Genomic DNA, 144179 nt, shown 5'->3' on the forward strand with positions numbered 1-144179 from the left:
CTCTTTCCTTGAGATTTGTAAAGTAACCATTTGTCACTAGTAAGAACAGTAATGTTTATGGAGATCCTACTATGTGTCAAACACTGTTCTATGTACATTTCACACATTTCAAGTTAATTTTCACTACAACCTTATGAGGTAAATGGTTATATATTAGAAAATGGAATCTCAGAAAGTTTCCTAACTAGCAAATGACAGAGCTGAGATTCAAACCTGTTACAGGTTTATTATAAGGAGCATAGGACTGTTGCAAAGATTAAAGTGATTTAATGCATTAATGTGCTTAGAACATTAAAAGTGCTTAGAACAGTATTGCTTTCAGTAACTCTCTAGAATCTGGAGTTCAGGGAGGAATTTTGTAAGTTAGAGATATGATTGAGTCTGCAAAAGTACATGAAGTTATTTTGATGAACTGAAATGTAAGTTTGAAGTCCCATATATTCAGTGACTACGAGCTCTACATTTTTCAAGATAGTTTTTCCCTTGTTTTTATTTCCTCTGAGTGCCATTTCTCAGAAGACCTCCTGCAACCAATTCCAAGTCATTTGTTCCACCTCCCTCACCACCATTTTAATGCTTTTTCACCATAGAGATTTTTAACATAAAATCAGAGGAAAATAATGCTTTTTTTTTTTTAAGATTTTATTTAGTTATTTGAGAGAGAGAATAAGAGAGAGCATGAGCTGGGATGGGGCAGAGGGAAAAGCAGACTTCCCACTGAGCAGGGAGCCTGCCGAGGGACTCCATCCCAGGACCCTAGGATCAGGACCTGAGCCGGAGGCAGATGCTTAACGACTGAGCCACCCAGGTGCCCTGGAAGATAACATTTTCAAGTGCAGCATCAGGATGACAATCCACACAAGCAGAAATTTTGCTCTTGGATCTTTCCTTCATGGTTGTTTTTTGTTTTTGTTTTTGTTTTTGTTTTTGTTTTTAATTTTGATTCTAACTGTGAGAGATAAGAACAGGTGAAACAGGAGACCTGCAGGGCAATTTTCCATTTCTAGTGGTTAGTGCATAAAGACAGTCTGAGATCCTCTGTTTCCAATGTGTATAAAAATCGTGACCACATAGCTGCTTACTATTTAAAACAAAGGAACAAGTAATATCTGAGTCTGACTGACTGAAAATATACCAGATTTCCAGAGTTGAATGTCAGGCTCAAAATATATAAAGCAAGGAAAAAAAAAAAAAAAAAAACCTGACTATTGCCATCAGAAACATGCTCTCCAGTGTGATAGTCCCTAGCCATGTGTGGCTATTAAGTTCTTGAAATGTGGCTAGTTTTAATTGAGATGTTCTGTAGGTATAAAATACACACTGGATTTCAAAGAATTAGTTAAAAACAGAATAACATATATCGATATTTTTATATGGATTATATGTTGAACGGATAATACTTCAGGTTTAATAATATCAAAAATCAATTTTATTACTTGTTGTTTTAAATGTGTATACTAGAAATCATAAAATTATCTATGTAGTTTGCAATATTTCTCTGTGGTAGCACTGCTCTAAAATGGGAGTCTCAACTTTGCCTCTACCTGATCCTTAAGTCTCTAGGACCTTAGAAACATTTATATATATACACACACACACACACACACATACATACATATATATATATAAAACTAATATATATATACTAACATATATTAGTATATATAATTAATAACTAATATCTATTAGTATCTAATATAAAATTAGTATACAATATAAAAATATAAATGTATTAATATATAAATTGACTACATTCATATCTGGAAATAAGTACATTTGTTATGTACCTACTAAGAGTACAAAGACTAATAACACAGAGTTCTTGTCCTTAAGAAGAAGTAAACTAAGATTCATTGAGTCCTGCTATGACCCAGGCCCTGGGCAACCTTGCAAACAAGATATTATAATTGTGATTTTCACTATGCAGCTTAACTCCAGTTTCCCAGTCCTCTTTATCTGGGGGCCAGAAAGTTTGTTCAGAGATGAGCATAGGTACCGTGGTCTTCTCTACATCCTTAGTCATAAATACCCTCCTTCCAACTCCAACTCTGGCCTATATGTCTTAGTCATTTGGGATACTATAACAAAATCCCACAACCTGTGTAGCTTCTACACAACATTTATTTTTCATAGTTCTGGAGGCTGGGAAACTTAACATCTGGTGCCGCATGGTTGGGTTCAAGTGAGGGTTCCCTCCTAGAATGTAGACTGCCGACTTCTTGCTGTGTCCTCACATGGTGGAAGGTGCAGGAAGCTCTGTGGGAGCTCTTTAAAAAAAAAAAAAAAAAATATATATATATATATATGCACACATACATATATATATTTATTTATTTAAATATATATTTTTTATTAACACATATTATTTGTTTCAGGGGTACAGGTCTGTGACTCATCAGTCTTGCACAATTCGCAGCACTCATCATAGCACATACCCTCCCCAATATCCATCACTCAGCTTCCCCATCCCTCCCAACCCTCTCCCCTCCAGCAACCCTCCATTTGTTTCCTGAGATTAAAAGTCCCTTATGGTTTTTCTCCCTCTCTGGTTTCATCTTATTTCATTTTTCCCTCCCTTTCCCTATGATCCTCTGTCTTGTTTCTCAAATTCCTCTTAGCAGTGAAATCATATGATAATTATCTTTCTCTGATTGACTTATTTCACTTAGCATAATACCCTCTAGTTCTATCCATGTCGCTGTGAATGGCAAGATTTTATTTTTAGATTTTTTTTTGATGGTTACATAATATTCCATTGTACATATATGCCACATATTCTTTATATATTCATCTGTAGATGGACATCTAGGTTCTTTCCATAGTTCAACCATTGTGGACATTGCTGCTATAAACATTGGGGTACATAGACCCCTTTGGATCACTACATTTGTATCTTTAGGGTAAACACCCAGTAGTGCAATTGCTGGGTTATAGGGTAGCTCTATTTTTAACTTTCTGAGGAACCTTCATACTATTTTCCAGAGTGGCTGCACCAGCTTGCATTCCTACCAACAGTGTAGGAGGGTTCCCCCTTCTCCACATCCTAGCCAGCATCTGTCATCTCCTGACTTGTTAATTTTAGCCATTCTGACTGGTGTGAGGTGGTATCTTATTATGGATTTGATTTGTATTTCCCTGATGCTGAGTGACGTGGAGCCCTTTTTCATGTGTCTGTTGGCCATCTGGATGTCTTCTTTGCAGAAATGTCTGTTTGTGTCCTCTGCCCATTTCTTGACTGGATTATTTGTTCTTTAGGTGTTGAGTTTGGTAAGTCTTTTTGTGGGAGCTCTTTTATAAGGGCACTAATCCCATGTATGAGGGCTCCCCCCTTATGACTTAACTAACTTCCAAAGGCTCCACCTCCTAATACCATCACATTGGGAGTTAGGATTTCAACATATCCGTTTGGCCAGGGTGTGTGTGGAGGGAGGGGGAGTGAGGATACAAACATTCATACTATATAGCACCATGTAACTTTCATAAAGAAACCAAATGAATGGGTGGGTGGATGGGTGCTTTCTCTCTCTCTCTTTCTTTTTTTATTAGAGAGAGAGGGAAGAACAGAGGACATGAGAGAGAGACAGTCTCAAGCAGGCTCCATGCCCAGCATAGAGCCTGATGTGGGGCTTGATCTCACGACCCTGAGATTATGACCTGAGCTAAAATCATGAGTCAGATGTTTAACCCATTGAGCCACACAGGCACCCTGGATGTGTGCTTTTTTTATTGTATGTTTCCATGACAAAAGCTTCCTTTACCTCTAAATTTGTGAACCTTTGGAATCCCTTTAGATAATTAACTACAAGGAGATAATGATAATAGTGACCATGCTAGGAAAGCACAGAAGCTTCATTTCTCAAAATGACTTACTTCTCAGGCATCTGGGCTTCTCACTACACAGTGGGAAGAGGTTGCTCTTTTTTTTTTTCCTTGAAGACAAAAGCAGTCATTCTTTCAGATCTAATTCATTTGATTAAGTTTTACTGTTTGTTGAGCAACATGTTTTCATTGTATCCATTTGGATTACCAATTGGCCGTTCACACTTCCCATGCCCCCAGCTGAATTCCAGATGTGCCATGCCTCCCCGCCTGTCCCCCTAAACTACTGTCAGTCACAGAAAATGAACACTCCAGTCTTCCTGGTAACCAGGTGAAAAACCATGGAGTTGGCCTTCCTTCCCTTATTTCTTTCCCACCCATCTCTCCTCTGGCAGCCCCAGCAGCTCTGCCTTCGAACTAACCTATAGGCTACAGTTCAAGTGCTTCTCACCACCAGATGCCAAGTCCCCAGGTCCCGCCCATCACGGGGCCTCCCTTCAGTTGTGGCAATGGCAGCTTGATTCCATCACTGAAGAGGGACAGCCACAGTTACCTTGACACAACTTAGAGCATAGCTTCCCTGCTCAGAACCCTCAGAGAGCAACCACAGGCAAACCCTCGTCGGTGGCCTCTGAAGCCCCACACTCACAGATTCTAGCCATTTTGGACTTCTTGCCATTTCTCAAAAACAGAGGTAGTCCCTGACTTGAGGGCCTTCCCTGCAAAATGCTTTTCCTCTGCCATCTATCCAGTGTACCTCATACCGGCTTCCGGCCTCTCATCAGCGGCCTCCTCTCTCAGGGGGCTTTCCTACCCCAGTGTATTTCTCATTTGCAATCACCCTGCACAAACACTCCCTTGCCCTGTTCTGTTACTCCATGACCCCTGTTGCCAGCTAATGTATTATGCCTTTTACTCATTTGCGTCTCTCCCCCACAAGGAATTTAAACTGCACAAAGGTGGGGATGCTATTTTATTCATTGTTTCCTTCCCAGTGCTTAGAACAGTGCCTGCCATGAAATAGATGTTCAGTAAATATTTGGTAGGTGACTGAATGACATTTTCACGATGAGGACAATGAGGCCCATGAGCTCTGTTTTAACCCAAGGTCACAGGACTCGTGAGTGCAAGGGTCACATCGGGGACTCGGCTGGGTCACCTTCTACTCTCTCCATCTGGGTCAGGAGGTAAAGGGGGAGAGGCACACACCAAGGTTCAAATGTGTATCTTGATGGAAGCACGGAGCTGCAATAGAAACAATGATTCTGGAAGCATTTTGGACAATCTCTGAGATTTGAGAAAGTCATTTGAAGGCATATGCCGAAGCTTTCCAGTTTTAAGACTGGTTTTATTTATTTTTTTTTTTTTTAAAGATTTTATTTATTTATTTGACAGACAGAGATCACAAGTAGGCGGAGAGGCAGGCAGAGAGAGAGGAGGAAGCAGGCTCCCTGCTGAGCAGAGAGCCCGATGCGGGGCTCGATCCCAGGACACCGAGATCATGACCTGAGCCGAAGGCAGCGGCTTAACCACTGAGCCACCCAGGCGCCCCTTAAGACTGGTTTTAACTATTTTTCTTTCAACTGTAGCTTTCTGGGGTAATGAATGTACCATATGTCGATATCTCCAGGTTCTCATACAAATTAGGGAACTAAAAAAATGCCAGATGACTAAAACAGATTTCTGCTTGTTTCCATGGGAAATCAACTGCTGGGGAACCTTAAGAAATGGGAGGGAGAATTTGTTCAGTTCAAGGTGTTCGTTCTCTGGTGAGTGGTGACCCTCTGCCTGCAGCCCAGGCTCCAGCCCCCAGGTCTTTTCAAAATTTTGGACAGCCAAGACACTGTCCTAGGCTACTGCTGTGTTGGTGGCCAACTAACACTGAGAAGGTCAGCATGTCTTTTATGTCTCAAAGTGTCCTTTGAGCATCCACTACCAGTGTCTGGCACTACACTCCAGGCCCCCAAGTGTCAGGGCCTGGCCAACCACGCTACAAAGGCACCTGCTAATGACTCATAGACTCTTGATAATGTAGGTCCTCTAGCCTCAACCTCCCAGGGTGGTTTCAGCATGTTTTGAGCCTTCTAGAGAATCTTCTGCCAGTCAGAGGGATGCATCATCAAGGACTCTTGCTGGAAGAGTCACTGTTTGCTACTTGCAAGTAGATGGAGCTAATTCAGGGGAATGGGGGGAGCACTCTGGAAACATGGCCAAGTATGCCCTGGGAGGCTGTGCCAGCAATGTCTCCAGGAGGCTGTGAGGAGGACTCATTCCCATCTGCCCAGAATTAGCACCAATTTACCTCAGTGAGAGAATGCTGAGAGAAAAGACTGCAAAAGATTTCAGTAATGGGGCGCCTGTGTGGCTCAGTGGGTTAATGCCTCTGCCTTCGGCTCGGGTCATGATCCCAGGGTCCTGGGATCAAGCCCCACGTCAGGCTCTCTGCTCAGTGGGGAGCCTGCTTCCCTTCCTCTCTCTCTGTCTGCCTCTCTGCCTACTTGTGATCTCTGTCTGTCAAATAAATAAATAAAACCTTAAAAAAAATGTTTAAAAAAAAAAGATTTCAGTATTGTTTTGCTAGTCGGTGGCGATCTCTGGCTTGTCTGGGGGAAATTGGTTCAGGAGCATACTCTAGACTAAGCTGAAAGGGAAAAGGTAACATTTCTCTGCTTTCTTCACCCAGAGTGTAAGTCAAGCCTGCCAGGGTGCGGCCCAAAGCTGATCCATCATCTGTAACAGAGAATGGGGGTTTAGATTTGGATTCAGACAGTGTTGAATTCTCCTGCTTGTTCTCTAACTTACGAGCTGGGAGACCTCCAGAAACTCACAGACACAGTTTGGGTCTCTGTGAGGTGGGATGGTCAAGCCTCCTCCTCCTCCGCAGGGAGGTTATGAGGATAAAATCAGCTAATTCAAGTCAAAGCACTCATATGGAATCTGGTAGACAAGAGAGGTGCAGTGCATTGGACCTTCTCTTTTCTTTCCCTCTGCCGCCATGTTTTACTGCCAAAATTGGAAACAGATACCTTGGCGAGCAACAAATAGACAGTGGCCTCTCTCTTGCCATAACCACTCTCACCAGCACCAGCAGCTCGATTCTTCTCAGAAGTGCCTCTAGGATGTAGACAGCCCAGAAGACTCCAGATTTTCACACAGAATTAACCATTGACTTATAACTTGTCAGCCAGGCTCAGTTGTCTTGCCAAAGTGGAATGTTCCTCAGAGAAACTAAGTGGAAAAGGACACTTATGTTGTCTTTGTCAAAATAAGCCATTGATAGGACCCATCCCATGGAATCAAGAGCATAGATCGTAATGCATTTCAAATGCCTTCCCCTAGGCTAGTCAAAATATTTTGATTCTTCTTTCTTCAAATGACTCAGAGGCATGGTTCCTTAGCATGAGCCCAACCTAACTTCTGGATTCTGTTTAACCCAGAACACAGGGAGTGGTATTATCATTTTATGGTCCCAGGAGTCTTTTAGTAAATCAATCTTTCCACGACAGCTGTGATATCCAAAGTCATGCTCTGGTGCCATGGTCTATTTCTGTAGATTCCAGTAATAGCTACTTAATACTGGATTTTGGTTCTACCCAACCCAGTTCTGACACTGACTATCTGGAGTTGGTGCAGGCTCCACAAGTTCAGGGCAGAGCCCTCCACAGGACTGCCCTCCCATTAGATGATAGTCACAGGGGAGTCCCCGGGCCACCAAAACTTCTGCCCAACTGCCCAATGTGAGGGTTCCATGACTCCTTCAGGTTTGATAATTCACCAGAATGACTCATAGAACTCATGAAAATGCTATACTTATTACAGTTGTATTTGAAAGGTTACAACTCAAGAAGAGCCAAATGAGGAGAGCCTAGGACAGAACTCAGCTTATGTGCCTTCTCCCCAAGGACTGAGAGAGAATGTGTCACCCTCCAGGCACTTCTGTGAGTTAACCAACGGGGAAGCTCCAATGAGCCTTGATGTCAGAGTTTTTATTGGGGTTTCATTATGAAGACATGACTGATCTCAAACTCACCCCTCTCCAACTCCCCGTCCCTACAACTTTCCCTCACCCCATGTGAGGCTGGGCCAAAACTGCAACACTCTAATCACATGGCTGGCCTTTCTGATTCCAACCCCCATCCTGAAGCTATCTGAAGGCCCAGGCTAATGAGTCATCTCATTAGCTTAACAAAGACACTTCTATCATTCGGGAAATTCCCAGAGTTTTAGGAGCTCTTTTACCAGGAACCGGGGACAAAGGTCAAATATATTCTTTATTATATCATAGTCTCTTATTATTATTTACAAAACATCAGGGCTTTGAGTTTAAGCTTTTTCCTTTGGGCAATGTGGAATCGCTTAAAGCAAGTGATTTACTGAGCAGCTACTATGGGCTGGTCATAATATACATGCTGAGAGCTATACTTTTGGAAGATAGATGATTGCATGGAGGGTGGTCTATATGAAGTAAAGACAAGAGACTAGGAAGGAGCCAGTAGCCCCCATGTACCCATAAAGCGATGAGAACTAACCTAGGGGGTACAAGTGCAAACAGAAAATTTTGGAGGCATTTGAGAGAGGTTTTGAAGGAAGATTTCAACTCGCAATCTTTTTTTGTTTTTGTTTCTATAGAACATCCATCAATCTTTGTTAGATTGGATAAAAATCTGCATTATTAAAAGACAGGTAATAAAATTTAAGCTTGTGTTGAACCTAACATACTAAGTTCTGTAGTATTTAGAATAATACATAAGAAATGTCAGCTGGGGAAACGGGTAAAAGCATCACTATATCTGCAGGTGTTGTCCATAGTGTGCAACCACGTAAAAATAATCCCAGGGACAACGCAACAACTTATATTTTGTAACGTGTTTTTCCTTTTGGGGTAAAGAAGGGTGGCAAAGAGGAGCAGGAAATCAAAGGCATAAGCAGAATGGCTTCTCCCATTTCAAAATGGTAATAAAAATATTTAGATCATGGCACTAGGGCACCTTTGAGGAAAAAAAAAAAAACACACCTTGACCAGAGTAGGTTCATTGCATAATTCTTTAGTAACATCTATAATTTTTGTGTAATGGAGAGGGCTTAAAGAACAATTTTACTTTAACTGTGTGTTATCTACTTTTCTTCTCACTCTCTGGGGCTTGATCTATTTCAGCATCACACAGCTACTTCTCCACACACTTTCTAGAAAAGCAAACTCTTATTTTTGAAACACCTTCTATCAAATGAATCATCAAGAATTTTACCTCTAAGCAATCAGTATCATAACCATCTCATGGCTGAAAAGAACTCCCTTTTCCATATCTTTACTTGAAGCTCTTCAGTAAAGGGGCTTGTGAAGAAGGTTTTCATTCCTTTTGATTCCTTTAGTCAAAGGATAGCAAGTACCATTTGAATCTTCTATTGCTTTATACTGAATGCTTCTTCTTCCTCCCCCCCCCCCACCAGAGTCCATGGTGGGGAGCGGGGAAGGAAAAGGAATCAATCAGGCTCCACACCCTATGCGGAATCCAACTTGGTGCTCAATCTCACGACCCTGAGATCATGACCTGAGTGGAAATCACAGGTCTGATGCTTAAGTGGCTGAGCCACACAGGCTCCCCCAATTCTGACTCTTTTATCTGTTTTTTGTCTCAGTTGTTCGACTGTTAAGTTCTATTGGTGACAGCCTTCTGTAATTGGCCACTCTAGCCCATCTCCTTCAGGGACCCTGACCATGTAAATACCCATTTAAAGTTCTTCCATCTACTTCCATATCGTAAGGTAAAACCTCATCTAGTTGGTAATATTGAAATTGATCTTTAGCTTTTTTTTCAACCTAGGATTCAACAGAAGTTTCATTTGTGAAAATTGTTTTCATCTGGTTACAAAATAACATCCCAACAGCAATGGTTGTTCCTAAAGTTAATCTCTAGGCAAACAAGGTGACCGCCAATGCTGCTCACTTGAAGGGAATAATTGGAGAGGATCCTTGGAGAGGATCTCTCCAAGCTGCATTCATATCAATCTTCAGCATATTTCTCCCAAAGGAGAGCCAACTATAAAGCTGTGTAAACATAGTCATAACAAAGATGAAGGCAGCATGAATACAACCCAGGGGTTCTCAAGGAGAAACAGTGTGGAGGAAGCATGATTTTGGGAACCATAGCAGTTGTTCATCCAAGGAGACCAATGGTACATCTTTATCACACACCTGTTAGATCTTCTGCAGTGACGCAATCATAGTGCCTTATATGCTTGGCGGGCTTTGCTATCCTGAGAATTTTCTGGTTTCCACCCCAAAGGGACAAACCCAGGACCCATAAACATAGCACTGGAGTAATTAAAAAGAATTTTATAATTTATAACTCATCAACTTCCTCCAGTGATATGCAAAGGCCAGGACCACAATGCAGGGTCAATCATGGCCATGGCAAAATGTGTTGCAAATGTGGTGGCAAAGAATGAATGTCGTCCTAAGTTTAGAAAATCATAGGTCTCCTTTTCCTGTGCACACATTTTCCATGTGCCACAAATCCATGTGTGTTCCTTCATCATCATGCCTCCAAACTATGGGATGTTAACACAGATTATGCCATTTTCACTTTTAACATGCACAGAGCTCTCTATCTTGACCAGAGGAGTCCAGGATCTTGACTTAATACCCAATCTCTGGTCCCTGGTGCCTGTCCCTCAGCCATTGCATTTCCTGTTCCACCAGGAACAAGTTTTCCCCTTCTCAGATAATTCCATCTGGGTACCTCAGACCAGTGCAAGCCAAAAGCAAATCCTTGTTGCAAGAGGGCAGAAAGTGGAAACTGCCTCAGCCAATCTCATCTTCCTGCCAGTGCGCTCCTCAATTCAAAGTTTTGTCTCCATTACAAACTACTTTGTGAAGACTAGAGAAGACTAGTTGAAGGGTTAAACTACTTTCTAAAGAAATCCAAGTAATACTGATAAACTAGCTCCTTTGTGATTCACAGAGCTTTGTGTTCTAAACCTTGAAAATTCAACTAGCAGAAAAGATCTTAGTATTTTAGCTCCTGAGCAACCTTCAGCACCTCTGCCCTGGTTTTTAAGGCCGTATTTCCATTATTCTTCTGAACAAAAATGTTGACTTCTCTTGTCTTCAAATGGCTGAACTATTTCTGTTTTAAAATTAACACGGTCAATTTTTACCCTTCAAACGCACTTTTGAAATGTGTTCTCTTTGGAGCTCAAGGCCCTCCCTCCCCCTGCAGATCACAAATTCCTGAAGTGGCTGGGGGACTGATGGAATGCACCCCTGTGGAAATCAGGTACAACAAGAACTTGCAACATTGATATGTTAAAACTGGCTATTTCTTCCTACAGGCAGATTTCGGTAAACAATAAAAGCAGTATTTCAAAATGTTCAGTGAATACTCTTTTCCCATAACATTAACAAAAGACACTGAATCACTTATATTCACAGAAGTTCTGCAACATGATATTTTACACAAGAATTTCTCAAAAAAATAATTTCATGGGTTTCGATTGGGGGAAGAGAACTAATGATTATTTTATATATCATGGGTGATATGTTGAAATAGAAACAAAAGTATAAAAAATATTTTATTATGTTTACTTCTTTAAAAAATTTATATATCAAGCATCAAGATTTTGGCTTTTAAGAAAACTGGCAAGTGGCAGTTCTTCATGTTTATCAGTTCATATTTTTTTTTTTAAGAAGACTCCACACCCAACATAAAGCCCAACATGGGGCTTGAACTCACGACCCTCAGACAGAGAACTGAGCTAAGATCAAGAGTCAGACACTGCTCAACAGAGCAATTTATTTATTTTTTATTTTATTTATTTTTATTTTTAAGATTTTATTTATTTGACAGAGAGAGATCACAAGTAGGCAGAGAGGCAGGCAGAGAGAGAGGAAGGGAAGCAGGCTCCCTGCTGAGCAGAGAGCCCGATGCGATGCGAAACTGGATCCCAGGACCCTGAGATCATGACCTGAGCCGAAGGCAGTGGCTTAACCCACTGAGCCATCCAGGTGCCCCTATTTTTTATTTTCTTTTTAAATTTTTTAAAATATGTGATTTATTGTTTTAAATATTTTTTTTATTTTTAAAATTTATTTTTAAGTTTAATTTATTTTTTTAATTTATTTTTTAATGTGAATTTATTTTTTTAAAAATGTGAAGGAAATACTCCCCCTTTGACTCAATGTTAAAATAATTAAGTCAACAAATAAGTTTTGAACCTCAACTATGTGGGAAACGAAAAAAATATAAAGTGTCAAAAAAGAGAATATATAATTAACTGTTGAATATTAATAAAAATTGACACATTGCATATTTAGGATCAGGCGCACATATTAAATCACCTCAACCTCTCAACACACTATAAACTACTGTAATTATCCCCATTTACCTATGGAGACACTGAGGCTCAGAGAAGCTAAGCAACTTATCTAAGTTTTCACAGCTGTGGAAGCTAAAAAATGATTAATTACTGTAAGAGTTTTCAGAAAATAAAGTGTTAGAAACACTTCACGGAGCAAGGATTTGGATAGAGCATTTAAAGACCAATACAGGGGCGCCTGGGTGGCTCAGTGGGTTAAGCCGCTGCCTTCGGCTCACATGATCTCAGGGTCCTGGGATCGAGTCCCGCATCGGGCTCTCTGCTCGGCAGGGAGCCTGCTTCCTCCTCTCTCTCTCTCTGCCTGCGTCTCTGCCTACTTGTGATCTCTCTCTGTCAAATAAATAAATAAAATCTTTAAAAAAAAAAAAAAAAAAAAAAAAAGACCAATACAGTTGGGAGGGGAAGAGAAAGAGGAGAGAAGAAAAGTGAGAGAAATTAGAAGGGGGATGAAGATACTTACAAAATCAAGGAGGTGGTGAAGAGCTGTGAAGCCACTGAAGGCACATGCAAATTTGATGGCGGGGTTCCCTCAGAGTAACCCAACTGTAACATTTGGGAATTTTTTTGCCAAAAAAAAATTGGGTTTGTAAGAATTCAGTTCTATGGTATTTTTGTTTGTTTGTTTGTTTGTTGTTGTTGTTGTTTTTAATTTAAGCAGTGCTAGTTAAAATCAAGATAAATCCAAATCCTTTTAGTTAAGGAATTACAATACTTCTGTGCAGCTGCTTGAGGTCCCAGAAAGATTGGAAGATGGACTCATCTGTGCTTCTCTTGAACCTCTAGCTTCACTCTATTTATCAGAAGCAGACAGGCAGGAATCTCCACTCAACTCTTGGCTTTTCAAAACCTTGACAGGAAGAGGGAAAAATCTCCACAAAAGTTGTTTTGCGAAGACCATGCTGACTCCCTCATTTTCCTCTGAAAATGTTGGCAGGGTGCACAGAAGTGCATCTCCCTCTCACATTTGAAATTTGTACCATGCCATTTGTCTTCAGAATGCTGAACAGATCTAATCATGCAGAAAGTTCTGCCTAACTTTGCTATCTCTAGTTTTCAGAAATATTTTGGAATTTCAGAGACTGGGCAGCAATCTATAAAGGCTGTCCTCACCATTCTAAGAAGCGGTCCTCCAAGATTTTGAAAATTCTGTTCCCCTTCAAGCATGCCAAAGTCCCCTAGTCTTCCCACCTCCATGCTCCTTGGGAGATTGGAGGGGATAAGGGACCAGTCTGATTTGAGGAAAAGCAAGCATTGTGATGCTATTGCTGGTCTAGACAGAGTCACAATGTGTCCATCTGGGGACTGTGGCAGTTGTGGTTGATCTGGTATTACTTACTACTCCTGATCATGAAAGATTAAAGCTTGCCCAAATAAAGAACTAATAACTTTTAATATATTGTTGTGTTTTTTTTTTCTCTCAATACAGACTTAAAGAGAAAACTCTCTTTTAGATTATTAAATTTATAGTCTTTCAGATTGTTAAAAGATTTCATGTTAGGAATTAAAGATAAATCAAAATCTTACACGGAAGATTTCAAGGTGGCTTAACTGGAGTGTCTCCCCACTCAAGTGGGCTACATAGTATCTCCTTTCTCTGTCCACATGGGCTGATGACAGACATAATTCACCCTTAGTGGTCCTGAGGTGTATTCCTCATAGAAAAATGAAACATTATATCTGAGAAGATAATAATCTAGAGATAAAAATCAGAAAAAGTAAAAATCGATGTCGATTTCTTTTAAGCATTCTAAGGGGGAAAAATCACTTTTCCAGCAGTTTAAAATATTGTGATGTTATAAAGTAAAAAGGGAGTCATAAGAGTATAGGCTTTGGAGTCAGGTTGCCTGGATTCTGTTTTTGGCTCTGCCACTTACTAGCCGCTTGACCTTAGGCAAATGACATTACCCATCAGTGCCCCATCCTTTCCATCTGTGAAATGGGGACAGTGACAGTACCTATTTTATGGTATTGTTACATGGGTTGAGTGAAATAATACATGTGAAATGCTTAAATGGTGCCTGGCACTATAGAGTATTAAACAAAGCTTACTTTACACCCTATCTGTGGCATTCAGATCACTGCAGCACGTTATCAGACTACCACTTATGATTTCCAGACTGGGTTTCCAAACCAATTTCTAAAGTCCCTGCAAACATATTCTGATTGTTTCAAAGCAGCTGATCGGAAGCGTTGTTATAGAAAGCACAATTTTGACTTCTGGTTTAGCCAATGAACTCAACAGCTAATGTGAAATGACATCAGATCAGACTGTTCAAGAAAATCTGGACGTTTTCAGTCTCCTAAATAAGGCTATGGTTGTTTTTATGTTGTGGTAAAATGATCCTTCCTTTGGTAACGTGAAGCAATTTATCTTATCTGAACTCAAGTCTTTTTCTACATTGTTTTTGGAAGCAATCAGTGCAATTAACTTGGACGTTTCCCTGGCACCCCCTACCCCCACCCCGCCCTGTGCCCGCGCGCGCACACACGTCCATTCTTTACTATAAGATGGTACTTCCTTTTCATTGAGGATTAATTTTTCAATTTCTTTTGAAAAACGAGATCACATTTAAATAATTTCTAATCATTTTAATGAAATGTTATCATGCTGAGCAGAATTCCTGTGTCTTTCTTTGAAATTCCATGATCAGAGCACATCACTTCTAATAGCCCTCTACTGAAAGAACCTCAGAAACAAGGAGAGACAACCATAAATGCTACAACAGGCCTAGAGAGGCAGTCAGAGAAGAGAATAGTCACAAGACTGGGGATGATTTGGGGAGGGAGAACACCTGAGGATATAAACTTATTTTACCAATGTCCAATTCATAGGGGGAGGGAAAAGCCAGTTATTGTCAGAACTGTGGAGAATCTGAGACTTTATCCCTTGCAAGCTAAAAAAAAAGGCGGGGGGGGGGCACCACAGTTTCTTGGATGGTGATAGAAGACAGGAAACTCCTGGATCAGATGAAAGTTCATTACTCAGCAAAAGCAGAAGCCAGAGTATTAGCATTTTTGTGTCGGTTACTGGAGTCCCAATACAGTAATAGGTTGTGCTATAGGAGTATTAGTATTTTTGTGTTGGTTACTTGGGCCCCAACACAGTAATAGTTTGTGCTCTAGGAAAGGAACTATAAGCTTAGGGAATGTGAATGTTTTATAACAAGTGTGAGTATGCTTGCCTCTTCCTCTGAAGAGAAACATTATTATACTGGACAGTAGGTTTGATTGCCTTTTGTTCCAGAGGGAGACATTTTCTTTATCTTCTAAGACTATTCACTCTGTAAGTATCCCTGAATTTTACAGTCTGGAAGAAAGGGCCTTGCTTACAAGACGGGCAGTGCCTTTTTAATAAGATGTGTGAAAATACTAGAAACCAATGGAGAACTGTCTTCCAAGACATTAATAGATAAACTATTCCACGCCATGTTATTTGTTATGCTCCACAAATAAGCGAAACCATATGATAATTGACTCTCTCTGCTTGACTTATTTCACTCAGCATAATCTCTTCCAGTCCTGTCCATGTTGCTACAAAAGTTGGGTATTCATCCTTTCTGATGGAGGCATAACACTCCATAGTGTATGGAGGACATGGGGAGATGGAGAGAACGGAGTTGAGGGAAATTGGAAGGGGAGGTGAACCATGAGAGACTATGGACTCTGAAAAACAATCTGAGGGCTTTGAAGGGGGTGAGGGGGTGGGGGGGTGGGAGGTTGGTGGAGCCAGGTGGTGGGTATTAAGGGGGGCATGTATTGCATGGAGCACTGGTTGTGGTGCAAAAACAATGAATACTGTTACGCTGAAAAGAAATTTAAAAAAAAAAAAAACTAGGTAAAACTAAAAAAAAAACAACTATTCCAAGCCAGCCCTTTAAGTACTAAGAATGTTTGTGTTTGTCTTATACCAGTTTCAGGTTTCTAAAAGGTGTCAAAGAACCCAGGGACTAATAAGAATATCTAAAGGCAAGGAAATATTCCTCAATGTAAAGGAGGAAGGCCACACTTACTGGTGAGAATGGGTGCTCTTTGTCCTATTAGAGATGAAAGGCACTCTATTTAGGGCTATTCGGAAGGAAAGTAGCTATGGAAAACATCTACCAGAGGGTAAGCATTCATTAAATGAATTAATATTGGTAAGCATTCATTAAATGAATTAATAGGGCTGATAATTTCCTGTGCTTTCCAAAGAAAAAAGGTCACACAAAGGTTCTGCAATCTTCAACTCTGGAATAACAGTTCAAATGTCCTATTCTGAGAGATTTTGTTCTTCCTGGAATGTTGGTAGTTGTGACAAAGGAAACAGCTCCATTACCAAATAAAGCTAGAGAAATGCTAGGGTCAGCAAAATTAAACTAGTATTTTTAATTCAGGACTACTCAAGAGTGCTAAGTGTGTTAACACACATTGTGAATCTCCAAAAGGGAGATAGTGTCTTCCAAGGGAATTTGACCATGGACTCCCTATTTCTCCAGAAGCTCAAAGGAGAGAGTTCTAAGGAGAACCGCTTGGAAATGCCTCAGCAGAGGAATGGCCCTAGCTCACTGGCCATGGATGGTGAGTGACAACAGTGCTTTGGGAAGATGTTGCCTGATGGCTCTGCCATGCTCCAGGCAGATTTCCTATGGATTAGAACAATGGGGGGCCTTCCCCTTTCCTTGATCAAATGTTGGTGATTATATCCATTACTGACCGAAATCTAGGGAGGATAAATATGTATCATTTTAAGATAGATCTGAAAAGTTTTGGCACTGAATAAGCCCTAAGAAATTACCTATTCCAACCTCTTCAGTGCAAATAAAAACACCAAGGATGCAAAGACATTAAGAGACCTGTCCCAAGTCCCAGAGTTAGTTAATGGCAGAACCATAGCTGGAATCTAGGTCTCATTAATCCCGATTTACGTTCTCTTCACTAATAGTGATAAAAATGACCATTAATGACCACTACCATTGACACTGAGAAGGAAAACCAGGCTTACTTAGTTTCTTTGTTTTGATTTTGTTTTCTTTTTTTCCCAGAGAGGTAAACAACATGGGTAAATTCAGGAAATTATTAAACAAACTCGGGAAAATGCATCATATATCAGTATGGGTGATGGCTTTAAAAAGAGATCATCTGGGTGTGGTTTTTAAGATTTTCTAAATATACAAAGCACCTTTCATATCGTTGTCCTTTTTTTTTTTTAAGATTTTATTTATTTATTTATTTATTTATTTTAGAGAGCGAAAGGGAGGGAGAGCCCATAAGTGCGGGGAGGAGCAAAGGGAGAGGGAGGGAGAGAATTTCAAGCAGACTCCAAAGTCAGCACGGAGCCCGACACAGCTTGATCTCACAACCCTGAGATCATGACCTGAGCCAAAATCAAGAGTGGAGTGATTAACTGAGTCACCCTGGGTGTCCCATGATAATTTTCCAAAGAGAGTCATGTTTATGTGAGTAACAAGAGCATCTTTAATTTCACTACCCTGGTAAGGTTTCTTGAGCCATCGATAGCCATGCCTCAGAGAGCAAGCAGCTTCTTAGTGAAAGGGAAGAAGCAATTCCTTAGGCTTGAAATTTGGTGCTTTGTCAGGGCTGATGTCACTGAAATTTGAAGCAAGTCAGTGTTAAACTGTGATCTGAGATGTTCTGTGGTACATTCTATATGCATAATAAGATATGGAGTTAAAAGACTAGAAATGTGGAGTTCTGGGAAAATTGAGTTACCTCCCTTAGGAGGTACAGCTTAGTGTTTTGTTCGGTTTTAATAAATAAGGATGTTCCAAACCCCTTAAGGATGTTTCATTACCTTCAGAATAATTCACTGCATGGCTACAGATAGTCATTTCAGATTTAATTAATGAGTTCAGACATGTAAAGTTCTTTGAGCAGTGGCTGCACATGCTTCATAAATAGTAGCAGGAAGGTATTATTTAATATTAGAATTATAACAGTGAGATTCAGGTGTAAAAAATAAAAGCCACCATTGAGAATGTCAAACTCATTTTTTACTGTAAGCTTTTATCATATATGTATTACATGAAAGTTACTTACTTATCACTGGCCCATATTGATGAGGGAGCAGGAGGCTGACTGAGGACAGATCCTTCTCTCTCTCAGTGATTGGTTAAGTTCCTGGTTTGGAGGAGGGCTACGGCCAAATCTCCTTTTCGGGCTTCTCATTCTTATTGCCTTGTTAACTTTAATATGTTGCTTTGTTCCATGTTTCTCTACTTGGTGCCAAGACTCCATCGCTGCAATGACTTCACCACGACAGACGATCCTTATCACGCACGAGGATGCCTCTTCACTGTCAGCGCTGGATTCAGCTGTCTCCACCTTTCGTAACTCCCTTATACGTTCCTACACAGATCATTATTGACCCAAGCAGGTAGGGACAGCTCTACACCCCTATTCAGCAGGAAGAAGTTACAGAAGATGAGACCTTCCACCTTCAACCACCTTAAAGATTTAAGGGTCAAAATTGTTCAGGGGGTAATGATGATGGAGCAGGAGGCTGACTGAGGACAGAGCAAAAGCTGGCGCCTTGCACTCCCTCTCCACCTGCTCCCCTCCGTAATATGTGTAGCATTCCTCAGGCACCCCTGACTGCCATAAAATGATAAATAGTTAACTTGCAGAGATCACAATCCTGCAGAACAGGAATCTCCCTTGCTCTACAGATGTTCTAGAGATCTACAAACAGGGAGGTTACTTTATCAATAGCACAAATTTCCAGAGGCAAATAACTCTCAGTTCCTGAAGCCCTAATGTCTCCCTCCCACCATAAACTGGAGGAGGCTGAGGTAGAAGGGAATGTAAATGATAGCAGGATCATAACACCCCACCAAGAATCTCCCTTCCCTTTACACCCCCCCAACGGCAAGGTATATAACCTGCCATCCCTCAAAACCCAGGGCAGCTGCATCTCCGCCTGCCCACGGCTTCTGTCTCCATGCTCTAATAAACCACCTTTTTGCACCAGAGACGTCTTAAGAATTCTTTCTTTAGCCGTGGGCTCCGAACTTCACCCCACCAAACCTGACCTAGGTTCTGGGACTTCATCAATATGAATAATAATTGTAAGAATGAGTTTCTCTACCTGGTATATTTCATATTGCCTAAACTCAAAGTCATAGACGCTTTATGATCTTTCATTAAGAAGTTTATTTTCAGTCATGAAATGCTTTTCAGTTAGAGTAAGCTGAAAAAATCTCAAGAAGATACATTTGGGATGTGAGTAGGCTATTGGGAAAAGCACAAACTAATGCCGTTTCAAAAACTCCTTGAAAAGTACCTTATCAAATATACTTGATGTACTCAATTTTAAAATACTCATTTTCCATCTGATTGAGCAGTGGTTAAGCAGAACTCTGAAATTAGACTTGCCTGGGCCCAAATCCCAATTCTTCTACTCAGTGGCCATCTGACCTCTGATTAGTGACTTGCTTATAATGTGCCTCAGTTTCCCTCTCTGTCAGTAGGAGGAAATAACACTGCTTGGATAGCAAGGGTAAATAAATCAGAAAATACATATAAAGATAGTACCTAGCACACAGCATGTACCTATCAAGTGTTTATTATTATTATTTCCAAACTATATCACAGATTAGTGGGACTGACCTCTTCAATCTTCTGTGTCTGCGTGTGTTGGCCATGGGTAGGGGTTGGGGGAGTGATGGTAAATAAACAAGACTGATTTTAGAAGAATTTGGCCCATAATTTTGTAGTATTTTATTTTTAAATCCTCAGCACCAACAGCCTCTCCTCTGGCACACATTCAACTGCCATTTTAGGGTCAAGACCACATTTGACCACATTACCTCTTGGGCAACTTCCTGCTCACACGACATTTTCTAGGGGATGTTTTATTCTCCTGGTCTTCGCATTTTTAATGGCACATAGTCAAGGATTTCAAAATTGTTGCTAAAGGTGGATTTTAACTGGCAACCATTAATTCAGAAACTGCTAATTGTTGCAACAGTGCTACAAGAGCTGAAACTTAAAACAATGATGCTTTCTGTTAGCTCAGGACTTCTCCACAAAAGCTCAGAACTGCTGGGAACAGATGTGCATAGAGTGGGTAGAGAATGCTGGGTTAAACCCTGCTGGTTTTGGTTTAGAATTTAGATTTTACTTTCATTATTACTAGGCAGGATCAACTGACATAAAATATAAAACAAAACAAGCATAGCAGGTTGGTCTTCAAGAACAGGCCCAGCACTGAAAAAGCAAGGTTTAAGCACATGCATATACATAATACGTAATGTTAGTATAAATTCTATGAGCTAGAGGATTTCGCATTCTAGATCCTGATGTTTAATACAAATTACTATATACTAAAAGTCAGAACCAGTAAAAAATTTCTGAAAATTTAAAAAATGCATTCTTTCAACATTTAATTCCAAGCTCTGTGCTAGGTGTTGACATAGAGATTGGGGGGGAAAAAAGTACAGTAGTGAAACAAAAATGCAAAGAGATAAATAGTACCACATCATGGTAAGTGCTAGGGGAACACAAAGAACGGAGAATTACACTCGCCTGGAGCCTATAGAAGCTTCACAGACAAAGCAACTTTTGAAATATGCCTTCATGGAATGCTATAACCCAGCCTGCATTTTACTGTAGCTAAAAGCAAAACAATATAATTACCACTTCCGTACTCTTTCTAAGTCTCACCAGAACCTTAAAAAAAAAAGTAGGTACTGATATTCGAATAGACAGATGGAGAAACTGGGGTTCAAAGATTAAGAAGGTTAGGGCCACATAGTAAGAGTGGACTGAGGACTTGAGCCCAGATCCATATTACCCCAAATCTGTTATCACTCCCCCACACTGCCCAGAAAGATCCACCTCAGCTCCCTACTGCCAACCAGTGCACGGTGAACTTGTAGCTGTGTGGAGTTTTGGTGTGGGAACTCACTTTTTTTTTTTTTTTAAATTTCTTTTCAGCGTAACAGAATTTATTGTTTTTGCACCACACCCAGTGCTCCATGCAATGCCTACCCTTCATAATACCCACCACCTGGCTCCCCCAACCTTCCACCCCCCACCCCTTCAAAACCCTCAGGTTGTTTTTCAGAGTCCATAGTCTCTCATGGTTCATCTCCCCCTCCAATTTCCCTCAACTCCCTTCTCCTCTCCATCTCCCCATGTCCTCCGTGTTATCTGTTATACTCTGCAAATAAGTGAAAGCATATGGTAATTGATTCTCTCTGCTTGACTTATTTCACTCAACATAATCTCTTCCAGTCCCGTCCATGTTGCTACAAAAGTTGGGTATTCATCCTTTCTGATGGAGGCATAATACTCCATAGTGTATATGGACCACATCTTCCTTTTTCTTTCTTTTTTTTTTTTAAGATTTTATTTATTTAATTGACAGAGATCACAAGTAGGCAGAGAGGCAGTCAGAGAGAGAGAAGGGGAAGCAGGCTCCCTGCTGAGCAGAGAGCCCGATGTGGGGCTTGACCCCAGGATACTGGGATCATGACCTGAGCTGAAGGCAGAGGCTTTAACCCACTGAGCCACCCAGGCGCCCCTGGACCACATCTTTCTTATCCATTTGTCCGTTGAAGGACATCTTGGTTCTTTTCACAGTTTGGCGACCATGACCACTGCTGCTATAAACATTGGGGTACAGATGGCCCTCTTTTCACTACATCTGTATCTTTGGGGTAAATACCCAGTAGTGCAATGGCAGGGTCATAGGGAAGCTCTATTTTTGATTTCTTAAGGAATCTCCACACTGTTCTCCAAAATGGCTGCACCAACTTGCATTCCCACCAACAGTGTAAGAGGGTTCCCCTTTCTCCACATCCTCTCCAACACTCGTTGTTTCCTGTCTTGCTAATTTTGGCCATTCTAACTGGTGTAAGGTGGTATCTCAATGTGGGAACTCACTCTTGAAAGCCCATTGAGAATGTCAAATTTTGATCTAAAAAATTGGGTGAGTGAAAGGGAAAGGTGGTGGGTCTATATACATAGTTCACCAAGGTATAGTGCCCTCTCCTTACTCTGAAAAGCAATCACATTTAGTTCGAAACTGTTTACTCTGACTCATGGGCTGCCAGATTCTGTCTCTCAAGCTCTGTGAATACCCTGAAGTCAGGGAATAAGCCTCATGCAGCAGTCCCCCCTTATCTGAAGTTTTTTCCCATGGTTTCAGATGCCCAGTCAACTGTGGTCCAGAAGGAGATGATCATTCCTCTGACAAAGTGTCAGAAGGCTAACATTACATCATAACGCTTATGTCACTCACATCATTTTATCTCATCACACAGGTATTTTATCGCCTCACATCATCACAAGAGGAAGAAGGGGGAGTACAATACAATATATTTTGAGAGAAAGGCCATATTTACAGAACTTTATTAAAGTATATTGTTATAATTGTTTTTATTTTATTACTGTTGACTTCTTACTATGTCTAATTAATAAATAAAACTTTATTATAGGTAGGTATGTACAGGCAAAAAAACAGCATCTATAAGGTTTGGTACTATCTGCAGATTCAGCCATCCACTGGTGTACTGGGTGCTTTTTTCCCACAGATCAGGGCCTCTGTGGTGCTTCTTTGAGACCCTCAGAGGTCAGCACTCACAGGAGTCAGCTGTGGATTCACCTGATGGTTTTCCAAGGGCTTGATATTGATTTAAGTTAGATTGACATGGGTGTACATGCTCTAAAATAAGAAGACATGATCTAAGCAGTATAACTGGTTTTCAGACTAATGCCTCTCAGACTTCAGAGTGCATGTGAATCTCATGATTACATGTAGCCCTACCCAATACACCCTATTTAAAAAGAAAGGAAGGAAGGAACGAAGGAAGGAAGAAAGGTCATGCCCAGACAAAAGTATTGCAATTAAACACGAGACGGAGGCAGGAGACTCAATTTTCAGGGTTCATATCCCATTTCCAAACCTTGTTGCCATTCCTCGTCCTTTTGCTTTCAGGTCTATGAAGAGTAGATTACGTCCATAACAGCTACCATTTATTGTTTACTTACAAAGCGCTTGGCATTGTCCTTGCTGCTTTAAGCATGTTATCTAATTCACATAGCATCCTAGAGTACTATCTTTATATTGCTGATGATGGGGGGAAAATAAAATTAGCAGTAACTCCCTTACAATTTACACAGGAAGAGTAAGGATTTATTCCTGATTCACCTGAGTCCAAAGTCTAGTCTAATAGTTGCTTGCCACTGGGTAATGAGGAAGCATTTCAGGGATGTGTAAACTTGAAGTCAGGATGGGATGGTACAGAAGGATGGAGATGCTCGGAAAGCGCTTGCAGAACAAAGCCCCTGACAGGAGGTTTGTGCCCTTAGTATTTGCCTCATTAGAGCGTTTAAATCCATGGGGGATGCGGTGGGGAGGGGGGCTACTTAAGAGCGGGAGCTACCTCAGATAGTATCTGGTAGCTTGCAAGGTGCTTGCAATTTTAGCACATTGCTGAAGCCAACCTCTCCCTTTCCCCAGGAACTCTCCAGGAATTTTTCCTCCTGCTATCTAGGAGGAAAGCTCCACCCTAGATTTTCGGGAGGATCTACGGAAATTAGGGCTGGTGGTGTTAGAGTCGGAGGATTTAAGGTTGACTTCCACAACATACTGGATTGGAAAAAAGTGTGGTAGTTTGCCCAGCGAGCAGGGGGAGAAAAAAATCCAACAAAATAGAAAAACAGTTGAAAGCTTAAGAGAACAATGTCTAGACAAATTGTTTTTTTCATTTTGACTTGGAACTAGAACTGGGGTTAAAGGAGGTGCCTGCTTTGTTAAGGCTTGCTTGTAAGCACCAGTCAACTAGTGAAAGACGATTAGGAATATCAGCCTTTTCCTGACTGCCAGGACAGAGCAGTAGGTTCATTTTCAGTACTCTTCGAATAACTAACATTGAGAAGCATCCCAGGAGACTTTATATAACCTAGTAATGTTGTCTGCACATTTTTCACTGGGAAGATTTTCCATAGGAATAGCTGTCAGCTTTCAGGAATATAGCTTGCTTTTTCATCCTGAAATTGGGTAGGAGACTGTGGAGAAGAAAATCATGCTTCAGTTCAATCAATAGGGAGAACCCCTCCCCCATACTCTTAATAACAGGTGGTTTTGATGAGGACGGTCAGCTCCTTTATGCACAGTTCACAATTGTAGGCGGAGCGTTCAATTTCAGCGCCTCTGAACCTGTTGCTGAGAGACGAGGGAGCCCGGCTCTTAGTGTCCGGGAACATGAGGTTTCCTGCTGGAGAGGAGATGGAGTGTCCGGAGAGATTGGTTTTAACCCTTCTCCTCCGTCTCCCTCAATGCCTTACCACCCCACCCCCGCCCCGCCTCATTTTTGGGTTCTTCTGGGGTCCTTCTGGGGTCCTTCTGTTCTCCTGAGGAGCGGGAGATGAGGAGGAGGGATGATCTCCATCCTGACCCCAGTCCTGCAGGGGAGTTGCCAGAAGGGCTATTTTTAGTGGTAGCTGCTCCCCTCTAACACCCAGGGGAGGAGCTGCGGCAGTGGAGCGGCCGCAGAGCGCAGAGAAGGCTCGGTTTTCCGTGTCCTGTTAGGGATGGGGGAAGTATTAGGCGCAGCCGGTTCCCCAGGCAGAGGCAGCCAAGTGGCCGCCTCAGAGGCCCGGGCGGCCCCGCCGGGAAGCGCGGGAGGGTTCGTTTTCCACATCCAGGGGAAAGCGTCCGGCGGCCAGCGGCAGCCTCGCCGGCCAGTCCGGGCGCGGGGTGGTCTCCGCAGAGGAGGAAGTTCCCGGGCACGGCGGCCTGCGTCACAGCGGGGCTGGGACCGCGGGGGGGGCGGGCGGCGGCGGCGGCGGCGGCGACCCCGGGGCCGGGCGCTGGGCGGCGCTGGCTGCCGCTGGCCCGGCTGCACGCGGGGCGGCGCTGGAGGCGGCTCCGTCCGCGGCCGGGGAGGCGGAGGGGAGGAGGGCTGCGGGGCTGGGGCGGTAGCTGCGTCCCGGCTCGGAGCCCGCGAAGAGGACGAGGAGGAAGGCGCCGCCGTGGCCGCGGCCGCAGTGCTCCGGGAGCCACACGCCATGAGCAGCGGCCCCGCCGACGACCCCGCTGTCGCTGGCCGCCGCTGAGCCGGACCGGGAGACAGCTCGCCGCTCCCCAGCACCCTCCCCGTAGGCACCCTCGCGCCCAGAGGTAAGGGCGGGGACGGCCGAGGGATGGAGAGGGGTGGCCCGCCGAGGACCGCTGGGCTGGGTCCGCTAGGTGCGCGGGAGCCACTGCTCTCCCTGCCTCGCTCGCGCCCTGCCTGCTCCCGCTCTCGGGCGGGCGGAAGGTGGTCGCCTGCCGGGTGTTTGGTCCTGGCAGCCACCCGCTATTGGGGCTTTGGGACCCGCCAGCCCCTACCCCACCCATCCCAAGCCAGCCCCAGCGTCGGGGCCGGGGACCCCAGCCTGGGGCGGAGCACGGCGCGGCAGCCGCAGGTTCTGCGGACTTGGTGGGGGTTGGGGGGGAAACTGGGGGGTGGAGGACGAGGAGAAAAGGCGGCCACCGCCGGGGCGCTGGTCCTTCTTCCCTACCTGATAACCCGGTGAGACCCCACGGCCTCTCCCTCCTGGTCTGCTCTCCCTTTGTACCCCCGAACCCCTGAAGTTAGCACTTTCGGGGGGAGAGGAATTTGATGGTCTCCGACGGGAACCAGTGCGCCGTGCCTGCCCCTTTGCAGGACCGGAGGGGAGAGAGGGTTTAGCCGGGTCGGGATGGGCCCCAGAAGCCAGGTGTCTAGGCCGGCGGTTGAGACCAGGACTGCCGCCTTCAACCCAAACCCAGGGTCGCTGGTCTTTCCCTTTCCAGCTGGTTCCAAGCAGCGAGGTGGCTGGGGATGGAGTTAGCAACTCCGGAACCTTGGGATGTGCTCCTGTAGACGCTAATTCCATTCTTTTCTCCCCAGCCAGTTCTTCCCTCCCCCACCCCACGCCTGCCGGTGTACATCAGATTACAGTTCCTTCAAAAGCTCGCACGGTACCTAGCTCTGAAAAACCACAGACACTTAGCCCACATCCCAGGACGGGTATTTCAGAGTGTGAAGATCAAACTTCACTTGGTTTCAAATTCTTTTTAAACATTTGAAACTCAGCAAACCCGTTAGGTAAACACTTGCAAGTCCCCATCCTCCTTAAAGTAAAAAATAAGAACCAGTCATATTTGTGGGAGTGCTGGCGTTGGGCAAAGGGAGGGTTGAGTGGTCCTATTTATTGTAGCTTTATGGGGGAGGAATAGATAAAAGAAATGGCAGTCTTATTTTATTCACATACTTCTTATAATGTAAGAAACGGAGGTTCGACCCATGGGCACATTTACAGAGAGGTATGGAGTGCTTACCTGAGGCATCTGTGAGGCTTCTTCATGGACAAGTCAATAAGATGCCATCCAGATGGGAAAGGAGGCAAAGTGATGGTAACCCCCTTGCTTGGGCCAACACTGCAAAATCGCTAGAACCAAGGAACTTTATATGTGTGTACGTTTTTAAATTTTTTAACGATTTGTGTAAACCCAAAATGTAGATTTAACTTCCCCAAATTTGCTCAGATTCATAAACCGTGTGTTGGGCGTGTGGATATAGATAACCCATTAGGTGTATACAGCTCTAATCTATGATATTTGCATTTCTTCTGAATTGCTTAATTAGGAAAGACCAGGGGTGTAATCCTGACTTACTTTACTTTGGAGTGAGATCAGTTTGTTTGTTTGCTTTTGAGGGGCAGTTGGGGACCAGCTTTGCAAGGATGGCTCCTTTTCATGGTTCACATAATGGATTGACCACAGATGGTTCCTACCACTTCAACAGTGCTATCAGAGACAGCAAGCATGTTTAACAATTTTCTTAGTAATAAAATTATCAAAGTCTTTGTTAATGGTACTAATCTTTTATTTCTCAGATTGGCTAAGCACTTTGTTTAATGGAATGCTTTTAGAAGAAAATGCTTTTAGTGAAAAAAAATATGAGGGAGTATAAAAGAATGAATAATTTTCCATTTATGTAAATTTTAACTTTTAAAAACAATACAAGGTTAGCAATTTTTAAAATGCCTGAGGTGTCTAATTATTACCAAATTGCTGTTACGATTTTCCAATAGTCTGTAGTATTTTTAAGTTATAGTCACCAGGAACATTATAATAGAGCCCAAGTGTAAAACAAATGGGGTGGAAAGTTATACAAATTTTGCCAAGCATTGTGTTAATGATTTAATATGGTGGGTACATTGTTATTATATAGTCGAGCACTGTAGGTACCTAACATACATTACACTTAGATTCATAAAACAAATTCTTTTTTTTTTTTAAGATTTTATTTATTTATTTGACAGAGAGATCACAACTAGGCAGAGAGTGAGAGGGAAACAGGCTCCCTGCTGAGCAGAATGCCGATTCGAGGCTCCCATCCCAGGACCCTGGGATCATGACCTGAGCTGAAGGCAGAGGCTTTAACCCACTGAGCCACCCAGGTGCCCCCATAAAAAAAATCCTTAAAGTAGATGGTGCCATCAACTTTTTACAGAAGAAAGAGGGTCAAAGTTTGTGACTTACTCAAGACAAGATAGCTAGCTTAATGCCTGAATGAAGCCAAGCCTCTTTAGCCTTATTGATGTATTTTTTGTTTTCCAAAGCTGCCTATCTTTTTTTCTACAAAAATATATTGTTAGCTTGCTGTAATGACTCTGTGAAGAAGCCGAGATTGAAGAAGTAGAATCACCTGTCCAGAGTTTTCCATGGAACTAGTATATAGCAGAATTCACATCTGGAATCAGGACCATCTATTTCCTAAACCCCTGTTATTGCCACTGATCTCCGTTAAATGACAGATTAAGAACTTAACCTAATGGACATTTCACTTTTTTTCATCAGCTGTTCTCAATCTACATGATAGCGACGGTCCATAGGCTCCAATACACTCACAAGGTTTTATACTCATTCCCTGGAGTGCTGGCTGTATCTCCAGCCCGAGATCACTGATGAAAGCATATTTGCAACCAATGAGGGTGACATGACTATAAAGGTATCTTTGAATGGACTTCATTTCTCTTAAAATATAAATCAGGCTGTGTTGGCATGGGGGAAAGAGCATGGTCTCAAGATGGGAAAAGCTGGTATCAGATTTTGGCTTTACTGTCCAGTAGGAGTGTAAACTAATTTCTGCCATGGAATTTTCCTGAGCCCATTTCCTGACATATAATGGAGTTAATAACACCTACTTAGTTGGAGTATTATCCGGACTAAATGTAACAATCCATATAAAGGACAGCTCCTGTCACCTACTAGGTGTTCTGTAAATGGTAGGGATTAGCACCCCTGTATCCCAGTACTGAAGGAAATTGCTGCTGGATTTTGCTCCATCTATATTTTACTTGCATATAGTGATTAGTCATTGTTATCAGTGATTCATTCTTCATATGGCTAGACAAAGGTCTAATCTGGTCTCTAGCATCTTTAACTTTTGAATCACATCCTTTTTTTGTAGTCCTGACTTACAAACATTTACTCACCTTACATAGTTTTTCATTTGCTCCACTCTACATTTTTTTTTTAGAACTTTACTAGCCATACTTCAGTGAGTTGGAATTTGTAATTTTTGGCAAACACACTTTCCTGTTTTCTGTGTCTTCTGATTTCACAGCCTTGCTTATCACCAAAGGCACCATGACAATCCCACTGTCTTCCCACCACATACCTCACCCCTGACCAGATCACTGCTAGCTAAAACTCTGCATGTCCTTCAAGGACCAGCCTAAATGCTACCTCCTTCCTGAGTGCACATACCTTCTATTTTAAATCCTTTCTCAGTTCACTTATAATTCAGATATCATATACTCCTAATAATTAAAAAAAATATATATGTATATATTTTACTTTTTTAGTTATTTGACTGGATAATATTCTATGAAAGTCTGTACACTCTTTGAGGGCAAGGGCATTTTTCTGTTTCTTTATATTTCTTGCGTAGTATAAAATACAAATAGTTTCTAATTTCTGAATGAAAGATGAGTCAGATATACTGAGGGAGAGCCTTATAGTAATTAGGAAAGGGGCCTAAATTATTTGTTGCTGTCACAAGATTATTAGTGACACCTTCCCCTTTGAGACTTGTTTGTTCCACCCTTTTCCTCCAGTTTAATTGGTATTACGTTTACTGAAAGGCCCTTTTTTCTTTTTCTTTTTCTTTAGTTCTTTCATTTTTTGTAAAGAGAAGGTGGATGGGGCACAGAGAGAGAGGGAAGAGAGAATCCCAAGCAGGCTGTATGCCCAGTGCAGAGCCTGACCTCGGACTCAGTCTCACAACCCTGAGATCATGACCTGAGCTGAAATCAAGAGTCTGTGCTTAACTGACTGAGCAACTCAGACATCCCTGGAAGGCCATACTTCTTAAAGCCTTGGCCATTTGGGACCAGATAAGAGAGCTATGTTTCATTAATAAATGGCTCCTGTGGTAGTGTAGAAAACTCATTAACTTTGCAAGTACTAAGCCCATCAATAGTATTTGAGTAGTTTGGTATTTCCAGTGGTCCAGATGGATTTCTTTAATTTGGAATAGGATTTACCTGAGGGAAAGGAATACCTACCTTGAGAGAAGGTTGAGGTAATGAGCAAGGAGGATTTCAAACCCTTTTGGTTGGTAATAGGACTAACCATGGCACAGTGCAAAGACTGCAACCAGAAGTTACCTTCATGAGAGAATCAGCACAGGGAGAAGACGCAGACCATTTCCCACAAATATGAGAGGTGGGAAAAATGGAAGTGGTAACAGAAATGAAGCTTAACTACAACAGTAGATGACTGAGGCCTGCTAGATAAATGGTATTCCTGGAGTGTAGAAATAGGAAAGACACTGTGAGGCAAGATAGGCAGGAGAGGAGAGGAACTAGGGTGGCCTCAAACGCCCAGTACCTTAATATATTCTCATTTGCTGCCTGGGCTGGCCCAGAAAGACAAAAGGATAATCTCAGAGGTTTGCTTACAGTAGATAGTTTGGCAGAAACTTCTTGAAAGTTTCCTAATTATAAGGAATAGAGAATGACTGAACTCTTCAATAGAGAATCTGGGCTATCTGCTTAGAAGTGTAACACACTCACAAATTCTAGGAGTGAATTTAGGATGACTATGGTATTGGATGGGTATTCCTCTAAAATATGGTTCTACAGGGGCTCCTGGGTGGCTCAGTTGATTAGGCATCTGCCTTTGGCTCAGGTCATGATCCCAGGGTCCTGCATCAGGCTCTCTGCTCAGTGGGGAGTCTGCTTCTCCCTCTTCCTCTGCTCTCGTGCTCCTACTCATGCGCTTTTTCTCTCTCTCTCAAATGAATAAAAATTTAAAAATCTTTTAAAAAAATCAAATAAATAGAATAAAATAAAATATGGTTCTATAGTCTGTGATATATCAAATTGTGAATGGCAGCTGGTAGAAAAATGGTAATGTGGATTCAGAAAACGAATAGGATTTAGAAAAGGGGCAAGTGGCAAAATTCAGAAATCATTTTTAAGAAAGATGTCTCAAAGCTTAGGAAAGTAACTGAAGATGTTTCAGATGACAGAAGTATTTTGAGTCAAAGGAATCCAGAAATATATGTGGTTTGAAGAACTCTTCTAAGAACTGGGAAGAACCAGAGCTATTCTGTTGGAGAAGGGCCGGAAGGTAGAGCAAAGAGGAGCTATTTTGGCTAAGCCATAAAACTGCCTGAATGCTTGAAACACTAGGGAAAACATAATGGAGCTTGTAGAAAAGTGTTTCCAACTTTTTTTTTTTTTTTTCATTATTATTCTCCCTCCACGAGTTTTTTTTTTTTTTTAGATAAATTGTTCTATTGCAGATACGCTGTATATCTGTTCACAAACTGTGACCTTTTGGCAGGCTACAAACAATTATTTAAGATTTCTTTTTTTTAACCCCGCCTTTCAAAACTGATTTTTGACAGCAACTAGATTGCCCCCCAGTTGAGAACACATGGAGTGGCATGGTTCTATATTATGCCCGAAAATCATAAAAGGGCCAGAACTAAAGACATAAAGAAAAGTCAATATATGTATTTGTATGAATGTGTATGGTACCTTAATTCACAAATTCTGTGTATTAGATTGTTCTTTTCTTTTTTTGCCTTTATAAAGAGAAGCATACTCTATCAGCTCTTAAGCTGAAATATACTTGTAAAAAAATATAAGACTTCTAGTTGTCCCAGTTCTCCCTTGGCAAAATTATTAAATTTATAAAGTTATCTTCCAAAACCCCCTCTACCTGCACTCTTTTCTTTCCTGGATAGGAAGCCCTTCCCAGACTTTAAATGCTCAATACCCTTTATTTACTTATGTTATGCTGGGAAGGCTCTGCTATTAACTATTCATTCTCGTAACTGGTCAATTATACATGAGCATAAATTAGTTTGTCTCTAATAGAGCATTTGTATTTTAAGTCATTTATTTATACTTACGAAATACTGCGTTCCCTCCCAAAGAGATTTCAGTTCGTATCAAGTAGATATTTGCAGGGGAGTGGGGCTGTGATGTCATTCTTTGCTTTTTCATGTTCTGTTCCTTACTCCAGTTCCCTAGGGCACATAAGGCTGCGCTTCTGGTGTCCGGTCTCAGAAACTGCAAGCCTTAGAAGAGCTTGGTTTTTTTGTATATTGACTTCTTTCAGCATTTGGAGCCCATCAGCCCTGGCACAGTCCCTTTCCTGCAAATAGCTCATCCTCGTCTCCTCCAGCTTTTGTTTTTACTGTATTGCTCTTTTTCCTTTCCTTCACTGTCAAATCTCCAGTAATTGTTTTTCAACATCTTTTCTTTATCACCTTTGGAGCTGCACTGAAACCTCCCTGAGGGCAGAGACTGGATCTGTCTTGTTCACTTCTGTTCCCACAGCACCACCACGAGTCTGGACATAGCTGCTCAAGACAGTTGTGGGATAAATATTTACTGGTAGATGTTACAGTAACATTTCTAAGCTACCAGTTCGGAGTGTATCCTTCTCCCTTTCTGTTATTTTAAATTCTGATTAGGAAATTTGATAGTGTAACTAGAAGTTATCCTTCTTAATACGGTCATGAAATATGTACAGGGAAATATTTCTATATGTGATTGGAAATTAGAGGCTAGCATTACATAAAATATATCTGAGACAAAAGTCACTAAATAAGCTAAATGACTAAAAACTCAGGAGTCCTGTGATTTCATTCTGTGTATTTGAAGAACTTATCAAACCAACAAAAATTATTAAATACTCTTTCTCAAATATTGTTGAGGTTTATGAAAATTAGGAAAAGGTTCAGGGGGTGCTCTCAGGGTCCTGGGATTGAGCACCGCATCAGGCTCCCTGCTTGGTAAGGAAACTGCTTCTCCTTCTCCCTCTGCTTTATTCCCTACTCATGCTCTCTCTCTCTCTCTCAATCTCTCTCTGAAATAAATAAATAGTTGTGTTTTTTTTTAAAGGTTTCAACTGCCTTTTTTTTTTTTTAATGGGAAATATAACCAATAAATCCAACTTCCAGAAAAGTATTATAGAAGATTCTTAAGCTAATAACACCTTGATTTTTCTAAATAACTATGAAAATAGCTTCATTAGAAAAACACTCCCAGGCTAATTTGTATTATCTCCCTTGACATTAGCTCTAGGATAATGTTCTTATCAGCAAAGTTGGGAAATACTGTCCAGCACACACAACTTTCTAGTTTGTTTGAATATGTTCATTTCTGTATCACTAGTATTTAGAATAGTGCCTCACATGTAGCAAAGGATCAATAAATATTTGTTGAATGAGTAAATAATGAAATCCAAGATGGAGAAAGACTAACCATATGCCATGAGGGCAAAAGCAAATTTATTCCTAAGGAAATGGTACTGGATGACTAGTAGACTAAATAGACTGTTAGAAAAACTTTCTAGACAAATCATTTATTTATGAGCATACGTTAAAGTTCTATTCCAGTCTGACATATAAGAGAAAAGTTTTCTGGTAAGACAGTTTGGAAAATTCATTCTTACTAGGGACATCTTATAAAAGTAATGGATGGTTAGACATCCTTATGAGACTAGATAAAGAATGTGGGTTGAAGGTTATTAGACTATGGAGTAACAGTTGGCAGTTAACTGGGTGGCTTGGTAGCTGGTTTCCAAGGACAAGCCTAGTCCCCATTTCACATTGTACAGAAGGCTAGCCTGTGCAGTAAGGATGAAAAAATTAAGACCTAAAGATGAGAAAGGGTAAAGTAAAAGTGTCTCTCCTTATAAACTTTGTGATTAGAAATTAGGATTTCAGGGGCACCTGGGTGGCTCAGTGGGTTAAAGCCTCTGCCTTCGGCTCAGGTCATGATCCCAGGGTCCTGGGATCAAGCCCCACATCAGGCTCTCCACTCCTTGGGGAGCCTGCTTTTTCCTCTCTCTGCCTGCCTCTCTGCCTACTTGTGGTCTCTGTCTGTCAAATAAATAAATAAAATCTTAAAAAAAAAAAAAAGAAATTAGGATTTCATATACTAAGAAATCTACAAAGCAGCAGTTAATAATAATTGCCTCACTAATCTCTAACTGACCTGCAAGTATTTAAAATTTACCCCAAAATTTTAGAAGTAAATATGTTGACAGTCATTATTTCAGTCAATCCCTGTACATAAACATGCAGAAGATTTTACTTGTCCCAAGAGTGTATCCTAAAAATGTAATCACATTAATAACATTTTGTCTATTAGCTTTTTCCCCCCACATGAAAGCTTTCCCCATAATGTGATTACAATAAACAGAGCAGCCTACTATTGACCTAATTAAGGAATTAAGGAGCAAATCAATTAAAACTAATGATCTCCAGCATCTCTTTTACTTATGCATGCCATGTTCTGGATTGTAGGAGAGGGAGGAAACCTTTGATGCTACCTAGAGACTGTCTAGTGTATATCAGATATATTCTGAGTATAAAAAAATCTCCTGTCTTTATTGCTCCAAATTTGGAACATAATCTTAAGACAACATTGTAAAATGTTGTCAGAGGAAAATATAGATGTCCAATGATGAGATAAGGCCATTTTGTTGGTTGTTGCATTAACTACTAACCACTTAAATTACTAACCACTTAAATAAACCACTTAAACTACTAACCAATTAAATAAGTCTATTTTAAAAAGTCAGAATTCTAATTTCTCTAGAGGTCAGTAATCTCTAATTATTCTACTTGTTGACTTTCATATATTTACAATTTCAATTCCAAAAAACAGTATAAAAGCAAAAAAGCTGGGGCATCTGGGTGGCTCAGTCGGTTACACATCTGCCTTTGGCTCAGGTCATCCTGGGATGGAGCCCCACATGAGGCTCCCTGCTCAGCGGGGAGCCTGCTCCTCCCTGCCTTCTGTTGTTCCCCCTGCTTGTGCTCTCTTGCTTTCTCTCTCTCTCAAATAAATAAAATTTATTCTAAAAAGCATGAAACCCAATTGCCTCTTTTGAAAGAACACATTGGGTTGGGTAAAGACAAAAATAACTTTTGCTACCTGGGTAGGATATGTAAGTAAATAATTTACAGCCTCATATTGATAAAAGTCCATCTCAGAAGTTATTTTGAGTTATTTATTCTATTAAGTTATTTATTTTATTAAGATACTTTAAAAAGTAATTTTGTCTCAGTATGTGTTATTTTTTGGATAAATCACATAAGCTAAGCTAAGCCATGGTGGATGACAGTATTTAAAATGTTAGACTTTACTTTTTAAGATAAAATTAATTTTATAGAGCATGTTATAAAATGATTATGACCTTCTTTGAGTGTTATAAAGAACAAATAATGTTCGTATTTATGATATGTAAATTTAAACTATCCCTTGATAGTATTTTGTCAAAGATTATTCATTCATTATCTAATTTTAATGTTAGTCCCAAGCTTTAAAATTAATTATCCTGAATTACAATTTACACTGCCATTTAAAAATAGTATAAGGGTATCTGGGTGGCTCAGTCAGTTAAGCATCCAATTCTTGATTTCAGCTCAGGTCATGATCTTGGGGTTGTGAGATCAAGCCCTAAGTGGGGCTCCATTCTCTGCCCAGAGTCTACTTGAGATTCTCTCTCTCTCTCCCTTTGCCCATCCCCCCATGTGTGTATAGGCTCTCTCTCTTTAAATAAAGAGATAGGGGTGCCTGGGTGGTGCCTGGGTGGCTCGGTGGGTTAAAGCCTCTGCCCTCAGCTCAGGTCATAATCTCAGGGTCCTGGGATCAAGCCCCACATCGGGCTCTCTGCTTAGCAGGAAGCCTGCTTCCCTTCCTCTCTCTCTCTGCCTCTCTGCCTACTTGTGATCTCTGTCTGTCAAATAAATAGATAAAATCTTTAAAAATAAATAAATAAATGATAGAGAAAATCTTTAAGAATAGTATGATTCCTATTCAGATTAAAAATCTATCAAATAACTATGACATTCCACAGTTTCACTTTACTGCAGCATTGCCTAAAATTTATAACCACCATTAAAAAAACATACTAGCTGTAATTCAATTTTGTTGAACATATCTACAAACACTTAAATTTTTAGTGTAAATAATGATCTGACCTATGATATAAATACAAGAAATTTAGTAACTTCCAATTAAATATGCATCTTATCAGAGAACAGATTAGTCATGCATAAGCTAAAATACATTTTAACCGCTTTACTGAGATATAATTTCCATACTATAACACTTAGTTTAAAGGATACAATTCATTGTCTGTTAGTATAATTATAGAATTCCTCACTATAATCTAATTTTACATTTTTGTCACCCCAAAAAGAAACCTGTACCCATTAGTTCTCTCTTCCCACCATGCCCCCCCCCACTCTCCCTCCTCCCAAGCTCTAGGCAGCCACCAGTCTGTTTTCTGTATCTATAGATTTGCCTATTCCAGACATTTCATGTGAATGGTATCCTACAGTACATGGCCTTTTGTGACTGACTTCTTTCACTTGGCATACATTTGAGGTTTATCCATGTTGTGGTATGTATCAGTACTCCATGACTTTTTTTGCCAAATAATATTTTATTGTATGGATATACCATATTTTCTTTATCCATTTATCAATTGATGATGTTTAGGTTGTTATAAGGAATAATGGTCTCATGAATGTTTGAATACAAGTTTTTGGGTGGACATATGTTTTCATTTCTCTGTTGGATAGAGTTACATAGAAATGGAATTGCTGGGTCAGGTATAACTTTGTGTTTCAAATTTTGAGGTGAGTTTGATGAAATGAGGTATAATTTTTGCATCATGTCCCAAACTAGAATAAAATCAGGGCTGAGATATTAAACTCATTAATTTTCATTAAAAAATAGTTTAACTTGTCCAAGTATTCATCTTTAGGAATATCCATTGAACTTTGAATTTTAGTATACTTCAACCACAGTTTGCAAAGTACTATTAAAGCACCGCTAAATCTCTTTAAATTTTGGATTAAAAATTCTGGTTAAGAACTATAGAAAAGGAGGCACCTATGTGGCTCAGCTGGTTGAGCATCCAGCTCTTGATTCCGGCTCAGATCACAGTCTCGTGGTCCTGGGATCAAGCCCCACATTGGGCTCGGTGCTCAGAAGAGAGTCTGCTTGGGATTCTCTCTCCCCTTCCCCCTGCTCATGTTCTCCATCTTTCTCTAAAATAAATAAAATCTTAGGAAAGAAAAAAGAAATATAGAAAGCACTACTGAGGGCTAACTCTATAGCTATTTTTAGATTTTTGGATCCCTGATCCTTAGGAACTGAACACCTCCGGTTAATGCCAAACTTCTGTGCATTTTCCCCCTTTTTGTTGTACAGTGGAGGAGGGATATTTTTCATACCCCTTACTCTAGAAATAAGTGTTTATTAGCTTCTGCCTAGAAAATGTGAACCCCATTCATTTGAAAGTCTACTGTCTTGTTAGTTTCCCTCTGGAAAGGGGTAAAGTCACCTATAAAATTAAAATATCTCTTATTGGTTAACATTTTTTTCAGGTACTGCTCTTTTGCCTGGGATGGTGATAGAGGCTGTCTTGATAAGTTGGATCTGTTTCAGTCTATTTCACACTATTCTTTGAATTCACTGTCAGACCAAGACCTGGCAGAAATTTCCCTCAACCCTTTCTCCCCACACGCTTGTAAAATCACCTAGACAGATTTCCCTTTTCCCTTCTTTTCAAAGTGAATCTGTTTGTTTAAGGAAGTATTCTCCTAACACACAAGAGACAAACTCCTGCAACCACTTAACCTTCATTCTTAGAGGTGTCCTAAGCAAGTGGGAAGCTAAAGGTCTAGTAGGGGCCCAAGGGACTCACTCACCATAAAAACAGAAGACTATAAATAACCGCTTCCAAACACAGGCGAATGAACAGAAAACCTCTGAAAAAAATTCCTATGTACAATTTTCACTGTTAGACAGTTGCAAATATATACACATTCCGACTGCAAGCAAAACACAGAAAACTTAAGACTTCTATGAATGTTGTCAAAGGATAATTTTCAAAAAGTTGAATGTGACTCTTAATGTAGAATGAACATGATAAGGATTTATTCAAGCTCTTAATAAAGAATCCAGCTGGTTCAAAGAGCATTCAAGGAACTATCTGAAAAAAGAATGTTAGAATAACATTGCTAGGTGAGATAGAAGAACTAGGTAATGTCCTTCAGGGCCATGAAAAATAAACAATATTTGGGATTTTCTTTTATACTGGAAAAAAAAATCTACAAGTCTGGAATTTAGTCAGCAATATTTAGCAAGTCCAAGAAAGTTATATTTCTCTAAATCTTTGGGTGAGGCTGTCAAACAGATCTTTAGTGTTACATCAAAATGGTGTACTGCCTTCCCTTTGCCTCATTTCCAAGTTTTGGATACTTTTTTCTTAATACTGCATACTTTTGCTCACCCTAAATTTTCTTTTTAAGGGCTTTGACTGTTTCTTAGTAAAGTAACAGACATTTAGCCATGGAATGTGTCAAATACAAACACTGGCCATGGAAATCCTTAAAACATGGGACAGAAACTTTGGGTTCTACACTTGACTCCTTGGAAGTCCTTTATGTCTCTCAGATGTCAGTGTGCCTCTTTAACCTCGTTCTGGGAAGGAGTTCTATTTGAACTTCAACCCCATGTTCAACCACTTCGTAGGGCCTAGACTGCTCTCCAAGCTCTCAACTTGGATGGCAAGTCATCTAAGCCCAGTAGAATGAAAATCCATTCAGACGGCCAGTAGACTTGGGCATTTAAGTGCTCAAATTGCCATAAACCAGCAAAAACTCCAAGGCCCAGGAAGAGCCTTGACACAAAGCATGTCAATAGCATGCATGTCATGAAGTCTCTTAATCCAGAGGCTACTCGCAGCTCTGCCTCTTCTGAGCTGAGTGAGTCTCCATTGAACCTTCAAGAACCATTACACTAGGCACTGGCAAACTGAGACCCATGTAGTTTGGGTCTGCAACCTGTTTTTTATCTGGCCCACTTGCTGAAATTGGTTTTTACATTTGTGAAGGGTTGTTTAAAAAAAATTTTTTTAAAGAATATGCAACATAGACTGTATGTGACCTGTAAATCCTAAATATTTACTATCTCTCCCTTTTTAGAACAAGATACTTACCCCTGCACTTTAAAAAAAAAAAAAAATGACAACTTTGTTGTTAGTATGTATCAAAGTTCTATAACCAACTTCCTGTAAAAGAAAAGCTTTCTCATTGGCTAATTTAAAGACTTGCTCTTGATAGGGACATTTTGTGGGAAAACAGAATGGTTAGAAAAGCATTAGATTTGACATCAAAAGAAAATAATATTTGTTAAAGGGCACTAAACTTGGTTGACAGTTGGTCAACTGTGTGGGTGGTAACTAACTTCCCAGAACAAGTCTTAATGTCATTAAAGTTCATGAGAATCAGTTACTTGAGGTTGTATTGAGAGCACATTTCTTTCTGGGAAGAGGGTGCAACTTATATCATAGAAACAGATTACAAACAGTTTTTCTTTTACAAGGCAATGTATTGTGTATTTTAAAAGCATACACTGGGATGCAGTAAAAGAAAAGTAGACTCTAGGAACCTTTGACACCACACTAACTCTCACAGTTTATTTTAGGACTACACAAATAAATAGGAAGATGAAAAATTTGGGAGTCAGAAGACCATCACAAAGAGGATTAAAGCATTGAAAAACTGAATCTATGTGGAAAAAATGAAAGGAATTGGATGTTCCAGCTAAGATGAGGATGACAAGGAGAAATCTTACAATTACTTCCATGGGTATAAAGGGGACTCCAACTGAATATGAAGAGCAATTATACATCTCTTCCCAAAGGGGTTAAAAATTTAGGGCACTTGGGTGGCACAGTCAGTTAAGCATCTGTCTCTTGGTTTCAGCTTGAGTTATGATATCAGGTTGTGAGATTGAGCCCTACATTGAGCTCCGAGCTGAGCATGGAGTCTACTGGAGATTCTCTCTCCCATTCCTTCTGCATGTCTCACTCATGCTCTCTCTTTCTAAAACAAATAAATCTTAAAATAAAAAAAGAAAAGAGGTAAAAAAAAATTAACTTGCAGCATGAAGATGACATCAAGACATCATCCTTTACACAAATTTTCATAGAGCCTGGGTCTTTAAGACACTTTAAAATAGAGTAGAAGGGGCGCCTGGGTGGCTCAATGGGTTAAAGCCTCTGCCTTCCGCTCAGGTCATGGTCCCAGGGTCCTGGAATCGAGCCCCGCATGGGGCTCTCTGCTTGGCAGGGAGCCTGCTTCCCTTCCTCTCTCTCTCTCTCTCTGCCTGCCTCTCTGCCTACTTGTGATGTCTGTCTGTCAAGTGAATAAATAATAAAAAATCTTAAAAAAAAAATAGAGTAGAGTTGGGGCTCTCTGCCATGGGTCGAATATGGTCTTGCCTGAAGGCTTAGTCAGATAACCCCTTGAATTCATGTATTTTTCATTTAAGACCATACTGGATACAAGTCAAGTCTGCTATCCTTTGAGGAGATTAAAACCAGCATTGTTCCTGAGAACTTAACTCTGTGCTGGAGAGGGTAAGGTAAACAAATATATGAGTGGCAAAGGTAAGGGGTAGCACTACCACAGGGGACAAGGAAATATTTGCAAGTATTTTAAATATCTGGAAAGGGAACTAATGAAAAATATGGCTTAGAAGGCAAAGACCTGAATTCAGGGAGAGAGCCATCCCTGTCAGAAGAAAGAGCAATCCAGGCAGAGGGAATAGTGAATCTAAAGGTGTATCCTTGGCATGATGAGGAATAGTAAGAGGGTCAGGGTGAGGGAAGGGCAATGAGGGGGAGAATAGCTGTAATTGAGAGAGGATATTGTAAAAAGAAAAAAGAGAGAGAGAGAGAGAGGATATTGTAGGCTCATGGAGTGTCTTGCCCACTTTTTTTTTTTTTTAAGAGTTTATTTTTAGGTAATCTCAACACTCATTGTGAGCCTCAAATTCACAACCCAGAGATCAAAAGTCAAATGCTCTACTGATTGAGGCAGCCAGGTACCCCCCCTACCTTTTTTTTTTTTTTTTTTAAGATTTTATGTATTTATTTGACACAGAGAGAGAGAGATCACAAGTAGGCAGAGAGAGAGGAAGGGAAGCAGGCTCCCCGCCTAGCAGAGAGCCCAATGTGGGGCTCGATCCCAGGACCCCAGGATCATGACCCGAGCCGAAGGCAGAGGCCTTAACCCACTGAGCCACCCAGGTGCCCCACCCCCTACCCTTTTTAAAAAATTTTATTTTTGTCCACTTCCAGTCTGAGTGAACTGAGTAGCTGTTAGAGGATTGCGAACAAATGAGGGGGAAAATCGAACTTAACTTTTCAAAAGATCATTCTGGCTGCAGTGTAGAGAAGCCCTTAGCCAATTTATTTTGGTCTTGGGGCCCTTCACTCTTACAAAATTATTGAAGACCCCAAAAGAGCTTTGTGTGTCTTATATCTGTAGATATTTTACCATATTAGGAATTTAAAACTAAGTATTTATTTTAAAATGACAATAATGAAGCCACCACAAGTTAACACAGATAATGTATTTTAATGAAAATAACTGTATCTTCTTCCAAAAAAGAGATAACAACATTGTTTACATTTTTATAGTCTCATCAGGGTCTATTCAGCCTGTTCACTGTCAGATGTCATGTAGCTTCTAGAAAACTCCACTGTATACTCAGGAGAAAATGAGAATAAAAAGGCAAATAATGTGTAGTATTCACCTTACTGGTCCCCTGAGAAGGCATCCTTTGAGAAAAAGAGGCAGAGAAGGGACCATACTACAAGAGGCAAGTATGGAAGCGGAGACTAGTTAGAAAGCTGTTGCAATAAACCACGAGAGATCCACTGGTGGCTTGGGTTGTAGCAGTCAATGTGGTGAGAAATAGTCCTGTTCTGGAGATAATGTAAAGGTTGACCCCCGTAGGCTTTGTGGAAAGAATGGACCTGGTTGTGAGAAAATAAAGTCAAAATTCCAGGTTTCAAACCAGAAGAACTGAAATGTGGAAGATTGTGGGAAGAGCAGATTTGGGGGTGAAATGAACTCTGATTTGGACTTAATAATTTTGAAGTACCTGTTAAAATCCAATTATAAATATCAAGTCTGCAGCTGGATATTTAAAGCTGGGATTTAGAAGGATTTTTTAAAATTGCCTTTAGATCCCTCAGTACTTTTTATTTATTTTTATTTATCTATCTATCTATTTATTTATTTATTTTTATTAACATATAATTTATTATTTGCCTCAGGGGTATCATCAGGCTTACACAGCACTCACCATAGCACATACCCTTCACAATGTCTATAACACAACCACCCTCTCCATATCCCCCTCCCACAGCAACCCTCAGTTCGTTTTGTGAGATTAAGAGTCTCTTCTGGTTTCTCTCCCTCCCGATCCCATCTTGTTTCATTTTTTCCTTCCCTACTCCCTAAACTCCCCATGTTGCCTCTCAAATTCCTCATATCAGGGAGATCTTAAGATAATTGTCTTTCTCTGGTTGACTTATTTCGCTCAACATAATACCCTCTAGTTCCATCCACATTGTTGCAAATGGCAAGATGTTCTTTCTTTTGACGGCTACATAGTATTCCATTGTATATATACATCATCTCTTCTTTATCCATTCATCTGTTGATGGACATTTAGGTTCTTCCCATAGTGTGGCTATTGTGGACATTGCTGCTATAACCATTCAGGTGCACATGCCCCTTTGAATCCCTACATTTGTATCTTTAGGGTAAATACCCAGTAGTGCAATAGCTGGGTCATAGGGTAGCTTGCTTTTCAGCTTTTTGAGGAACCTCCATGCTGTTTTCCAGATTGGTTGCACCAACTTGCATTTCCACCAACAGTGGGTTTCCCTTTCTCTGCATCCTCGCCAGCATCTGTCATTTCCTAATTACCATTCTGACTGGCGTGAGGTGGTATCTCATTGTGGTTTTGATTTGTATTTCTTTGTTGCCGAGTGATTTGGAGCACTTTTTCATGTGTCTGTTGGCCATCTGGATGTTATCTTTTGCAGAAATGTCTGTTCATGTCCTCTGCCCATTTCTTGATTGGATTATTTGTTCTTTGGGTGTTGAGTTTGATAAGGTCTTTATAGATTTTTGGATACTAGTGCTTTATCTGATATGTCATTTGCAAATATCTTCTCTCATTCTGTCAGTTGTCTTTTGGTTTTGTTGACTCTTCCCTTTGCTGTGCAAAAGCCTTTGATCTTGATGAAGTCCCAATAGTTCATTTTTGCCCTTGCTTCCCTTGCCTTTGGTGATGTTTCTAGGAAGAAGTTGCTGTGGATGAGGTCAAAGAGGTTGCTGGCTGTGTTCTCCTCAAGGATTATGATGGGTTCCTTTCTCACATTGAGGTCCTTCATCCATTTTGAGTCTATTTTTGTGTGTCGTGTAAGGAAATGGTCCAGTTTCATTTTTCTGCATGTGGCTCTCCGATTTTCCCAACATCATTTTTTGAAGACTGTCTTTTTTCCATTGGACATTCTTTCCTGCATTGTCAAAGATTAGTTGACCGTAGCACTGAGGGTCCATTTCTGGGTTCTCTATTCTATTCCATTGATCTATGTGTATGTTTTTTTTTTTTTTTTTTGAAGATTTATTTATTTATTTGACAGAGAGAGATCACAAGTAGGCAGAGAGGCAGGCAGAGAGAGAGAGAGGAGGAAGCAGGCTCCCTGCTGAGCAGAGAGCCCGACGCGGGACTCGGTCCCAGGACCCTGAGATCATGACCTGAGCCGAAGGCAGCGGCTTAACCCACTGAGCCACCCAGGCACCCTATGTGTATGTTTTTGCCCTCAGTACCTTTTAAAGAAAGAATGCATAAAAGTAAGTTCTGAGCCTTTCAGTGTCGAAAATCTATTATTTATTCTACTCTCAGACTTGAAAGTTAGTTTGGCTGGATATTGAACTCTAAATAAAAATTACTTTCACTAAGAATTCTAAAGGTTTTCTTTTTTACCATTATCTTTTGGTATGTAGTATTGTCATTGAAAAGTCTCATGCTGGTCTGGGTTTTGTTTCTTTGTGTGAATCTTCTAACTTCTCTCCCACAGAGGCTTTTAGGATTCACCTCTTTATCCCTGAGTTCTGAAACCTCATGATGGCACAGGTATTTATATCCATTCATTGTGCTGGACACGTTGGTCAGCCTTTTTTAATTTGAGTCTCATATCCTGCAGTTTGGGAAAATTTTGCAATGTTTCCCTGATAGGTTATGCATTCATTTTCTTTTTACTCTATGAACTTTCTGTCTTTTAGCTGACAGATCTGGAATCTATATATCTATTTGTTCCTCCCCTTTGCCTTTTTATTTGACTTTAAGATAAATTTCCTCAGCATTATAATCTAACCCATATATTGACTTTTTTATTATCTTATTTTTAATTTCCAAGTTTTTTCTGATGTTTGTTTTATGGACACAATATCTTCTGCTAGAACCCTGAGAATATTAGTTATTAATTTAAATAAGGTCTGTTTGTGTGTTTCTCCTGCTTTTAGTTTTTCTGTGTATTCACTCACTCTTGATTATGTGTTTATATCTGAATTTCAGGTTGGAAGCATTCCCCAAATGGCTGGTAATCTATAATAGTGTTTTCACATTTAATAATGAAGTATAGAAAGCTGTTTAGGAGTATTGTGTGAATTGTAGAATTTATCTACTGAAGAGCTTCCCAGCGGTTGCTGAGATGGTAAGCAGCCTTTTGGGGAAGGCTTCCACTTAGACAACATTGTTCCAGGATTACAACCTAGCATCTTATTGCCTTTCAAGGTCATGTCTACATCATCTTTATCCCACACACAACCCAGTAGTGTGTGTGTGTGTGTGTGTGTGTGTGTGTGTGTATTGTGTATTGTCCAGTGTATATTGACTGGACACATAGGGGTGAGACTCTTTTTATTGATGTGAAAATACCAGGCCTGTAGGACTTGTCTAATATAGTGTGGTCAGAGGTGGAGTTTGGTCTCGAAACTTGAACTTCCAGCCTATTGTTCTTTCTACAACTAATACTCTTCACACTTTCCATCAGAGCCTCCCACAGGATAGAAGAGATTTTCAGAAATCAGACTTTCAGAACTTAAGCTTGTTTCAGAAATCTAGAGTAGAGCTAGAAGCATTCTGTTGAAGGACCAATTTTCATTTACTATCTTGTATTTTAATTTTTAAAAGCACATTTAACTACACCCTTCTTGGTTCCAATATAATAATTTCTTTTAATCCAAAATCTTTGAATAATATCAGTGTGCCTATAAAATCTGCCATGTGTATCCTGTCTTCTCATCCTCCCCATCTGGTGTGCATACACCTCCTCCACCGTGAGCACTGGCCAATGTGACTAGAGAGTTAGGATATTATTGCAAATACTCTTATGGTCTCTGCTTTCTCCATCCCTAACAGTAACTGAAATAAGAAAGGACATTCTTTCTTTCTCTCTCACACCAGTGGGAACATAATCCTCTGGATATATGATGTCAAGGTTCAGCCTCCTTGTCTTGACATTCTAGCATTGGTATCATGTATCCCTCACTGGTCTGATTGAAGATGATGAATACTAAGCCTTCATCCCAACTCACAAGTGGGGAGGAAGATACTTTGAGGGTATACTCCTTGCCTTGAAGGGCACAACTCAGAGTTGATTATATTTTTTTCTCTTTCTATTTCACTGGCCAGGACTAAGTCACATGGTCACCCCTGGAGGGCTGGCACATGTACTTACCTATTATCATGTAAAAAGGAGAGACTGGATGTTGGGAGACAATAAGTGATCTTCTCTCCCACCGTGATATGGCTGTCTTATAGCTGAAGGCACAAAAAGCATAGGCGCACACATTGTTGACCATCCCATAGGCCCCAGAAAGACAGCTATGTTGGTAGATGGCAGCAGTCAGAGGAACAGCCTTTCTGAAGTTGTGTGTTCTTCACAGAAGCAGGTCTACCCACCTGATGGTGTGCAGTAGGAAAGGATTTGTCCTTAGATCAACTGCTTGGTTAACCTTACCATCACTTTATCATTATCTTTAAGATTTCCTTCTACTCAAGAGTTTCCTAAAACTCCAGGTCATATTCTAGACATGCTTGGTGCTGAGTGAGTAAGCTCCAGGAGCCAATAAGCTGTGGCGGACCTGGCAGATTTGCACATCTGAGGCCTCTGGGTTTGCAGACACCTGGTTCAAGAATTGAGGCAGGGTGGCGTTTTCATGGGGTTTGTTTCAATATACCCATGCAACAAGGACAGGTAACACTTGGAATTGGGATGGTTGATTGGAGGAAACTGGCCCATCTTGAAAAAAATTCACAAACACTTTAAGAAGGACACCACAATTTTGGGGTACTTTTTGGATCCTCTCCATATGCAGTAAATATAGAGAAACATACAGTAAATAGGATTGTTGAGGACCCAAAATCTTCCCAAGAGAGAAGCCTAGCTCGTATTTTCTTAATTAAATAATGAGGTTGATAATTGTCATATTTACTGCCAGGCACTTTTCAAACTGTGCATAATTTAAAGATGTTGACACAGAGCTAAATTTTAAACCCAGGTCTTCTGGCTGTAAAATTTGCGTTGTAACCACTACATTAGGTTGAACAAAATGGTGAGTGGGGATGACTTTTTATTTTTGTAGATGAATGTGGCTGTTCATGACTAAACTTCGTGTTCTGGGAATGTCGATGTTCAGTGATGTAATATATACATACAAGGTAATAACAGGGGTGTTATTTATTAGTTTTATTGTGGGCATATAGTTGTTTGGGACTAAGGACTTTAGATCACCCTACACATAACAGCTGTAATCACTTCACAGAGAAGGAAATTTGCACAAACTACCTTTACATTTTATATTAAGATGCTCTGAAATTCATGCCAGTGTTCTAAGTAGGAGCACATCCTTTCTTTGTAGGTTCACCTAAGGATGGTCGTGGGCTCAGTAAGCAGTGGCCCCGGGGTTAGAAGAAGGATGCTGAATTTGATGAGAATGTGCCTCTGCAGAAATTTTCAGGGGATTTGTTCTGCCATAGAAGAGAAAAAAAAAATTAGACCCAAACTGGAGCCACACACAAAGGACCGTGTCACGTTAGAATATTTTATATACATACCCAAAAATGGTGTAAGGGAGGCGAGGTGTGTTCTCAGTGTCAAGCAGCAAACATATTTATAGAGAACCTCAGAATGTGAGTGTGTGACCTCTAGCATCTTTACACTGACTGAGCTGTATTGAGATTTTTTTTGTAATCGAAATACACCACTGTGCTTTTCAAAGCCCCCCTGTGCCACATCCAAATACAAGCAGAATAGGTCCCTTATATGAAGAAACCACAAATCTTGAAAACAGTGGTGTTCCTTGATGTGCTTTGGCCACACTACTGTTTGGCTTAACTAACGTTTCTGGTAATGGAATTGCTTAAGTCTCAAAATTAGTTTGCTTAGAATTTTTATGTTTCTGCCAGACCTCTTCCTGTTGATATATACAAACTGAATTAAAATTATTTGCATGACATCATAAGTAGTATAAGTATAGCATCTGAAAACAGCCTAAGGCTTTGATAGATTAATTAATCTATTTGGGTGTGTTTGCTTGGAAACCTGGAGCAAAGCCTGTTGTAAAAATATATTTGTTTTTAGAATATAATCTGAAAAAGAGAAAGTTTGTAACCTCCATAACATTTTAAAATAGTCATTCCTGGGAGCCTGGATAGCTCAGTCAGTTAAGCAGCTGCCGTTGGCTCAGGTCATGATCCCTGGGGTCCTGGGATGGAGCCGCGGCATTGGGTTCCCTGCTCAGTGGGAAGTCTGCTTCTCCCTCTTCCTCTGCCCTGCTGCCTGCTTGTGCTCGCTCTCTCTTTTGCAAATAAATAAATAAAATCTTTTAAAAAATTAAAATAAAATAGTCCTTCCCCATCTCTCAACATCTTGTACTCCAACTAAGACATTTATTTTTGTGAAAGTGGGGAAGGTAGAGAAACACAATATTTTAAAAATAGACCACTATGTCCTCACTTTAAAAAAGATTTTACCTAAGCACCATCACTGTTTTTATATTAGAATCACCTCTGAACAGGATTGAAGAAATCTTCCTTGCCTTTTTTTTAAAGATGTTATTTATTTATTTACTTACTTAGAGAGAACGTGAGTGGGGTGAGGAGCAGGGGCAGAGGCAGAGGAAAGAGAGAATCTCAAGTAGACTCCACACTGAGCATGGATCCTGAGGCAGGGCTCCATCTCAGGACTTTGAGACCATGACCTGAGCTGAAATCAAGAGTCAGATGCTTAACCAACTGAGCCACGCAGGCACCCCTTCATTGTCTTTCTAAAACTAAGCAATTGGTATAAAAACTGAACCTGTATCTTATTCTTCATTATCAAGTGATAAACTATGTTTATTAATAATATGGATGCTCAGTATGCTGAAAATGGACAGTTTTCTCACAGGAAAGTGGACTCTTCATACTCTTACTTAGCTATTGGATGAAGTAGATTCTACCCTTTAAATTCTTTACAGTTATTAAGTGTTTGACCAAGAGACTAAAGAGCTAAGAGATTTAATGCCAGAGCATTAGGAGCCACTGCCAATGGAAAAGCAAACAGAAATTTAAAAGAAAACACACACTAGTGTAATACACACACACAGAGTAGGTATTATTCCGTGAGTATAATACAAATTTAAAAGAAAGCATCTCCAATATGATAATGTAAACTAATAGGAAATTTTAAGTAGCACCACTCCCGTTTTTAAAGAAATTCTGTAGGGAAAACACCCTTTCTTGTTAACTGTTTCCTAAATTAAATCTCAAAGGAATTCAGTCTTCAATTCTATTGTTTCTATTATCTGTGGAATGTTAGGTTTAGTGACTGAGAACAGCTGCTGTAAAAACAGATTCCCTCGCTGTAGTCAGGCTTCTCTGCTTACCATTGTGTACCTCTGGGCAGGACATTTAAACCTTCCACAGACTTGATCTCTTCTGTAAGCATGGGCTCACGGTAACTGGAGCCTGGGGATGTTTGGGGATGAAGTAATATGTTACATGCCAAGGTCCAGACCCTAACCAGGTACATAGCCAACCTTAGTTCACGTTGTGTTGAAAATGTGTTTTCCTTTATACGTGAAGAGATCTTTGCTAGGTAAGCTCAATACTCACTGTCATTCTAAAATAAAATGACTGTAAAATTAAAATGGATTGCAGTTCTAACATTGACAAACATCGTCTGCATTTTGACAGTGTTCTGGAAGGGTAAATCATTGCTACCCGCATGGAGCTTTTTGTCTATGTCCGACCGTTACTGCTCAAACTAGGACAGAGGCTCAGAGTGCCAATGTGAGCAATGCTCTGCCCTTGCAGAGCGTTTGGGGATGAAGTCCTATGTTACATGCCAAGGTCCAGACCCTGACTAGGTACACAGCCAACCACACGGAGTTCCCGTGTGGGAGGAGGGACAATAGATGGTGTGTAAATAACCCAGGGAGGGGAGTGAAGGATGCACTGAGCAGGTAGGGGAAAGTGTTGATCCTGGGCTGCATATGAAAAGACTCAGCCACAGGCTTCCGAAATAGGACTCTGCCCTTATGGTTGAAGACCCTCCCAGACGTCCTCCAGCCGCATGCATTTCACATGGGAAGGGGGCCCGCAGGGAGAGCCTGTCTTGAAGTGCTGTTCTGGGGAAAGAGAGGGTGGGAGGTACACAGGAACTGAAGGCATGATTAACCTATTCCTTATAGCTATAAAATATACATGTATAGAGTGCTGCAGTCCTTCTAAATAAGTGAGTTCTGTTTTGATAGGCCCAGATGAAGCTCTGGTTTTTCCTTCAGATTTCATCTAATGTTTTATCACAGGAAGAGGAATTAAGGTGTTTGTAGGGAAATAGGTCTCAACCTCAGCTGCGTGCTAGAATCACCTGAGAAACCTCCTGCCCAGGGGCCACCCCAGCTCTTCTGACTTACTGGACCCAAGCATCAGTATTTTTAGAGCTTTCTAGCTCATCCCAGTGTGCAGCCAACAGTGAGGGCCACCCTGGGTAGATCTACCGACCCTGGGTTTTGTTTTCCCCAAGATGTTCTAATAAGCTTGAGAAGACTGGCTCAGCCCAGATTCTGTCAACAGGTTTTCCAATTGACAGTTCGTAATTTCCTATCAGGTCACGTGTTTTCCCTTTAGAAACACATGCCACTTTCTGCCATTTCGTAAGTGACGCTGGCTCCCAGGGAAAGATTTATCTTAGGCTCTGAGTGGAGCGGCAGGGGGCTTTTCTCAGCTGGCATTCTGCCTCCAGAGAGAGAGTCTTGCCTATTTTTTTCACATTTCCAAGGCATGACCAACTGACAGGTTTTGTTCTAGAGCCTTCTATTCAGTCATTTAATAACGGGTTCTTCCTGTCTACCTTAAACTTCTTACCTAGTGGTTTGAAGTCTGTTTTTGTACCCAAAGTTGAAGCATTTTGTATCTGGTACCTTAGTCTGTCCATGCACTTGAAGGTTCTTGACTCACCTGCTATATGTCTATATTCCTTTGTTTATCTCAGTGTACGTGACATTCCTGTATGGGTTCTGTTTCTACTGCCTTTTCTTTTAGCAAATATCTATTGAGTGACAAATAGAGCCAGACCCTCTCCTAAATGTTACAGACAAAAGAATGTCCAAAGCAGGCAAAAGTTCCTGCCCTTGTGGGACTTACATTCAAGTGAGAGGGAACAGAAGAGGAATATATAGGTAAAATATGTGGTATGTTCAAGGTGCTAAATACTATAAAGAAAAATAAAGCAGGGCAGGAGGCACAGAGTGCTGGGGCTCGGGGTGGTCTGTGGTATGAAATTGGCTTTGCCATGTTATCCAAGCAAGAGCTGGTGAAGTCTTGGACCAGAGCATTGGTGACAGAGATGGTGAAAACTGGTTCGAATCTGTATATGTTTCAGTGAGGCCTTCAGAAAGCAAGGGATTGCACCAGACAGATATCATGAAAGGGAGAATTCCAGGCAGAAGGTACTGCAAATGTCCTGAGGCAAGAGTGAACCTGGAATGTTTAAGAACCTGCAAGAAGGACCAGTGCCCTGGTACAAAGTGAGAGTGAAGGACAGGGCTAGGATACTGATATTGGAGGGGGGAGTGGTATAGACTGCATGGGGTCCTATAGAATTTTGGGAAAGCTTATGGCTTTTTTTCTCTAAGTGAGATGAGCAGAGAAGATGTCTAGGAGAGTGTCTGGCCCAATATTTTAATACAATCATCTGGCTGCTCTGTTGAGACTTAATCTGCATGGGTCAGTGGTAGAAGCAGGGTGATCTGTTCTAATAGCAATAATCTAGTTGAGTGATAATGATGGCTTGAACCAGCATAACAGCAACAGAGATGAGTCAGAAACAGTTAGATCTGGATAGAATTTGTAGAATTTGTTGCTCTTAAGTAAGTGTCTGATGTTTTTCCACATTTCTCTTAAAAGAGTCTCAAACTCTAGTAACAGACCCAAATCATTGCAGTTATAGGAAAAGATTAACTTTCTGGCTCTTGAATACCCCCAATTCCGTATCCTGTTGTTTTTTTTTTAAAGAGCAGCAGTATTGCTGATTTGTTCTACTTCTGATCCACCTTCACTTCTCAGCTTTTTCTGCTCTCGGGCATTACTGCTCTGTTGCCGGCAGACTATATTGACATAAATAATCAGTGATCACTGTTGCATTGCTGTTGCCTAATAAACACCTGTTCTTCCTTTCTTGTGGCCTTTACCTGATTCCGTGGTAGGACCCTGGAAGGTGGCTTAGGCAGGCCATGGGAATAGAGGAAAGAACATAATCCTACTAATATTTTTATAAAGGAACCTCGGGTTCAGAATAAACCAGGCTGAGAACACCTCTCTTTCCACTCTCATCTTCCTTCTCCCCACTCCTTGAACAAGACCACAAAAAAAAAAAAAAAAAAAAAAAAAAAAGTCTCCTTTTCAGCCTCTTCATAAATCTCTCCGGGGGCTTTGGATGCATTCTTTGCATCCCCTTTGCCTCTATGTGGAGTGCAGTTTGCATGAGAAATGCAGTGTGTTGTAAGCCATCTGGTGGTTCTCCTCCCCAAAACTAAGCGCACTTAATTCTAAATCCTGGTATTCCCAGAAATATATCTGTTACACATTTTTAACCACTGGGAGAATTTCATAATAAGTATATGTTTGTCTTTCATTCCACAACTATTTATTGAGTACTTTCTATGTGCCAGGCACTGTTTTGCACACTGAGCGATAGGAATAAACAAAATAAAGTTCCTGTTTCTTATACAACTGAGCTTATAACTCAGGAGACAGACAACACAAGTAAACAAGGGAGTGCATATGTAGGGCATCTGTCAAAGATAATGCTGTTGAGAAAAGTCACTTAGAATGAAAAAGGGAATGCTGGACTGGTGCGCTCCTAGTCCTAGCAAGTTAGTATTCATATTTTAAATAGGGTGACCAGAGAGGCACCTGGGTGGCTCAGCTGGTTAAGCGCATATCTCTTGATTTCAGCTCAGGTCATGATCTCAGGGTCATGGAATCGAGCCCCACATGCAGCTCTGTGTTCAGCGGGGAGTCTGCTTGAGATTCTCTCTCTGCCCATCCCACTTGCGCTCACTTGTGCTCTCTGTCTCTCTTTCACTCTCTCAAATAAATCTTAAAATAAAATAAAATAGCATGACCAGAGAAGGCATCAGATAATACGACATTTGCACAGAAACCTAAGGAAATGAGAGTGACTCAGTCCCGCATCTGGTGGGAAAATGCTCCTTGCTACAGGAAGTCCTTAGACAGCTTTCCTCTCACTATGCACTTCCTAAGTGACTTCATCCTGCCCCATAGCTTTACCTACTTCCTGTAGGATGATGACTCCCACATTTGTATCTCCTGCCCAGATCTTCCTAGCTCCAGCCTACTGTATCCAGTTGTGAGTGGAGCCCCTGATAGGTGGCTCATACTTAACAGGTCTCTAACCAAGCTTATCACTCCGTCCCCAAACCCACTCTTGCTGAGGCATCCCTCTCCTCTTAGCAGATGGCAATCCTATCCTTTCTCTTTTGCAAGTCAAAAATCTTGGTGTCATCTCCCTCTCTGAAACCCCACATCTCTTACATCAGGTTGATCAGAATTACTTATATTGGGGAAAACTGGAAAAGGTGGAAACTTGGAGAGCTGGGACAAAGCAAGTGAGATAAAGCAGAAAGCTTAGCAGTAATGGAAGGATCTGCAGGGCACTATTTGATGGTGTGAAGAAAACTGAAGCTAAGGGAATGTGCGCCCTGGAACTCAGTTGATGTGAAGCTATGTCATAAGCCAGATGTGTCCCTAAAAGAGCTACAACTTCAGAGTGGTCCACTATATTTGGATATATCTTAACATCAAAAATTAGCTGGCACAACTAAGGCTATAGCCCCAGGGATTGGAAGGAGACTTTAGGTACCCATGAGAGTATTCACATGAAATTCACCTTAAGTATTTTTGTAAAGTTTATTTATTTGAGAGAGAGCCAAGGAGGGGAGATGTGGAAGGGGGGGTGAGAGAGACAGAGTCTTAAGCCAGCTCCACACTGAGTGGGGAACCCTACACTGGGCTCCATCTCATGACCCTGAGATCACGACCCTAAGCCCAAACCAAGAGTTGGACTTTCAACCGACTGCACCACCCAGTCACCCCCAACTGAAATATATTTCTATTCCCTGCCTCTGGAAACTTTGTGGGCCTGTATGGGGAAGCCCAAAATGCAGAGTCATAATTTTAAAAAGACGGTGAACATTAGAACCATTTTGTAGAAAAACCAGTGCCCTTTGTGGGCATATCTGTACTAAAGCAAAACACTTTGCTGGGGCATCAGGGAAGGGAAATTCTGGTAATTTTCTAGGGGCAAGAGATGGTTAATAGTTAAGTGTGTTGGCCAAATTAATTTGAAAAAGAACAATGAAAAGGAAGTAAGTAGTCGCTGTCCTTCTATTTTAATTTGGTATACATTTCCCAGTATTCAAGTTTTCAGTACAGCAGGTTCTTGCTGTTTTGCTACTCTGAGTTCCTGGAAATCACATGGGGAATCCCCCAAAAAGATATTGGAACAGTATAAAATTTGAGCATGGCCTTCTCCAACCAAGGGTTTAGTATCAAATGAAAAATAGGTATAACCAAAAGTATAATATTAAGGACTCTCTGTTCCTCTGGTAAAATTCTGTTTTTCTAGCTATTTATGATAGAATAATAAGTCTCATACCAGTTCCTCCTTTCCAAAGAGAAGCTGAGCCCTTTATAACCTTTAAGAAGATCTTCCCTCAGATTGGGTTTATTTCTCAGTGCCAGAATTTAGACTAGAGTGAGCAAATTGCAAATATGATTGCCCTGAATTCAGTCCTCAGATAGCTAACTCCTCAAATAGGTGTTGTTGCCCATGGATGACAAGGCTGAATTTCCCGTAAAGGAAGTTGTTAGAGACTGAAATAATTTCTCTAATGAACTGCAATGAGCTTGGACATTGGAATTTGACAGACCCAAGTGAGAAGCTTTGCTATGCCATTAGCAGTCTTTGAAACTTTGGAGAAATTATTTAATCTCTCTTTGCACACTTCCTCTTCTGTAGAGCAAAGATAATACTACCTCATGGGTTTAATGTGGAAGCCCCACAGAAAGCGTGCTTAACGCCTGGCAGTTAGGAGACACAATAATATTAAATAGTCATTACTATTATGCTTTTCCTTTTCCATCTAACAACAATGATTCAAAGTTTGTTTCTTCTGTTTTTTAAAGAATTGCTCTGGAGTGTGATACCCCAGGTTAGAACTGAAGGCTCCAAACACCAAGGAGCTCTTATTCTTGCTAGTAAACACCCTATCACACTTACCAAATTTGATTGCCAGCTTTATCGATAGTATTAGTAGCTGTCATATGTTGAGTGCTATAGTATTGCAATTAGTGTTTGCTACAGATCTCCCAGTAGTGAAGAAAGATTCTATCCTTTTCTCCATTTTAAAGAAGAAACAGATTAAGTAAAACCTGCTCATGGTCACCCATCTCACAAGCAGGCAGAACCAAGATTCACACTCAGGTGCTTTGACTTGCGTGCTGTGCCCCCCATCACTGTAATTCTAGAGGGATATGTTAAAACCCTTGTGCTACGTTAATAGTGACTGTCTATTCTTGCCTTCATCACTAGGGACATATCACCTCCCAAAATGCAGAGCTTGGGTTTGGAAAATGTAACCTATTCCTTACGTTTGTTTCTTTCTTTTGTCTTTTCCTAAAGCCAGCACCCTAGAAGGTGTGGAGGTGCCATGCCATTCGGGGAAAAAGGAGTGGGTTGGAAATAATACATAAAGCTGAACTTCTAAAGTCATTTAAGATCACACATTACTGAAGAAAGTCTCATCTGATCCCTGTAGACCCTTTGCCTTCCCCCCGTTTAATTCAGGGAGTTAAAAGAAAGGTACGGAATGTTTATTAGATTAGCTTAGTCCTTATTACTATGGTTCTACTCCCTTGGATATTCTCTTTCTTTAATCTGTTTACATGTTTTTTGCCTGTTGCCATGGTAAAGCTCATTCCATGAGTGAGAAACCTTAGTGCTAAAGAAGGTTTTCTTAATGTTAAATCTTGCATTTTCACTTCCACATTTTATCTTGGTGTTACTAGGGCAACCCAAATAATTTCATTTTCTCTTTGAAGTTGATGCCTTTAAAGCTGTTATACCCTCATGCTGACTCATTCATGTTCTTACTTCTTTTCTAGTTTAATTCCCACTGCTACTTTCTTTACACAGATGTTTTCTGCTTTTCTGTAGCCACAATGGCTGAGGTAGTGTTGGTATAGGAGTTAAGTATATGGGGGAATTACAAATCCTACTGAGGATTTGAAAAGGGCTATGGATCTTCTCAGCAGAGGAAAAAATAAATGCCAGATTAAGAAATAATGGGTGAATAGACAATGGGGAAAAGATAGACTCTTCAATAAATGGTGTTGGGAAAACTGTACAGTTACCTGCAAAAGAATGAAACTGGACCACTACCTTATACCCCACAAAAAAGTAAACTCAAAATGGATTAAAGACTTGAATGTAAGACTAAAGCCATAAAACTCCTAGAAGAAACATAGGGGATATGTTCCTTGACATCAGTCTTGGCAATGATTTTTTTTTTTTTTATTTGACACCAAAAGTAAAAATAAACAAGTGGAGACTACGTCAAACTAAAAAACTTTTATGTTTTAGATGAAATGAAAAGACAACCTAGGGAATAGGAGAAAATACTTGCAAATCATATTTCTGATAAGGGGTTAATATCCAAAATATGTGAAGAACTCATATAATTCAATAGGTGGAAAAAAAGCAGTTCTATTAAAAATGGGCAGAGGATCTGAATAGTTCTTTTTCCAAAGAAAACATCCAAATGGGCAACAAGTATATGAAGAGTGCTCAACATCAGGGAAATGCATCAGGGAAATGCAAACCAAAACCACAATGAGATATCACCTCTTGTTATCTATCAACCACTTACTTGTTAGAATAGTTACTATCAAAACAACAAGAAATAACAAGTGTTGGGAAGATGTAGAGAAAAGGGAACGGTTGTACACTATTGGTAGAAATGTAAATTAGTGTAGACATCAATGAAAACAGTATGAGAAAACAGTACGAGGTTCCAGAAAAAATTAAAATAGAACTACTGTATAATCCAGCAGTTCCACTTCTGGGCATTTATCTGAAAGAAACAAACAAACAAACAAAAACTAACTTGAAGAGATAGCAGTACCCCCCATGTGCATTGCAGCATTGTTTACAAAAGTTAAAACATGGAAAGAACCTAAGCATCTATTGATGGGCCAGTGCATAAAGCAAATGTGGTGTGTGTATTTATGGACAGTAGAATATTATTCAGCCATAAAAAGAAGAAAATTCTGCCATTTATGAACATGCATGGACCTTAAGGGCATAATGTAATGTGAAATTAGGAAGACAGAGAAAGACAAGTACTATGTGATCTCACTTAAATGAGAAATCTTAAAAAATAAAAAACAAAATTTGTAGAGACAGGTGGTTACCAGAGGCAAGGGTAGGCAAAATGGGAGAAGGGGATCAAAAGAAATGAACTTCCAGTTACAAAATAAGTAAGTCTTGAGGATATAATGTACAGCATGGAAACTATAGTTAACAATACTGTATTATATATTTGAAACTTGCTAAAAGAATCCATTTTAAAAGTCCTCATCATAAGAGAAAAGTTTTAACTATAGGTGGCAAGTGTATATTAACTAAACTGACCTGAGTAATCATTTAACAATATATACACATATGTCAAATCTAGTGTATACCTACAGTAATACAGTATTATATGTCAATTATACCTTGATCTAAAAAAGACATGATGAGGTGTCTATGTGGCTGAGTCAGTTGAGTATCTGACTCTTGATTTCACTTGAGGTCATGATCTCGAGGCCCTGGGCTCAAGCCCTGCATCAAGGCTCCCCACTCAGCGGGGAATCTGCTTATCTCCCTCCCCCTCTACCTCTACTTTTATGCACACGTGCACATGCTCTCTCCAAAATAAATAAATCTTTTTAAAAAGACCTAAAAATATGGAACAAATATTATTTTTCATTATCCAAATTTATTTGGGTCTTGGGTTTTGAATAGCAAGTTGCAAGAGTTTATATAGCAAGGGATTCATAAAAAAATCTGTCCCACTCTATTCTAAGTTCAAATTGTGAAACGTTAAGGCCTCTGTTCACTTCTGCTTTCGTTTTTCCTTCATACCAGGGCAATCTTCTGTTTGACTTTATATCTCTGTCCTTCTGTGGTACACTATCCCTGCAGGAGTTAAATGGCTAGCTGGTGTGCATCTTTCCCAGTGCTGGTCTGGCTCATAAACCTTTTGAGTTTGAATTTATGCAAAAAACTGAGGAGCAAAGAGAAAAGTTTAACAGATCTGTGGCCCACTTCTTTGACTATAGCTTCTTATTTATCTTTTATCCCCAGTTCTTGACATACAGTAGTTGGATAACAAATGTTGAAAGAGGGAGAGGAGGAGGAAAGATGGAAGGGAGGGGGGAGAAAGTAAAGGAAGGAAGAGGAATATATTCAAAGGAATTAAGAAAAGGAGAAAATTTTAAAATAATAATAATAAACCACCTGTGTTCAGTCCCAGGAAGTTACTGAACAGCCCCTTCCTGGACGTGACTGATCTGCTGAGATTCCGAACAATGTTCACTGTTTGTGGTGAGCATTTTGTGAATTCAGTACCAAACGTGGCCTCCCCACCCAGAACTTTGGGGCATCTTTAGCCAATTAACAAGAGAGTGAAGGCACTATGTGGGGGATAATTCCGGAGATCCGGTGGAGGTTAGCTCATGTGTTTTAGAAGGAAGTTCACCAACAAAGTACAAGCTGAAGCTGATAAGGTCTCCATACTTCTACAAAAAGGTTGCTTTGCATAAATTTTTAGAAAACTAGAAAAAGACTCTTGGTGAGTCTTGGTGCCTTTGGCATTTCTGTCTAAGAATGTGTAACTTGTTGCCCTCTTTGTCTCACAATCTGGACCAGCTTGGGCTACCCTATGTCTCCAGAGATAGAAAATATCAGATCGAACCTTATTCAAAGTACACAGAAATGAAAGAGTTATGGCAGAGTGATGGAGGGCAAAATGATACATCTTAAAGGGGAAAAAAAGAGTCATCATATTACAGACTTTTCATTTTGCCTGGAATGTTCTCCTGGTCCTGGCTTCCAGCTTTACCTAGATAACTATTCCTACCTCTGCTCCTATGCAGACATCACTTCTTTTTTTTTTTTTTTTTTTTAAGATTTTATTTATTTATTTGACAGAGAGAGATCACAAGTAGGCAGAGAGGCAGGCAGAGAGAGAGAGAGGAGGATGAAATTGTGGATCAAAATAGCTTTAGATACCAAAAAGCACCATCAGCAGAGAGCCTGATGCGGGACTCGATCCCAGGACCCTGAGATCATGACCTGAGCTGAAGGCAGCAGCTTAACCCACTGAGCCACTCAGGCGCCCTGCAGACATCACTTCTTGAGCCCCCAGTAGCTCAGGTATCTCAGTATGTGTCAGTGTCCTAAACTTCTACTTCATCATACCTATCACAACTGTGAGTAGATGGTTGTCATTTTTTACTGTCTCTCCATCATAATGTAAGGTTCATATGGACAAGCGTTATGTCTGACTTACTCACTGGTATATCCACATGGGTGAGCTCAATACCTGGCAGTTTAAGCTACTCTAGGGCTTATAGGAAGAAGGAATAAGGGGCACCTGGATGGCTCAGTCGGTTAAGTGTCCAACTCTTGATTTTGGCTCAGGTCATGATCGTGGGATTCTGGGATCAATCCCTGCTTTGGGCTCCACTCTTAGCAGGGAATCTATTTGAGATTCTCTCTCGCTTTCCCTCTGCCTGCTCCCCTTCCTTCTGCCCTGCACCAAAATTAAGTAAATCTTTGGGGTGGGGGGGAATGAATGAATAAAGCTGCCAGGTGCTGTGGTAGGTGCCAGGGATACAAAGCTCTTAAAGACACTGTGTCTATCCTTGAGAAACTATGCTCCTGAAGTCAGTATCTCCAAAGATAATTTATCCCTTTCTCAGCTTCCAGAGGGCAGCGAGCAAGGGTGAATCATGATGGCATGGCTTTCTCCACCTCATCTTCCCAAATCCAACTTCTTTCCCACAAGAATCCCAACATGGACTCTTTGTATCTAAGGACATGGAGTAGAAATGAACCGTCCTATCTTTCCATCAATATCTGGTTCTTTGTTAAGTGGATATTTATTTTGGTTTTGCCAGAACACTTTAAATTTATGTCTAGAGAGATATTTTTTTGGTCCTTAAAACATTAGTCTATTAACATGGGTCATCTGAAAATAGAATCAAACATTACAGAACAAATAAAAACAAATCCCCACAGTTGTTGTTCCGTAAACCTTGATTTTTCCCTTGGACCTGAGCCACTCAAAAGATCATCCACACATTCCTAAATCCCATTTTACTTCAGAACTTCCAGAGTCTCTTAGCTTTGAAACGTTTGACTTTAAAAAGTTAGGGATTTGTTTGTTTGTTTCTTCCTTACTTTTTCCAACTAAATCTAAGGTTTTTTAGATAAATTCCTGTGACCTTTCTACACAATTTTACATTTTTCAGTATTTTGATTAATAAATAAAACCTCCCAATTTGGGATGCCTGGGTGGCTTAGTTAGTTATGCCTCTGCCTTCAGCTCAGGTCATGATCCCAGGGTCCTGGGATGGAGTCCCACAATGGGGTCCCTGCTCAATGGGTAGACTGCTTCTCCCTCTGCCTCTGCCTGCCACTCCCCTGTTTGTGCTCTCCCTCTCTCCAACAAATAAATAAAAATCTTAAAAAAAAAAAAAAAACCCTCCCAATTTAACAACTACTGAACTAGTTGTGCTCCTTTCAAGCCTCTCTAGCCTACTTTTTCATCCTACTGATGAAATTGTGGATCAAAATAGCTTTAGATACCAAAAAGCACCATGCAAGTTGATAGATTACAGAGCTTCAGTATCTTGTTTTCTAGGTCTTTCAACCATTTAAAAATATATATATTTAGCAGAGTCCTCCATGTCTTTGAGATAGTTTTCTCAGGAAGGGACTCCACTGGCCCTAAGCCATCTTTCTTACTAATAATAGCAACTGCAAGTAAACAATTTCATAATATGATACAGTTTATCTATAAAGATGGTGCTACTTTGGGTCTTATTCCATGTTAACTGATGGGTTCTATGTTTTTTCCTCTATTTTCATTTTGCTGACAAAGTATTTCAATGAATAAGCCTGAGATTTCACTCTTAAATGGTCTTGTAGCTCTGTTTTAATTATTCATTTATTCGACAAATATATGTCAAGCACCTGTTACATGCCAAAAACCTGGGTAATGGGAACAGAATGGAGAGCAGCATTCATCCAAGAGCCACACAAATGAGTGGACTATGGGGTCTGTGACAGAGGGGCCACCTTGGGAGTCCAGGGTGCTGCCCAGCCTGCGGGCTGGGTTGGACCTTGCTGGGGAGATTAGGGATGTTTTGCCTGGGCAAGTGGTGGTAGAGCCAAGGTCTGCAGGCTGCATAGGAATCTGCAGAGCAAGGGGGTAGGGGGTGGGGATGGCAAGGACATTTATTTCAGTCCTAGGATGAACCACAAGGCCCTGCTACTATGGCTTCAATCTCCCTCATAGTGACTTTTCAAGAGCCACACAGATCACTTGACCTTTGCAGTCACATCATGTGTATCACCTCCTTTCACTATTTCTTTTGGGGATGAGAGTAGTTTTTTTGTTTTTGTGGTTTTTTTAACACAAAAGAATCTATTATCTTCAGAAACAGATGTACTTTAACTAGTTGATTCATATCTTCCAAGTTTTTCTTTCATTTAGATTTTTGGCACATTCTAGGTCTGAGAGGCAAGGAGCCTTTGACCATATTCTCCTAGAACCTTCGTCCAAAGAAACTGTTAATTCCCAGCTTCTAGAACGCAAGCCTCTAGGAGTATCAGATATCATCATGTTAGAATTCATTTAGCTTTGCTGTGAGAAAATAAGAGAAGAGGGAACTCATATAACATCTAACTCAGAGAAGATGGGCCATTAAATCAATATGTTAAATTTAGAGCCAAACCCAACAAATATTTTTCCTGTAGGCGAGAAGCCTTGCATTAAATATTTATTAGTTGGATGAACAAAAACTAATATTCTAGTTTTTAGGTGCATCCACATCCATTTTAATATTCTGACAGCCAAATATGGTGGTTGTTAATTTTCTTACAAAGAGTCCTGTCTTCCTGGGGCCTGGAGGACCTGGACTTCCTTTGATCAGGGATTTTACTGAGCACATCCAACAGGAAAGACAAACCAAGAGCTGATTTCTTGAAAACAACCTTTTTGAAAAGCTCCAAAGAGGATTATTTAGCAGTTAATGTTTTTCTGCTATTATCAAACCTTCAGTGTAGCTCCCTGTAAAGAGTTTAATAAAAAGGGCAATCAAAAGGTTATGCTATAAATCTATTAGTCTTCCAGTCTCTCACTTTAAATGCCAATCTCTGGTTTCCTGAGTAGTGTGACTTTGTTTCCTAGTTGTTATATTGAACATAGCTAGAATTTTTTAAATCTTACCAGACTTAAAAAACAAAACAAAACAAAACAAAAACAGCTTAGCGGGAAAGTTCTTAGTAATGAGTTACTTTAGCTGCCTGTCACATTTTCGGTTGACTCTGTTTTTTTAGGTATCAGTCTATCCATGGTTGTCAAAAGTATTTATAAAACATGGCAAACTGCCTACTGGAACAGATGAGACAACTACCCCCCCCCCCAGACTCCTTAGGAATTCAACTTAAACAATGGAGTGTGGTAGGCCCTTGAGCTAACAATATGAAACCAAAGGCTTCAGACCATTTTAAACTCCAAAAATCTAAAAAATGAGTAAGAACTTTCAGTGTTGATGTTCTGAAGGACGGGGTCTCTGTGTCTCCCTACCCTCCTCTGCTGACTGTCCTTCTGTCAGAAAGGAAGCAGACTCCCAGGTGGACTGACCTCTTGGCCAGGCTTGTTTTGTCTGCATTTTCTGGCCCACTCAGAATGCTCACCGTGCATCTGCCACTTAGGACTGCTATGTTTTCTTTGCTCAGGCAGGCAAAACTGGCGATTGTTTCTCTTTGTCCATTAAAGGAAGAGATAGTCTTCAAAGCAGTCATTACGCATCTACTCAAATGAACCCTAGACTTGGGTTTTAGAAGTCAAGACTGATAAGATGAACTGAAATCTCAATCATATTTAAATGATATCATGGGTTGGAAGGGAAACACACAATCTTTTCAAGGCTTTCGAATCCCCTTAGGGAAAGGGTGGAGGTGTGTGCATACACGGTGCCTCCTGCAAGACTGTTCCTGCTTTAAAGGAAAGAGAAACAGCAGGAAATGAAGAGGCGACCAGGAAGGCCAGTGGGATGTCTGAGAGCCAAAGCCATATTTTCTTGGAGAGAATTTCCATAAATTTCCATAATTTGCAATGACAGGGGAAGGCAGTAAGTAACATTTGATGATAATCCTTTATGATCACTTTTTAAGACTATTAGATCACAAGGTAGCCTCATTTTAGAAAAAATTTGTGAATTCACATTTACTGGACATGTACACCATAAACATTAAATAGTAACTAGTGTCATACAGATGGAACTGAAGCTCTTTGACGAAAATTCTAAAGAAAGCAAAGCTTTCTTTTAAGATCTCAGCAAGATTCAGAAGCGCATTGTTCCAAACCATTATTATCATAAACAAGACTGTTCCGTATGGATCTGTTTTCTGTCTCTTGTTTCTTAATAGAGCAATGTTCTGATAAGGGAGTTACAGAAGTTGGCCATTGGGTACACGCTGGACCTCAGAAGTCATTATTGATCCACAAATCCCCTTTAGCATTCATGACAGAACATTGTGCATTAAAATTTCAGTGATCCTTAACTTTGAAATTATAAATTATTCCTGACTCTTTTCTTCTTCTCGCTGTCTCCAGTAGTGCATGCTCTTTGAATAATCATTATTTACAGTGTGAAGCTATATGGTAATAGTCACTCTATACTTTATAACAGAGGATAATAACAGAAACAAGAGCTTGGTCCTTACTACAAAATGCTCCAATGGGTGTGCGTATCTGTGTGTGAGTGTGTGTATATATGGAGGCCTACTTTGATTTAACAAATGTGAATCGAGGTCCATTCTAAGGCATTGTATTGTTTTCTAGAAGACACAGAGATAAACAAGATTTAAATCCTATCTTCAGCGAAATAAAAATAACCTTTTTAAATGCAACATTGGCATAGGAAACACTAATCAGTCACATTTACAAAGCAGACCAATTATAATTCCTGCTTTCATAGGAATTTCTTTAACACAGGGGTGAGGACAGGCACCTTGTCTTCTGTTTTGCTCACTTCCATTCCCCTAGCACCTAGCTCAATACCTGACCTAGCTTACACTCTCCTGATTCTATAGCAAGTACATGAGCCCATGCTTGTGAGAAAAAAAGTTCAGCTGTGGATCATTATATATAAATTTTTAGTGGATTCAAAAGCTTCTGACTACAATAGAGATAACTGTGGAACCACCATGTAAAGTCAAGTCCTTGAGATGTAGGACCTGAAGAAGAATTATGAAAGGGATTTTTCTTTAAGTATGTGAAATGTATAATGAGGAAGAGGTTTATCTTTTTTTTAAGAAAGAGAACTGCTAAGTAGGAGTAATTTTTGCTTCCCACCACTACCACTCTCAGAAAAACAGGTGAAATTCAATTTGAATATTTTCCAAATGATGTGACTGGAACATTAATTTAACATATGGCATCATGAAAATATGCAAGGAGATAATAACAAGGATGTATCCATTGGCTTGCAACTTTCACTTGCCTCTCCTCACTCTGCCTTAGTCAAATTCTTGCTTTTGGGGACTGTAAGGCCAGGAGAGCTCAAGAATCATTTAAATGTACTAATAATAGCTTTTTAAAATTTCATACCATCAAATAGGGATATGAAAAGAAAAACTGAATGCAGAAGAAATTCTGCTTAAACTCTTTGTTTCTTAGGATATTTAAAACTCTTTACATTTGAATCATCTCAATGCAGTATTACACTAAGAGCTATAAAGGGTGAGATTTGGTTAGAAGTTATGGCTCACCACTGGCTGTGTTCCTTGGGCAAGTCACCTAATCTCTCCGGTCAAGTTCTTCACTCATAAAAGGAGAGTTCTTGACGAGTCATCTCTGAAGTGCCATTCGGGTTCTAAAATTTTATAACTCGTTTATGGTTTTCTTTTAATGGCATATAGAACTGTAGAATTATGATCTTCTTTGGTGGATTTTTCTAGAGCTATTTTGTCATGTGTACCACAACTACAGAGTAAAACACAATCTAAAGTCATGTTCTCCCAAGAGATAAAGTTATCATTTTAAGACCTGGAAAATTTGGCATTTTATCCTGTTTTTTATCTCCATCGTCGCACTGCCAGAAGAAAAGCAGTTTGTTTTATTTTTGTAATTGATGTTTTGAGCATATCCTGATGACTTTGTTTGGATTTATGGAGCCTTTGGGTACAGCTGGAAAGAACCCCTAAATAAATCATGGTATCTCTGTGTTCTTCCTCACTTGCACTCCTTCTCCACACGAGCGTCAGGACACCAGCTGATGTTCTGGCCCTGCACTGGAATCCTCCTCCCGTGACATGACTCAGAGACACGCTTTGCCTTTACAATGATCATTTCTAAAGCTAATGTCAACTGCACCCCTGTTCCTCCTTAAAATGACTACATATCCACTAATTTATTCAGCAAATATTGAGTGTCTCCTGTATGTCAAGCATTATTTTCTGGGTAATTGGGATACATCAATGTACAAAATAGAATTGAAAAGTACCTACATTTCGTGAGTATAAGTTCATAAAACTTACATTCTTGCAGGAGACAGACAGAAAATTAAGGAACACAATATATTTTGGCAGATTGGATGTGTGATGTAAGAGACAAAGAACAGTCAGGGATGACCCCAAGGTTTTTAGCCTAAGCAACTGGAAAGGGAGTTCTATCAACTGAGATAAGAGAGTTACAAGAGAAACAAGACTTTTTGGAGTTCGGAGGAGGTAGGAATAAGGGGATAGAACTGGAGTGGCTTTGCATTTAATGTGTCTGGTGGATATCCACAGGGAGATGTCAAGTAGACAGTTGGGTCCATGACTCTGGATGAAGAGATAAATTTGTGTTTGGTATGGATCCTCTTTAAAGCAATGTGACTAGATGCAATCACCAGATGATGAATGACTTTGGGAAGAGAAGAGGACCAAAGACTGAGCACTGAGCACTCCAGAGTCAGAGGTCAGGAAGAAGAGGAGGAAACAGCAAAGGAGTTAAAGAATGGGCAACCAAGGAAAGAGGAGGAAAACCTAAAGGCTGTGGCATCCTGAGAGTGAAATAAAGAATGGTCAAATTATACCTTTCTGCTGATATCCTGATAGAGTGAATAGGAGAGGACTGAGAATTGGCCATTTGATTTAGTAACATAGATGAACGATGTATGTGGATTTCTTTTCTGTAGAATTCATATTCTATGTGCTTACATTCATTTTTAATACCTGTTTTCATTTGGAATTGGCTCTTGTTCCTTTGAGTGGTATATGGTTGTACTGTCTAAAGCTGATGCCACTTTCCAGCTGCCAGGAAAATGTGGAACAAAGCAAGTGCTGGCCGTACCTGCCAGTAGGCATTGAACAATGTTAGCAATCAGGCTTGAATCAAAGTAGAATAAGTTTCATATTCTTAAAGTTAAGGATTAATAGAGCAGAATTTGTTCTGTTTAATTAATTCTGGAGAAGATGATACGAAGATTCTCCTGAGAGGGAAGAAGACGGATTGTTCAGGAACAGTCAAATAAATGAAAGATATAAGAAACTCTAGGTTTGCAACTAACCTTACCAATACTCTTTACCAAAGGATTATATGATACGATCTTTTGGAGAAGTAAATTTTGTAGAGCCATTAAAAGGACTTTTGGAAATAAATATTTTTAATAAGGAAATGCACTTGGATTTCTCCAAAGGGACATGGGGCAGATATTTAACATAATGTAAAAATTATATAATTTTAATTAAGACACCAGAATCTCATGACTGAATTGAAAGCTGTATTTCCAAAGACATTATTTAATTAGGTAAACTAAACTCTTACATAATATGTTGGAAATCCACGTTGGAAGAAATATAGAGATAATCATTTACATTTCTGAAATAGAAAAAAAATAAAAAGAAATAAAATTATGCTGATTGATGCTTAGGGGGAAAAAACCATTTAAACCCAAGCAGTTTATTTTCAGAAGTGACTCCTTCAGCTTGAAACACTAACTCTTGAAATGGTAACAAATCAATTGGAAGCTAAAATAATAATGAAAGAGAAATCAAGTGTAGTCCGGGTTACACATGTGTGTCATCAGAGATGCTGACGTTCGTGAAAGAATAGAAAAAAATTTTTTTCAACCAGTGAGCATAAGGTCCATCTGTCCTGTCTTTAATTATTGGAGCTTTTTAATCAACTTCTTTTTTCCTACACTTTTTTTGCATCAGAAATAATCCCAAGGATTATTGCTGTGCTGGATATCACCTTTGAGTGAGATTATGATATGTTAAAATTATAAAGTCTATGTGCATGTATGTATTATACATCTGTCTACATACATTCATATGTAGTATATATGTGCACACATGTATGTACATAAGCATGACCATATACATACACTTACCCAAAAGAGGTGAAGTGTGTTGGGGACTCGAACACTAAAAGGCTGTGATATTTTGACCAGCTATTTCTCTAATAACCCACCTTTTTAAAAAAATTATTTAAATTCAGTTAATTAACATACAGTATATTAGTTTCAGAGGTGAAGTCAGTGATGCACCATTTGCATATAACACCTGGTGCTTACTACATCACATGCCCTCCATAATGTCCATCATCCAGCCACCCCATCCCTCCCCCAATACCCCCCAGCAGCCCTCAGATTGTTTCCTGAGATTAAGAGTCTCTTATGGTTTGTCTCCCTCTCTGATCTCACCTTGTTTTATTTTTCCCTCCCTTACACTATGCTCCTCTGTTTTGTTTCTTAAATTCCACATCTGAGTGAGATCCTGTGATAATTGTCTTTCTCTGATGGATTTATTTCGCTCAGCATAATACCCTCTAGTTCCATCCACGACTTTGCAAATGGCAAGATTTCTTTTTTTCTTTTTTTTTAAGATTTTATTTATTTATTTGACAGACAGAGATCACAAGTAGGCAGAGAGGCAGGCAGAGAGAGAGATAGGGAAGCAGGCTCGCCACCGGGCAGAGAGCCCAACGCGGGGCTTAATCCCAGGACCCTGGAATCATGACCCCAGCCGAAGGCAGAGGCTTTAACCCACTGAGGCATCCAGGCGCCCTTTTTTTTTATTTTTTTATTTTTTAATTTTTGATGGCTGAGTAATATCCCGTTTTATACACACACACACACACACACACACACACACACCCTGCATATTCTTTATCCATTCATCTGTTGTTGGAAGTCTGGGCTCTTTCCATAGTTTGACTATTTTGGACATTGCTGTTTATAAAAACTGGGATGCAGGTGCCCCTTCCGATCACTACATTTGTATCTTTGGGTAAACACCCAGTAGTGCAACTGCTGGGTCATAGGGTAGCTCTATTTTCAACTTTTTGAGGAACCTCCATGCTGTTTTCCAGAGTGGCTGCACCAGCTTGCATTCCCACCAACAGTGTAGGAGGGTTCCCCTTCTCTGCATCCTCACCAACACCTGTTGTTTCCTGACTTGTTAATTTTAGCCATTCTGACTAGTGTGAGGTGGAAACTCACTGTGGTTTTGATTTGTTTTTCCCTGATGCCGAGTGATGTGGAACATTTTTTCATGTGCTGTTGACCATGTGTTATATTTTCTTTCTAACGACCCATCTTAATTAGGCTGTGCCAGTATTAGGAGGCAGTGCATAATACTTAAGTTTCTTAGAATCCTTAGTTTGTCTAATCACCACTGGAAGTTTGAATTTCATTTCAGGCAGCAAATAGTATCAGTGACTTTTCTTGAAGTATTAGCCTCACTTTATTCATTTCGATAAATTATCTTCAGACATACTAAAGTCTGAAAAACCAGTTATTTTATTCAAATAAAAGTGGCGTACTATGATAAAGTAGCTAATTCAGCTTTCAATTCAAATAAGGACTTTTCTTTGAGACAACCATCGTACTGTGGAATGCAGGAGAAATGCTTTATGTATTCTTCTCCATCATATAGTGCATTAATACAACATGTAGTCATGGGTTGTGAGTTATTAAAATAATTTTTATTAGGTCAATAAGGACATTAAATGAAACTGGTATTTTTTTCAAAGTTGTAAGTATATGACAATGAAGAATACAATCACCACAGTATAGTCTGAAATCTCTACCTTGATTCATGCTAAGGTGCCTTACCCACCATTGCTTTTGCACCACGAGTTAAAAGAGGCAAAAACGAAAACAAAAACAAAACTTAACATTAAATACTTTTGACTGTGTGGACTCCCTGAAGGGTTTAGGCCACTAAACCATGAACCACACTTCGAGAAGCTTTGAGGTAGAGGCTTACTGTTCTTTTCTCTATCTGCAGCCCTCATTAAAAAAGCAAACCCTGGGCACTCAAAATAAGCGAGTTTCTTTGAATCCTTGGCCAGGTTGCCTTCACAGGCGTTAGTCTCTTAATATGGAAAATAATGACAAGATAAGCCCAGGTCCCCCTAAGTATACAGGCACTTACTGTGAAGGAAACAACCAAAAAATCCGTCTGAGAACGTAGACCAGAGCACCAGTGCCGTCCTTGTTAGCGTTGCCACAGCGGCTAGATCGGCTCACCCCAGAACTGATTTGGAAGAGCACTGCTCCACGCACAAGCATCGGAATTCACGTATTCGACAATACTGGTTTAGGGCCTCCTCCTGTTTGCCAGGTACTGTGGTAAGTGATGGGAAAGAAAAATAAAATAAGACAGCAGCTTCTGAAGCAGAACTCAGAAGCTAAGATGAGTGAGAGCCTCTGTGACTGCCCCTGAAACCTTCAGGACTAGGAAACATTTGGGGCAGTGAGGTTATAATGATTCACTGAGAAGCAAAGAGGTCATAAAGTGTCGGGATATCAAACTTTGGACTAGTCTGAAATGTCAAAGACTCGAGGAATCTGCAAAGTTCTTTATTTAGCTTGTGCGGCTTGCCGGCAACATATGTTTTGAGAACATACATGCTTGATTTATAGAATCTTCCTTCAAGAAGCTTGCAGTCTAGTGTTAGTAACAGAATGGAGTTAGGCAAGTTGGGTTTCGATAAAATGAGAAAATCATTAAAAAAAAAAAAAAAAGTCGAGGGGTGCCTGGGTGGCTCAGTGGGTTAAAGCCTCTGCCTTTAGCTCAGGTCATGATCCCAGGACCCTGGGAGCCCCGCATCTGGCTCTCTGCTCAGCAGGGAGCCTGCTTCCCCCATCTCTCTCTGTCTGCCTCTCTGCCTACCTGTGATCTCTGTCTGTCAAATGAATAAATAAAATCCTAAAAAAAAAAAAAAAGTCAAATCAGATGCTACACAGATGTCAAGCTGGTAGGTCGTAGGTGAGAGTGGTACTGGGCAGTTGAAATTTTCAACCTTGTGTTAAGGCACAAATCCAAAAAGAAGATGTATCTCTGCTTAAGGAAGTCAGCTAAAGCAACAAGACAGAATGGGTAACATAGTTTCCAAAGATAAACCACCGATGAACTCCAAGAGGCTTGGCTTGACTTGGCTTGGGATTGTTTGCTGTATAGCTGTTAATTCAGTATTCAGGAAGGAAAGATCCAAAACACAAGCAAAGCTTGGGAAATCGGTTGCCAATGTAGCCTTGCCCTTGCCTTTAATGAGGACGGAGTAACAAGGACAGATGCAGAGAGCTAGATTATTGGTTTCAAAGGAGCCAAACAGGAGAGAAATGTTCTTTTTGTCTCTCATTGGCTACCCTTATTTGTTACCATAAGAAAAGAACATTCCTTCTCACAGTAGCAGGATGATAAACTTCGAGTCCCGGATCACGGTAAAGGCAGTGGGGCTGAGCCGTGAGAAAGTACAACACAGACTAGAAGAGGATGGGTGTCTTTCCCCTTCTCCCCCAGAGCCTCAGGTGCTCTTATTCTTTTATCTTCTGTTATTTCGCTAGAGATAGATATTTCTGGGAGCAACTGATTTCTCATAGGAGAAAATCAGGATGAATTTGAGGTTCATGGTGAAAGATGAGAATACAGAAAATAGAGAAAAGAAGTCAAAAGCACAGGGACAAAAATGGGAGGCAAGAAAAAATGAAGTCCTTTCCAAAGTATCCCCTCGCCCTACAGCAACCACCACCAGGGAGATCTTCCCTCTTACATGACAAGGACCATGTGGCAAAGTGCTTAGCCTTCCCAGGGAGCAAGCGCTTTTCTTTTACAAGGAGAGATCAGTAAATAACACAAACCAGTGCTGAGATTGCACGTAAGAGTTTAATCAGCAACCCAGGATGGTAAGGTAAATAACAGAAACATTTCAAAGGTGGGGCTCTTTTCCCTCTAGCACCTTCCCTTTTTGTTTAGGGGGAGGGAGAGTCCAGGAAATAATGCTCTGCCCTGGCCATGGTCTCTCCGATCCACATGCAGCCAAAGGGAACCCACTTATGGGATAATAGTCACTAAAGGACTTGCCTTTTCCATGAGGAAACCACGCTACCGGTGGTTTGTTTGTTGGCTTAATAAAACACTCAGACGCCATCACAACTCCTGGACAGATGCAGACTGTTTCTCACGGTTGAAGCGGCATCTCCAAGGCTGTCAGTGCAGTGTGTTGCACGAAGATGAACTAACACACAACCTCTCCTTTCTCAGAACCATGATTCCGGTGACAGAGTTCCGGCAGTTCTCTGAGCAGCAACCTGCCTTCCGGGTGCTGAAACCATGGTGGGACGTGTTTACCGACTACCTTTCGGTGGCTATGCTGATGATCGGTGTGTTCGGATGTACTCTCCAGGTAGGTGCCTAGACTTGGGTCCCAGCGGAAGCCAGAGCAAGACGCTCAGCTATCGAAACCTCTAAAAAACGCTGGCAGTGTGATTTTGAACCGTGTAAGTACTAGTTGCTCTTCTCTACCTGTGTATGGTATTTGTAGTCACAGCAGGAAGCCCAAAACACGTATTTACTGAATGTTCCTAATAAGGTAAATAGGGTACTTGTAAGATTTCACTGAGCCCAGATAGCCGTTGCCTGTGGTCAAGTAATACTTGATGCCACTGACATCAAAGGGAATCCCTTATCTTTCAGCGTTGGCTTTACAGGAAAATATAGTATGTACAGCCACAGTGTCACTTATATTGCCTGAATGGAAGCTTTTTCTTTACCTCTTATACTAATTCCTGATAGGATTTTCTGAAAGAACTAGCATTTTGAGAAGATAAAATTATTTCACCTAATGTTTAATTATTTTCAAAATATGTATTTACTTACTTATTTTAGAGAGAAGAGAGAGAATGTGCACATCTGTGCATGTGTGGTCAGGGGAAGGAGAAAGGGAGAGGGAGAGAATCCCAAATAGGCTCCACGCTCGGTGCAGAGCCTGATGTGGGGCTCGATCTCATGGCCCTGAGATCATGATCTGAGCCAAAATCAAGGTAGATGCTTAACTGACTGAGCCACCCAGGCACCACCCCCCAGATTTATTTCTGAATTAAAATGTAACCCAATCAAAATTTATTCTGTGTAGATGCTGTATATTCGTATATTGAATCCAGATGCTTTTGCTTATGTTATGTGCCAGGCACTATACTTTAAGGAGATGCACACACACACATATACATGCACACACACAGTTAATGTCTCAGGTAAAACTAAATAAACCAGCAGTTCAGTGTTATACTATGGTAGAGGGATAAAAAGCAGTAAGGGATTACAGAGATGGGGCACTGGGCTTGGAGAAAAGAGAAAAGGGGATGATTATATTTAAACTTGGAAAACCAGGGAGCATGGATGGCTCAGTCAGGTAAGCATCTGCCTTCAGCTCAGGTCTTGATCCCAGAGTCCTGGGGTCGAGCCCCACATTGGGCTCGCTGCTCAGCAGGGAGTCTGCTTCTCCCTCTCTTTCCTGCTCTTTCTTGCTCACTCTCAAGTAAATGGATAAAATCTTTTTAAAAAAAAACCTTGGAGAATCAGCAGTAGTCAGGGGGAGGGAACTAGGGGTGGAAAAAGGTGCCAAGAAGGACAAAGAAAGTTCTAAGTCATGGATGTGGGGAAGAACGTGATTTCTTTGGGAAATTGTCAGTAGGACTGACACCTGTTGGGTGTCAGGAGTGTGAGAGTTGAAGCTATCTATGCCTTGGAATCACCCAGGAGAATGTGGCAGGTGACATGATGTCAGAAGTATCAAAGCAAGAGTGAAGGAAAAAGGGGTGCCCCTGCTGGAGACTGAGAAGGGGCAGCCACACAGATACATGGAAACCAGGAGAGAGGAGGGGCTCAAAAGTCAGGAAGATCATGATGGTAGGCATACAGCTAACTCATGGACCAAGGAGAGAAAAGTGGCACATAGGTCATTCGAAATCATAGTTTGAGTGGTTGGAAAAGTGAATGGAAATTAAAGACTGTGGGGTAGATGTGACTTTCAAGTAGATTAGCTGAGAGGAAGATAAACTTGGAAGAAAGGAAAAGAACTAGAAATGGTGCAGAATAGAAATAAAGGCCTTTTAAGTGTTGACTTTTAAGAAGTGTCTGGGTGGCTCAGTTGGTTAAGAAACCAACTCTTGATTTTGGCTCAGGTCATGATCTCAGGGTCATGAACTAAAGCCCTCATCAGGCTCTGTGCTAGGTGTGGAGCCTGCTTAGCATTCTTTCTCTCCCTTTCCTTCTGCCCCGCCCCCTCCTCCGCCAACCTCTTTTTTAAAAAAGTTGATTTCAATAATAGTTACCACATAGTGTTTCCCAAGTGTCAGGAGAGTTTCTGAATACTTCATACATATTTTAACTCATTTCATCCTCATGGCAACTGTAAGATGTAGGCACTATTATTATCCTCATTTCCAGTGAGATAACAAAGGCTCAGAGAGCTTAGGGAAACCTCCAAGGTAAATGGCAAAAACCCAGGCAGTTTAGCCCCAAAGTCTCTGCTTTTAATCTCTAAGCCCATGCTGCTTTTTATTTGTAGCCTGAAAACATTTTGCCCTTCCTCTGCCCCCAAAAAAGGATGTCAGTGAAAAACTAGAACTTGAGAGAAAGAACATATGTTCACTAGTAAATAAATGGTTGTTGAAAAAACCACGGTGTCCCAGGCACTGTCCTAGGTGCTCAGAATTACCAAGGCAGGAGGAAAAAGTAAAAGACAAATATCCCTGCCTTATGGAGTTTAAATTCTGTGGGAAAGCCAATAAGAAAAACCAGTTAGTGGATTATATGTTAGAATATTAGAAAATTATATTATATTATTTTATATGATATCATATCATATTATATCATATCATATTATATTATTATAATATTATATATTAGAAGGTAATAAGGACAGTGGAAAAGAAACGAGAGTATATGAGGATGGTCTTAGCAGGTGACATTAGGAGTTGCATTTCTCAAGCAGGAAGCCTTCATTGGGAAGGTGACGTCAGATAAAGGAACTGGAGGAAGTGAAGGAGGAAGCCGGGCCAATGTCCAGGGAGGAGCCTCCCCAGAAGAGGGAAGAGCAAAAACAAGAGACACGTGGACAAAGTGTTCACAGATCCCTTCCCCTTCTCCAGGAGAATTTGACATTTGACTTTCTCAACTTTCTAGCTCTGTTTCCTTGGAGACCTGATGAAAGTAGAATGTTAGCCGTGTTACTAGGCAACAGTGCTGATGGTAGAAATGACTGCTGTTTGGTCAATTGCGGCTGGGCTGGAAGAATGACAGATGCCTGGGAGGAAGCCACACCATGGGACTTCTGTGACTTTGCGGACACCTATAACTGGGCAGGCACATCCCTTGATGCACGGAAAGGGTATCTATTGAGTTATAACAGGTTATCAGTCCCTTTGGAGCATAAGGCTTTTAAAACAGGGTAAAGGCAGACCCCCACCTCCAGCGGATCTCTTTTCCTTATGCCTGAGATGATCTGGGGAGGAGGGGCTTGCAGTGAGGTCCTGGGCAGGGTGTGGACCATACACAGATATGAAGGTTCTTCCAAAGGTAGGAAGCCTGATGTTGCTTTGCCGGCAAGCTGTGACTTTCATCCTGGATCTTGCTAGGTGATTCCACAGCCAGATGAGTGTTAGGCTCATCTTAGAGTCTGAATGTTGAGATGAACCTAGAAAGACCCCTGCTGACATTCCAGGCCTGAAGTAGGGGTGTCTGTGGAATGCTGAAGGAAGAGCCGTGAAGCCAGGGTCTAGAGCAGAGGGAGGGAGGGGCAGGGTAGAAGAATAAGGCCTGAGAGGCCCCAGCTGTGGTTCACGTAGGACCTTGTTGTCCCCTATGAAGGGTTAGGCCTTGCTCGGAGTGAGATGGGATATGTTTGGAGGTTCAAGCAGAAGGTTGTCAGATTCTGCCTTGTGTTTCAACAAGACCACTCTAGCTATTAAGAACACAGTATAAGGGGCAAGGGTGGAAGCCAGGGGATTATTTAGAAGGCCAGAGCAGTAATTCAGGCAGGACAAGAATCCGATGGATTGTACAAGGATTGAAGCTGTGGTTCTGGATACATTTTGAAGGATAAGCACTAAGATTTGATGGAAGATGGAATGTGATATATGAGAGAGAAAAAAAATCATGACTGTAAGGGCTGAGCATCTGAGAAAAGTTTGTTTTTGAGCATAACTAGATATCCATAACTAGATATCCTATAAGACCAAGGAGTTCAGGGTGGGTGAAGAAGGATAGTCCTCTTCACAAAGAAGGAGGTGATGGATTCTGGTCCAGGTGGCAGGATAGCCCTTGATTTGGGGAGAGGGGCTGTCTTCCACCCGATCTATGAGGAATGGACGGCTACAGATACGTTTTGTGGGGGGAGAGTGAGAGAGAGGCTTAGGAAAATGAAAGTCTATGCCTCATGGCTTCTGTGAGGTAGAAAGTGACACATCTGCAGGAACCTGGTGAGGTCAGGGGGGTGACGGCATGTGGCAACAAGGAAGGCATGGAGTAGGGTCCTCCAGGAGAAGGGCAAATATTTCAAGTGGCCGGTTTGGGAAATTGAGAGGGAGGTGACATGGCCAGGAGGACTCCCATCTGTTTTACTTTATTACTATGTCACTGCGCCTGGCCCGGCCACAAGACCTACTTACAGAGTGCAGGAATCGTTTCTCTCATCTGTGTCCCCATGGCAGGATGAAATGCAGGAAAGAGAAATCACACAGAGGGTCTATAAAACTAGTAGTTTGGGGCACCTGGGTGCTCAGTTGGTTAAGTGTCTGCCTTCGGTTCAGGTCATGATCCCACGGTCCTGGGATCCAGCCCCACATCGGGCCCCCTGCTCAGTGGGAAGCCTGCTTCTTTCTCTCCCACTCCCCCTGCGTGTGCTCTCTCAAAGAAATAAAATCTTAAAAAAAAAAAAAAAACTATTAGTTTACTTGGAACAACATGAAAACAAGAGCATGAACCCATGAAAATGTCTATACTGAACATCATTTAAGAAGCGTGCCCATAGGGGCACCTGGGTGGCTTAGTTGTTAAGCATCTGCCTTTGGCTCAGGTCATGATCCCGGCATCCTGGGATCGAGCCCCACATCGGGCTCCCTGCTCGGCAGGAAGCCTGCTTCTCCCTCTCTGTGTCAAATAAATCTTCAAAAAAAAAAAAAAAAAAAAAAGTGTGCCCATAGTGGGCTCAGAAGGGACAAGCGAAGAAGTTCAAGCGAGTTCAAGCATGACTTGGTCATCTCTTCCTGTGCCGCAATCACAGTCATCTCCTTGGAGCACAGCCCTGTCATGTCTCACTATTGTGCAGTGGCTCTTGGTGCTCCCTAAGGAGCACCCCACCCAGCACCACCACCACGCCTCAGAGAGTGACCTACCCTTGGCCCTTCCTTCACAGGCCTGTTTCTTCCTCGCAGCCTTCAAAAGAAAACAGACCTCAGTTAACTAGATCCAGGGAGTATAGTTTGAGATGTCAAGGCTCTAAACAATGGGAAGTGCCTCAAAGGAAGATTGCATCAGAATATGAAGGCTTCCAGGCTGCAGATTCAGACAGAGTAGACCATTCGATCCAACAAACATCCCTACATACCCACAATATGCCAAGCATGGTGTGGGGTGCTAGGCATTGGAAGAGAACTGCAGAACAGCCCCTGCCCTCAGTGCTCAGAATCTAGAGACCAGAGAATATCTATGTACTTCGGCTCTTTAGAGGGAAACTGTAGAGGTGGATTAGTCCCATTTTTCGGATGAGAATTTTCATCTGAAAGGTTAGGTAATCTGTCCCAAAGCCAAAAGGAATGCAGCGGACATTCAGATCTCCTGCTGATTCACCCCTGTGCACTTGCACAAATCACAGAGCCAAATACTACTTGTAAAACAGGATCTTCAGTATAAAAACAAGTACAAAACAACTAAAAGGGAAAATCGAAAGAAAGAATGAATTTCCCCAATTCCGTCTTAGATTTTCTAAAAGATTATTCACTGTACACCCGCCGTAAAAAAAAAAGAATAACTTTCAATCTATAGTAAACATTGAAGAAACAACAAAAAAATAAAATATGGTACAAATTACCTAAGAAAGTAAAAACATCCCATATAGCCGCATTACAAAAGAAAGTAATGTTCCTTAGGGGAAGAATTTGAGCTCTTATTTTAGTTCTCCTATAATCCTCTGAAATTGGCTTAATGACTGGTAATTTCATAAACAAAAGCTTCTCTGTGAAACTAAAATTCCTTTCCCAATTCCAAGGCAATAGTTTAAATACTTAAATAGGGGTGCTTGGGTGGCTCAGTCCTTGTCTGCTTTCTGCTCAGGTCATGATCCCGGGTTTCTGGGATCGAGCCCCGCATCAGGCTCCCTGCTCAGTGGGAAGCCCGCTAAGTGAGAATCCCTCTGCTACTCCCCCTGCTTGTTTCCTTTCTTGCTGTCTCTCTCTCTGTCAAATAAATAAATAAAATCTTAAAAAATAAATAAATACTTAAATAATCATTAAAATCATATCATAAAATAGGTTTTTATGCCTTGGGTTTCCCTTTGTAAAATGAAAATGTGATCTTTCTTTCTGATCTTATTTACAAAACAAGTTATTCCTATTGTTCAAACACATAACAAAGCTAATCTAAGGTAGGGTTACAAGAACACTCAGTGGTGATAAAACAGCAGTCTGATAGCTTTTTGACTTTTTGAAATGGCTTCTTCCAATAGCAAGTAAAACTTGATTGTTTATTCCTAAAATACTGTGTTCAGCGGTGCCTGGGTGGCTCAGTTGGTTGTGGGTCTGGCCCTTGGTTTCAGCTCAGGTCTTGATCTCAAGATCAGTCATGGGATCAAGCCGCACTCAGCTGGGAGCTCAGCATGGAATATGCTTGGGATTCTGTCTCTTCCTCTCCCAACCTGCCTCTTCCCTGTGCATGTATACTCTCTCTCTCTCATTAAAATAAATAAATAAAATCTTTAAAAAATACATTGTGTTCATAGAGGTTTAACACTTTGCATTCTGAGACTACTGGGGAAAGGAGGAAGTTGTTACCTATGAATCAGTTGTTATCAGTGTCCTTTTTTTTTTTTTTTTTTGCCCTGGTGTAAAGGGTTACAGTCAACATGCGGGTCTTACTCTTTGGACAAATATTTGTCCATTTCCAAGCAAGTAGCTATTTTCAAGACTGCCATGCAATAAGAGCACATATAAAAAGCATTCCTTAGATTACATCAGTGCACATTAGAAGCAAATGTAAACTCATTGTAAACCAGGAGACTGTACGTATCCTATTCCTGCACAGTCACACACCCTTGAGGACCAATCGTGTAAACACCCAACTTTGTGCTATAAACAACACTATTCAAGACTCAACACACTCAATAAAATGGAACAAATCCTGAAAGGTCAACACATTGCTTCCTGGAAAAATAAGATTGCTTTAGATCTCTGCTCCGTGACTCCAGGTTATCTTATTATGACCAAACCCAAAACAGCCCACAGGCAGGCTGTTACCAAATATAGAGTTAGTAGTTAGAAACCAGAAACAGGAACTGGACGAAACAAGCCCCCTGGAAGTCCAAAGGGACTACATTGTGACTGTTACACAAGAAAGACATTTCCTGCTTTCTGAATTAGGAAAAAAAGCCAAGAGAATGATTTCAGTGACTTGAGAGCACCTACCAAAAACTCCTTGGGGATGTAATCCAATACTCGGGCTTAGTCTGGCCAGCAGGGTCACCCTGGAGAAGAGTTTGGGACATCAGAGTTTGTTGGTCAGAGTTGATCCCCACACCTTGATTTTTGGTGCTTATTGAAGGTAACTTCTGCTTCTCTGAGAGCCACCAGTGTCAGCTTCACAGCAAATGGCCTGCAGGTGAAGAGACTCACAGACGGTTCCCTGGAAAGTAGAGGTGAAAAAATGAGAGACTCCAGAACAATTCTGGAGGAGTTCATTTTGATCACATGCCCTGAATTCCAGCTTCTATCTCCTTCCCCCACCCTCTGCCCCATCCTGCCTGGATTTCTAGTAGATCTTTGTCTTTCATCAATTTTTTTTTTTAAGATTTTATTTATTTGACAGAGAGAGAGAGAGCACAAGTAGACAGAGAGGCAGGCCGAGAGAGCCAGGGAAGCAGGCTCCCTGCTGAGCAGAGAGCCCGACACAGGACTTGATCCCAGGACCCTGAGATCATGACCTGAGCCAAAGGCAGAGGCTTAACCCACTGAGCCACCCAGGCACCCCATGTCTTTCATCAAATTTGAATTTAGAGATGGAGAGTCAGAAACTCCTACTTAGATTAACCTCATGTTTTAGGTGAGACTCAGAATTTTGATGAAAGAGCAGATGGCCCCAGTGGGGAGGCTGAAAATGAAGCCCTGATCTAAGATCTGTTTTATAAAGTTTCTGTGTACCCTCATATCACCATTCTACTTTAGGTCTTTGAGGGATGTAAAACAGAAATCATCTGATGATGAAAATAATTTTAAAGAGCAACCTTTCCCACCTCTCTAGGATGGTGGTAGGTGCTGTGCTGTAAGGGAAACACTCTTTCAAAGTCCTTGTTGCATCTAAGTAACTAAGTTCGGACTTCCTTGTTAACGCTGGTTTATTCAAACTGATACTTTTGGTCTTCCCTAGAACTTAACTCTTGTCATCTATCACCTTGACAATTTAATGTGCAGTGAATTCCTGGCCATGAGAATAATATATGAGTGCCTTTCACCTCATCCTCTTGGGTTTAACATGGGCATGAATTTAAATGCTTTTCTTAGATCATCTGGTGCCGTCCAGTGCCAGTTAATGAATGAAGAACATTTCCTTTTATCTTACTAGTATGGATTGTTATGATCATGTTACCTATTGATGGTTTACTAATGCATCTTTTCCCTCAAATAACATAGCACTGATAGACTTTAGGGGTGTGTGTGTGTGTGTGCGCGCGCGTGTGTGTGTGTTTCTATAAGAAGCAAATGAGATTTACCATATATTTAGTCTCTGTTGTTCATCCTGAGTTATAAGTCACCAAGACCTGTGTTTAAAGGCCTCTGTCAAGTAGGTTTGCTCTGATATGAAGGGCATGGTCTTGTGTTTCTAATCAGGGCACTGCACTTGGAGACCCTCTCTAGTCCTCTAATTCTATCAGCCAAATAGACCCACTAGTCCTCCTTTGTTTTCACTTGGTTTCTCTCGAAGTCCCCTCTTTCTCATTTCACTGAGGACACTGACAGCATCTGGGTCCTCTCATCCACACAGGGACTCTGAGGTAAACATTTGGCTAACACCGGGACTACATTTTAATTCTAAGGTTAGTAAATTTCTAGGTTATATCTGGAGTCTTCTGCTTAATATAAAGAGTGCTATTCTTTCTTCCTCCACTGTACTGTTTGTCTGTATAAACACTTGCATTTTTGTTATGTTTATAATTTCTGTTGTTTTGGAACACCTAGCCTTAGTATAGTTTAAAAAAAAATTAACCCAGTATTGTTTTGTGTTCATTTTTAAAAATATGTAATAAAACACTACCAACTAGAAGATACATACCAACGAGAAGATTTAACAAAAAATAAGATACCATTCAAAATAGCCACTATCACATGCAGAGGAATTAAGCTAGCCAAGAATGCACAGGAACTTCACAGAAAACTTTAAAATGTCTAGTGAATGACATATAAGACAATTCAAATTAATGGAGAAATATTATATGTCCTCAGATAGTACAGAATTGATATTGCAAAGAGTCCAGTCCCCACAAATTGTTTTATAAATTTAAAGCAATATTAATAAAATTCTAATTTGATTTTTTTTAGACACTTGATAAATTTATACCAACATTTATAAAACAAGTGCTCACTTAATAGTAGTGATGGGGAATAGAATGGCTTAAAGGAAGAAAAAGAAAGAAAGAGAGGAGGAATAGAGGAATGTAGGAATGATAATTACTATGCACTGAGGAATATGGATAATTCAGCCCTCTATCCTTGAGCCTCCCCTCTCCCTGTCTCCCTCCACACATACCACCCCAACAATATGAACTAATTTATTTAATTATTCTTTATAGAGTCAAGTGCTCCATTTAAATCTTATCCTTTTTTTCAGTTATAAACTTCTAAATCTCTGTGCAAATATTTCCATTGTATTTTACAAGACTGGTGAGAGTCTTTGCACTGATACTTAAAGCTAAGGCTCTGTAGCTTTAAGTTCAAACATGTTAGCTTATGTTTTGGGATAATGATGTTAACTTTTACAATATAGGTGCTATATAGAGCACTTTACATTAACTGAAATTAAAATAAAAATTTAAAGGGGCCTGGGTGGCTAGTTGGGTGAAAGATGGCTTTTGGTTTCAGCTCAGGTCATGATTTCAGGGTCGTGGGATCAAGCCTTGCATCGGCCTCCGTGGTCAGTCAGCATGGAGTCTGCTCGGGATTCTCTCTCTTCTCTCCCTTGGCCCCTCCCCTACTTGTGTGTGCTCTCTCAAATAAATAAATCTTTAGAAAATAAAAACTTAATTTAAAAAAAGAAGAAAATAAAATGTAGGTGCTACATATTGGACTCAGAAATGCTTAATGCATGATGAGAAAATGTAGAGATACCTCCTTCTGGATCACTTTTGTGTATGACTATATTGGTTAGTCACTTAATTTTATATTTTTAGAAATTCTACACCATCAACCACAAGGCTTTTGTCTATTAAACAGACCATCAATTACATCATCATTTACCTTGTAAGAAGCCTCATGCTCACTGGAAATGCAAAACCTGAGTTGATTTTTATAATTTCCGCTACATCAAGTAAATTTAAAGAGAAAAGTAAAGTCTTTCCCCCAGATTTCAAACAGAAAATATGAACTCTCCCATAGATGGGTTTTTAGGTAAAACACATGGCTTTTCTGAACCTCGGTGTTATTAAATGAGCAGGATAGTCATTATCTTCATTTCACAATTTATTGTGAAAAAGTGGTGATAAAATAGAAATGTGTTATTTTTAGTCTCTTTAACTATATACTTCAAGTGCCTTCATCTGGTGCATTTCCTTATAGCCCAAAGTGTGATCAGCTGGGTTCTCTGCAAAGCAGATTGAGAAAGGTCTAAGATAAAGGCCAGATGCTCAATTCTTTTCTCTCCCAGAGCACCACACAGGAGCTTGGTAGACAAAGGACAGGACCAGTCAAAAAAACATTTGATGAAAGCCCAGCTCTGCCCCACCTAAAGTCACTATATCCATCTTTTGCTGAGTTAAGGCAGACCTCAGATAAGTCACAAGGCCTTCCTTTGCCTAAGCACTGAAGGCTATGTGATCTGGATGAAGAGGGGCGGAGGGGAGCTCAAAAAGCCTCAGTATCCTCTTTCCCTGCATTTAATGTCTGCCTGCCCAGAGCAAGAAAGGCAAGGAAGAGACTGAGGGGAGAAGGGAGGGTTAGGAGAGGGGAAGAGATTGCTGATTCACTGTAAAGCCAAGGGGAGAGCTTCTCTGGTCTACCTTCCCCAGGCACTCCTTGGATACGGTCTGCTTCCAAGAGAGAGGGGGCTCCAGACCCATCATATCACACCACCTTCAAGGAAGAAAAGAGACTTCAGAGTGGTGACCCCCAGGGGCACCTGGGTGGCTCAGTCATTAAGTGTCTGCCTTAGGTTCAGGTCATGGTCTCAGGGTCCTGGGATCCAGCCCTGCACCAGGTTCCCTGCTCAGCAGGAAGCCTGCTTCTCCCTCTGCCCCTGCTTGTGTTCCCTCTCTCGCCATGTTTCTCTGTCAAATAAATAAAATCTTTAAAAAAAAAAAAAAAAAAAAAAGTGGAGCACCTGGGTGGCTCAGTGGGTTAAAGCCTCTGCCTTCAGCCCAGGTCATGATCCCAGGGTCCTGGGATCGAGCCCCACATGAGGCTCTCTGCTCCACGGGGAGCCTGCTTCTTCCTCTCTCTCTCCCTCTCTGCCTGCTTCTCTGCCTACCTGTGATTTCTCTCTCTCTGTCAAATAAATTAAATATTTTTAAACAATTTTAAAAAAATAAAAATTTAAAAAAAAAAGTGACTCCCAAGGGAAGCTCTAAAGAAAGAATCCAAATGAACTAATCTTAAGAGCATGCCCATCTTAAGAGCACCAAGCCTCCCTACTTTTACTTTAATGCTACTGTCACTACTAGCCCCATTTCTCCTAGAAAGTAGGGAGGAACAAAGAAGAATCTTGCATTCTTCCCAGAGGTCAACTATCTAGATAAGTCAGAAAAATATCAGTAACTGAAATTCACCCTGCAAAGTAAAAGATATATTTACCTGGAAGGTGTGGCATCTTTCTTATCCAAGTTAATGATATTTCTGGAGTCCAGATAGGTTAGCTTCCAAAAAGCATGATGATTTCCTACCATCCAACAAACCTAATGACTAAGAATTGCCATCTCTTGCTTTACCTGCTAGTCTTCCGTGACGTCATAACAAGGTATAGGAATTCTCTCATAAACGGTAACCTCTGTTCCTTCACATAAGATTGACCACAGCCTTGACATCATTCACTTGCTGAGTACTGTAGCAATTTTTCTTGGATTATTAGAGTAAATTTCTAAAATAAATGACCATTTTTTAAAAAAAATCCCTCAGTATAATTTTTTTGTTTGTATGCTTGCATTGTTTAGAATTATGCATTTTTGTGCTGGTTTACAGCACTATTGTCTGGATAGCCCAGAGGATTTATGTTTCTCTTTGGACTCTTCCAATTTCTTTCATCTTAGTCCTGTTCACACATGTATCTGTGAACTACAGGGTGTCCAGGGTAAGTCAGTTGATTGCAGAACTAGGATTTCAGTTCCTGGAGATTGTTTCAAAAAGATCTTTTCCTTCATTATTTCAAGAGCATAACTATAAATATTTTAAATTCCACAGGCAACTGAAACAAACTCTATTGTGAACTATTTACTGTAGTTTCCTAATGTTTACCCATAGTTTCTTTTAAATCCTCTAAATTCTCTCATGTGGTTTTGACTTTGAAATGCTTTCCACTTAAATCTTAAATTGCCAAGAATCAAATAATTCACTAGTCCACTTGGCTTAGGGAAAAATGCCATGAAGCAAAAATGGTTTTGAATCTGATCCACTCCCTCGTTTTTTAATTTTTTCCCCCTAATTCCTTTTGCATCCTGGTGCAGCCAACCTCAAATGGAGAAGAAAACACAATGTAGACACCACTAAGATACAGGAAATGAGAGCATCCTTGATGACCGGAAAGTCTCAGACTCACCAAAGGTTTAAAAAATTAATATTTGGGGCACTGGGTGGCTCAGTCGGTTAAGTGACCAACTCTGGATTTTGGCTCAGGGTCATGAGATCAAGCTCTGCGTTGGGGCTCTGCGCTGGGCACAGAGTCTGCTTAGGATTCTCGCTCTCCTTCTCCCCGTCCCCCACCACACTCACAAAATCGTACCCGTGCTCTCTCTAAAAATAGTCAATTAAAATAACACTTATAATGTGTAGTCGTCCTCACCCTTGAAAAGTCAGTGTATTTACAGTAGTAGGAGAATCCCCTTTATTAAGGGAAGTATCAAACGTAGATGTGATTCTAAGGCAGATGTGATGGTTTCTTTCTGACTGAGGAATAAATGGATGTTGCTTTCCAATTCTGGCCCCCTCTTCATGTATCTTAAATGAGTAACCACTCAGCTCCAGCTTTAGGAATCACAAGGCAGACATCATTTGGCAATTTGGAAGATGTGTGAAATGAATTGTTTCATCTCAGAGGAAGGTAGCTCGAACACATAAATTTCCAGATGTTCACTGGCATCCGATTTTATAAGTGTGCGTGCTTACCATTGTGGTTTGTTTCCCTTTGGTGGGAAAATGTGTTTGCTTATTCACCTTTTATTTATTGCATACCTAATTTGTACCAGGCAGTGTTAGTTAAGGATGGAGTCAATGTTTAGAGAGCTTGCTGGTCTAGGAGGTAAAATGATGAACAATCCTCCTGCTTCCTTATCTGCTATGATAGGGGGCAAACCAGGGCTTGAAAGACAGTTCAGGTTTTGTTTTTCTTGTTAAGATTTTATTTGAAAGAGAGCGTGGATGAACAAACTAGCAGTGGGAGGGACAGAGGGAGAGGCAGAAGCAGACTCCTGACGGAGCAGGGAGCCCGACTACTGGGTGGCTCAATCCCAGAACCCTGGGATCATGACCTGAGCTGAAGGCAGCTGCCTAACCATTTAACCAACTGAGCCACCCAGGCTCCCTCTTCCTGTTCTGTTTAACTATATGTCCTTATTCTATATGGTAATAACTCCAGAAACTTTAACTTTTTCAGTGTTTAATTCTTCTCCCAGACTAATGGCATTCAAGTCCCTCGAGCACAGAAATTTCTGATAATACAGGACTGAGAAGAAGTGCTTGATGCCTGGGTTTTAGTCAGTACAGATGAACCCTATAGCAAGTGAACTATTGCTATACCTTACTACTGAGAGAACTCATGAATTCAAAAATACACATTTTAATCAATTCCTCTCTCCATTCCCTTGAATTTGGCTTTGAGCACATTGACTCTGCACATCAGAAGTGCCAAGGTATGACTTTTTTTCCTTCTTCTCCTTTTCCCGTTGCTGTTGAGGAAATGAGCCACCAACAAAAAGACATTTTACTCAGCCTTTGTGTTTGTTAATAAACACCTTAAAATTGGGCAGTTTGCTTAAGACTGGTGTTTTCTTCTCTCTCTTCCTTGTTACTCTCTGGCTATAGGTAGACTTCCTCCGTACAGTGTCTTATTACCTGTCCATCACATAAGATTTAAGCGCCATCCTTAAAGAGAAGGCAGATGCAATGCACACGGCACACAGTGAACCGCACACCTCGCAGTTATGTGTTCCCATTTCCCCTGGAGACAGGTGCTGGTTTGTGCTGGTGAGAGGGAAGCCGGGTGTGGTGCTGGGAGATATCTGTGTCTGTGCTTCGTGGTGACTGCCCCCAAATGTACACACAAATGTACACACACCAGCCTTGGAGAGTAGGAAGACATATGAATCAGACATTTGCTGAGAATGAACCCATTTTGGTGTTCACCACCCTAAAACCACCTTTCCTACTTTTTCAGTTCCTTCTCTTTCTCACCAAGATGTGTTTGTGTCTAAAATATTTCCACCGGTTAGCCCTGAAGTGAAATCTGCATTTTCAGAGTGAATCCTGTCACTGATGGAGGCAAATATTGTCTCTTGAGAATAGGTGCTTTCTTTATCTTCTAGCACCTTGTTTCTGGGAGAGTTAAATTTGTACATTAACTGATAACTTGGAGACATGAATGTTAACTTCCTTCCCTTGTATCTCTCCCTTCTCCCGGGAGAATTGAGTCTGCCTCAGAGAGAAAGAGCCACACTCCATCTTTCCCTTCTTTTCTCTGGCTCTTCCCATGCAACTCTTTGTTCCTGCCTCTGGACCCACGAGGTTCTGACCTTAACCCTCCCATAACCTATCCAAGTCCAGTAGCTTCAAGGTCCAAGTGAAGGTGCTCCAACCCCATGAAGCCTACCCCCTCACTCCAAGCCTGAGTGCTCATTGTGCTTACCACACCATTCACTTGGTGTATACATGCCTCGTTTGCACCCCTGTGTGACTTTTCATGTGACTCTATGTCTCTCCAATAGAGCTGAAGTGCTTTTAGAAGAGTAAACCTTGGTTATGCCTCCTTGATTTTGCTATGATGCTTAACATAGAGTGGATATTCAAGAAGTTCTAGCTGAGGGGCACCCCTGGGTGGCTCAGTAGGTTAAGCCTCTACGTTCGGCTCAGGTCATGATCCCAGGGTCCTGGGGATCAAGCCCCGCATTGGGCTCTCTGCTCAGCGGGGAGCCTACTTCCTCCCCTCTCTCTCTGCCTACTTGTGATCTCTGTCAAGTAAATAAATAAAATCTTTTAAAAAAAAAAAAAAAAAGAAGAAGAAGAAGAAGTTCTAGCTGATAAAGCTGAAACTACTCTATCCTTAATATCTCTGAACAAGTCCTGGGAAAGAGGTCTTTAGGATCTGTTTCTTGCTAGGTCATTGTTGGTTTAGGAGAGGGGTTTTTGTTGTTGTTGTTGTTGTTGTTGTTTTTAATGTCAGATTGGGGGCAAATCTAGATGATCAGCTGTGGGATAGGACCCTTGGGAATCAGCTGTATTTGAATCTATGGGGTAGGAAAAGGACAGGGTTCATCACTTTCAAACTGGCCCATCTGCCTTTTTGTGGCTATCATCTACCTGATTGTAACTAGACCATGACCGAATTATCTGGGTGGCTCAGTCAGGTAAGCATCTGCCTTTGGCTCTGGTCCAAGTCCCGCCTCAGGCTCCTTGCTCAGCAGGGAGCCTACTTCTCCTGCTGCCTGCTGCTCTCTTGCTCTATCTCTCACTCTGACAAGTAAATAAAATCTTAAAAAAAATAAAATAAAATAAAATAAACCACTACCTCTTTAAAGAATCAACCCCAATCTAAAGAATATGCCTGGATCACAACTTAGCATGTTGAAATGACACCTGCCGTTTTATCATACGCAGCAAAGAAGTTCTCACTTCTTTTAGTGGTAATATAGTCATAACTGTGACTTAAAGTCTAGATGAGGGAAATAATCTTGGGGTTCTAATGTACAGAAAAAGAGTAATGGACTTAATTGTTAAGGTTGTAGGACAATACGTACTCTCGTGCTGTTGTTGGGAGACGCATAAAGAAATTCAGCCTTTGTGTGATAGAGAGAGGGATTCGGCATGACAGGTGTACCTTGTCTGGCACTGCCCAAGTAATGCTAATTCTTCATAGTCTTGAGACTAAATTTTCATATTAAAACACACACACACACACGCACGCACACGCACACACACGCAGATTTTTCTTCTGGAAAAGATCCTAGAGCAAGTGTTGTACTTGAAAAACGCTTGCTTTGTTCAATGTAGGTAGCCACGATAAAGTGTAAGAGGAGATTTTTTTTTAATGCCTACATGGACTTGAAAACAAGAGAGCATTTCTGTGGAGCAGGAACGGACTACTGAGTGGGGCTGAGCTGAAGTGACTGCCGGGCTGTGAGCCAAGGACAGGCAGTAGCAGCCAGGGGTTGCGCTCCCGCCAGCAAGGGGAGCTAAAAATGCACGAAACAAGTTAAGAGACCAGAGCCTGGTTACTGTTTGAAGCCAAAGGCCCCCACTCCCCAAAAGGAAGCTGAAAAGAATGACAAGTAACCGGGTGGTGGACTGGTGCTTCTGAGGAAACCGAGCCTCCCAACCAGGAGCAGAGCCAGCCTGCCTACTATTTCCCAACCGGATCTGTGAGACCCTGACATGGGAGCAGAACAACCAGAACGCCATGATAAGAGCCAATGGTGGGTTGGGGGGCTGGGGGTTGGTGCAGGAAACCACAAAAGAGCACACAGGAGATGGTGGGAGACAATCTCCACCTCAGAACCAGCCTCCCACTGAGGGCACAGGAAGAAAACTACTCTCAGAGAAGGCTCTCAGCAAAATCAGCCGTTGGTCCATTGATTTACTTGAGACCAAACTACATTTTGAACCAAATAATGAAGTTCAAGTAAATATACTTACAGTGGTCAGAGAGATAAAAATATACCATTAAAAATTTGGGGAGCTGTGACGGAAGAGCAAATGGATAGAAAACATAGAAATAAAAAAAAAGTCACTGAATTTAAAAATATGAAAAATAAGACTATGAATTCGGTAAGATTCTGGTGTTTACCCAGATTAAAATTAAATTAAAAAGCACCCACACCCATAGGTGATCCCTGAGAGGCTCTAACATCCATCTAATAGGAATGATGGGGGGGAAAAATGGAAGAAATGATAGAGCAAGTGTGTAAGCAATATTTAAGGGAATTTTGGTGAAGTTTTCCAGAACTGAAGAAAGTTGAGTCCTGAGCTACAGATATTGAGCAGGATTAATCCTTGTATATTCAAAATTAAAGTGAAATTGTAGAGGATCTGGGATTAAAGGCAAGATCTTAAAAGCTACCGTAGAGAAAGCTAGATTGCCCACTAAAGAACAAACTCGATCAGACAGCAGGCTTCCCAGCAGTGAAAATAAAGGCCAGAAGAAGATGGACTAGTGTTCTAAAGTGTAGAGAGGAAACTGCTGTCAAGAGAGAATTTTTTAGAATGAAAGCAATAGACACACATTCAGATACACAGGGCATATGAACTTTCAGTCCACAGACCCTTATTAAAATAATTATTAAGGAATTTACTTAGAGAAGATGCAGGAACGAAGAAAACTGATGAGCTCATGATTTCATAAACCTACAAATAACCTCAACCAACTATAAGTTGTTTTTTTTTTTTTTTTAATGTGTGTTTCAAGAAAAAACTGAAACAAAGCCCAAGAGCACAATGGGGTAGTTCACTGGGTAGTTCAAACATGCTTGGGGACAGGGTTGCAATACTGAGAACTTAAAATATGTTTTTAAGAAATTTTAGGTAGCTTCTTCCTAGAAATGCAGTCTACACCTTACTAACCAGGTGGGGCAGGATAGGAACTAGCTAGTGGTATGATCAGTGCAGCAGAAGGCAGGAAGAAGGAAAGGGATATATAAAAATAAAAAAAAAAAAATACAGAAATAAGTCCAAATACTAGTAAATATCCAAATATGAGTGAACAAAATAATATAATGAGTTAAATTCACTATAAAAAGGGCGATTGGTTTGGATTTTTCTTTTTTTAAGATCCATAAGAGAGACACCTAAAAAATAAAACAAAATCACAGGCAGGTGCAAAGTCTGAAAGAACAATTTTTTTTTTTTAAAGCTGGTTGGGTATTGTTAATATTACATCTCATTTAACCCTGCCATCTTCAAGAATGTACTCTTTATCAAAACAAGGTCTACATCTGAGTTTTAAAACATGCATAAAAGTTGTAACCACTGCCACAAACAGGATACAGAAGATCTCAATCGCCAAGACATTCTGGTGCCAAAACTTTGCTGAGAACCTCTGGTGACTGCCCATCGTTCTCTGGCCTGTTTTGTAGAATTCCATATAAAGTGAGACAATGTGTCATTTTTTGACATTGACATTGGTTTCAGTAGAAAAATTACCTAAATGCATCATTGAAATGTCATCTTTGAAAAGTTTTTAGTAAATTAATCCCCACACTAGGAATTCTTTGGTCCTCAAAATGAAATAGAGCCCTGTGTGCCAACGCATTAGGGTCTTCAGGACATAAAAGCTCAAGGTGGAGGAACAGTTCATATAGTGAGATTCCATGCATTTATATGTCATAGATATGCAAATGCACAGATAGAGATCTGGAAGAGCGTCCACCAGACTCACCAGACTTTCTAAGGAATGGCACAAAGGTAGGAAAGAAGGACTCTACCATCTGTGTTAAAAAAAAAAAAAAAAAAAAAAAAAAAGATTGATGATAGCAAATAATAAAAATATTTAGGCATAACATTAAGTGTCCTCAATCTATGTAAGGAAAGCTATAGAACACTCTTGGAAGTCTTAAAATTGAATGGGAACCAATGGAAACACACCGTGGAGAAGAAGAATCAATGCCATAAAGATGTTAGTTCTTCCTAAACTAATTTATAAGTAATTTAATTCCAATAAAAATACCACCAAGGTGGTTTTTTTCCCCCCTTCTGGGTCTAGGCAAGTTGATTATAAAGTTCATTGTGAAAGACGAGCAGGGGGTTGAGCAGTTATCACACTGATTGCTGATTAGTTGTCTTTCTCGCTTGAAGACTTTATTGCTCTTGGTAACCCTAACATACTATCTGACATAGAGCGGAGAGGCCAAAATGCTTGCCTTCTCCGGAGGGCATGCGCAGAACGACTCCACTCTCCTGTTCTGCCCCTCCCATCAATGTCCTCTCTATCTCCGGAGTGTTAGAGATTAGCTGGCACTTACTTCTGTTGCTCTGTCTTTGTTATTTCAAGCAGCTTCTCTGAAGCTAAGTGGTTTGGTTTTGTTCTGTTTTGTTTTAACCTCTGCTCTTTGGTGTCTCATTTATGCAAATGTGATACTTCTTTGTTACCGCAGGTGGGTTCTGCTTTTCACCGCACTGCGGTTTCTGGAAATTGTCTAAATTAAGCAGATCTTGTTTTTACATTATCATAGTGGTTGTTATAATTCTAACAAAGTACTGAGACTCAAATAACTGTCATCAAAGCTGCCTCAAACAATCTAAGATGGAGGCATGATCACTAATGTTTTAAAATAGTGACAGCTACCACCCAAAGGCTTGACCGTGTGAGGCATTTCAATAGGTGATATAGTATGCCCATATTCCGCTTAAAAATTCATCTCTTTGCTGGTATAAATTTGATACTTATGATCTGAATATTTTATTTCTTTTCCTAGATCTGAGCAGCATTTCAAGCATGGTTTGGAAGGGCCGTTTTCCTTTTTTAAGGCAGCTTGAATTTTTGCTCTCTCTCGAAAACACATCAAGTTTCATTTTTCCCCCCTAAACGCAGCTGTTATGTTATCTCAAAATAATTTACAAATGAGAATTTATGAGTCCAAATTCTACTGAGCCTATTTCTGCAAACCCTGAAACCCTTGGGTTCCTTTTTCAGAAGCATTACCTGGATATTAGCACAGTGATGGAAGAATTTTACCTGTATATTTTTATCCCCCCAGGCCTTTCGTTGTAAGGCCTTGAAAGAGCATTTTATACATGTTTGCCACCTAGACATTAGCTGCTCCTTATGATCTAGACCGTGATGGATCCAGCCCCCGGACCCATGACCCTCTCCAAGTTCTACAGACTCCTGGAAGGATTTGGTTCTCTTGGTCCTCCTTCCTGCTGCCATGGAAACAGTTTAGATCATAGATTTTTACCATCGCAGGCAAATTCTCCCTGTCTGTACAGATTTAACCCAAGCATGAAAGTTTGTTCCTTTTTGTTGTGATTTTTATAAAATTAACTCACAAAAGCTCTGTGTGTGTGTGCATGTGTGTGTCTGTGTCTGTGTAGCAGATTTTACCAAAGTTTTGGGCAAGACTGAAATGTATTTATAGCTCAAAATAGAAATAATGAGTATGCACTCCAGCCTCCCACCATGTTGCCTGACCCATTTTCTTTGATTCCAGCCCCTCTCTGCTCTGCTGACTCACCTCCTCCCACCTCCAAGCCTGTTCAACCCAATATAGTGTAGGGTTGGCTCTCTTTGTTGCCATGGTGCATCTGACCTTTGCTCTCAGTGACTCACCTTCTTCTGGAGACCTCCCTTCCCAGCTCCCAAACCAACTCGGGTATTTTCCTCAACACAGATGATTCTTATTCAAGAACTATTCTTATATTTGCCTTCAGGATAATAACTTTCTCACCTTGCTGTATTTTTGGATTGGATTCTCTGGTTTATCCTACTTTTCCATTTTTTTCTCTCCCCCGAACCCATTCTCCTTGCCCCTCCATCTCCCTTCACAAACACACATTGTAGCTACTGGTCTCAAGCCCTTTTCCTCCAAAGGCATTCTGAGGGTTTCCTCTGGATGAAAATGGTGGAATTCCTCTGCCTTGTGATGTGTGTGTGTATGATCTGATGAGGAGCGAGGGGTGTGGGGAGCGTGGATTTGTCCCTGCCCACCCCCCAGATGCTCTCCCTCAGTCCTGCACCAGCAGCCTAGAGCCCTGAGGATCCATGTTGCTGCCTTTCCGTAAGGTTTGTTCGGTGCTCTAATCTCTAAAGGACTTATAAATGTACAGAGAAGTGAGGTATATAGGTTTAATTAACAAATTTCTCCAAAAAGCAGAAAAGAGGAAACAAAGAATTTCCAGTTCTTGCAAGATACTCTTTTTTACAAAGATACCACAAAGCACCCTGTGCCATTTGTTGTTGGGGTTGCGGCTGCTGTTTTAGGAAGCCTGGCTGCCTTACTTTTGTCTGTCTTTCCCTCTTTTACCGTGCCTTCGAAAACACAGATCCTTCACCCAGTTCTCAATGCTACCATGTTCAGAAATACTGTGTCTCTTTAACATGGAGGAGGCAACTTCCTTCCACCATCCCGTGGTCATTTTACTGTTTAAATCCTCACACTGAACCCACGTTGTTCCTTCTTGTAGTCCTGGATTAGGCAACCTGCTGTCACATTTTGGGGGAGTTCTACTCTGAGCTGCGTCTCTGCTGGAGGCTTCCGATGAGATGTTCTCTCAACTGCAGGAGCAGCTCTTGTCCTTAGCAACTGAATTCCAGCATTTTTTCTACCCTGTGCTCACTTCAGAACAGTTAGCAGCTGCTGGAAAGCAGATCACTGTCCTTCCCCTCCTGCAATTGAAGAAGGCACATTTTAAAAATTGTCTTCATGAAGACTGAAAAAGAAATCTGGCATCAGAAGACTGAGAGGAACTTGGGGAGGTCAGCTCGGTCTCCCTCCCCTGCTCTGGGCTGTTCTCTGTGAAGCCCTCACAGCAGAAGCTCGGTGAGATGAGAAGACGTGTGGAGGCGTCAAAGAACACTAGGCTGTAAACAGAAGACGGGTTTAAATTCCTGCTATGTGAACTTGGACAACTTACTGACATTCTCTGAACCTTAGCTGGTTTTTTCTTCTGTAGAATGGCGAGAATATGACCTGCCTCCCTCCTTAGCATGGCAGATGCTAGCCAATCGGGTGCCTTTATGCAGAATAGTAAAAAGTAGCCCCACTGTGTAACCATAGATAGCCCCAAGAGGATGGGGCTTCCATCCCACTGAGGGGAGCCCAGCAGGAGCCCAGCCCACCCTTGTCTGTCCCATTTGCTTAGCTCCCTGGTGCAATGCCTATCCTGAAACCCTGTGCAAGCAATCTCCACAGGTCTATCATCTTCCTCCATTAGGAACAGCCTGGGGAAGTGCTGGGCAAGGGGCCAGGAACGGGGTCTGCCTGGCTGCTTGGCAGGGAGTTAGCACTTTAAGAAGGTGCCTGCCTTTTTACCTTCTGATCTCGCTTCCACAAACCAAGTCTTCCGTGTTTTTCTCACAACAAGGCCATATGAATACAGTAGCTCGAAGGTGTCACTCTTGGGGAAAGTGCTCAGGGAAACACTCCCTTTCCCTGCTCATCTCTCACCGTTACCTTCTGCTTACTACACAGACTGTAGGAGCATTAAATGAGACCACGAGCAGGAATGCATCCAGAACATGACCCCAAAGGCCGAATTGCTTGTCTCTCTTCTACAGTCTTTAAGGGTAGTCTGCCATTTGTCTAGACGTCCTCCTGCTATTTTCTGTTCCAGGGGTTTCTAAGGTAGAGTACTTCAGCCCCCAGAAATGCAAAGGGTGTGCATTGAGATGTGAGATAAAAATGGAAACTCTATTCAGGCACACCTCATTTTATCACACTTCGCAGATACTGTGTTTTTCACAAATGGAAGAGTTGTGGCAACCCTGTGTCGAGCAGGTCTGTTGGCCCCATTTTTCCAACAGCATTTACTCGCTTCCTGTCTCAGTGTCACATTTTGGTAATTCTTCCAATGTTTTAAACTTCTTCATTATTCTATTTGCTCTGATGATCCATGACCAGTGATTATAAATTGCTGAAAGCTCAGATGGTGGTGGACATTTTTTTTTTTTTAAGATTTTATTTATTTATTTGACAGAGAGAGATCACAAGTAGGCAGAGGCAGGCAGAGAGAGAGGAGGAAGCAGGCTCCCTTCTGAGCAGAGAGCCCAATGTGGGACTCGATCCCAAGACCCTGAGATCATGACCTGAGCCGAAGGCAGCGGCTTAACCCACTGAGCCACCCAGGCGCCCCGGACATTTTTTTAACATGACACTTCTTTGCCCTCTTAAGAGACTATAGTAGGGGTGCCTGGGTGGCTTAGCAGGTTAAAGCCTCTGCCTCCAGCCTGGGTCATGATCCCAGGGTTCTGGGATGGAGCCCTGCATCAAGCTCTCTGCTCAGCAGGGAGCCTGCTTCCCCTCCCTTCTCTCTCTGCCTGCTTCTCTGCCTACTTGTGATCTCTGTTTGTCAAATAAATAAATAAAATCTTTTAAAAAAAATAGACTATAGTATAGTGTAAATGTAATTTTTTCATGCCCTGGAAAACCAAAAAATTCATTTGACTCACTGTGTTGCAGTATTTGCTTTATTGTGGTAGTCTGGAACCGAACCTGCAGGATCTTCAAGGTATACCTGTATTTATTTTAAGCTTCAAAGGATTAAGGTTTTGTAATATTTCACATATGGCTCAACAGTGCTTTGTGGATATAATTATGAATAGACATACATATACTGAGTGGGCACGCACAATTTTTTCTCTGACAAGTGATAAAAATGCTTGAAGACCAGGGCACCTGGGTGGCTCAGTGGTTAATCCTCTGCCTTTAGCTCAGGTCATGGTCTCAGGGTCCTGGGATGGAGCCCCAAGTTGGGCTCTGCTCAGCAGGGAGCCTGCTTCCCCCTCTCTCTCTGCCTGCCTCTCTGCCTACTTGTGATCTCTCTATTAAATTTTTTTTTCTTTTTTTTTTACAAAAATGCTTGAAGACCACTGTTCAGTTCGCATACCTCTGTGGCCACCAGATTCTAGAAATGCAGTCACATGTGTGATTTCTTCCTTACATCTCCTGACTGACATAGTAAATAATTGCTTCCCACTTTATCTTCTTGGACAAAGCTTTTGTAACTCTTGTAGTGAGACTTCTTCTCTTCCCCTTAACCTCATTCTTTCATTTTTATTTGCATAGGATCTTGAAGAAGTAAGCTCATTTCCTGTAACATAATTTGCACATGCTGATTTATTATGATAAAGTCAAATTGGCATCTTTTTGGGTTAAATTTAGAAATGTGGTACAATAAAATAAAAATGTGGGCTCTGGGTCCAGGTGGCCTGAGTACGACGACAGTTGCAAGTGACTTAACTTCTCTGTGCCTTGGTCTCCTCAGTGGTGAGACTGTTCCTCCCAGTTGATTCAAACAGTATTTTGCCTCCTGCTCCCTCATCTGCAAGAAGATGCCCTCTCTCTTACCCAAATCGCAATGGTAGGAGACTCCTGGACATTCTCAGGGCTTACTGGTTTTGTTTTGTTTTTTCCCCCCCAAAAATTATGATATTGGTAGTCAGATTAAAGTTTTCAATGTAATGTCTTGTGTGAAAAGCCAGCAAGTTTAAACCTAATTGTTTTACTATGGAGTGCTTCTTATTCTTTCATACCTCTCTTCAGAGAGATGAAATGGTCTTTATAAAAGCTTAGTGAATTATGAAGACCATTTGCATCCATCTATGCATGCAATCCAGGATATGGGTAGAAAGTAAAGGGGAGAGGATCAAGACAGGAATTTCTTCCACATTTCCTCCTGCCAATCCTGTTAATTCCAATACACAACCCCATCTAATCCGGGGAGCCATCCAGTCTGATAAGGGGATATAATTCCCACACCAACGACTGATTCTCCCAGGCTCCAGGAAGAGAAGAAATGCAAAATTTTTAAACACACAAATGTTCTCTAAATACTTTGTTGTAAGTTCTTCTGTGGCCTAAGAAAACCACTGTGTTCTATGTCATAACTTAGACCTGACGAGCAAAGTCAAATAATTCATTTTCCCGGCACGTGGGCAGGGAATGAAATCCTGGTGCCGGAATCGCACATTGTATTCTCCAGGCAAAGGAAATGGACGTTTATTGGATGTTATTGCTGCTGTCTTCACACTAATGACATTATCAGAGCTCTTTGAATAATATAATTTGAAAATATTACTTGTGTGTTTCAGGTCATGCAAGACAAGATCATCTGCCTTCCGAAAAGGGTCCAGCCTTCTCAGAATCACTCTTCCGTGTCTAATGTCTCTCAGGCAGTTGCCAGCACCACCCCGCTGCCTCCCCCTAAGCCGTCGCCTACCAGCCCCGCCACCGTGGAGATGAAAGGACTCAAGACAGACCTGGACCTCCAGCAGTACAGTTTTATAAACCAGATGTGTTACGAGCGAGCCCTCCACTGGTATGCCAAGTATTTTCCTTACCTAGTCCTCATCCATACCCTGGTCTTCATGCTCTGCAGCAACTTTTGGTTCAAGTTCCCCGGCTCCAGCTCCAAAATAGAGCATTTCATCTCTATCCTGGGGAAGTGTTTTGACTCCCCTTGGACCACACGGGCTTTATCAGAAGTGTCTGGGGAGGATTCAGAGGAAAAGGACAACAGGAAGAACAACATGAGCAGGTCCAACACCATCCAGTCTGGTCCGGAAGGCAGCTTGGTCAACTCTCAGTCATTAAAGTCCATCCCTGAGAAGTTCGTGGTTGACAAGTCCACAGCGGGGGCCCTGGATAAGAAGGAAGGTGAGCAAGCGAAGGCCTTGTTTGAGAAGGTGAAGAAGTTCAGGCTGCATGTCGAAGAAGGCGATATACTCTATGCCATGTATGTTCGCCAGACGGTGCTGAAGGTCATAAAATTCCTCATCATCATCGCGTACAACAGCGCCCTGGTTTCCAAAGTTCAGTTTACCGTGGACTGCAATGTTGACATTCAGGACATGACCGGATATAAAAATTTTTCTTGTAATCACACCATGGCCCACTTGTTCTCAAAACTGTCCTTTTGCTACTTGTGTTTTGTAAGCATCTACGGACTGACGTGCCTTTACACCTTATACTGGCTGTTCTACCGTTCTCTACGGGAATACTCTTTCGAGTATGTCCGCCAGGAGACCGGCATTGACGACATTCCAGATGTGAAAAATGACTTTGCTTTCATGCTTCATATGATAGACCAGTATGACCCGCTGTATTCCAAGAGATTTGCCGTGTTCCTGTCTGAAGTGAGCGAGAACAAATTAAAGCAGCTGAACTTAAATAACGAGTGGACTCCCGATAAATTGAGGCAGAAGCTGCAGATGAATGCCCATAACCGGCTGGAACTCCCTCTCATCATGCTCTCTGGCCTTCCGGACACTGTCTTTGAGATCACAGAGCTGCAGTCTCTAAAACTTGAAATCATCAAGAATGTGATGATCCCAGCCACCATCGCACAGCTCGACAATCTCCAGGAGCTCTCACTCCACCAGTGCTCAGTCAAAATCCACAGTGCAGCACTCTCCTTCCTGAAGGAGAACCTCAAGGTCCTGAGCGTCAAGTTTGATGACATGAGGGAGTTGCCCCCCTGGATGTACGGGCTCCGGAATCTGGAAGAGCTCTATCTGGTCGGCTCTCTAAGTCATGATATCTCCAAAAACGTCACCCTTGAGTCTCTGCGGGATCTCAAAAGCCTTAAAATTCTCTCTATCAAAAGCAACGTTTCCAAGATCCCGCAGGCCGTGGTGGACGTGGCCAGCCATCTCCAGAAGATGTGCATCCATAACGACGGCAGCAAGCTGGTGATGCTCAACAACTTGAAGAAGATGACCAACCTGACGGAGCTGGAGCTGGTCCACTGTGACCTGGAGCGCATTCCCCATGCCGTGTTCAGTCTGCTCAGCCTCCAGGAACTGGACCTCAAAGAGAATAATCTGAAGTCCATAGAGGAAATCGTTAGCTTCCAGCACTTGAGAAAGCTGACGGTGCTCAAACTGTGGCACAACAGCATCACGTACATCCCGGAGCACATCAAGAAGCTCACCAGCCTGGAGCGCCTGGCCTTCAGTCACAACAAAATAGAGGTGCTGCCTTCCCACCTCTTCCTGTGTAACAAAATCCGGTATTTGGACTTGTCCTACAATGACATCCGGTTCATCCCGCCCGAAATCGGAGTTCTGCAGAGTTTACAGTACTTCTCCATCACGTGTAACAAAGTAGAGAGCCTTCCCGATGAACTCTACTTCTGCAAGAAACTGAAAACCCTGAAGATAGGGAAAAACAGCCTCTCGGTACTTTCACCGAAAATCGGGAATTTGTTATTTCTTTCCTACTTAGACGTTAAAGGCAATCACTTTGAAATCCTCCCTCCAGAACTGGGAGACTGCCGAGCCCTGAAGAGAGCTGGGTTGGTTGTGGAAGACGCTCTGTTTGAAACTCTGCCTTCGGACGTCCGGGAGCAAATGAAAGCGGAATAACTTCTTTTTCTTTAAAGCTTCACTGAACCGTGCTTCTACCAAATACAGTATAAATAATTAGGTAGTCTTAATGCCTTTCCTATTTTATTTTTTTTTTTCTTTTTCACACAACACAAAATGTACACAGAGATTGAGTAAGGAGTCTGTATTTTTTAATAAAAATTTAATTGTATTTTTTCAATATTAATATTTTAAAGTTTTATTTGTCCTGGAACCTAATGTATCTATTATTGTTTTCTACTGACAGAAACAGGTGGTTCCATCTGGGGGGTTTTTTTGTGTGTTTCATTTCATTCTCGTGAAAGGGAGGGAATTTTAAGTTGCATGCTTTTTGGTCTTTTTTAAAAACATATTTTGCCAAGGTGATTATTTTGCTTGTTTACACCTGTCCAGGGTCCTTATATTTGTTTTCCTTGTGTGTGTACCAAGGAGTCTGTACTAGTCATCGTCCTACTGACTGCATTCTGCACTGGCCAAGTCCTCCGTCCTACAGAAGACTCTCCTCTGGAGGGTAAATTCACAGAAGTGCATTGCCACAGACCATTGTTTTCAAAATTTCTCCTCATCTCCAGCAGAACCCCACTTGTGCTATTTCCTCTACTTGACGATCCATGTGATCGTTAGGCTGGGATTTTGTTACGTGAGTGAAGACAGTAATCTCTTCCATGCTGAGCTGATCTGAATTGGTCATTTCCCATCTTATAACTGATTTGCGTTCTCACCAACATTTTAAAAATATCGTTTAAAAACAAAGTACAGGGGCTCTCCTCCCCCCATCTCACCCCCGCCCTCCATCTGAATATTGCTATGTAGTACTGGTGAACCACCTTAGAGAAGCTAAATTTATTTTAATTAAAATAGGTAATTAAATTTAAAAATCAGAATCAGAAGCCTGGTTTTTTAGTAATGTAATAATCTTTGATATCTTGATATGTGGGTACATCAGATGGAAAAAATATTCCCCGCTGAAGCACTCTTTGATAGAGCTGGGGCCCTGTAGCCAGGTGTGCTGGTGGCCCCAGGTAGCCCCAGGTGGCCGGCCACCGCTTCCCATTCTGCCTGCTCCACCGAATAACCCACATCCCCATAAACTGAGCTCCCGTAACCCTGCCCATGCTGTGGATGCGAGTGTTGCAGACACAGGAACTCCTTCTGCTTTTTGGCTTAAAATAAGCATCTCATCTAAAATGGTCCTGTTACTTTTTTTTTTTTTTTTTAAGGGTAAACAAATTGCTAAGTGGATGTCACCTAGAAAATAATTTTTGCTTGATGGTCAGCAGGGCTTTTCCTTATCTTTGTATTTAATCCAACCTAGTAGATGCATCTTGGGCAAAATCTGTTCCTGATTCTTCTGCTGTGTATAACAGGAAAATGAAAACACTTTTTGTGCCCTCAATCCAAGACTGGTATTGCTGATTGTGGGAATTTTGTTTTATGTAATAAATTCACACTTGACTGTTTTCAGAACTCTAGTCTCACCTAGGAGAGTTTTGTGACTTAACAATGAAAGGAACTAGGAAGATGATTTGGGGTTTCAAACTAACTGCTTTTAAATTTTACGCCTTGATCCCAGTGACTTCACACAGTGCTGCTCCGAGTCACATATAGAACACAACTTCTAGGAACTACACAGCAGACACACGTACCTCAGTCGTGTTTGAGATGCAAAGAGTTGTTATGGAGGGAAGATTTGGGAAAGAGATGCTTTTCATTTGTTTAATAATGAAATCAAGAAGTCTAGGATGCTTTATGACTTCTGCTCTTGTCCAAGTATCAGAACAGTGATTTTGTATAACTTATTTCCCACCTAGAATTGAAATGATATGTTTAAAAGAGTACATGGCTGTATTTCTTATGGGAGAGAATATTTGATTCCAGAACATAGTTAGGATCCTGATTATGAACAATGTGTTGTATTTACAAACACAGACCTCTTTGTTTTAAGCAAACAAACTAAAAAGACTTGGAAGATTCTCCATGACTGAGTATGACAAAACCACCCTCTTGAAAGGTAAGCTTAAATAACTACTGGTAAAACACTGGGTGCACTACTTTTCTGGATAAAATTTATAGTTGTTTTCTATATCACCCTTCAAAAGGGATCTATTCAGGTTAAAAATCAATCATGCTGACGTCTTTATCTAGTGTTAATTCATAATCTCACATGGGCTTCACAACTGAAGTAAGGGACTAGTAAGTAGTTTTATCACTTGTAATAATTTGCTCCCAATTCTAAAAGACTCTGATTTGCTTGCTTAATGATGTCACAGGCTGACCCCTAACCTAAATTCTAAATAACAGTCCATAAATCAGTATTGTTCTGTGACTTTATGCTTTAATGAAGAAGGAAAATTCATAGATGTTTCTATTGGATTTTATAAAAACTCCAAAGTCTCAAACTTCATCTGGAGTCTCAGTTTTCTGACTCTGGCCCTTTTTAATGTCATGAGTTTTGGTTCACATTTATAAGCAAAAAGTATTCAATTGCATTTAGCCTTTAAATGGGAAACTCAGGTAAATGAACTGCTGACTTTTTTAAAGTCCTTTAATGCATCAACTCAGTGTAAAAGGGGTATTTACTAAATCCCTTTCTGTATTTTACAAGTGCTCTTGCTAAAAAGGAACAACTAGCTCTATTTCTCCAACCTCTATAGGATTCATGAGAAACTGCTTCTGTCAGTGGAAAAGCACCATAGGTGCTCACCACGCCTATGGCTGCTGGAAGCCCATGATGGACACGCTTTCTGGTCGGTTTTTATGGTTAAGCGCAGAACAGGTATCTGTCTGGTGAGGGTCTGCTTGAAGCAGAGCATGGAAGTATATCCCAGTGGAACTCCCCTAAGAAGATCACACCTCAGAAAACTAGTTATGTGATAGGTTCTTGTTTCGTTGTTTTTTGTTCTTTTAACACTCTTAACATAAGTGTTCTTGATACAGTGAAACAATTGTAGATTTTTCTTGTTCACCCAACAAGAAAAATGCCATTACATTTCCCCCGAAGCTGCTGTAAAAAGTTCCAACAACTTACATGGCATCCCGTTTGGCAGGAAGGCCTGGAAAGTCGCCTTCTAGGAGTATTTCATCCATTCAGAGGTGCCCCCCTATCTGCCTCTCAAGCCATCTTCTTAGAGAGGGTCTGAAACAAGCTAGCATCTTTCTCAGGCTATATGGGATGAGGAAGGTCCAAGTTCTTGCAATATGCTGTTTTATGATTTCTGATATTAAGAAAAAAGAAGAGAGAGTCTTTATTTCTCTTCTTACTATCTCCCCCAAGAGGATTTTTGCTGTTGTTTATTTTTCCAAGTCTATCATTAAAAAAAAAAAAAAAGTCCATTTTTAAGTAGTTTATTCTACTCTCTAATTTCCTACCAAATACCTGATCAATAGTAATGCTATACTTCAACAGTGGACATCCATGATCCATCGTGATGAAAATGGTCAGCAATACTTAGTAATGACTAGATAAGATAAATTTTCATATAATTATGATTTGTGTTCTCCCGTTAATTCTGAATGTGATAATGCTCGTCAATGCAGTTGACATTTTTGGTAGGATCTCAGTAACTCACAGTAAGGCCCCACGGTAACCTTACGTTAGTAAAACAAGTAAACGAAACAGCACAGTTATGAGTGAGGGAATGCCTCAAGGGTCTGTAAGAGATTCTCATCCTTTCTTGTCAAATCAGACACATTGTAAGAAAACTTGGACAGTCTCGACCAGACCTGCCATTGATTTTTCAGATTTTGGCCTCAGTGACATGCTTTGGATACAATTTCACGGCAGCCTTTCAAACGAGGTGTTCCCGCTCATTGCGTCTTCCCAGAGCCATGCAGGACAAAGGTAACATCCTGAGGTTCATTCTGGGGAGAGGGAAGAATATCCTGCCACCCCAGGGAATTTTTTCTTTATCAGAAGACTGTGAAAAGGGGTTCTTTGAACAACTTGTTGGCCATGTGAAGTAACAGTTCCTATGCATGGTTTTTAATGTAGTTGCCCTCTCCTGAATACAAGTCCCTCTCCAACCTGATTCTGCCTCTTGAATGAATATTTTTACTGGGTTGAAACGCAATGCCTTATGTGCTCCCCTCGTCGGTCTTCTGCCACTTGTTTTCTCCCACTGTGTTCAGACTGTGTCAAATGCTCTTAAAACCTCTAAGACTGTCCAGAAAATGCTTGAAAGTTGATTCATTGTAGTGCAAATTCCCAATAAAATGTCTTCATGTTATTTGGTTATGTAGTAGTACACAGGAACAGAAAATAACTTAAATAAAGTCATTTTTGTAATTTAAAGTTGAGATTTGTCCCTTCTTGGATTACAGAAGTCATGTTTATCCTTTGCATTTCTCCCAGACGTTTGCATCTGCCCTTGCGAAGGCTCTCTGGGCTGCGCAGGAAACTAGCCCACGTGCCTTCTTTCACTTCATGTCGAGCTAGTTTCTGCAACCGTGACTAATTATTTCCTCCCTTAATTCCGTGAACTGCCACATCTACCTCAGGTGCCCCTGGAGTTCCGTTTGAGTAATTAGTGCTCGAATATGTAGTCTGGAGGGCAATGGCGCTGCCTTTGCCAGATCCGATTATGCGATTGCTGACCCACGTGGCTTTCACCAAACACGGTTACCGTAATGACTGTGGTTACTTAAAGGAATCAGAATGGTTCTGCTCAGCTAGGAATCGTTTATGACACACACACTGGACTTACAGATGCCCTTTTTAAGAAAATCCCATATACTACTTATGCATAAGAAAATTGTGATTGGTGACTTCTGAAGCTAAATTGTCACTTACCGTATTTTTCTGTAGTCCTTTGTGACCCCACCGTTTTTACTGATTATCAACTGATAGCCCTTGGGAGAAAGTCTACAAGAGACAAGGAAGGATTCTGAGAGGGGCAAGAGGCCCTGCAAATGTGTGCATGAGAAACACACAGGCGGGCCCCTGGGTGACTCAGCGGGTAACAAGTCTGGCTTTGGCTCAGGTCCCGTGGGCTCCTTGCTCAGTGGGGAGCCTGCTTCTCCCTCTGCCTGCTGCTTCCCCTGCTGTGAGTGCTCTCTCTCTCTCTCTGACAAATAAAATCTTTTTTTTTTTAAGTTTTTTTTTTTTTTTTTTTTTTAAAGAAGCGCAGGATTGTGTGGCAGCTGGAGAAATTTTGGAGACGTTAGCTGAGAAATGCAATAGAATGGAGACAGCTGATGATTTGTTGCAATTGCGATATGGAGAAGACTGTCTCCTGGTACCTTCCAATGTCCCATCTTCCAGCCCTTTCATTTATATACAATATTGAGATAAACACTGATGTTGAATGAATCAAGTCCATTGTTCAGGCTAGTGAGCTAGCAGCATTTCTGTTTGGGTCCAGAAGTACACAGGAGGGAAGTCACTAAAGACAATTTTAGACTCAGTGGGGGTACTCACATGGCCCCAGGCCTGCATATTTCAGAATGTAAGTTTGAATGTTATCCTCAGTACCCAGTAGGAAAAAAGTGAGAGGCTGTACTATTTTTGTATGTAAATCTTTGAATACAAGCTATATACTTAAGATTTCACATTTGAGCAAAGCAAGGTACAGACATTTATATGATACCATAGTTTAAATCTAGTTTAAAGATTTTTCATAAAAGACACAGCATTAGGCAAAGACGTTATTACCAAATATAACTGGCCATTCTGATTATTTTGATTTAGGGAATCCTGTTAGAAAGTTTGCAAACAAGTAGAAAATGGGCTTTATTTTTTTTTACCTTTCAAGGAATTTATTTCAATTCAAGTTACATTTAGATATCACCATTTTAAAAAGTTTATTCACTTTTTAGTAATAGTTTCAACTAATATAGTTCTTGGGAACAGTGACACAAAAAAGGCAACATGTAACTCTTGTGTTTTATATCTCCTTTATAGTCAAAGAAAAAATAATAAACTTCCAGCAGTGATTTTAATATAAAAAGTTGTATTTCTTCTATGTTAATTGCAAAGGTTCTTGGGATTCCTTTATGATTTCATATAGTCTTTGTGGAGTAATTGTGTTAAAAATCATACTCTAACATTTGGACAGCCTAACTCTATTAACTCATAGCCCTGGGGCTACGAGGGCCATCATCCCTGCTTCTGGGAAGCATTGTTGTCCTAGGGCTGCGGTAACTGCCATACGCCCGGTGGCTTCCACAAACAAATGTATCGTCTCACAGTGCTAGCTCAAGGTGTCCACAGGGCTGGTGGCATCCAAGGGCTGTAAGAAAAAAATCTGCTCCACGCCCCTCCTGTCTTTTGGTGGTTTGTCGGCAATCTCTGGGAATCCTTGACTGAAAGATGCGTCGTCACACAATCTCTGCCTTCATCTTCATTTGGCATCCTCCGTGTGTGTCCTCTGTGTTCAAACTACCCCCCCCACCCCAACTGTATTTATTTCTTTGTGAGAGAGAGCACGAGCAGAGGAGGAGGGGCTGATGGACAGGGAGAAACACTCCCCACTGAGCAGGGAGCCCCATGCTTGATCCCAGGACCCCAAAATCATGACCTGAGTCAAAGGCAGACACTTAACCAAAAACGAGCCACCCAGATGCCTCGAAAGTTCCCCCTTTTTATAAAAACTCCGTCATGTTGGATTAGGGCCCACCCTAATAATTTTCTCTTAATTTGATAATCTGCAGAGACCCTTTTTTCAAATAAGGCCACATTCACAGGTCCTGGGGGTTTAGGACTTCATCATTTTGAGAGTGTTGGAGAGCAAGAATTTGTGTCTTCTTCAAGATCCCTCTAGGTGGACTAAGAATCAAATTGATATGAGACAGATTAAGAGGAGAAAATTTTAAGAGCATACCTAGGGGAAATCCACACAGACTGGAAATTCTAAAAACATGAAAAAGGAGGTCTAGAAGGGGGTTGAGGTCTGGGACTTTGAAGGGAAGGAATGCAATTACAAAGTAATAAGAGAAAGATCACAGGAGCTCAGTGGGTTAAGCCTTTGCCTTCTGCTGGGGTCCTATCTCAGGGTCCTGGGATTGAGCCCTGCATCAGGCTCTTTGCATAGCAGGGAGCCTGCTTCCTCCTCTCTCTCTCTGCCTGCCTCTCTGCCTACTTGTGTTCTCTGTCTGTCAAATAAATAAATAAAATCTTTAAAAAAATAAGAAGAAGAAGATCAGATATTTGGTAATTAGATGTTTGCCCAGCCATAGAGATAGGTCAGATAAAATTTATCTCTGCTAAAAACACTCATTCTGGGAGAGACCCCAATTTAGATTTTTCCATGTAGTTAAGTCCCATCTTGGGACAGCCTGTCTTTGACCACTACAGGAGACACAATTCAATCCGTAACACTAGGCAAGAAGCTTCTCTTAATAAAACTATTACATTCCAGGTTTATTAGAAACAGGATTTGGGGCCCTTAAAGATTGGTTCATTCAGAGTTTTCAAATAGTGCTCCAAGAAGTTCTAATGCTCCAACAAAGTATCTCAGGAGGACTCAGAGACCAGATAGTGCTCCCGGTTTCATATCTATCCCAATTACTGTTGCCATGTAACAAACGACCCCAAAACTTTGTAGGTAAAAACGACTTACTTTCTCACACTCCCAGATTCTGTGAATATGGACTTTGGGGGCCATAGCAAAAACAACTTCTTTCTGCTCCACAGCGTCTGGGACCTCATCTGGGAAGACTCAATGGCTGGGAGCTAGAATCATCTGCAGAGCTAGAATCACTCCTACCTCTGGCTTTTGATTCTGGCTGTCGACCTGAACCTCAGCTGAGCCTCTCAATTCAGCCTGAGCTTCCACACAGCATGTCAGCTTCTCGGAAATCAGAGTTCTTATGTAAACCATTATGGCTCCTAAGAGACTATCCTAAAAAGCACAAAGGATGCCGTATCAACTTTTATGACCTCACTTTTGTGACCTCACTTCTACCATATTCTATCGTTTGAAACAGTTGTAAATCTGGCCCCAGTTAGGGGCAGGGGAGAGGGGATACAGACCTCACCTTTCAGTGGGAGAGTGTCAATGTCACCTTGGAAGAATAGGGGGAACAAGAGATCCTGTGGTGGCCTCTGTGAAAATGACAGTGCCCCATCATCCACACCCGTCTCTTCAGTCAGAGGCAGCACCTCTCTCTGATGAATGTCCACTAGCAACTGTAGCTAGTAAATACAGGACCCACGGAAGCCACTAACACTAAGACATTTGACACAAATCCTTCAGCAAATCCAGTGACTATTATAGAAAACCAGAAAATTGAGCCGACAAATATTCTCTTCACCACTTTCCTTTGTTTCTAATTTCTTTGGGCCAGATAGTAGAGCCTGGCAGAATTTGTTACGGAATAACTGTAAGAGAGGGATCATTTTGTTGTGTTGGATCGTATCTTCAAAATCATCAACTTTGGGGGCACCTAGCTGGCACAGTCGGCAGAACATGCAACTCTTGATCTGGGGGTCCTGAGTTGGCGCCCTGTTTGGGGATAGAGTTTACTAAAATAATGTACAGCTTGGAAAAAACAAATTTTTTTAAATCTTTAACCTTTTGACAGGGTTTAAGTGAGAGGTTCTTTCACAAATTTTATTTGACTGTCTTGTGTTTCTCCAGGGACAGCCAGAGTTTCCTGCAGGGCTCGGAGACATATGTGGATACAGGGCGTGCACAGGCTGGGTCTATGACTTAGAGTAACTGGAGGAAAAATCTCATCAGTGTCTGTACTGAAAGGTGGGGACAGCTGGAGCGGCCCATCAGCCGGCTCCCTCAGCTCAGGCTCTTCTCCAAGCCCCAGAGGTGGTCCAGTGCCCAGCTCCCTGCCCTCCCCCACCTCCCACAGGAGCAGGGCTCCGCAGTCACCCACCCCCTGCTTCTCTACAGCCTTCTCTATTAGATCCCGCCCTTTCAGCTCAGAAGGAAGATTTGGGGTTAGGAAAAGTTTTCTAGGAAACAATTACTCACAAGCAAAGAGACCAGAAAAGTCCTAGAGATGTTCTCCAGCAGACAGTTTAAACTAATGACTCGCAGCTGGGCAGTGTGCCCCGTGGGGGCCCATGGGAACCCAGTGTGTGTCATGCTGCCTCAGGATCGGTGTCCTCTCTCCGGCCTACTCATCTTCAAACCATTCACTGCGGGCTCCCCTCGCTCATGCTCACCCTTGTAAAATCCACCAGCATACTTAGTTCATTTGGACAAAACAAGTATTCAATGGCATGTCTTCCCTCATAAGGTCGCACCGCCGAGGTCAGCTGGAGTCTGAATGTTTCTTAAGATTTAGATGACATTGGCTATACCCCCATCCCAAGCCCTTTGGAAGTCCTGAGCGCTCCCCAAACCTTCACAAATTTTGGTGTGTGTATGGTTTCAGGCCACTGACTCTGAACCTCTGTTTCTATGGAATGTCTTCTATGCATCCCCTCACGGTTCCGTACGTTTGATCCCTCTTCGAGACTTGGAAGAGGAGTCTGCCCTGTTCCTTGATTTTCCCCCAACACACACGCATGCACGCACACCAAGCTTTGGTGCATCAGGGAGACTCTAGTGAAGGTTTGGGGAGAGAGCAGAGCATTCACAAGAGCCATGCAAGCCACTCTCCAGCCCATTTATTAGAGCCTTCACCGTGTCCATGAATCATTCCTCTGCCTCCCCACTCTCCCTCCCCACCCCTCCTCCATGCCTCTTCCCCCTTTCCCCAGCCCCTTTCTTGTCCTCTCACACTCAGCCCCAGCTCCAATGCCTCAGGCTTCTGTGGCCTTCTGCCACGGACCTCTTCACTCACCTCTTCCACCCCGGCCACTTATCAAAGAGTCTCTCAGCACAATTCCGTAAGAGGAATGCTGGCGTCTGCCATTAGATTATGTTCTCAGCCTGTTTGCTACAAGCCCTTGCTCTAGGCTGTGCCCCTCGGATGGCTCCTCCCATCTTCTTCAAAATCCTCTGCCTCTCTCCTTCCCTCTGAATATCCCAATGCTCCAAGTTTCCCCCTCAGCCCTTTGTCCCCCTTGGTCCTCACAGGAGACTTTAGCGACCTCATGACTTCCAAGTTACGTCTGCTGCCTTTCCATAGCAACTCCCAGAGCTGCGCCCCTGGTCACCACAGCGCCCCGCCGCTCCCCTCCAGCTGCCTGTTGAGCATTTCCTCCTGTTCTGTCGTCTCAGGCTTGACGTGTCTGAGAGCAAACCTCATTTAAGCACAACTGTTGGCAACAGCCCCCTAGATGGCCTCCCCCACGAACTGCTCTTCCCTCCAGCCTCGCATTCTCCTCTTCTCTATTGCTTGACTGGTTTTCCAAAGTGTAATTCCGAACTCACTGTTCCTCTTCTCAAAACCTTCTCACTGTTTTTTTTTTTTTTTTAATTTTATTTATTTATTTGACAGAGAGAGATCACAAGTAGGCGGAGAAGCAGGCAGAGAGAGGAGGAAGCAGGCTCCCTGCTGAGCAGAGAGCCCGATGTGGGGCTCGATTCCAGGACCCCGGGATCATGACCCGAGCCGAAGGCAGAGGCTTTAACCCACTGAGCCACCCAGGGGCCCCCTCACTGTGTTCTTAATAGAGTCGTAGACCTTAGCCTATGTTTCAAGGCCCACCACAATTGAGGTCTGAACTGCATTTCCAACACAGGCCCTGGAATCCAAAGTTAATTCAGATCCTCACTATCCATTTACCTGATATATAACCTTGAGACCATTAATGTAAACTCTCTGGTCTCTGTTTATATGAAAGGCATCCCTATACTGCCCCTCCCAGGAAGGACGAAAATGTTATGTATCCCCATGCTGGGATTACCTCCAAGTCTGTCCCAACTAAACTACAGATCTATTTTCATAGTGGATCACCAGTCCTGGTTCCAATCAAGGTAGAGACAATCTGTGCTCTGGAAATTCTACCTGTATCCTGTATCCTCAGCCATAAGTCATAGCTGTTTTCAGGGTCTCTACAGTGTGACCCATGGATTGAGAGCAAGAGAGTGAAATGAAGTGACAATGTAATCACATATATAGTCTGCTCTGTCCCACAGCTGTTACTGGGCTGTGAGGAGACATGGGTGGAGTTAGGGAGGGATGACTTGTTCCCTTTTCTCCAGAAGTTCAAATGCTCACAGGTAGTTGGACATTCCAGGAGTAAAGACTACAGCCAAGAGCCTAGCTGCCTTATAACCTCTGAATTCAAACCAGAGTTGGCCTCTCATCTCTGTCACTGTCCAGATGCGTGTATTGGAGCAAATCCCTTAGCTCCTCGAGTCACGGTCTCCTCATCTGTAAAAGGGACAGCAGGAAGGAGACCCCCGCCTTAAGGGCTGTTGTGGTGGTTCCAAGTGTGATGCATACGATGTGTCTAGCTCAGTGCTTGCACTCAGGAGATTTGCAAGCATCACGGGGACTGTGAACAGAGCTCTGGGTAATGTAGGAAGTAGCCTATGGTATTGTCCATTTTCCTAAAGACAACATGTATTTAACGCCTAGATGTGCTGGACATTGTCTTAAAGGCAGTGAGCTTGTAGGTGTGCCCTCAAGGAGCTGGAGCATGGCAGGAGAGTCACAGGGAGGCAGTACCCGTGGGCAGGGTGATGAGTGGGGTAGCCAGTATGGAACCGCAGTACTCAGGAAACATGGGCTCCTTCTCCACCAAATGCGTTTTCACTGTTTTTGAGATGCTGAAGGATCAAAAATGAATATGATCCCTGTTTTTAAGCAGTTCTTGATATGATAAGAAAAGACAGCCAAGCATTCAGTAGCTAGAACCAATGATAAGAGCTCACATGACACAGGAGGTCAAGGGAGGGTGTGGCAGATTCCCCTGGAGACAGGAAGGGTTTCTGGAGGCAAACCTGAGCTGAGTCTGGATGCATGTGACCCCCCTCCCTGGCAGAAGTGAGAGCACTGTGGGGGAACTTTCTGTGTGGGTACAGAAGCCTGCAAGACCACAGAGTGTCAGGGAAGGATCGTGAGCCATTGTAGACATGGAAGGTGCGGATGGGAAGACGTGGAAGAACGGCTCACCGGCATCCTGCAGGAGCCACCCACGCCAGAGAGCGGCTGAGCTCATCCTTCGGGCAGTGGGAAATGGGAAAGAATTTAAGCCCATCCACAGTGACATCCAAAGCCTGGATAATCTTACAAAGTCTGCCTGAGAGCTTCCTCTCTGTTTTCCAAGCCTTGCAAAAAGAAAAAAAATCACCATCTGGTCCTGCAGAAAACCAAAAGCTGTGAGGGGAAGCCAAGCGTCGTCGGCAGACTGACAATGCCCAGAGCAAACTTGGCCGTGCATAATGAGACTCACAAACAAAGTGTTGCTTGAACTTGTCCTTGGCATTAGGACACATCAGGGAAACCACCCAGCAGACTCATTCTCCTCTGCCCTTGCCTCTTCCTCTTCTTTCACACCCTAGTTTCTTCCTTTGCTTTGCTGCCACTTTTTTTTTTTTTTTTTTTTTTTTAATAGCCCAGCTAATGGCGGGAAATTTGCCCTGTTTCGAGTCTGGAAAGTCATAAAGGAAACCACTCCATTCAACTGAACTCTAAGTGTACGTCTCAGGACCTAACTCTCCTCCTTCCTCCGCCCTGCCCCTCAAGGTATCAGGATGCTCGTGTGGAGGTGCCGTTGATCTTGGGGCACACAAGGATGTACACACTTTGTATCTCCCCAGGCCCTCTGAAGCCTGCTCCTGGGTGAGCCCAGGATGCCTGCTTGTCCTGCGGGCTTGATAGTCCAGCCCAGGAGAAGTGGAGGAAGGTGTGGCTCGGCTCAGCCAAGCGTCCCCATTTGACCTCTTGCTCTTTTTCTGTCCCCAGAGGAAAGGTGGAGCTTTCCTGCCCACAGAACTTCATTTCCTTTTCCCGTCTTTACAACACTGCATTCCTGTCCTACCTCCTGGGGAGGCTGGGACTTGGTGTTTCGTGTGGAGAGGCCTCCACAGAATCCCTTTTTTCTCAAAACCAAGGGTTTTGATGGGCCTCCAAGGAAAAGTACAAGTGGAAAAGCAACAGATGGCCCCCCTCCTCTGCTGGTACCATTTCTCAGTGTGTCTCTCACTCCCTTGCCTCCCCCAAGGTAAGGCTCAGTTCCTGGCAGGACCCCAGGGAACCTGCCATACCTCCCACTGCCACAGTGGGAGCATCTCTGTGACTTGCGTTCTCCCTGCCCAGACCCAGGGAGCCCCTCCCTCTTCCAACCATTTTCAGAGACCAAGGAAGCACGGCACTATTGAGTGTCAAGCTGCTCTGGCCATGGCTATCCAGAGGGACCGGGTGGCACAACCCGGAAGTGGGGCAAATCATGCCCAGTGGGATTTACCTGAACCAAAGACAGGAGACCACAGATATACCGCAAATACACTCTTCCTCCTCCAACCAAACATCCCCAAATTCAGCTGTTGGGTATACCCTGCTAGAGCTGTCCCCAGTCAGCAAGAACCTGGCTGTGTTTTACCATGACCAACTCATGAACCACTATTTAGTTTCCCCCTTCTCTGCCTTGATTGTCTTTTCTCCTCATTTTTGTAAGCTTCCCACTGCACCTCCCAAAGAAGCATTAGCAGCTAAGTTTTGCCCCAGACTGTTTGCTAAGGAATCTACTACCAGCAACCCACTGACCTTAGAAAAAATGCTCTGGACCCATAAATTTGTTGCTTTGTTCCTGGGTTGGCCTGGCTGGTTTATATCCACCTCTGTCCAACATACTCTAAAACCCCAAAAGAAGGGCATTGCTTGTTTCTTCCTTGGAAAAGTTCAGATCTATAAATCTCTGGAAAACATTTAATCAGAAGGAGAGCCATCCAACCCAGCACTGTTATCAAGAGCGGGGGCAAGAGGGAGATGGAAATAATCTAAACTTCCAAAAAACAGAGAGTGATTTTTTTAAATGGGACATTTTTACAATGAAACACTGGATGGACATCGAAAATTATGTTACAAGCATATTTGTTGACATAAAAACTTACTCATGATGTGTCAATTGTAAAAATTCAAAGTACAGCATGATCTCATGTTTGCAAGAAACAAAAGTACACATATCTATGTTTTTTTTTTAAGTTGGGGGGGGTTATTTGCCAAATGCAAACAGAAATTGTCATTTGGTGGTAAGATTAAGAGTGGGTTATCCATTAGTCTTTAAATGTAACAGTATTTTTTATTTTTTTCCTCTAAGAAATATGTATTAATTGTGATTTTTTTTAATTTAAAAGGAAAAACGTATCTTGGGCCTGTTGCTCAAAAATGCATATTCTGCCAGTAATATGCTATAACTTAGAAGAAAAATAAGATGAAGATCCTGGAGAGATTCCAGAAGACTAATGATAACAGATAAGTTTCCATAGTCTTTTATTTTTGGTGAAAATTATTAAGGGGATACGGTTTGTAGTTGTTCCAATGATACACATGTTTGAAGTATGAAGATATTATGTCTATATCTCTCACAAGAGAAAGGGTATAGTAGTGCCATTGTAACTATATTCTGTGAGACAGCTCGTTAAGTATACCCATGTATTTTATTACTTTATTATAGTTAATCATTGTATTATTCTTTAAAATATGTGTTGCTCCTTGAACACCAATTTGGTATACTACTTGGTATACTGCTTGGTATACATTTTACTTCTTGAGAATTTTATTAAAGGTTTATTTTTTTTATTTAGAAGTGAGAGAGCACACGCACCCAGTGGAAGGGCAGAGAGAAACTCAAGCAGACTCCTCGCTAAGGGAGCCCAACATGGGGCTTGATCCAGAATCCTAAGATCACACCCAGAGCTGAAACCAGGAGTTGAAGGCTTAACCACTGTGCCACCCAGGCGCTCCTAGCTCTTGAGAATTTTTTAAAAATAGGCCACTGCATTTGCACAAGGTGGGGCAAATGGTGGGCAGTCCATAATGTACACCAAGTTTTGTCCATTTTTCAGGAACTATGCTTGGTCCCGTGGAATCCAAAGTTGAAGATATGTACTCTTCCCTCACTGAGTTGGTAGGGGGCAAGAACCAGTGAAATGACATCCGTGGTTGGCCACAGAAGTCATGCTGTGGCCAGAGCTTTCTGCGCCACAGAAGAGCCTGCCATCCAGACCAGGGACATGCCTGGTCAGCAGACACTTTCCCAGATTAGGTGGTTTCTGAACTGTATGTTGAAGCATGTGTGGAAATCAGTCAAAGAAAAGGAGAAAGGCATTTCAAGCATAAGCTAGGAGAAGTAGAAGCGAGCAGACCCAGAGACTAGAAAATGAAATCTGGAGATCAGTGCTGTCCAGAACTATCTGCAGTGATGAAAAAGTTCTATATCTGTGCTGTCCAAAATGATAGCTACCAGCTACATGTGGTGATCAAGCTAGTGAAGAACTGAATTTTCCATTTTATTTCTTTTTTTAAATTTAAGTTTAAATAGCCACATGCAACTACGGGCTACTGGTTTTTCTTTTTTTTTCTTTTTTTTTTAACACCAGTTTATTGAAGTACGATTTGAGGTGCTTTGATGTGGGATCTGGGAGTGATGGTCAAAAAAGGATTCTTGGGGCATTTTCGGTGCAAAAAATGTGGTTTCATTAAAGCATGGGAACATGGCCATGGGCAGAAAGACCCGCACTAGGGTTTTAAGGAGCTTTTGGTTTTATACTTTTAAGTTGGGGGTGTGGTAAGACACAAAGAAGTTTCCAAAAATGATTTCCATATGTTAAAGAAGACTTAGAGGATGCTGGAGGTCTGACTATTATCCAGCCAAGGTTGCTTTTTGCCTTTAGCAAAGTATTAACACTAAGACAGTTGGGAATTCCTGGAGAAATGTCATACGCAGTCTGTCTCAGGTATTTGTCAATAGGCTGCAAGTTGTAAGGAAATTTATTTTTGTCTACATCTCCTTTTGCCTTTATTCTCCATGTCATGACTGACATACAAAAAAACTGTGAAGAATCCACGTATTCAAGTTGATGAGTTTGGAGATAAGTAGACACCTAGGAAATCATCACCTCCAAAGGTTTGCTCTTGCCCTCTTTATTTATTATTAGTGTGTGTGTGTGTGTGTGTGTGTGTGTGTGATTGTTATGCTCAAGTTTTTGTGTCCGAGAGACCACCAAGAAGCCAACACCGATGTAAAAACGCGAGGGTTTATTCAACAAGCTTAAGCTTGGGCCCAAGTACACCCAACAGTGGAGTAGGGACTTGGACCCCAAACCAGATTACAGTCAGAGTTTCTAAAGGCAGACTAGGAGTGGACTCAGCAGTGGGTGAGGACAAAGTGGGTGTTCAGAAGGGCTATCAAGGTAAAGAAGGGACTGTCAGGATATTGGAGGCCTGGTTACTATCAAGCCAAGGCCATTTTTCCCTTTAATGAGGCACTAACATGAAGACATTTGGGACTTTCCTGGTGGGATGTCACATTTCTCCTATCAAGCAGCCTTGTTAGTGAGATTTAGCACTGGGACATTTATAAACCGAGGGAGACTCTTGTCTTGCAGGACTGTGATTTCTGCAAGTTAACTATTTGTTCACACATACTACCAAAGGGAGGGGACCAGGTGGAGAAGGGGGTGCAAGATTCCAGCCTTTGCCTTGTCAAGATGGCTGTACTTATGTCAGGGCCAGACTCGAGGTGGGTACAGCCTTGTTTTTCTTGGCCTCCACATGATAAGAACAGTTAAGGAAAGAGCTGCTCTGGCTACTATATTGAACAGCACAGCGGCAGGTGAGGTCCGCTGCTAGATACCCTTTTTTCTGGTAAGTTTCATTTTTATTCTAAAGGTGGAAAGGAGTCACTGCAAAATTTGAAAACAGAGTAATTACATGAGTTCACTTAGAAAAAAAAAGATCACTTGTAAATTAGGAAGTAAAGTAATGTGGCCAGTTTTAGCATGTGTTCATTTTCCATGACCTTCTTAGAGAAGGCGACAAAGGAAGCATGTAAAACAAACATTGCCATAAATTTCAACTTTGGAAATGGTTTGTGAAAAAGACCAATGAGCTACCTGCAAACCAATCAGTAAAAGATATTCCTCACAGAAGGATATTGTGTAGACGGTGTGAATGGATGATTCCCCAGAGCCTGCATACAAATGGCCAATTAAATGCATAAAACAAGGTTCACCTCAGTAGTATTCAAAGTCATTTCAATGAAAGTGAGATTCCCATCTTCAACAACCAAATTAGTGAAAGTTTTATTTTGAAGACCATATGTTGTTGAAGATGGAGAGGCACATTCTTAAATGTCTTTAAGAGAATAAGTGTATATATCCATACAGTCTAGAGGCCAGTTTGGCAGTATTTTTAGCAAAAGACGAAAATGTTTAATCCCTGCCAGCCAGCTATTCTGTTTCTGGGAATTTGCCATAATGAAGTGATTCAGGATTCTTTTTTTTTTTTAATTTATATATATATTTTTAACATATAAGGTATTATTTGTCCCAGGGGTACAGGTCTGTGAATCATCAGGTTTACACACTTCACAGCATTCACCATAGCACATACCGTGCCCAATGTCCACAACCCCGGCACCCTCTCCATACTCCCTTCCCCGCAGCAACCTTCAATTTGTTTTGTGAGATTAAGAGTCTCTTATGGTTTGTCTCCCTCCCGATCCCACCTTGTTTCATTTTTCCCTTCCCTACCACCCAAAACCCCCATGTTGCCTCTCAAATTCATCATAACATGGAGATTATATGATAATCCAGTCAAGAAATGGGCAGAGGACATGAACAGACATTTCTGCAAAGAAGGCATCCAGATGGCTAACGGACACATGAAAAAGTGCTCCACATCACTCGGCATCAGAGAAATACAAATCAAAACTTTGATGAGATACCACCTCACACCAGTCAGAATGGCTAAAATTAACAAGTCAGGAAATGACATATGCTGGCGAGGATGCGGAGAAAGGGAAACCCTCCTTCACTGTTGGTAGGAATGCAAGCTGGTGCAGCCACTCTGAAAAACAGCATGGAGTTTCTTCAAAAAGTTGAAAATAGAGCTACCCTACGACTGAGCAATTGCACTACTGGGTGTTTACCCTAAAGATACAAATGTAGGGATCCAAAGGGGCATGTGCACCCGAATGTTTCTGTTTCTAGCAGCAATGTCCACAATAGCCAAACTATGGAAAGAACCTAGATTTCCATCAACAAATGAATGGATAAAGAAGAGGTCACACACACACACACACACACACACACACACACACACACACAATGGAATACTATGCAGCCATCAAATGAAATGAAATCTTGCCTTTTGCAACGACATGGATGGAACTAGAGAGTATTATGCTGAGTGAAATAAGTCAATCAGCGAAAGACAATTATCATATAATCTCCATGTTATGATGAATTTGAGAGGCAACATGGGGGTTATAGGTCTGTTCAGGTTTCCTATTTCTTCCTGGTTCAGATTTGTCAGTCTCTAGGAATGCATCCATTTCTTCCAGATTGTCAAATTTGCTGGCATATAGTTGCTCATAATATGTTCTTATAGTTGTTTGTATTTCTTTAGTATTTGTTTTGATCTCTCCTCTTTCATTCATGTTTTTATTTTATTCGGGTCTTTTCTCTTTTCTTTTTGATAAGTCTGGCCAGAGGTTTATCAATTTTATTAATTCTTTCAAAGAACTAGCTCCTAGTTTTATTGAATTGTTCTACTGGGTTTTTTGTTTGTTTGTTTGTTTGTTTCTATTTCATTTATTTCTGCTCTGATCTTTATGATTTCTCTTCTCATGCTGGATTTCTCATTCTCATGCTGGCTTTTGTTGCTGTTCTTTCTCTAGCTCCTTTAGGTGTAGGGCTAGGTTGTGTACTTGAGACCTTTCTTGTTTCTTGAGAAAGGTTTGTATCGCTATATACTTTCCTCTCAAGATGGCCTTTGCTGTGTCCCACAGATTTTGAACAGTTGTGTTTTCATTATCATTTGTTTATATGAATTTTTTTAATTCTTCTTTAATTTCCTGTTTGACCCATTCATTCTTTAGTAGAATGTTCTTTAGCTTCCATGTATTTGAATTCTTTCCAACTTTTCTCTTGTGATTGTGTTCTAACTTCAGAGCATCATGGTCTGAAAATATGCAGGGAATGATCCCAATCTTTTGGTACTGGTTGAGACTTGATTTGTGACCCAGAATGTGATCTATTCTGGAGAATGTTCCATATGCACTCGAGAAGAATGTGTATTCTGTTGCTTTGGGATGGAATGTTCTGAATATATCTGTGATGTCCATCTGGCCCAGCATGTCATTTAAGGCCTTTATTTCCTTGTTGATCTTTTGCTTGGATGATCTGTCCATTTCAGTGAGGGGGTATTAAAGTCCCCTACTATTATTGTATTATTGTGAATGTGTTTCTTTCATTTTGTTATTAATTGGTTTATATAGTTGGCTTCTCCCATATTAGGGGCATAGATATTTAAGATTGTTAGATCTTCTTGTTAGATCTACTCATACCCTTTGAGTATGATATAGTGTCCTTATGCATCTCTTATTATAGTCTTTGGCTTAAAATCTAATTGATCTGATATAAGGATTGCCACCTCAGCTTTCTTTTGATGTCCATTCGCATGGTAAATTGTTTTCCGTCCCCTCACTTTAAATCTGGAGGTGTCTTTGGGTCTAAAATGAGTTTCTTGTAAATAGCGTATTGATGGATTTTGGGTTTTTATCCATTCTGATACCCTGTATCTTTTGATTGGGGCATTTAGCCCATTTACATTCAGGGTAACTATTGAAAGATATGAATTTAGTGCCATTGTATCGCCTATAAGGTGACTGTTACTGTATATTGTCTTTGTTCCTTTCTGTTCTACTACTTTAAGGCTCTCTCTTTGCTTAGAGGACCCCTTTCAATACTTCATGTAGGGCTGCTTTGGTATTTACAAATTCTTTTAGGTTACATTTGTCCTGGAAGATTTTCATCTCTCTTTCTATTTTCAATGATAGCCTAGGTAGATATAGTATTCTTGGCTGTATATTTTTCTCATTTAGTGCTCTGAATATATCATGCCAGTTCTTTCTGACCTGCCAGGTCTCTGTGGATAAACCTGCTGCCAATCTAATATTTTTACCATTGTATTTTACAGACTTCTTTGTCCCAAGCTGCTTTCAGGATTTTCTCTTTGTCACTAAGACTTAAAAATTTTATTGTTAGATGATGGGGTGTGGAGTTATTTTTACTAATTTTGAGGGGGGTTCTCTGTACGTCCTGGATTTTGATGATTGTTCTCTTTGCCGTATTAGGTAAATTCTCTACTATAATTCACTCCAATATACCTTTTGCCTCCCTTCCTCTTTCTTCTTCTTCTGGAATCCCAATTATTCTAATATTGTTTTATCTTATGGTATCACTTATCTCTTGTGTTCTCCCCTCATGGTCCAGTAGTTGTATGTCTCTCTTCCGCTCAGCTTCTTTATTCTCCATCATTTGGACTTATATATCACTAATTCTCTCTTCTGCCTCATTTATCCTAGCAGTACAAGCCTCCATTTTTTTATTGCACCTCATTAATAGCTTTTTTATTTCAGTTTGGTTAGATTTCAATTCTTTTATTTCTCCAGACAGTTTTCTCTAATATCTTCTGTGCCTTTTTCAAGCCCAACTAGCACCTTGAGAATCATCATTCTGAACTCTAGATCTGACATATTACTAGTGTCTGTATTGATTAGGTCCCTAGCCTTTGGTTCTGCCTCTTGTTCTTTTTTTTTGTGGTGAGTTTTTCCACCTTGTCATTTTATCCAGGTAAGAATACATGAACAAGAGAATAAAATCCTAAAAGGGTGGCAAAGACCCCAGTAAAAGGTACACTAACCAAATCAGAAGAGACCCCCAAATCAGGGGGAGAAGAAAGTGGGTAAAAATTTTAAATTTTTTTTTAATTTTTAATAAAAAAAAGCCGTGTGTGTGTGTGTGTGTGTATACATATATATATATATATATATTTTTTTTTTTTTTGCACTGGTGAATAGAACAGAGCCACCCACTTGATTTGGGTGTATTTTTGTCTCTTAGAAGAAACTACCTCCCAAAATTTTAAAGGAAAAAAAAAAATATATATATATATATATATACACATATATATATGTATAGATGTATACACATATATATATGGTAAATGATGAAGGGGTGGAATATGACTGTAAAGATAAAAAAATTTTTTTTTAATTCTAAAAACGGAATGTATAAGAGAAATTGGTTGGAAAAAGAAAGAAAAAGAAAGTGGAGAGAATTTGCTCAGGCTGGAGACTAGAACAAAGCCCTGTGCCAGATTTAGGGTATATTTGGATCAGAAGAAATTGTATCTCAAAATTTTTTAGAAAAGAAAACCCTATATGAATACAAAAAAATAAAGTTAGATATAATGAAGGATAAAATATGACTATAATAATGAAGGTTTAAAAAGATTTTTTAGAGAAAGATATTGTTAAGATAAACTATTTTAAAAACATTAAAAAAAGGAAAGAGGAAAAGTTAAAAAAAATCAGAATAAGAAAAAAATAAAATTAAAAAACTTCAATTAACTTTGCAAGACTAAAGAATCATGAGGAGAAAGTCATGAATTCCATGCTTTGTTTTTCCCTCCTCTGGATTTCCACTGTTCTCCTTGGTCAGTGAGCTCAGTTTTGGCTGGTTGTTCTTGCTGATCTCCTGGGTGAGGGGCCTGTTGCAGTGATTCTCATATGTCTTTGCCTGTACCACCAATGCCAGGGGCCAGGCTAAGTAATCTGCTCAGGTTCGCTCTCGGGAGCTTTTGTTCCCTGAATGCTTTCCATAGAGCTCTGGAGGACTTGAATGAAAATGGCGGCCTCCCAATCTCCGGCCCAGAGGAGCTGAGAGCTCGGGGCCCCACTCCTCAGTGTTTTCTAGGAGAAAAGCCATCAATCACTCCCATCTCCCTGGTCCCCGGCCTTGCTCCAAGAACACCGGGCCTGTGACTGAGTGTTTCTGTCTCTAGTGCACAGCCCCATTTGGAGTCTCCAAATCCAGCAGATTCTTGCCACACTGCTCTTCCTGCAGAGGAAGGTGGGCCTCCCTGGATCTGCCACTTGTGGGGTCCCTGTTCAAAGAGCAGTGGTCTGACTATGCTGCAGACCACAGTTTAAGGTAACCACAAGTTGAGAGCTCACTCCTTGGCTCCATCTCCATAGCCAGCTTCCCTGCTCTGACACCTGTGAGCTCTGCTACACTCAGACACCCCTGATCCTTCTGTGACCCTATGGGACCTGAGACCACACTGTTCCTGTGAGAGCTCCACCTCTGATTAGCCTCTAGAGAAATGTCCCTCAGTGGAGCAGACTTTTAAAAGTTCAAATTTTGTGCTCCATTACTCCAATGCTTGCCAGGAACCGGCCCCTCCCCCTACGGTCTATCTTCCCATCGCTTCAGATTCACTTCTCTGCAAGTCCTACCTTTCAGAAAGTGGCCAATTTTCTGTTTCTAGAATTTCTGCTCTTCTCTTCGATCTCCTATTGGGTTTGTAGGGGTTCAGAATGGTTTGATAACTAGCTGAACTTCTGCAACCTGATGTCATCTAGTCTGCTACTCCTCTGCCATCTTGACTCTTTCCCCTGAGGCCTGATTAAGGATTCTTGAAAAGATTTATGCACAACTCTGTCCATGTCTAGGTTACATACAACAGTGGAAAAAATGACAACAATCTGAGGTTCTCAATAGATTAAATAAATTATGATACATCTAACAACTGAGAACCACACAGAATTAAATGTCCTGTTGCTTATGAATATTTAACTGCATGGGCAAAATGTGTGGGATATAATTTTGTGTGTGTGTGTGTGTGTGATATAATTTTTTAGTGAAAAAAAAATCAAATCCCTATGAGAATGTAAGCTTTCAGTTTAATATTTAAAAATTGTGTGAATAGAAAAAATTACTGAAGGATATTTACCAAAATATTAATGGTATTTATCACTTAGGTGATTTTTACTTTCTTCTTTGTCTCTGTATTACTTTCTACAATGAAAATCTGTGACATTTAAAATACAAAAGCACATTTTTTTAAATCAAGGTTTTTAATTATGTAGGTAGTGTTCAATTATAACAGAAATAATTTAAAGTATATAATTGCCACACTTCTGCTATACTAGATGAAATCATTAAAGTGGTGGTAGGCATTTGCCAGTCTAGACTTGTGGACAACAGAGCTTTTAAGGAGGCAAAGTGACTTTGGAGTCCTTTCCAGAAACTCTTTCCTGCTGTTGGGAGCAGCAGAAGTGCTTTAATTAATTAAGATAAAATGTTTCAACCAGAGATAATTATGTATATGAAGATGATTTTGCAGCCAGTTATGTGGATGGTTTGTATAAGTAGAAGAGGTCTTCCGCTTATTAGGTTCTTCCCAATATTTTAACCCTGATGTATCTGGAAAAGAAGAGGACAGTGGCAAGGGAAGCTTCCACCAGAGACTAAACAACTAGAAACTCCAGCTAATCAGAAATTCTTCTGCTTTTGACTTTTAGGGGGGAAGGAAAAATCTCCAGAAAGTGATCGTAAATTAAGAATTTCTCCTAAACAACTTTCAGGACATTTCTCAAGGCTTTGAAAATTTAGACTAGTCTCCAGGCTTTCTACATCAGTATTTGTCATATGATGAAAATATAATTCCTAATGGTGAATCTGAAATTCCAGTAGGATTTTTATTAGCAACTGAAACAGATGAAATTATGTTCTGTATACTCTGCTTACTATACAGAAGGAGGAAAGGAAAAGATGGAAGCAGAGAAGGAGGGAAGGGAGGGAAGAAAGGAGAGAGAGAGGGAGGGAGGAGACTATATACACGGACTGGGAATACTGGACCCCACCCAAGGTTTGCATGTCAGCATCCGAGATCCGGCTTCCAAGGGCCTGGCACATCTCTGTGTAGTCTGGCCAAATGTTTACTACCCAACTCGGCCTAGTAATCCCCTGAAGGGGTATGAGTCCTGCTGCCTCCCTTCTCCTCTAGCTCATCTTTGAGGCTCATAGATTTCTCCATGAGTAAGGGTGATGACTGTGCGTCAGAGGTGAACTTCATCACTGAGGGCTGGGTGAGAGGTGGGGGAGGTCTGGAAATGGCAGAGAGACCTAGTGGTTCTGTCTTTGGGAAGGGGATTGGGTTTTGGTATTTGTGTATTTACACTTTATCATAGGTCCCACACTTCTCCTTATTGTCTGGGTATATATTAATTTTCTTGTTTATGATATTTTCCCATGCCAGGGTTTGTTTATATTTTTTTCAATGTTAAATTAAATTGATTTGGGGGGCACCTGGGTGACGCAGTCAGACAGCATCTGACTCTAGATGTCAGCTCAGGTCTTGATCTCAGGGTCGTGAATTCAAGCCCTGTGTTGGGCTCCACACTGGCCGTGGAGCCTACTTAAAAATATATATATTTATTTATTTTGGGAGCACCTGAGTGGCTTAGTCGGTTAAGCATATGACTCTTGATTTCAGCTGAGGTCGTGACCTCAGGGTCACGAGGTCATGCCCCATACTGGGCTCTGCACTGGCATGGAGCCCACTTAAGATTCTCTCTCCTCCTTTCCCTCTCCCTCTGCCCCTCCATCCAACCCGCCTCCATCCATCCCCTAAACACACTCACACATACTTTCTCTCTCTCTAAAAAAAAAAAAAAAAAAAAGCTGATAAAGTCGATGACGTGTGTTCTTTAAAAAATACATTGATTTGGGTAATTTTTCTTAAAAAAAAAAAAAGCCATTTCATGACTTTCCCTCTCCTCCTCTCCTGTTAATCAAGCCTCATACCTTACTGTCACAGAGGAGACTTTCTCTGCTCCTGAAACTCCCTCGATGCTCTTCTGGTATTCCCTGATGAACCGTCTAAGCAACTCTACTCACACATTTCACTTCCAGTTGTATTTAGTGACAGGACTGATTTCTGTTTTGACATTTGGCAGCTTCATTAATTAGCAATGACTTCTTCATCTCCTCTGGTTCTGGCAGACACTTAGAGGAAGAAAAAACCATCTTCTATTTTTAAGTGACTTGGGTGGGTAATGGGGTTTGGGCCCAGAAGAAGAGATAGAGGTTAGTCAACAACAAACAATGACAACTAGGGTCCAAGAAGACTGTTCTGACGGGTTACTAGTATGTGACCACACCTGTGAGGGGCAGAACAGGGTATTTTGTGTCTCAGTATGAAGGAAAAGGAGGACAGTGTGAGAGGCCTGAAAAGAAACAGATCTACTTACATCACTTTTAAGTGTATTTTAAACCTCTGTATTGGATAGATGGTGAGACAGAGGCAGTGTAAATGAATGAGCGATTTCACGGTTTTTTGTTGTTGTTGTTTTTTAAAAGATTTTATTTATTTATTTGACAGACAGAGATCACAAGTAGGCAGAGAGGCAGGCAGAGAGAGAAGAGGAAGCAGGCTCCCTGCTGAAGAGAGAGCCCAATGCAGGGCTCGATCCCAGGACCCTGGGATCAGGACCTGAGCTGAAGGCAGAGGCTTTAGGTACCCTTGAGCAATTTCACGTTTTTGAGAGCTCAATTTAGTAAGTCTAATCCCGCAGGAGAGGGGGGTGGGCAGCAGGATTCATCTGTTGCCCCCTCCCTTCTCCTGTAGCTATAATTAGATACCTTGGAGACTTCAAATGTACGGTTTATAATATTAATTTAAGCTCCTTGAAAGCCAAACTTGGCTGTATCCCCAGGGCCTACTGCTTAGCATATAGTTGATGTTCAGTAATTATTTGTTGAATGGGATGAATGAGTTGACATGAATAATTTATGTGATCACTCCTACCTTTGATTGTTTCCATAGTTGCTCACCTATGACATTGTTTCCAAATCATGCTCTTCACCTCAGCCTTTGTCCGAGGAAATGACTAGTACCTTCTTGTGGATGAATAATTTAGCCTCTTAAGCAAGGCCGCCACCTGATGGAGCCGCCTCCTTCTCCGCAGCGCCCTCTGTCGGTACAGGGAGGCAGGTGCGTTTCTGCGCGGTTGTCCGAGCCCGTGCCCAGCCAAGCATCTCAGCCAGGCAAAGTGAGGGCGAGGCAGCTGCGGGTGCTGCAGCCCCAGATTCCTCTCCGAAGGTGAGAAAAAGCAAGCTCTGCAGGGAGAAAGGCAAACCTCCACGTGGAGATTAAGGAGCTTCACCACCTCCCCAGCCTCTTAAACGAGGTGCATGAGCTCATTCCCGGATAAGGGAAGCCCAAGTGTGACCTCATCTCCTGACTCCCAAATAAAGAAAGCTCATCAATTACTTCAACTCCTTTTCCCTAAAAAGCCGAGCTCAAGCATGCATGACCTCCCCTCAAATCCAGCAGGATCAGGCATGACGTCACTCCCACCCCCGTGCCTCTCTTCCATGCTCCTGGCGGCTGCTGGGTTTCCACCCTGACGGCTTCTTAGGAGTGGCTCTGCCCAGAGGTGTGGGCGTCTGACTGGACTCCGCTTCCTGCCAGCCACAGGGCAAGCCCACCCGTCTGAAGGGCAGCTCCCAGTCAGCCAGGACTCACATCACCGTGACTCAGCGTGCTGCAGCAGATGGGAATTTTACCCAAGGCTCAACATGAAATAAGGAGCTTTGAGGCAAGTCTGGAAGGCAAGGGAAGCCAACCTAGGATGAGGAACTAAACGGTGAAGGGAAATCCAGGGCTGAGAAATTCCTAGAAAAGAAATCACAAACTAGGCCTGGAGGAGAAAGTTGCTTGAGTTGACAGGACTACGAAGAGGGGATGGCCTCAGACCTACGGCTACTGGCAGGCCTGCCAGCACTCAGGAACCTAGCCATCTGTCTTGGTTCCCTGTGTGTCCTTCTGACTCCTTGGGCAGGCACCGGGCCTCCCATTTATGAGGGACCCCGGCCAGCAGCCCGCAGGACAGCCCAGGTATATACATGGGGGCACTCAGCATCTAGTGAGTAATGTTATTTTAATCTACAGCCCAGATTTCATTCCTAAGAAAAGAAGCAAGATAGGTTATTTACAAGGTTATTTACAATTAACCTTGTAAATAAGAAGTCCAGCAGGATGTGGATAGTCAGGAGGTTGTGCATGTGGTGGGGGGAGCAGGCGATGTATGGGAACTCTGTGCTTTCTAAAGCTCAGTTTTGCTATGAACCTAAAACTGCTCTAAAAAATAAAATCCACCTTTTTTTTTTTTTTTAAGATTTTTATTTATGTATTTGAGAGTTTGAGACAGAGAGCACGAGCCAGGAGGAGAGGGAGAAGCAGGGAGACCAGTGTGGGACAATCTCAGGATCCCAGGACTATAACCTGAGCAAAAGGCCAACACTTAACCGACTGAGCCACACAGGTGCCCCTAAAATCCACTTTTAAAAATTGGCTGTGGGGGCACCTGGGTGGCTCAGCGGGTTAAGCCTCTGCCTTCAGCTCAGGTCATGATCTCAAGGTCCTGGGATAGAGCCCTGCATTGCACTCCCTGCTCAGTGGGGAGCCTGCTTCCCCTCTCTCTGCCTGCTGCTCTGCATACGTGTGATTTCTCTCTCTGTCAAATAAATAAATAAAATCTTTTTTAAAAATTGGCTGTGATTTCTTTTTTAAGTCTATTCCATGACTGCAGAACCCTGCCTAGCTCATGCAGAGGTTGACCCTCACTCAAGAAGGAGACGGGGTCAGCAGGCCATCTAAGCCATTGTGATTATAGGAGCCATTAGAAATGTAATTTTTTGGGATCGAGCCCCACATTGAGCCCCACATCGGGCTCTCTGCTTGGCAGGGAGTCTGCTTCCCCCTCTCTCTCTGCTTGCCTCTCTGCCTACTTGTGATCTCTGTCTGTCAAATAAATAAATAAATAAGAAATGTAACTTTTCCTCCAACTCACACCTTTGACATATCCCTAACCTTGCCATTACAATTCCTCAACTATGTATAATTGCTTTGCATTCTATAGCTAGGAAAAAAGCCATAGCAAATATTTCTGGGAGAGATAGACTCTAACATATGAATAGCTAAGAGACCTATTTTTGCAAAAAAAAAAAAAAAAAAAAAAAAAAGCTTTTCTAAACCTCAGTTTCTTCACCTGTAAAGTGAAGATAACAATATTACGTGTCCTACAGAGATGTCATATGGATCAGTCTTCAGGACATCTTCACCATCCACCCTGTTTAAAAGAGCTACACCCCGACCTCCAGGACCCTCACCAGTACTCCCTAGCACCCTTTCTCACTTTCTTTTTCTACAAAGCATTTATCATCTTCTCCATGTCCTATATTTTACTTTAAAAATTCTCTTTATCTCCCTGAGGAATGTAAATTCCTTGAGGATAGGGATTTTTTGTCTGTTTTATTTTATATCCCCAGCATCTGGAGCATTTTCTAACATACTATAGTCCTCAGGAAATATTTATTGGATGAATGATTGCTGTAATGTGCTCAGCAAGATGCTCAGCAAAAGGATTATACATACCAAGTATGTGATACGTATTGGTTATGATTTTTTGCATTATTCCATGCTGCAAGGTTCTAAGAGTAAAGAATGAAGAAGTTCTTGAGAGGAGAGGAAGGGACACAGACAAGAGGGAATTAGTGAGGACCCAGGGACACAGCAACGTGTGTGGCATTGTGTTGTTGCTGTGGGCTGGGCCTCCATGCCGGGGCCCCCTAAATAACTTGCATATCACCATTTAAGGATGGTTCATCGTGTCTCCATCAGATGATATGGGCACGTTAGCCAACTGGTACATCTCTTTTTGATTCTTAGAGCAGAATCTGGTGTGGGCCAATTGTACTTTCCAATGTCATTCTAATGACGAGCATTAAAAGCTTTCAGTATTTCATTTAATGCTTAAAAGAAAATATGAAAAATTGTCCAAAACCAACTCCAGTTAGCTGTCCCACAAGAGCACCCGCAGGAGGCTGTCGGGCTATAAAGAACCAAAGCAGGAGCTCAGAGGGGCACCAGAGCAAAAGGCTGGAATTGCCACAGGAGGCACAACTGTGCTGTGATAGGCAGCAGGAAAAAAATCATCCTAAGTAGATAGTAAGCTATCGGGACATCCTAATAAGGCATGTTTCTATTATATGAGCTCATAGCCCATATGTAGCATAAATCAATCAGTATTCTGCCTTCCATCTTGATGGGAAGTTGATTTTTTTCAAAATGTACTTGCATTACCTCACTTCCTACAAAACACACACACACACACACACACACACACACCTTTGTATATCCAGCTCAGTTTTCTTATTGAAACTCTCTGCTGACCCTCAAAAGGGGAAGGAGGAATTGTTCAAAGTCTTCATACTTTGAAAGGACCAGTGTGAAATTGTTTGGTTTCTTAACCTCAGGTCCCACTTTTCTCACATGGAGGCCCAACCAAGCTCCACACAAGGAGGCCAGGAGCTGAGCTAGTTGTGGGCTGTCTGTGAAGTCCAGTGGCTTTCCCAAGGGAGAAGAGAAGTATTGTGAGACAGCTATAGGCAAGTGATTCAAGGGGCAGGTTACACACCCAGTGCCTTTGTGTGAACTGTAAAAAGTTGTCTCCTCTAGGCCTGTAGATTGGAAAATTTTTCATTCTCAAGGCTGAAGCATCACTCCTGAGAGAAGCGGGGCTTTATTTCAGTCACTCCCCTTCCCTTGTTTGGACCTGTCTGTGTGGGATGGAAACTGCCTAACTGTACTTGGTGACTGACTATGTGAGAGGGGGTGTGTCAGGGGGAGACCTATGTGAAGAACAAATGCCTGACCCCTACCGTATACACCCCACAAATGAGACCTTTTTCCTCTGCAGCCAGAGTTTAGCCTTTTATTGAATCTTGTCTAGAAGATGCTAAACTCCTACTCTTTCTGATGCACACTGTCCGTAGCCACTAACCACCCCTGCCTGAGGCCTGTGATGATATCAATACTCAGACTAGTTGGAACTAGGAAGAATGTATTTCATGAGCTTAAAGGCTGAACAAGTAACTTTAAAAAATCCATTTCAAAAGGACAATATGGTGTTATGGAAAGACCATAGGATGTGGAATCAGCTGACCTGGAACAGTGGCTTTATAAGTGTTAACTTGGTGAGGATGAACTACATTTCCCAGAATTTCTTTCCCTGCATGTTTCCCATTAGATTGTCTGTAGATGTTCTTGGGTGAGATTGAAAGGGGAGCAGAGAAGCAATTGCCATTTCATAGGTTACACATGTTGCCACTAATCTGTGGTTCACCTCACTGGTCCCCCCCACCCCCCCGCAAAAGTGTCTTTTATTACTGGTCTTGCCTTCCCAGAACACTCTATTGTGAGAGCAATTGCTGGCCTACTTCTCCCACCCCATTTCAAACTTCCTAGTTAAAATTACTCTTGCATTTTTCTCTGACAGCTAACTAAACCAACCCCAAACCTGTCAACTCACCTCCATCCCCAGGTAAAATAGCAGGTAAAATAGCAGTATTTTCTCAGGTGAAATAGCAGTATTTTCTCAGGGTCTTTGAGAGATGAGGCTTTTACACAAAGAAAGGATGTGAATAGAGCTTGTAGACTCAGGACCAGCTGGTGGAGGAGGTATTGTGGGGTGGTTTCCTCCAAATCCCAACAGGATTGGCACCATATGCTCTATTTGGATTCACAGTCAAGGTGATTATTTATGACCTGACTAGTAGAGAATATAAATACCTTAAGGAAGACCTCCACTGTTTAAATTCCAGCCTGAAGGGCTTACTGGAATATGTGGTATTCAGACAAGGAGGCCTTTTCCACTCCCTCAGCTCTGCCTGTCCCCTCCACTTCCAATGGCCAAGCATACACACTTCCTAACGTCACATTCTCCCTTTCATCCTGCTGTGTTACCACCCTGTCCTCCATGTATCTTGTCAAAATTGGACAAAGGGGTAAGAGCTACCCTGGGATGGCTTGACACAGAAAAGATGTTCTATCAAAATTCCAGATTGCCACAACGAACTAGTTTAGAGACAGTGTGATGCACTGCTTTGGCTTTTCCAAAGTCAGTCTTGGGTGGAAAAAAATACTGAACCTTTGACTCATCCTCTGATGATGTGGGAAATTAAATGGGGGAAGAAAAGAAGAGAAAAAGGAAGGAAATAAATGTCTTCCTATTTGCCCCTAGGTATCTTGTTTCAGGGCAGCTCAAGAATCTTGGACTACAGTCAGCCACAATCATCGGTGATTCCCCAAGTGAAGAGGCCAAACTCTGGCAAAAACAAAAAGCAGATTTGGACCACTGCATTCCTACCCTAATGGTTGCTGAGAAATAGACTCTCTATAACCACCCACAAATTTCCTGGTACTGCTCCTGTCATTACCAAATTCTGGCTCCTTTAAAGTATCATATCTTGCCCCTGCCAAAGAAAGCCAGTCTTTAAAAGAAACTAAATCCAAGGTCACTTACTTCCACATAAAGAGACTATTTCGTCAGCTGCCAAAATTCATTTTTCTAATGTACTCTTACCCAATAACTTAAGCCTGGTGTGCTGGGCAGAGTCCAGCTTGGGTAATTCTGTTCTCCCAATCAAATTCCCCCAAGGAGTTTAAACTGGACATGACATTATTCTTCACTTCTTCAGCTATCCTATTATTAATCAAAATAATGCTTTTCATCCCCAAAGCATGATGGAGATATGAGGATAGAATTTCTTAGAATTTAATGAAGAGAGGTTCCATTATATAAATTTAGTAAAGTTCTTTGGAAGTTGAGTCTAGATTCATTTATTTAATGAATAGTTATTAAAGTATATGCCACGAGCTAGTCTCAACACTGTAGATCCAGCAGGACACAGAGAAGATTTTTGCCCTCAAAAGGAGCTACTAGCGAGAGGGGCAGAAATCAGACTATTTAAGTCATGATACAGAGTTTGATATTATATGTGCAGTTGGAGAGGATTGGTGGAAGGATATGATCAGATTTTGGGGTTGTTTGGCCAATAGACAGAATATGTATGGTATGGGCCAGGGTCCTAGACTTTTGCTGCTTTCTGCTTGAATTGAATCATTCCAGAATCAACACAACTGCATCCATAATTTCCTCCCAACAAGCCTTCAAAGAGCATTGACTTTTGGTTAACTCAAAGGGCCAAGGAGGCCAAAGCTATGTTTGGTCACGTGGCCATCAGCATTGCACTGTTCCATGACAAATCCTACCCCTCTTCCTCCTAGATGGCTGTACTTCATAGGACACCAGACAAGAAGATAAATGAGGAAGAATTATCTCCAGAGCTCCAAGAGCTGCTTATGATCTGCTGACGTTAGCTCAGTGGCAAAATCCAGGAGCAAAAGTATCTCTACATATACATGACTTATTGAATGGGGATGTTCTTGGAAGAGCATTACTATTGACAAAGAGTCACTAAAAACTTTCTATGTATTGTCCACCCTGTGAACAGTGACAAATATAAGTAAGAAAGTCCCAGAATCTGAAAATAAGGGGCACCTGGGGTGTGCAGACTTTTAAGCATTTGACTCTTGATTCGGGCTCAAGTCATGGTCTCAATGTCATGAGATCAAGCCCCATGTCAGGCTCCAAGCTCAGGGGGAGTCTACTTCTCTCCCTCTCCCTCTACCCCTCCTTTCCACATTCTCTATCGTTCTCTTTCAAATAAATTAAAAAAAAAAAAAAAAGAATCTGGGGCACCTGGGTGGCTCAGTGGGTTAAAGCCTCTGTCTTCAGCCCAGGTCATGATCTCAGGGTCCTGGGATCGAGCCCCACATAGGGCTCCCTGCTCAGTGGGGAGTCTGCTTCCCCCTCTCTCTCTGCCTGCCTCTCTGCCTACTTGTGATCTCTGTCTGTCAAATCAATCAATAAATAAAACCTTTTAAAAAAGAATCTGAAAATAAAAGGGGGCATTACTGGTCATGAAGTCCAACCTCCCACCTAATGTAAGATGCTTCTATGCAGCACTGATAAGGAGCCTTCCTGTGTTCTGTATACCTCCCATGTCAGTTGGGGGCCAAATGAATAGCAATTTAATTGAAAATTGTTCTGTTAGCTAGGAAAGATCATCGACTTTGGTACCTATTGCCCAAAGTTGTGGTCTGAAGGATCAAAGGACAGATAAAGTCACATCTTAAAGAGGAGCCAAGGTTAAGACCCCGAAAAAGAGGACCAAATAAGTCTGTCAATCACAATAAGCAAGAGGGAGAATAAAGGGTACTGAGCCATACAGGATGATACCCAGGATGCTGATGAATGATGAATGTAGAGAAGGTAGATTGGAGGTAAGTAATTCTGAAGAAACTCCTATGGGTTTGTACAGGTTCTCATAATGGAATTTTTAATCCAGTTCTCACACAAATCTGTATGATTGCCCCAAGTACTTTTGGAGGGGCTGGAAAGGAACTTATATCCTGCTTCCTCTAAATGGTCACTGCCTCACATGGAAGCCATTGCTTCATTAGGAAGTACCAGTGCTCAGAATATTCTCTGTATCCTTTTCCCTCTGGCCATAGGTCTGTTCTTGCATGACATACAGAGCAAATCTAATTCCTTTTCCTCATGACAATCCTTCAAATAATTAAAAAAGAGTTTTCCTGTCCCCTTTAAATATTTCCTCCTGTAGGCTACACATTCCTAGGTTTCTTTGACTCTTCTCAGATGGCATAATTTCATAGCCACCAAACTTTCAAATTGGAAAGGACTTCAGAAACTCAAGTCCAGATCTCCTTCTTTACCCGGGAGGAAGGGGAGGTTCAGAGGGTTGAAGTGCAGCTGGGTAGAGAGTGCATTCTGCCCAGCGTCACCTGGAAATGGCAGGTCCAGAACTTAAACCTGGATCTCTTCATTCCCAGTCCAGTGCTTTCCCCATATCTTTCAACAACCCTTCCTATCCCACTTCTGGATTCATTCCAGAATCTTAGAGTTCTTCTTTAAAGGTAGCTCCTGATCCAAAACCCACTTGCAAGAGTGTTACAACCAGACAAGAGAATAAGGCAATTGTTATCTACTTTATAGTAAACTCTATACACCCATTAAGGCTGCAATGATTATTTTAGGTTTCTTTGGCAGACCCTGATGATTCATATTACATATGTAACTAATTAAAACCATTTGTATGTTTCTCTTTAACTTGAAATATGTCAAGCTAGACACTTTTCACCTTGTACTAGAACAGTTCATTTTTAATTTAATTTAGGTATAGGACTTCATATTGAATCCTCCTAGATATCTCTTTGTTAGTTTAGATATTTTCTTTTACCTGGTTGAGGTATTTTTGAATGCTAGTTCTCCTATCAGACATATTAGCTAACTACCCACATTTTATGAAATACATGGACTCAACAAGCACACTGCCGCAAAAACAGTTCTGGCCAAATATGCTATGTCCTCCCCTACTTTTCCCAGACTCTGTTATAATTGGGTTGGGGCCATGTGACTACCTCTGGCAAATAGATTGCGAACAAAGGTGATGTCACTCTGGGCCAAGTCATTAAAGAGCCAGTGTGATTCTTCTCTTCTCCTATTCACCTGATACAGAGATCTTACAGGTCAGGTGGTCTAGATGCCATAACTTCAGAAAGGTTTACATGAGCCCATGGCAATCCATTAAAGATAATTAACAGTATTCCATTAAAGTCTCTACCTCCAACTACCAATTCAATTTATTGCCCAAAGACATCATAAAAGACTGAACTAAATGCCTTGTTAAAATTCAAATATATGAAGTCTCAAGGAACATAGTAATCCATTGTAGGATTTTTTTTTTCCATTGTAGGATTTTAACCATGGGTGCGATACACTCAGATCTGTATTTTAGAGATGCACTGGAGTAGGGTGTGATTGGAAGGAGCTAGAACGGGAAGGAGAGGCAGCTAAGAGGTTGACTTTGGAATGTCTGCAAGGGGAATGTGTTGACTGGGGCCAATGCGATCTTACTAGAACAAAGTTTTGTCAGTGACTTCATTTCCACTCTCACCGTTGCGAGGCTGGCACAGCAGAGAAATAACCAAGTCCACGGTCCTGAGCCTGGCTCCAGCCTGCTGCTCAGCTAGTCCTGCTCCATTCTCCTTCTCTCTTCCAGCCATTTGTACACTTTTCCATTTACTTCGATGCCTTGATGATTCCCTCTGATGCTGGGCTTTTGCACGAGTCCTTCCTTCTGTTTAGAATGCTTTCTTACCCTGTCCCCTTGTCCAGCCTAATTCCTCAAACTTCAAATTTCAGGTTTTTCAGGGAGGCTTCTGATCCCCGCTAAACTTAGATAGATCTCTTTGTTTAGACCATTTGCCCCACACCCTTCCCTTTTCAGAACATTCAGTACCCCTGAAGTCACCACTTCTTACAAGATCACCTGTTCTCTCCTTGAGACTAAAGGTTCCTTGAGGGCAAAGGCTATCTCTGTTAACACTGAGAATTATACAGTGCTCAGTAGGAGTTCAAATAATATTTGTTGAATGAGATTAGCTAATCATTTGTTCTGGAAATGTGCCATAAATCAATGCTAAACTAAACGGATTGCAAATTTTAAAATCTCTTCTTCTTATCCTCTGCTCTTCTCCAGATTCAGGGTGTTTCCTCTTCCCGGCAGGGCTCCTCAGGGATGACCAAGAGTGATTCTTTCAGGTTTCTGGGGTGGTTATTGCTTTGGTGCAGGGATCTACGAACTACAGCCCAGCCCAAATCTGGCTGGCTGCCTGCCTGTTTCATAAATAAAGTTTCATTAGAACCGAGGTACACTTGTTTGTTTCTAAATCACCAACGGCTGCTTTCACACTACAAAAGCAGAGTAGAGTAGTTGCAACCAAGACCATGTGGCCCACAAAACCTAAAATATCACCTTTCCAGAAAAAATTTACCAACTGCTAGTCTAGTATAAATATTTTAAGTCATTGGAGACAGCTGGGTGATTTCTTCCTGTCATCTCATCTATATTTGGCTACTTTTCTTTTTTTCCCCCTACCCTCGATCTGCCTTTACAATTTGAAATTTATTCTTTCTATTAAAGAATGCATAAAAAATAGGCAGACACTACTGTCATCTGCTGATATATCTTCTGCTCCATATAGTGTCTCTTCCACATTTGTCTTTTTATAATAAAAATCTTTTGTTAAAAACAAAAATCAGGGACGCCTGGGTGGCTCAGTTGGTTAAGCAGCTGCCTTCGGCTCAGGTCATGATCCCAGCGTCCTGGGATCGAGTCCCACATCGGGCTCCTTGCTCAGCGGGGAGCCTGCTTCTCCCTCTGCCTCTGCCTGCCATTCTGTCTGCCTGTGTTCGCTCTCTCCCCCTCTCTCTCTCTGATAAATAAATAAAATCTTAAAAAAAAAAAAAAAAATCAATATTTCTTTCTTTAGTTACTCAATTCACATTTTATTTTCTTTTCCAGTTTTATCGAGGTATATTTGTGGGGTTTTTTCAAGATTTTATTTATGGGGGACCTGGGTGGCTCAATTGGTTAGGTGTCTGACTCTTGATTTTGGCTCAGGTCATGATCTCAGAGTTGTGAGAGCAAGCCCCACTTCAGGCTCTGTGCTCAGTGCAGAATATACTTCTCCCTCTCCCTCTGCTCCTCTTCCCACTCACGTGCTCTAACAAATATTTATTTATTTTTAAAGAGAGAGGGAATGGGTATGAATGGGGGGAGGGGCAATCGGAGGGGGGAAAAAATCTCAAGCAGACTCCATGCTGAGCCCAACACGGGGCTCAATCTCATGACTCCGAGATCATGACCTGAGCCAAAACCCAGAGTCACTCAACTGACTGGGCCCCCTGGGTGCCCCTTACTGAGTTATATTTGACTACAACCTTGTATAAGTTTAAGGTATACAACACAATAATTTCATGGATGTATATATTACAAAATATATACATCAGTAAGCTTATTAACACCCATCACGTCTTCCACATTTGTTCACCTTGCTCTACAAATGTATAACAAAGCTCATTTTATTGCCCTTAGAATTTCTATAAGATGCATTTCACTCTGGGGCGCCTGGCTGGCTCAGGGGGTTAAGCCTCTGCCTTCAGCTCAGGTCATGATTCCAGGGTCCTGGGATCGAGCCCCACATCTGGCTCTCTGCTCAGTGCAGAGCCTGCTTCCTTCTCTCTCTCTCTGCCTGCCTCTCTGCCTACTTGTGATCTGTATTTGTCAAATAAATAAATAAAATCTTTAAAAAAAAAAAAAAAAAGATGCATTTCACTCTTAGCTTCCTTCTACAGGTTATAGTCTTTGTTGACTCTGTACTCCTTCCACCAACGGTTCTTCCACCACCAATGACTCTTTACAGTAAGAACTCTCCAAAGAACTCTCTTTGCAGACACAATAATTCCTTCAGGATCACTTTCACTTGTGCTATCAGAATTTTATTTTTGAGAGTTTCTTATGGCTCCGGTTGGATCTTTCTATTATACCTGTGAGTTTTTCTTTTCCAGAAGCATGCACACACGAGCTTGAGTTAGGGAAGGGGCAGAGGAAGAGAGAGAGAAAGAGAATCCAAGCAGATTCCTCGCTGAGCCAGATGCAGAGATCTGGGCCAAAATCAAGAGTCAGAGGCTTAACCAACTGAGCCACCCAGGCCTTTCAAACTGAAGAGTTTTGAGAGCATGTTAGAAGCAGCTCTCAAATTTTGGACTCTTTTTTTTAAAAAGATTTTATTTATTTATTTATTTGACAGAGAGAAATCACAATAGGCAGAGAGGCAGGCAGAGAGAGAGGAGGAGGAAGCAGGCTCCCTGCTGAGCAGAGAGCCTGATGCGGGACTCGATCCCAGGACTCTGAGATCATGACCTGAGCCGAAGGCAGCGGCTTAACCACTGAGCCACCCAGGCGCCCTCAAATTTTGGACTCTTAAGAGAAGAGAATGGTTCCCCAACCAATTCTCCCACTTGGTCAGTGTTATGGGTTGAAATATGTTCCCCCAAGGGATATGTTGAAGCCTTAATCCCCAATACCTCAGAATTTAACTGTGTTTAGAAATAAGGTGTTTATAGAGGTAATCAAATTAAAAAGAGATCATAATCCAATAATAATGATATCTTTATCTCCAGCAAAGAGGAGAAATCCAGACACAGAGACAGACACACCATAAGAAGAATGCCCTTGAACATGGGAGCGGAGATGGGGTGAGCATCTGTAAGGCAATGAAGAGAAAAGAATGGGAGCAAGCCCCCAGAAGCTAAGAGAGCGCATGGAACAGTCTTTCTACCGGGCTCCAGAAGGACCCAATCTTGTGGACACCTTGATCTTGGACTCTTAGCCTCTGGAACTGTGAGACAACATGTTTCTGTTGTGTAAGTCACCCAATTTGGTGATACTTGATTACAACGGCCCTAGCAAACGAGTGTAAGGCCGAATTAGTCCACAAATGTGAGAGTTTGCCTGCTGATCCCTATGTGAACTCCACCTCATTTTCCTGGTTCTGCCTGCTCGAGTTCATCCCATTAGAGCCCATTGTTATCCCACTAAACATTCTCAGACTTGAGACCTAACCTCCAGATGTGTTTGTTTCAATAACTATAAAATGGAGCCTAGGAATCTAATTTTTATTAAGACCTAGAGGCAATTCTGAGGTATGAGAAGTAGGAAGGACATAATGGACTTCGTATAGTTTAGCCTCCTTCCTGGCCCCAGTGCCATAGCACATCTGAAAATGAATGGATCCTTAGAAGAGGATTCACTACTGCTGCTGACCTCGGCCAGGATCCAATGGCCCCAGTGACAGCCAGTGGGATCTTGTGCTGCCTGGTATTCTTCCTTGGGTGCCCACTCTCAGGACCAGGCCTAAGCTGGAGCCCTGCTCTTCCCTCATTCCCTTGGTATTATTCCCTTTCGTAGGCCCTGAGAAGAGCCTGACCCTGGACCCCAGACTGGTGGCTAGGCCACGAAATTCTGAGGACAGATCTCCCAAATGACTGACTGCTCACTCTCCTGCTCCTTGTGCACCTCCTACCCTCAGTTTCCAATGACGCTCTGGTCATCTAAAGGGATTCTTATACCCAGCATGGGAAATATCCTCTGTAACCTGTACCTGACTTAGGAAGGACCCTTCCCTGCCCTCTAGACACTGGCTATGCCAACCTGACTGCATCTCCAGAAGCAAGTCCAACAACTCTTTGGGGGGCTCAATGGGCTAGATCTTGTACTATGCACAGCCCTTCTGGCTTCCATGTTAGGCTTATCATCAAGTGAGGGACATGAAAAGGTACATGAATGCACATTATCTATGAGTACAGGGTTCTAAGGACACTGAGGTGAGGCATCTGACCAGGGTCTGGAAAGTCTGGAGATAGGGAAAGCAGCTTGAAGACGTTCCCATTTAAAAGACCAAGTAGGGGCACCTGGGTGGTTCATTGGATTAAAGCCTCTGCCTTCAGCTCAGGTCATGATCTCAGGGTCCTGGGATCAAGCCCTGCATCGGGCTCCCTGCTCAGCAGTGAGCCTGCTTCCCTCTCTCTCTCTCTCTCTCTCTCTGCCTGCCTCTCTGCCTACTTGTGATCTCTGTCTGTCAAATAATTAAATAAAGTCTTAAAAAAAAAAAACCAAGTAAGTAAATAAAGAAATAACATTATTTATTATTAATAATAAATAAATACTGTATAATATGTCAATATTGTACAATATTGATTTATTGTATCAATATTGTATAAACAAATTATTGTATATACTATTAATATAACACATAATGCTACTATATAAGTATACAGTAACATATTATTAGCCTATATTAATATAATGTTAAGAATATAATATATTATCAATATATTATTTATTATAATTAATAATTATTAATGTTAATAAATTTGGGAGGAGGGAGAGATCTTCAGGCTGAAGAATCAGAGAGAGCATGGTGGTTCTGGTAAGGCAAGTACCTGGAGGGGTGGGCAGGAGGCAAGGGTTGCCCAGCCCCATCGTGTCCTGCAGGAGATTTTTCCCAGAAGAGAGGTCACTCATGTCAATCACATTTGAGAATATGTCCACTGTCCAGCAAAGCCTCCCAGCACCTGCATGAGGGGAAATTGGGTGGGTGAGCCTCAGCCCATTTGTCCCTCATTCAGTCTCTCTCTTCTTGTCTGCTCACTTCATCTTCCCAATTGAATTTCTCTTGCACATGACTCAACCAGCCTCACAAGCCACAAAATAATCTGTGACTATTGTAGGCTGCAGTCTTCTCAGACTTAAGTAGGCAACCTCTTCAACCCAATGTAGCTAACATCTTAGGAATCGAACCTTGGCCACAGCTCTGCACCACCCTTCCCCCATCCCTGACCATTCAGGACGGTCCCCACAGGGTGTCTGCAAGGAGCTTGATTCCTGCTTGGAATTAAATAACAAGAGTTTTTTAGCAATCTAGATTTGACACTCATCAATCAAGAACTTGAGACACATAAGACTGGGCGTGAAACACTCTCCCCCAGTCCTAGGTATTTGAACTTGCCTGTGATGCAAGTCTTCACCTGGACAGCTTGGGATAGACGCTCTCTTGAACTGCAGGTTATACCTTCCAATTTAAAGGACTATTAATCAGCACGACTTGGCAGCTAATACAGACAGCGAATGGTAAAAAGGAAAGGCAATCATTTCCTCACTAAACGAAAGGAGAGATATGAATCTGAGGAACACAATCTGGCACTGATTGAAAGTAAATTACCAGCTGATTAGATGGCTGTAAATACAGGGAGTGAAGCCTCAACGGGCAGCTGGATTGCACAAGGAAGGGGGAAATTAGAGAGGGCATGGGAGGTGCTGAGCACAGCCTGGGCTCGCCGAAGAATAGTGGCAGCTCTGTGCAGCCAAGATTATCGAAGCAGGAAGGGACCTGCAGGAAGTGTTCTGTAGCTGGATCCGGCGTGCAAGGGTAGCCCCCCACCTTCCACTCCAGTCTCCCACCCCACATCCCTAATGAGCCTGAAGACGGTTGTTTGTTATTGCAACACAGGAAGGATCGATGACTTCTGTTCAGTGAGGGAAACCTGTTTTAGGTTATGAAATTACCAATTACCAATAGAGGTAATTACCAATTACCTCTATGCAGCTCAGAAGCCTCTCACTTCCTACCATAAAAGCTACTCTCATAAAAACCACTCACATGCCTGCAGTCTACAGAGACGGAGTCCATGCAGATGTCAGTGAGAAATACCATCCCCCAAACAGCATCTGGGCCTGCCTCTGCAGGAGCAAGCACTGAAAGAAGGAAGCCCCATGAAGCGAGAGCTCTCTGCAATTAGTAGAAGGATCTTGCCACAAGGAAGGACGGAGTGGTATAACTAGGAAACTGGGGTTCTCCCGTGCATGCCAAAAAGGATCCCCTCTTCCTCTGGCAAATCGTGGGAGAGAGTCGGGCCAGCCTGGGGGGAGGTGTTTGGGGCAGAAATGGAGGGGGAGAAAGAGGATGGCTGTAATTTTTGCCTTAGTGTTAGAAGGGAGGTTTACTAAAGAGCAGGCAGTGGGTGCCTTAGTCCCATGAGAATCACTGTTTCCATAGCCCTGAGCCCTGCCCTACAAGCTTCTCTAATCCCTAAGCAAGGCAGCTGTGTACTCTCATTGTCCAAGGAGAGAATACAGAAAGAATATGCAGCTTCTGGGTGAGATCAGCAACACTCCACCCTCATTTTCTTTGGGTTCTAGCCCATAGGCCCTGGAGCTGCTCTCCCAGGAAGGAAGGACTGGGGCACAGGGGACCCGATGGCCACATCAGGTCCAGTTTGCATTTAGAAGGAACCATTCCAATGTCTCACGGCAGATGACTTAAGAGGATGGGTAAGTAATACAGAACAGAGAAAACTGGTGGGTGGGGGCGTTTGGGAAGGAGGTTTTTGAGCTTCCATAAAGTCATTTTTTTTTTTTATTTGCCCCCCTCCCATCCACTGAAGACTTAACTCCGTAAAGTCATTTCTTTAGCCAGATCTGACTAAGGGCGTCACTAATTCTCTAAGATTAAGCATTTGAGCTCACAACACACTGGATGCGTCTTGAAGCTCATTTGGGTGTTACTGAGACAATTAACTATTTCGCTAACTGGATACAGTTCTCATTCCACATGGGAAGCTAGTCATTCTCCACACATCCTCCAATTACCTCCATGCAGCTCAGAATTAAAGGACTTCTTAAAGCATTGGGGGTGCACAAAACTGTCACTGACAACATTATGGTGGTCCACGGGCAAATTCTGGGGAAATAGTCCCTCTGCTCAACTGTGCCCTTGCCACTCTCTGGATGTGACACTGGTCACACAAGCCAGGATAACACAGATCACTAAAGGGACACACAGGGCTTACATGGGCCAAGGAAAAATTCAGAGATGCTTGGAACTAGTTTGGGGCCAGCTTTTAGGTGAGGACAGAAATGCAACTGGGTTTGCTTCATCTGGTATTAGCATGAATGTCAACATGCCAGATATCTGAGTCATTGACTAAAAATAAGAACAGATTGGAGAACTAAAGGGTGTGCCTGGGAGGAAGAGTAAAGCTGAAGAAAAGGATATAAGAACATGAGGAACTCTTGTTGACCGCTGCTTCCCTAACAGACCAGGAATACGCAGAGCAGACACTTCAAAGGGTGAGGGGTTTTGCTTTTGTTTTAGTTTTTTTAAGATTTACTTATTTATTTTAGAGAGAGGATGAGCGGGGGGGTGGGGGCAAAGGGAGAGAGAGAGAAAAGCAGACTCCCTGTTGAGCGTGGAGCCCGACAAGGGGTTCATCGAGGGGCTCAATCTCACAATCTGGAGATCATGATCTGAACTGAAATCAAGAGTCAAACACGTAACTAACTGTACACCCCCCCACCCAGGTGCCTCTTGGAGTGTGAGGTTTTTTGTTTTGTTGTTTTAAGATTTTATTTATGTATTTGACAGAGAGAGATCACAAGCAGGCAGAGAGGCAGGCAGAGAGAGAGGAGGAAGCAGGCTCCCTGCTGAGCAGGGAGCCCGATGCCGGGCTCCTTCCCAGGACCCTGGGATCATGACCTGAGCCAAAGGCAAAGGCTTTAACCCACTGAGCCACCCAGGCGTCCGTGGAGTGTAAGTTTTAAAAGACCTTCGACACATCCATCCTATTTTGCACTACCACATCTTTACCCCGAGGCAGATCAGTTCCCACCGATGCTGGTAAAAGGTGTGTTTCCAGGAATCCCTCAAGTTCATTCAATCCTCCCTCTCTGGCAAAGTCGAGGTGAGGAGCGAGGCAATGAAGGAAACATTTGGTTCTCACAGTCTCAAGAAGTATAATCTCCTTCTCTTCCAGCCTCTCTGTTCTCTTTTCCTCAGAAAGCAGAGGAATCCCAAGAAGCTGCAGTGTGCCCAAAGGAGCCAAACGAAAGCATTGAGTCTATTTAGTTTCCAGGAGTCAAGGTTGGAACAGAATTTATTAGTGAACCTTGCACCAACTATAGCTGCCTGATTTTTCCACATAGTTTCTTCTCTGTAGCCAGAGAGTAAAAGTATATCCCGGGCAAGAAGCATTTAACAAGGTAAGACTTTTGAACAGCTTTGGTTAAATCTTGCTCTCCAAAAATTCTGCTGGAAAAAAAAAAAATACAGTCCTTTCCCAAAACTGATCAGTATTCATGTAATTCCCATTGAAATCTGGGCAAGTTTCTTTGCTGGCCTTGACAAGTTTATACCAAAATTTATTTGAAAGGAAAAGGCCCTAGCATCGCCCAAATGATGTTGAAAAACAAGAATGAAGGGGGAGAAATCACTGTTCCCAACAGTAAGACCTCGTGTATAACTACAGTATCAGACAGCTTGGTACTGGTGGAGGGAAGAAGTACATAGATCAGTGGAACCAAATAAAGAACCCAGATCTAGAGCCAGACAAATATGCTGCCAACTAATTTTGATAAAGGAATAAAAGCAATCAACAGAGAAGAAATAGCCTTTTCAAAAAATGGTGCTGGATATTTGGACCTAAACCTCACAAGTAATACAAAGATTAACTCGCCATGGATCATGGACTCATGTGTGGGCACAGAACCATAAAACTTGTAGAAAAGAACACAGCAGAGTATCTTTGAGACTCTAGGGATAGGCAGAGTTCTTAGACTTGACCTTAAAAGCATGATCCATAATAGGAAAAATGTATAAATTGAACTGAACACTTTTGCTCTAGACACCTCTGCTCTATGACAGACTCTATAGAAGGATGACAAGGCAAATAACAAGCCAGGAGGAAAGAGGTACAGATCACACAACTGACAGGCCTTGTGTCTAGAATATACACAAAAAACTCCAGAAACTCAACATTTAGCATCTTTCATCACCATGTTTCACAGCATGTATTCTTTTTTTTTTTAATTTTTTAAAAGATTTATTTACTTATTTTAAGAGGGAGCAAGTAGGGGAGGACAGAGGGAGAGAGAGAATCCCAAGCAGACTCCCCCCAATGAGGGGCTCTATCTCACAACCCTGAGATCACGACCTGAGCTGAAATCAAGAATCAGGCAGTCAACGACTGAGCTGGACCACCTGACTTAGGATCTTGGGGGTGGGGAATGGGTTGGTAAAATACAAATTCCTGCGCCTGGCTCCAGAAATTCTAATTCCATAGATTGGAGTGGGGCCTGAGAAATCTGTCTTTGTTTGTTTGTTTGTTTGTTTGTTTGTTTTAGAAATCTACCTTTAAAAGAAACTACTCGGAGTGACTGGCTAGCTCAGGCAGAGTTTACTTTTTAAAAAAAAAAAAGAAAAGAAAAGAAGAAGAAAGGAAGAAATCTACTAAAAATTAACAATGAATTAAAATTAAAACAAGCTCCTCAGGAGATTTTTTTAAATTATTATTATTGAAGTTTGAGAATTTGCACTCTTCAATCTAGTGAACTATGAAGGAAGAGTCACATCAGAAAGGAAATCAGGACTGCGCAACTTGTGCCCTGAAGGGACAAACAGAAACAGAGACTATTTAAAGACTAACAACAGGCACAGTGGCTCAGTCTGTTAAGTGTCTGCCTTCAGCTCAGGTCATGATCTCAGGGTCCTAGGATCAAGCCCCACATTGGGCTCCCCGCTCTGTAGGGAGTCTGTTTCTCCCTCTACCTGCTGTTCCCCCTTGCTTATGATCTCTTTCTCTGTCAAATCAATAAATTTTTTTAAAAATCTTCAAAAAAAAAAAAAAAAAAAGGACTAACACTAAACCAGATGTGTTGTGAAGAATTTCTAAGGAGCAACCACTCTCTAGATTTATTAGGATAAATGTAATGATGAAGTGCCCTCCCCCACACACTCAAGTATACAAGTATAAGGAGAACTTGTCATGTATGGAGAGATTTTTTAAAAAATTCTCTTCAGCCATCCTGCTTGAGGGGCCTGGTGTTCACAAAGGGCTGTGAGAGCCCAGGAGAGACCCTGTTCTCTGAGACTAAAGCATGTACTTTATTTAGCAAGGTAGGGGACACTCATGCCCTGGTTGAACCAGTGTCTGGGCCTATGGGGAACCAGGAGCCAGGGACATCAGCTATGAGGAGTGAAGGCCTGCTTCAGGGTTCTCTAACGTCACTTTCTGTCACCACGTCTCCCACTCACTTGCACATAGGTATATACACAAGTCTAGAGATTAAGGAGCAGCTTCTTCTCACCAGCCCACCAAATAGTTGAATAGTCCGTGTTTCTGCCTTCACCATTTTGCCTCCAGCCCTTCACAGGTGGCCAAAGGAGAGACTAAGGACGAGACAACGCGACTCAGTGCAGGCCCAGGTGGAAGCCAGGCTCCTCAGAGCAGCTGGTCAGT

General features: G+C 41.6%; 1 protein-coding gene and 1 pseudogene across 1 annotated transcript; one reads left to right on the plus strand and one right to left on the minus strand.

Annotated features, from left to right (window-relative positions):
* Positions 1-8930: 8930 nt before the first annotated feature.
* LOC131810033 (palmitoyltransferase ZDHHC6-like) lies at positions 8931-10230 on the minus strand (annotated as a pseudogene).
* Positions 10231-25068: 14838 nt separating this feature from the next.
* LRRC8C (leucine rich repeat containing 8 VRAC subunit C) lies at positions 25069-102977 on the plus strand. The gene is made up of 3 exons (XM_059137320.1): positions 25069-25321; positions 71039-71180; positions 96413-102977. Exons 2-3 carry the CDS (start codon positions 71043-71045, stop codon positions 98684-98686), a joined length of 2412 nt encoding a protein of 803 aa, XP_058993303.1. The 5' UTR covers positions 25069-25321; positions 71039-71042; the 3' UTR covers positions 98687-102977.
* Positions 102978-144179: the final 41202 nt, after the last annotated feature.

The sequence above is a fragment of the Mustela lutreola genome, chromosome 10 (genome assembly GCF_030435805.1).
Source record: "Mustela lutreola isolate mMusLut2 chromosome 10, mMusLut2.pri, whole genome shotgun sequence".
Taxonomy (NCBI): Eukaryota; Metazoa; Chordata; class Mammalia; order Carnivora; family Mustelidae; genus Mustela; species Mustela lutreola.

What these genes read in the sequence shown, in the direction of transcription:
- LRRC8C (XM_059137320.1), top strand. Translation starts at nt 71,043, where the DNA reads ATGATTCCGGTGACAGAGTTCCGGCAGTTCTCTGAGCAGCAACCTGCC. An exon ending in TGTTCGGATGTACTCTCCAG is followed by an intron (nt 71,181 to 96,412) that starts GTAGGTGCCTAG and finishes TGTGTGTTTCAG; the next exon opens with GTCATGCAAGACAAGATCAT.